Consider the following 136,860-nt stretch of genomic DNA (forward strand, 5'->3'; position numbering starts at 1 on the left):
AGACTTGAAGACTTGCCCAGTCTATAATCCAGCAGCTCTACAGCTTGATACAGCATGTTCCCCAGAGGAACTCTCGAACTTTTGTACCAAAAGTGTGTCAGTTAGTTTCTGCTGCAGAACAAACCACCCTTAGACAATAATCATTTATTCAGCTCATACTTCTGTGGGTCACCTGGGCAGTTCCTCTGGTCTGGCCCACCTTGACTGATCTCTGCTGGGCTCTATCATGTAGGACTGGCAGCTCACTCACATACCTGTGGGATCACTGGCTGTTGGCTGGGGTGAAAGGTGTGGCTGGGCCACATGTCTCTTGTCCTCTGGCTCCATGCACGATTAACACCCTTGCCTGGTACAGGGGTGTCCTTAATAAATGGGGGCTGTCATCACACTTGCCTGCTGAATGAACTGATAACCTGGTTTAGGGAAAGGTAGGCTTAGAGGTTTTATTCTTTTTCTTTCTTTCTTTCTTTTTAATAACAGCTTTATTGGAATATCATTCATGTACCATACAATTCACCCACTTAAAGTTAACAATTCAGTCATTTTGAAATGTATTCACAGAATTGTGACAGCATCACCACAATCAATTTTAGAACATATGCAATCACCCCAAAAAGAAACTCCATACACTTTGGCCACCAGGACCCCCAATCCACTATCCCCCTGAGCCCTAGGCAACCCCCAATCTACTTTCTGTCCCTAGAGATTCGCTTATTCTAGATATTTCATATAAATAGAATCAAACAGTATGTGGCTTTTGTGACTGGCTTCCTTCACTTAGCGTAATGTTTTCCAGGTTCCTCCATGTGATAGCCTATATTAGTACTGCATTCTTTTGTAGCAGAGTCATATTCCACTGTATGGACAGACTATATTTTGTTTATCCATGCATCAGTTGAGGTACATTTGGGTTATTTCTACCTTTTGGCTATTATGAATGCTGCTGCTTAGAAAATTCATGTACAGGTTTTTGTGTAAATATATATTTTCATTTCTCTTAGGAGTAGAACTTCTGGGTCATATGGAAACTCCATGTCTAACAGAACTACTAGATTGTTTTCCAGAGAGGCTGCACGAAGCCTTAGAGAGTTTTATAGCTCTCCAGTCAGCCTTTTGGGTTCTTCAAGGCTAACACCTGTTCGTGTAACTTTTAGTTCCTTCTTTGCTATTCTTGTTTGTTTTGTTTCTTTGATGGCTTTTTACAAACAAGGATTCAGGTGTGATATGGCTTCAGGTCCACTTCAGTTGACAGTGTTTGGGCAGCTCTGACTATGCCTCCTGCTGGCCTCTGAGGCCCCAACAGGATTTACAGCCAGTGGCTCCCTCGCCTACATGCTTTCACAGGGCTCCTGGGGAATCTTTCTGTTCCCAGTTCTATTTCATTCCTGTTGCCTCTTCTGTAGAGCCTTCCACACCACCACTCCTCCGCCAGGCCACCAGAGAAAGGCATGGAAGTCATCCAACCAACTCCCATTTCTCGTTGGGGACTGAGGCAGGATGAGGGGGGACAGGGAGGTTGTGATAAAAACATAAGTTGAGGGCTTCCCTGGTGGCGCAGTGGTTGAGAGTCCACCTGCTGATGCAGGGGACACGGGTTCGTGCCCTGGTCTGGGAAGATCCCACGTGCCGCGGAGCGGCTGGGCCCGTGAGCCATGGCCGCTGAGCCTGCGCGTCCGGAGCCTGTGCTCCGCAACGGGAGAGGCCACAGCAGTGAGAGGCCTGCGTACCGCAAAAAAAAAAAAAAAAAACATAAGTTGATAGCAGAATTGAAACAGAAACCTGAGGGTTTTTGTCTTTCTTATTTTTTCTTAGTATAGACGTAACACATGTTTATTGTATAAAAATTAGAAAATAGATATAATTCAAAAACAATAAAAAACATTTTTTAAAAAGATCACCCATAGTTTTACCACCTACAGAAAACTAATGTTAACGTTTTAGTTTATAACTTTTATTCATTTCATTATTCATTACTTTACTCAGTAAATGTTTAGTGCACATCTACTAATTGCCAAGTACTTTACTAAACCCTGAAGACATTTTTTTTGCATATGTATATGTGTAAATATATACATCTTCCCCTACAAAAAACCTATATATGTACTTTATCATTTGAATTTCTCTTTCATTCCTACAATATGTGATAAATCCTTTTCTGTGGCAATACATTATTATTCTTAATGAACGCATAGAATATGCTATGATTTATTTAAGCAATCCCCTATTTTGTACAAGTAGATTATTTTTAACTTCCCCTATTATCAACGTAGCTATAATCATCTTTTTTTTTTTTTTTTTTTTTGCATTACGCGGGCCTCTCACTGTTGTGGCCTCTCCCGTTGCGAAGCACAGGCTCCGGACGCGCAGGCCCAGCGGCCATGGCTCACGGGCCCAGCCGCTCCGCGGCATGTGGGATCCTCCCAGACCAGGGCACGAACCCGTGTCCCCTGCATCGGCAGGTGGACTCTCAACCACTGCGCCACCAGGGAAGCCCTATAATCATCTTTTTATTTCCTTAGTTCTCCAGATAAATTTGTAGAAATATAACTACTGGGTCAAAAGGTATATTCTTTTTTTAAGGCTGCTATTGGTACACTTTGCCAATTCATTCAACAAAAAACAAAAAACAAAAAAAAACTGTAAACACAGTCTCCCATCACCAGTGTATGAGTGCCTATTACCCACCCCTCAGGAACATCCTACTAAATGCTGGGGAATTTATTCTCTTTATTCTTTTCCAGTGTGAAAAGTAAAAATGGTTTAATTAGTTTCCTAGGGCTGTTCTTACTACAAACCATGTGACTGAAAATAACAGAAACTTATTGTCTCACGGTTCTGGAAGCTAATGTCTAAAATCAAGGTGTTGGCAGGACGCTACTCCCTCTGAAAACTGTCGGGGAATGCTTCCTCCTCTTCCTAGCTTCTGGTGGTTTGCTGGCAATCTTTGGTGTTCCTTGGCTTGCACGGCCTAACTCCAGTCTCTGCCCTCATCATCGTGTGGCTTTCTCCCTGTGTCTCTGTCTTCACAAGGCCATCTTATTATAAGGACGCTAGTCATATTGGATTAGGGACCCATCCTACTCCAGTGTGACCTCATCCTAACTGACTGCATCTGCAATGACCTTATTTCCAAATAAGATCACATTCTGAAGTACGGGGGATTAGGAGTTTTTGGGTTTTCATTTGACATGATTTCTTTTTTAATTGAAGAATAGTTAATTTACAATGTTGCATTAGTTTCAAGTGTACAGCAAAGTGATTCAATTATACACCCCCACACACACACACATATATTCTTTCAGATTCTTTTCCATTATTTGGTTATTATAAGACATTGAGTACAGTTCCCTGTGCTATACAGTAGATCCTTGTTGATTACCTACTTTATATATAGTTGTATATATATGTTAATCTCAAACTCCTAATTTATCTCTCCCTCCTCACATACTTTTTTGTTGTTGTTTTTTGATTACTGGTCAAATTGAGCATTTTTTTTCATATGTACCTTAGACCATTTTTCTACAGGGGTGTTTGTCTTTTCCTTATTTATAAAACTGTTTATAGGGCTTCCCTGGTGGCGCAGTGGTTGAGAGTCTGCCTGCCGATGCAGGGGACACGGGTTCGTGCCCCGGTCCAGGAGGATCCCACATGCCGCGGAGCGGCTGGGCCCGTGAGCCATGGCCGCTGAGCCTGCGCGTCCGGAGCCTGTGCTCCGCAATGGGAGAGGCCACAACAGTGAGAGGCCCGCGTACCGCCAAAACAAAACAAAACAAACAAAAAAACCTGTTTATATAATAAAAATATTCATACCTAAACCACAGGTTTTTCTTTTTTACTCAAACACAGCAAGATCTGTCCAGACTCTGGGGTATTTGTAAAGTTGCCGGAGTGTGTGTCTTGCTCTGGGTGCAGCTCCCTGCCCACCAGCATGGCAAGACAACCCTCTTGGCATAATTCCAACTGGAGGGCATTGTGACTTCAGGGCTTCTGTATTAGTCAAGATAAGTTAGATTGTGCCCCATCAAAAAAAATGACCTCAGGAATCTTGGCGGGTCACAGCACAAAGTTGTGTGTGTATTTCTTGCTCAGACCACGTGTCCACTGCAGGTTGGCTCTGCCCGCAGCACTGCTCCAAGATCCAGGCTGCTGCAGGAGCTCCCATCTGGGACATCAGGATCAGAAAACAAAAACCACTCTCATTTTAACAGAGAGAATTTAATACAGGGATTGTTTTATTGAGTACTAGTGGTATGGAAAGTCAAAGGGAACAGTGGGGTAATACAGAGAGTAACGGCAAGGGAGCAAAGACCACCTCTGGGTCTTGGGGAGCAAAGGGGAGGGATTGGGGATGGTACAGCCTGTGGCTTGGAGGTGGGGTGGGGAGTGGGTGTTGCTGCTTGCACCTCACTGGGGGGTGTTATGAGGCTGGTTCTGGGAGGGCTGGAACACCTAGAATCTGGAACCAGCTCTTAGTTCAGGAACATGGGCTGTTGCTATGGCAGCACTGACAGGATCAGCAGACAAACAGGAGTGAGCAAGACCCCTCTCCCCTCCTCCAGCCTTGCATCCTCCCTTGAATGCCCACTAATAGTTTCTTAGTTTGAGCAACTATAACAGAATACCATGGACTGGGTGGCTTAACCCACGGAAACTCACTTCTCACAATTCTGGAGGCTGTGCCTTCAAATCCGAAAGGCTATTCTCTACAGCACAGCATGCCTGGTGGTCTCTTTTACCTGAACCAGAGGAGTGTATACCTTGCATTAAGCCTGGAGAGGTTTTTTTCCCGGTCCCTCTGCATCATCAGCCTTGAATTCATGTCGGTTCCTCACAAGGGCCTTAATTTGAGAGTCCACCTTAGTTTTCCACATTGCTGGGACCTTTCTCTCTCTCTTTTTTTTCTAGTCGTAAGCATTTAGTGAAAAGTTGGAGGGACCCTATTGGGGGTTGCAAGTCAGTTGCCACTTTTCAGCAATTTCTCGACTCCCAGCCCATGGCTCTAAATTGCCTGGATCCTGGCTTGTAACTTCATTAAGACGTCCTTTCTGTGACTCTCCTAAGAGGTTTGGGGTTGTATGAGTTTCCCTGGGCAGCCATCAGAAACCACCACGAGCTTGTTGACGTAACACAACAGAAATGTATTCTCTTACGGTTCTGGAGGCTGGAAATCCAAAATCAAGGTGTTGGCAGGGCCACGCTCCCTTTGAAGGCTCTTGGGAAGAATCCTCCCTTGCCTCTTCCTAGCTTCTGGCGGCTGCCTACAATCCTTGGCGTTCCTTGGCTGGGACGCCATACACACATGACCTTCCTCCTCTGGTCTGAGTGTGCCCTCTCCTCTTCTCATATTAACTTTTTTTTTTTGGCCACACCGCACAACACATGGGATCTTAGTTCCCGGACCAAGGATCAAACCAGTGCCCCCTGCAGTGGAAGCATGGAGTCTTAACCACTGGACTGTCAGGGAAGTCCCCATATTAACCCCTCGCCTCTTCTTAAAAGGACAGCAGTGATTTGATGTAGGGCACACCCTAAATCCAGGATGATTCCTATCTAGATTTGTAACTAATTACATCTCGCAAAGAACCTATTTCCATGTAAAGTCGCCTTCTGAGGTTCCAAGTAGACTTGGATTTGGGGGGATACAATTCAACCCATGTGTGTGCTGCCGGGTGGGTCTCTGCACTTACTCCAAGTGTGAAATCCCTTTGTTGGCTCCGTGGTTTCTTTTTGGGTTGCTTCAGAGCACCCTGGCCTCATACCCTAACTCTACAGGGAGGCTCCGTGGTGACAAGAGACAAATGTCTCTCCTGCAGCTGGGTTGTACTAAACCTCAAATCCAAATACTGTAGGATAAATTAATTAAGGACAAATCTCTTTGCCTTTACAGCATACAAATCCGTGGATGTCTGCAGCAGTTAACTGTACAAAGCCAATTATTTTAAAAAGTGCTCTTAGTTTTCCATATGCTGTGGATTTTCCTCAAAGCATCAGCCTTGGGCAGCTTTGCGCAGCAAGTCAGTTAAGGCCGGTCAACTGAGCGCTCGGGTAAGTTGTCCTGTTCCCCAGGCTGCACCCAGAGGGAGCATGGTTATCTGCAGACAGAGGGCCCAGAACCACATGGTCCCACCAGACTGTGAGCTCTCTGAGGGCAGAGAACATGTCTTATTCTTTTCTGTATACACAGGACAGTTTCCAGCAGACAGCACTTACTCAGTTGACTCCAGTCAGATTTCCCATACACGGACCTTGAGATGAAGATTTGCGGGCGCGTAGGTAGTTCTGGAAGTACTCCCGGGGGAACCCCGTAAAGGAGCAGGGGAAGCAGATAGGGAAGAGGAGGAGGGCCAACAAGCAGGGTGCAGGGCTGCAGGAACCAAGTGCCCAGGGTGCAAAGTGTGTGGAGGTTTGTGCACGAACCTGAGAACAAGGGTCCCCATAAATTCTGCACCCCATTGCCTCACTTGCCTCGCCCTAGCCCCAGCCCTCTGGGCAAGGATGGAATTTCAGACAAAATCCCTCAGAGGGCAGCTCCAGCCTGATCCTCTGGGGGATGCTGAAGTGTAAATTACACCTCAGTTTTCCTGATTAGAGGCCAGGGGTCTGGGGCTTTCTGATTCCTGCACTCTGCTGTCATTGGTAAAGTCACCCTGGGGGTTTCGAGGATGTAAATTCCCCAAAAGACCTACAGATGCTGGCTGTCAGAAGAGAAGGCACACCTAAGGAGAGGGTATGGGGCACAGAAAGAGTAAGAAGGGATCTGGGCAGGCCACTAATAATGTGGCTCACCAATGTTTGTTGAGTGAATGAATGAAGGAAAGAGAATATTTATGAGTAAATTAACAGTTGAACAAATGAATGAATGCACTAAAAGTTGAGAATGCTCATAAAAATCCTGTCCTTCTACTACCTCTGAGTTCCCACCCCACTCAGCCTGTGGGCTGCGTGGAGCTAATGTTCATTTAAAGCTGGGTGGCAAGCATGGGGGTGGACGTTCTTTTTTTTTTTTTTTTTTTTTTTTTTTGCGGTACGCGGGCCTCTCACTGTTGTGGCCTCTCCCGTTGCGGAGCACAGGCTCCGGACGCGCAGGCTCACAGGCCCAGCCGCTCCGCGGCATGTGGGATCTTCCCGGACCAGGGCACGAACCCGCGTCCCCTGCATCGGCAGGCGGACTCTCAACCACTGCGCCACCAGGGAAGCCCAGGGGTGGACGTTCTTATAGCAAAGACCAGGACATTTCCCATCACTGGTGGGTACCCAGAATACCCAGTGATGTGATCCAAAAGCTGATGGACATAACAGCCCAAAAGAGAGTAGGGCAGGGTGTCCTTCCTTTCCCTGGGAACATCCCCAAGGGAGAGGAAGGGAACGAGGAACGCAGTTGCTGGCTGATTAGTGCCCTGGACGCTGGGCTCTTGTCCTCCCAGTTTCTTGTCCTGCCCATTATTAGGCCTCCCCAAAGCAGCCCAGCATATTGTATCACCGTTTAAATCCCATCACTGCTCCCTGCTGACTCTCATTCCTAAATATTTATTCATCTGATCGCTTAGAAAAATTTCTTGAGTCCCCAGCCTCTGAGACTGGCAGTGCAGAGCGGCAGATAATTCCCATCCTTGCCTGGCTCTCCTGCTGCCAGGCGAGCAGTGGTGGCACCGACAACTCTGGGGGCAACATGAGACATGCGAGCACTGCCCTGCACAGCCCCCTTCACCCGAGAACCACTTTTCCTGTCCACACTCTCACTTTCTGTCAGAGGCATCCTCATTGTTCTGATGACCCAGGCTTAAGACTGAGGGTCATCTATTAATTCATTCAAACACTGAGCACTTACTTTAGACCAAGCCCTGACCCTGCCCTTTAGCTATATGGTAGGTGATCTGTACATGAGTGCCCATATAGTGCCAGGCATAGAAAAAGCTTTAAATAAATGCTTATTAGATAGAAAAATGGATGGACAGATCCATGGATGGATGGATGGATGGAAGGGTAGAGAGACGGATGGATGCATGGATGGGTTGAATGGTAGAATCTGTTTGCTATGTCTCTTCAGTATCCTGTGCACATCCCTTGCGATTAGATGGCGCTGAACTTGACCACTCACATTCTCCACCATGGCCATGTGTCCCAGGCCTAGCTAATCAGACTATTCCAAACTTCCAGCTACAGAAATTGGTTTCAGGCGAGGACATGTAACATGAGCTAGATCCGAGTTCTCCCTGGGATTTTTCCGCTGGGACAAGCAGTAGACAATCTCCCTTCCCTGGGTTGCTAAGCTGCTAGGATTCCTACTTAGGGCTGCTGGGGGCTCTTTTACTTGCCAAAAGGAGAGAGCCTGACTGAAGGATGGAAGATGAGAGGTGGGAGAAGGGAAAAAGAAAAGGAGAGGAAGAGGAATAGGAAGACAGATCCTTGGGGACATAGCTTAAGCCCCCCGTGTGGGAAGCCAGTTGAACTCTTAGACTTTCCAGGTACATGAACCAATGGATTCCCATCCTCTGACTTAAGACAGCGTGAGTCGTGATTCTTCAACTTGTAACCAAAAGAATCTTGTCAGTGCGGAGGGAGTGAATAAGTGAGTGAATGCATGATTGAATGAATGAATGAGCTCCATAAATATCAAACTAGACAATGTTTTTTTCCTCTCTTGAGAGCTAGACCTGCTAACATAAGGATTTAATTCGGTGTTCCTGGTTTCCACTGGGGCCTGTCTGATTGCTTCTACTGTGCCCGATGTTGACTCTAACTCCTGAAATGTAAATGAAAAGTGAAAAGGAGAAAACAGCCCACTAAAATTAATGAATTTCTGGGGCAGGCTTTCAGCTCTGGCTACAGATTCCAGACTCTATATAAAAGGAGGACTGAAAGAAAAACCAATAAAATTAAAAATTCCCCCAAAGTCTTCTTCTCCATCTTCCCACCTCCGTTCAGACCAAAGAAGTGGGAACAGGTGGGAAGGCAAGTCTGTCCATAAATACATTTTGTCTCTCCTTCCCTCCCCCATCTTCCAGAACGCTATCTCCATCCAGAACTTTTCAAGGGCTCCTCAACGACTGACAACAAGCACAGCCTAAGGGTGCATAGAAGGCTTCCCAGGTGAGGGGATGCTTGAGCTGCACCTTGGGGACTGCATCCAGGCCCAGAAAGGTGGGAAGGGCTTCATAGACATGGAAACAGCACAAGTCAAGTCACTGAATGGGAAGTACACGTAATGGGAGTGGCTAGAGATGACTGGAGAAGTTGCAGAGGCCAGCTCACAAAATCCCTCATCAATCCAGAATTTGTGTGTTTCCTTAATTGTCTGATTGTAACTTTCAGAATTTGGTGTTTCTCTAATTGTCCTACATGGAACATCTGTAATGGGAGCTCCCAGGGTGCTTTTAAACAATACTGGTCCCAGGGCCCCACTGCAGATCCACTTAGGAGAGAGTCCGTTGGGGTGAAGTCCTCACGCTGAATTTGCGTCAAGTGCCCCAGTGATTTGGACGCTCACTAAAGTTTACAAACTGCTCCTATAGTTGATGGGAGAGTGTATCAGTTAAGACTGAATCTGACTTCGGTAACAGAAACTGTGATGCAATTACTTAACCAAATAGAGATTTATTTTCCTTGTGTAGGAAAGGAAGTCTGGAGCTTGATGGTCCTAGGGTACTACAGCCGCTCCGCGAGGTCATCAAGAAAACAGGCTTCTTCTACCTTCCTGCTCTACCAACCTCAATGCATGACCTTCACCTCCCTGATGTCAAGATGATTCCTCCTTCTCCACTCATCAATCTGTGAGTCAGACAAAAAGAGGGCAGAGAAAAAGTGCCTTGTACTGCTTAAAGCCGTCCCTTTTTGATCAGGAAAACCATGGCTCCCCTAGAAACCTCAATCAATAGACTTCTGCATACATCTCTTGGACCAGAACCTGGTCATAAAGCTTTGAGAGAGTCTGGAACATAAGGGTTTTGTTTGTTTGTTTGTTTGAACTGAGCACATTGCTGCCCCAAGCAAAATTGGGATCTGTTAGGAGAGAAGGCAATGACTGGGTGTTAAGTTAATAGAAAGAAGATTGTATAGGGATCCACGGAGGGCTTTTCAGTGGGGTAGACCCATGGGTGGATGTCAAACATTCTCTCTGCAGAGTAGAGAATGGGTTGACACGGACAAGGGAGAAGCAGGAGGACTGGGGAGATGGGGGTGCTGCAGCCCATCAGGTGAGAGAGGACAATTATCTACAGGGGGTCATGGCTGTGGATGAATTCAGGAAGTACTTAGCAGATGAAACTGACAAGACTTGATGGCATGGGAGCAGAATGGGGGAATGGGCAGGGCAGCAGATGACACAGGGGAAAGGAAAGGGGAAAGGAAACATCAAGGATGTCAGTAAGGTTTTCAATGCCTGGGAGGATGATGCCATTTATCAATGAGTTTGCAGCCACAGGGAGGGGAATATTTAATCTGGGACAAACTGCATTGCCCGGAAATACAACATCTTAGCCTCTCCGGTGGGAGTTCAAACTCCCAGCGTTTGTGTGATTGTCAAGGAACATAAGGTAAGAAAAGCAGAGGACACAGAGCTTATGTACCCCATGCCGAGGCTGCTTAGGCCTCCAGACAGAAGTAGCACCATTTTGAATTTTGTTTTGAAACATTGGGACAACAGGGAGCAGAAGCAGAATGCTGTAGCTTCCACCCTCTTTGGGGTCCAGGGAGCCACCAAGTGGCTGCCACTGCCTCTGAGGAACCATCTAAGATTCTGTCTTCTGGACTGAAAAAAACAATGAATAATAATAGCTAACACTGAGTGCTGACTTGGAGCAATGTGCTAGGTACGTTACGTATCTCACCTTGTTTCATTCACACAACTGCTCTCTCTCTCCATTTTACAAAAGAGGAAACCAATGAGGAATAAAATGCCTCAGGAAATCAAATGACTTGCCCAAGGACACACAGTCAAAGTCAAAACCAGTAGGTGAACCCAGGTCTGACTCCACAGTTCTAAATCTTAACCGCTATGCAATACAACTTCTTAAGCGTCTTCTACAACGAGTTCCAATAATTTATGTCCTTGTCTTATATCCCTATTGAACTGCAGCCATCTGAGAATAGGAGGTTATCTTAGACCTTTCTTTCATAACTGTTGAATAAAGGAATCAATGCAGGTTCCCAATGATGGGCTAGGTTTAATCGCAGAAACGCTCCCTGAACATCATGGCTTCTTTCGTACCCCATCAGCCCTAGAACAGCCTTCAGGACCAAACTTGGTCCTTTTTAGTGTACAGATATTTGTGAAAATTCTGTCTCTGACTGCATTGATTTCAGAGATGAAATGGGGCAAATGAGAGGGACTTCCCTGGTGGCGCAGTGGTTGGGGGTCCGCCTGCCGATGCGGGGAACGCGGGTTCATGCCCTGGTCCGGGAGGATCCCACATGCGGCGGAGCGGCTGGGCCCATGAGCCATGGTCGCTGGGCCTGCGCGTCCAGAGCCTGTGCTCCGCAACGGGAGAGGCCACAGCAGTGAGAGGCCCGCTTAACGCAAAAAAAAAAAAAAAAAAGGGGGCAAATGACTGTTTGTTAATGAACTGCAGGTACCATTATGCAAAACCAGTGTACCAGTGGTCACCGCTGATTTGAGCATGAGAATTTTAGTTCTTAATGATGATAAAACCACTTTTCTTAAACAAGATAAAGCAGTACCAGTGGGCTCCTCCTTGTGTGGGGCATTAATAAGCCCCTGAGCCATAAGTCTCTGCAACACTAGGGCAAGATGTGACAGGGGGAGCAGACCCTATTTCTGATGATTGAAGCAGGTGGGAAGGGAGCGGTCTTATAAGAACACTGAAATGTAGACCTTCTCTGAGGCATGTCCTACTCCTTTAGGTGACACATTGTGACCTGCCTGAAACTGCTGGCTTTCCTCGGGCCTCCAGGAGGAGCCAAGAGGATGCCTGGTCCATAAAAAGTTATAAACACCACATTTGATAACACCCACGTCGTCACTCAGGGAAGATGTCTGAAGGCCAGGAGTTGGAAATTAAGGGGATGGAGAGGCTGGGCCACTATTTCCTTCATTTCAACTGCATGTCCCAAATAGGTTTCTCTCCTTTTTTTTTTGTTTTTTTTATTTGTTTGTTTGTTTGTTTGTTTTTGCTGTACGCGGGCCTCTCACTGTTGTGGCCTCTCCCGCTGTGGAGCACAGGCTCCTGACGCACAGGCCCATCGGCCATGGCTCACGGGCCCAGCCGCTCCGCGGCACGCGGGATCCTGCCGGACGGGGCACGAACCCGCGTCCCCTGCATCGGCAGGCGGACTCCCAACCACTGCGCTACCAGGGAAGCCCTCTCCTTTTTTTTTTAATTAATGAATTTATGTATTATTCACTTTTGGTTGCACTGGTTCTTTGTTGCTGTGCGTGGGCTTTCTCTAGTTGCGGGCGAGTGGGGGCCACTCTTCGCTGCGGTGCGTGGGCTTCTCACTGCAGTGGCCTCTCCCGTTGTGGAGCACTGGTTCTAGGCACGTGGGCCCAGCAGCTGTGGCTCGCAGACTGTAGAGCACAGGCTCAGCAGATGTGGTGCACAGTCCTAGTTGCTCCGCAGCGCGTGGGATCTTCCCCGACCAGGGCTCGAACCCTCGTCCCCTGCACTGGCAGGCGGGTTCCCATGACTGCACCACCAGGGAAGCCCGGTTTCTTTCCTTTTTAAAAGAGCTGAGTTCTCTATCTCATTTGCCCATATGGTTAGCCTGGGAAGGATTGGAATCAGCTCTTTCTTTCTTGCCCTGAATTCCTCTTGCTAACTCAGAGACTGACCTCCAGACTCATGAATTAAACTCTGGTTTGCTCTTCCAAATACGCTTGTTACATTAATTTAGGGGACATAATAAATCCGGAGTGAAGTATGTTTGCTGCAAATGCTAATTTGCTCAATGAGAATATCCATTAGATCTTTGAGGCATAGAAATGACGGCTGTTAAAGATCTCAAAGGTCATTCTATACCTGCTCCAAAGTACGAGGCTGAGTAGCTATCTGCTGGAGAGGTCTGGGGTACAGTAGTAAAGTTACAAATATTTAATACCACTGAAGTGTCAGGTACTCTGCTTGGGACTGAAAATTCAGGGGTTTTACAGATCCCAGAAACCCATCCATACATAATAATAACAACAACAACAACTTTAAAAAGAAATCAATTTATTTATTTATTTTTGGCTGCCTTGGGTCTTCGTTGCTGCACGTGGGCTTTCTCTAGTTGTGGCGAGCAGGGGCTACTTTTCATTGCGGTGCGTGGGCTTCTCACTGTGGTGGCTTCTCTTGTTGCAGAGCTCGGGCTCTAGGCGTGTGGGCTTCACTAGCTGTGGCACGCAGGCTTCAGTAGCTGTGGTGCACAGGTTTAGCTGCTCCGCAGCACGTGGGATGTTCCCGGACCAGGGCTCGAACCCGTGTCCCCTGCATCGGCAGGTGGATTCTTAACAACGGCGCCACCAGGGAAGTCCAATAACGATTATTAATACAACAAAACTGATAGCTTCTACCTACTGAGCAATTACCATGTATTAGACTCACGTATTAAAGCATTTAATCCTTGCAACAGCTCTATGACATGGGTGCTATTTTTATTTGCATTTTATAGGTAAGGAAATTGAGTCTTAGAGAGTTTAAGTAAATTTCCTGGTTTCTACTTCTAGCCAAACTAGAGAAACAGGGATCAGACTTACTTTCCGTCTTGATTAACTGAAAAACCAAACAACAGCTCTCAGGATATTGGCTATCAGTCAACAAAGGACAGTAATCTCTGAGAGATGGGAAACAAAGGAGGTGTCTTATGCACACACCAGCTTTCTGCCTGGAGAAAGTTTCTAGTCTACAATGCTGATGGGGATATGGGGTAGAGCCTGATATCCCCAACTCAGCCTCCTTGAGTTGAGGATACAGAGTTGGGAGTTCAAGAAAGTCAAGGTGGCTAGTGGTTGTAAGGTAAAGTGCCAGAGAGAAGGGAGCTTAACAGAGAGAGAACTCTGGTGCCTGTCAGAGGGTCACTCACAAGTCTTCCGTTTACTGACAAGTGCACGTATGTGTGGAAATTGCCAAGATTGAGGAAAGAACCACCTGAAAGAACTAGTGGAACATGGCTGAGAGTTCCCACAAGACTGGAAACAGCCAGAGTGGAAAACTCTCAGAATACATGGGGCATTAGTGAAAGGACTGAAAAGGGTATTGCCTCATTCGCAGAGAAAATTAACACTGACTAAATATTGCTCTGGTCATGCTAAATAAAACATAAAATAAAGCCCTGAAAGGATGAAACTGCTCTCAAGTAACTGAACCACATCCCAGAAAAACAGCTCAAAAATATATTTTAGAAATACATAACGACGACCTGGCCAGATAAAATGGTAAGTGGATGGGCTAAATGCGTACAGTTTAAAAGCTATACATTTTATCTTTTCTGGTTATAAGTGTCCTAAATTAAAATGATCTCTATTCAGATTTGTTTGTTTGTTTAATACAACAATGTCCAGTACACAACACGGTAAAATTTATAATGTCTGGCATCCAATAAAAAAGCAGTAAAGTAAGGAGAAAAATCAATTAAACCTGACCCAGAAATGACGTAGATGATAGAACTAGTAGATAAGGACATTGAAACCGTCGTTATAACTTTATTCCATATGTTCTAGAAGCTAGAGGAAAGAATAGGCCTGTTACGTAGATACAAGGAAGATACTTAAAAGATCAAAATACCCAAACTGACGTTCTAAGAGATGAAAACTACAACATCAGAGATAAAAATACATCAGAGGAAATGCATGGCATATTATACATCAGAGAACTTTAGTGAACTTGATGACATAGGGATAGAAAGTATCCAAAACTAAACAAAGAAAATGCAAATCAATCTGTTATGACAGAAAGCGGAGCAGTGGTGTTCTGGGAATGAGGGTTACTGGGAGGGGTGGGAGGGGCAGGAGGAAACTTTGGGAGGGGATGGGTGTGTTCATTACCTTGGTGGTGGTGATGGTCTCACGTGTGTTTACATATGTCGAAACTTATAAAATTGTATGCTTTGAACATATGCAGTTTATTTTATGACAGTCATACCTCCATAAATCTGTTTTACAAAACAGGTTTCCAAAGGCCATACAGCTAATAGATTGCAGTCTGGCTCCAGGTGCTAAACACTTAAGCACTACTTTATACCACAAGGTAGATACTATTATTCCCATTTTATAGATGAAAGAGACTCAAAGAGATGATGTGAATTCTCCAAGGTCATGCAGCTGGTAAGTGACAGAGCTAGAAGGTAGACCCATCTCTGTTTTACTCCAAACCAAGTGCTCTTTCTGTCCCATTCTCTCCGTTTTGGGTGTTTATTTGCAGTCTGTAGACACCATGCACACAGCCTCTGCTCTCCCCCGGGACTCTGGGTCATCGCCTTCTCACTCCATACCTCTTCCTCCAGATACAAAGCCCCCCATGGACTCCCAGTCTTCACCCATGGATCATTCCTCAGCTGTTTACCTTCTCTACCTGGAAACACGGGAACAAATCAATTTGTAAATGCCTAGAAGAGAACAGGCCCTGAGTAATGGCCAATGCATCTTTGTGAAAGCAAGAGCTTGGTGGGCGCTTGGAAGGAAGCCCCTGCCTGTTTGAAAGAAGTAAGCACTCTGAATTGAGACAAACAGACCAGCAGGCATGCAGCACTTAGCATCTGGAGAATCCTTTCTCCTCTCTCGAGTCTTTACAACTCAGTAAGCTCTGTTTTCTCACTCCCCCCTCCTCCTTTTTTTTAGGTGAGGCAACTGATGGTGAAATTGGTTATGAGGCATGGAAAAACATAAGTAGCTAAGCTTGCATCGAAATTCATCCTTGTTCGGGGAGGGAATTTACTCTGAATTCTAGATCTTATTAAGGTCATGGCACAGTGAACATCTGACCACTTTTTTCAATATATGCATGAAGTTTATACAGTCAGAGCTGTTAAAAACAAAAACAAAAACACCTCCAACCACCTGGTTCCTGGAGTGGGAGGGAGGTTTCTATTCCAATTGGGGGGTTCCAACAGATGGCAGCTATCAAGAATTACACTAAGGAGACCCCTGTACAGAGCAGGGACCAGCCCTGACAACTGCTGAGGTCCCTTCCCAATCTGGTGGTCTCTGAACAACAATGGTACTACGGTCAACCTTAGAACATGAGTGCTATTTATATATGAGGTTAGGGGTGAAGAGGAATGTCTGCCTATGGCCTGCTCTGTCCCCTGATCTGACTAATTCAGCATTTCTCAACCACTGGACTGTCTTTCTGAGTGTAATGCAAAGTTTTAATCATTATGTAAAAAAATTTTTGTAATAACTAAGAAAAGATGCCATTGCATATCGCCTGCTGGATGGCATGTTGTTACAAGATGCAGGGCATAGCAGGGCATGCCTCTCCCTGAACTCCAAGGACACATGTCATGTACCTCTGAATTTTGTGAACTACAAATGTTGGATGATATAAAACGTATTAATTAAGCTTTCTTTCTGTGGGCAAAGTTTGAAATAAAATTCCCCTAAATTGGAAAAAAAAAGTGCATCATGTAAAGAATGATCTCCAAACTGGAAAGAGGCTGGGACGATTTGTATTCTGGGTTTATGCTATTGATTCATGGCTGTACCTCTCTAGCAGGTACAGATCCTGACCATTTCCCTTGGTCAGGATCTGTCTTGATTCACGTACTATCTTCAGGAACCATGTCCCTTGCATTGTCCTGTTGAAAGGTAAGAAGCAACACCAAGCCAGCTCCGATGAAGTGTTGTATATTTTCTGGAACATGAGGGAACTTGGTCTCTGGACCAGGTTGGTTCAATGGAAATATTATGTGAACCACATACATAATTTTATTGAGAACTTTTCTAGTAGCCATATTAAAAGAAGTTAAAAGAAACAGGTGAGGACTTCCCTGGTGGCGCAGTGGTTAAGAATCTGACTGCCAATGCAGGGGACACGGGTTCGAGCCCTGATCCGGGAAGATCTCACATGCCGCGGAGCAACTAAGCCCGTGCGCCACAACTACTGAGCCTGCGCTCTAGAGCCCTCAAGCCACAACTACTGGGCCCGTGAGCCACAACTACTGAAGCCCACGTGCCTAGAGCCCGAGCTCCGCAACAAGAGAAGCCACCGCAATGAGAAGCCCGTGCACCGCAACGAAGAGTAGCCCCCGCTCACCGCAACTAGAGAAAGCCCACACACAGCAAAGAAGACCCAACGTGGCCAAAAATCAATAAATAAATTTATTAAAAAAACAAAAACAGGTGAGATAAATTTTAATAATATATTTTATTTAACCCAATACACCCAGATTACGTGTTATCTTAACATGTAGTCAATAGAAAAAATGATTTTTGAGATATTTTACATTCTCTATTTCATACTAAATTTTCAAAATCATGTGTGTATTTTAGTGATAGCACATCTCAATTCAGAATGGCCCCAAGTTCTCAGTAGCCACATGTGGCTACTGACTACTGTATTAGGCTAGAATATATAAGGGGTGGGGTCAGAGCACTAAAGAAGTTTCCTTGGTGAGGGGCATAGTTGCATGGATGGTTCCTTCCAGAAAACAGTATGTTAACTGCCTCCCTTATGCTCTAAAACGTTCTCTGACTCTGGCAACCATTGTACTGTAATTTCTGCTCCCTTCATCTTAGTAGGTCTTTTAACCTCACCAAGTGGCCTGCCCCAAACTCCAGTATTCAAAGGCATCTTCTCACACAAGAAGACTGAGAACCACTGGATATAATATTGGACAAGCTACAAGTCTATTAATTACTTTTTGCGATAAACTCCCCATCTGTAGAATGGTGATAGGTAGGAACACCAAGAAGATAAAATGAGGCTGCTGATGTGATGGTATAATTTAATTTTTATTATGGGTGGTTAAAGATATATTCCTTGGCTATATTGCTGTGCGTATGTCTATGTATAATTTTATATTTCACTCTACCTTTGAAGCAGGTATTTGAACTTAAAGCAAGCAAAAACAAACCTAAACAAACAGATAAACAAACAAAACCCCACATGAACTATATGTATTTATCGAACCTCTAACAAACCAAATCCAATTTTTAAAAAAAGTTTAACTGCAAATTGAACCACTCTACCCAAAACAACAACAGCGATAAAACAAACAAGACCCAGTGAGTCACTTCTAAGTAGTCTGATACATTTTTGATCTTTCCTGTTTGCTGCCCAACCTCAGTCACAGAGCCACGTCCAGGTTTGCTACGCCTATCACAGGGCTGCTCTAAGGCATGAGACACCAATACCTGTGGCTCTGGGAGAGGTACTACGGCACCAGCCTAATAATCATTATTTTCTTATGATATGCTACAGATGCAGTAAGGCTTGTCTGTTCACTTTATAGAATGTGCAGAAAAGGAACCATTTCAGAGGAACTTCCAAGCTGCCAGGACAGGGAAGTCTGTTCCCAAACAGTTATCACAACACATCTGGGTACTCTGATTGAGTACTTGCTTAAAGGAAATTGCACTGAGAATCCATTCCGTAGCCTGTTCCACTCTGTCTTGCTCAGAATCAGATTATTTTCCTTCCATCTGAATGATAGGTTATGATTATGTATCTGAGAAAAGACTTGAAGCTACTGCATGTGGGTGTCATACAATATTTCACTCAATACAGTTTAATGAAGAGCAATCAGAAGAGCTATGTTTAATCTTCTTTGCTTGAACAACCAATGGGCTGTCTAAGTGCTAAGCTGTAAAGAACTGGTCTACTGCCCTCCAATGGAAAATCCATGGGCTTTGAAGTGGGGCATACCTGGTACATATCCTAGTTTTCCTCCTTATATGGTATCTTAGTTTTTCCATCAGTAAACTAGAGATAATGCTGGCTATCCAACAAGAGAGAAAATGAGGTCATATAAGTAACTTCTTGGCACTCAGAGGTGCTCAGTAAATACTTTCCCTTTCCAATTGCCAAGCCAGAATTCTCCAGCCAAACTGATCTTTCAAGTAATTGCTGGATGTCTTTCAACTAGAACAGCAGATGATGAATTTATGGATCCTATATAAATTATGACCAACTTTATTACAGCAGCCCGAGAAAGGCTTCCCACAGGCTGGTAGCCAATGATCAAACCGTTGCCAAACTAGAGGACTTTTCTGCTCTGGTTCCTGAATGAGTGGTGAGATACTATCAGCTCCTTCGACTGTAATGACAGTGTATTCTTAGCGGCAGAGTGATCCATCAGAAAATAATGAGGAATTAATGGGAGCTGTATGTGAAGATGTGTGTGTATTACTATTTAATTCCTTGGAATAAAAATTCTAGTAGAATAGTTGGTTAGCAGAGCCTACGCATTTAAAAGACTTTTAGAACATATTGTCAAAATGAGCTCAGGAATATTCCACCAGCCGTGGAGGAAAGTCCTCCTTTCCTCACAACCTCATTAAAACCAAATCTTGCCATTTTTCACGTTTAATAATATGAAACATCAAATGGTATAATGTTTCATGTGTAAGGCTTTATTGGGCTTTTTTTCCCATATGTTTATTGGCCATTTGTGTTTATTTTGTGTTCATGTTTTTAGCCTCATGTTCTTTGGAGATTAAGTGTTTCCTTATTGGTTCATAAAAGATTTTTGTAATATAGATATATTAACTCTTTATCATATATATAACAACTGTTTTTTTCCCCAGTGTGTTATTTGACTTTTAAGATTTATTATTCTGTTTTTCAAAATTGTCTACAAAGTAATGAGCAACCATTTATCCATCCAATAAATGTTTGCTCTGCCAAGGCATTGGCATTAGAAGAGGAAAAAAGCTCAAACCTCTGCCCTCTAAGAGATCATAATCTAGAGGGGGACAGAATTTTTTTTTCTTTCGGTACGTGGGCCTCTCACTGTTGTGGCCTCTCCCGTTGCGGAGCACAGGCTCCGGACGCGCAGGCTCAGCGGCCATGGCTCACGGGCCCAGCCACTCCACGGCATGTGGGATCTTCCCGGACCGGGGCACGAACCCGCGTCCTCTGCATCGGCAGGCGGACTCTCAACCACTGCGCCACCAGGGAAGCCCAGGCATTTTTTTAAAAGTGCCATCAACCCAGTGTAATAGGTGCTACGGCCAAGGGAAGCACTAGGGTCCACAGGAGCAGGGTAAGGACATTCTAACCCAGTTGGAAGAGGAGGAGGAAAATGAGGGAAGGCTTCATGGAGGTGGTGACATTAGAGCCTGGTCTCAATCAGACACAGCATGGAGGCCATTCCAGGAAGAGGAAAGAGCACAGGCAAAGGTCCCAAGGCATTGAAGAGGCTTCATCTTTTCCGAGACTCCAGACAATTCAGAGGGACTAAAGCACACGATATAATGGAATGAGGGGAGACTCATTCGAGGAGAGAGATTTGACAGCAACGAAGGTGGACAAGTACGTGAGGACCAGGTCCTGAAGGACTTCAGGATGAGGAGCTCGAATGTCATCCTGAGGAGCACGGGTTGCCAAGTGAAGGGTTCTGGGCTGGGAAGGGGCCAGGTCAGAGTTAGGCCTAAATGTTAAGGCGTAGACTAGCAGCAAAAATCCAGTTAGCTGGGGAAACAAACCAAGCCAAAAGGAAGCTTGGTTTCTAACGGGGCGGGCAACTCTTCAGTTTTCTCTGGGATAAGCTGATATTGGACCCCTGTACATGCATAAGCCTTTCCTGGAAAGATTAGCTGCTATTACTCATAACCGGGAATCAGAATAAGAGGCGCAGGAGGAAGGCTCATAAGCCAGGGAAGTTGCAGCCCTGGTTCCTGGGATTGCCCACGACAAGGAGGCAGGAAGGGGGATGACAAGAGGTTGAGATCTGTTGGCTTCCCTTCACCAGGCTCTTTCCAAGCACCCTCTGTATACAAAGCCACAGAGAGGAATAAGTTATGGTCCCTGCATATAGCACAGGGATAAGAAAAGCACAGAGGATAAGATAAAAGTTGGCCTAAGCTTCCCACCATATAATAAAGACCGCACAATTAAAGTCTAAGAATTAGGAAAAGCACCAAGGGATTTTTAGAGGCTGGCCCTAAATGGCTGGGTCCCGTTTCATTGTAAGAGGGATGGAAGAGAGAATTAAACATTTCAGGCAAAGGATATGACTTTTCAGCTTGAAAGAAGTATTCAGAAGTAAGCCTGGAAAAGAAAGTGGAGCCAATCTGGCAGTGGGAAGTCACCGACGACTTTGATTAAGGAGCATTAGAGAGATGGTTTAGGGGGATGACTTTGGAAGCATACATGGATAGACTGGGAACCAAGAGACTAGTTAAGAGGCCATTGCAACCTTCAGGTGGCTCTGAGGGGTGGTGGTGGGGATGGAAAGGACGGAGAGGTTGCAGGGCATTATAAATGTTGAGGGACCTGAGGGATTCAGGTATGGGTTACGGTGATGCTCTCTTACAGAGTCAACTTAAGGAATTAGACAGTTGCTCCCGGAATCCAAGGTCAGCTTGTTGAGTCTTCATACCGTGGTGCATCTGAACTAGCAGAGCCCTTAGAGGTCATTGTGATCAATTGCATATGCCTGCAAATTCTCTGACATTCCTTTTATTGAGAGGTGGGAACTCTGTGAACTCTGTGACTGCTTGACCAGTAACAGCAGGTGACAGAAGCTGCACTGTGCCAGTTCCCCGACTCAGACCTTGAGACACTGACAGCTTCCACTTCTCATCTGTTGGAGTACTTACTGTTAGAACACAGCTGCCATACTGTGGGGAAGCGTAAGCAGCCCTATGCAAAAGCCCGCATGAAGACGTACCATCTTCTTTCTTTAAAAAAAAAAGTCTATGTGAGATGATGGACGTTAACTAAATTTTTTATTGCAATCATTTCACGATATCTATAAGTCAGTCATTATGCTTTATGCCTTAAACTTATACAGTGCTGTTTGTCAATTATATTTCAATAAAACTGGGGAAAAAATGTATCAAGCCTCTGGCCGGCAGCCCCAGATGAATTCCCAGCTGACAGTCAGCACCAACTTGTCCACCACGTGAGTGAACAGTCTTGAAAGCGGATCCTCCAACCTCAGCTGAATTTCCCCAGCTGAAGCTGCCTGGAGCAGAGATAAGCCATACCTGAAGAGTCTCGCAAATTGCAGATTCACGGGCAAAATAACTGATTCCCGTTCTTTTAAGTTGCTATATTTCCGAGTGGCCTGTCACATAGCAATAGTTAAAGGGAACAATCATCTACTAGAGGAGTGGTAAACTCTGGCTAGACAGCCACATTTGGGCCATTGCCTGTTTTTGTAAATAAAACGTTATTGAAACACAGCAATGCCCACGTGTTCACATATTATCTGTCTGCTTTCATGCTGCAGTGGTGGAGTTGAATGATTGTGACAGAGACCCTATGGCTCACGAAGCCTAGAATATTTACTGTCTGGCCCTCCACAGAGAAAGTTTGCCAACCCCTCATCTAGTATATTAGAAAGAGGCCCAAGAGGAAGAAGCAATATTCAAAGCTGACATACAAATTAGGGACAGAATTAAGACAAAAACTCAGGATTTTCTAATCTGACTCCTGTGCTAGTTACATCATTCCACTCAGATTTATTAAGCACCTACTATATAGTAAACTTCGAGCTGCTAGTGTCAAGGTGATAGGGGTCACAGCTGCTCCTCCAAAGCATATAACCAGCAGGTAAAGAAATATCTATCTAGGAAAAGCGATGGTAGAAGTGAGCACAGAACAGGCAAAGCAAGCACTTTTCATACCTGCTGTGGTGATCGGAAAGAGCTCCTGAGTGCCTCCTCAGCATCTGGCCCCCCTTCTTTCGATAGCAGCACCCTAATTTTCCCTTAAGACGCCATTGCCATCCTGTCAGTTCATGTGGTTTGAGTGGGGCTGACCTCGCCTTTTGGCTCCAGGCCTGGCCACTGTGCTTTGCTTTGCTCTGGGAATTCAGATGACACACCTGGAAATGAGATTCCACCCTCAGACTTTGGCTGGATCATCTAGACAAAGAGGAATCCTTTCTCTGGAGTGGCAAAACTGGTGGCCTGGAGCGGCTAAGCTGGTGGCCTGGAGCCACTGGGGATCATCTCTGCCACCACAATGGGAGGGCCTAGCCAACACTTAAGCTCCCGCAGAGGAAAGCGGAACCAGAAGCTGGAGAAAGGTTCCTTATGACATTGAATCAGATATAGCTCAGGGCTCTTTCACGTGTGGTCATAAATTTCCTTTTTTCTGAAACCACATAGAGTCTGTCATTGTGACGAAACAATTCCAGGCCCTATCGTTTTTTCCCTAGGCAGCCACCACCCGGCACTCATCTGAACCCCTCCCTTCCCCACCCCATCTCAGCCGCTGCTCTCTGCATCCCCATCTTCCGTCTAGGAATGCAAATTTCAGAAACCAATGGTGCCAAGGGCACGTCTGAGAGGAGCGGGGCCACGTTTTCTCATGAATTCCTGCACGCTGAGTCATTCCGAGGTTATTCAGAAACCCATTCAGTGTTTTTCTCCACTGGTAATAAGTACAGTGTTCTTGGTATTGTGTCTGTCACCACCTCAATGACAGTGATATTTCCACTCAGGATCTTCGTAGACTTGTGGCTCTGGAAATGATGCTTCTCAGAGGAGACTGGCAGCACAGCGCAACAGATGTGTGTGAGCAGGATGTGCTCCAAGCGGCTGGCTGCCGGAGATTCACTGCCCACGGAGGACCCACTGAGATGTGGACCCCATTGTTTTCAGAGATTCTTGGATTCAGAAGGCTTTTTCTTTCCCTTTGAAGTGAAGACTGCCTTCTGCAATTGGCATCTCCAATGTGGGCAGCAGGGCAGCTGGGAAGGAAGTGGTTAGCGGCACTGTGGGTTGGCTCAGATCCTGGATCTCCAACACCTGCTGCTTCAGGATTTCCTGGAGAGCTTTCTGAAAGTCCCCGTTCCAGTTCCCATTCCCCGCAAGATTCTGAGTCGGTAGGTATGGGAGCAATCCTCATATATACCAAGCTCTCCGATTCTAAAGGGCAGCCATGCTGGAGAATCATAGGTATGAGATGTCCAGAGGCCAGGGTCCCTCTGTTTCTTCTTTGGGGGCCTCTTCTCCCAGCCTTTAAGACCCCTCACTGGAACCCTCCTGGAGTAACCTTTGTGCAGTCAGATGATGTAGTGCAACCCTGTAACTTCTAACCGAGAACCAGAGAGGCCAAATGAGTTTCCCAAGATCACACAGCAAATCCAGGCATTAACCAGGGTGCATACCAGGGAAGCTGAACAGAGAAAGCTCTCCTGGGCCTGGTCTCACACTGAATTATGGCTGGGGTGCTATCCTCCGATTAGCACACTCAGCTTCCCAAAGCAGACTCAGCAGGCTTCTCTCCAACCTGATAAGTGAGAAGAAGCTGCTCACTGAGGAAGAGGAGAAGGACTTCTCTCAATTCCCCACTCCCAAGCGCAAGCTCTGGGCTCTGCAGAGGCTGCTTATACTTTAACAGGTATCTCACCAGCATCTATAAGTAAACTTCCCTTCCCTCTTCCAGGCTGGGGTGACTCTGTATGGTGGATACCCCCTCTACCTCCACCCCTTCTCCGTTCCTTAGCCCCTCCCCCCAGTGTTCCCTATACCCACACAGCCACTCACATAGAATCGGCTCTTTCCAGGGCAGTGTGTCAGCAAGAGTGAGTGATGGAGCCTGCAGACAGTTGTTCGGGGGAGGATGCTAGTGAGTCAGCGTGAGACACGCTTTCCAGGCTGTGCTGGGAGGCAGAGTAAGGGCAGCTCTGCACTGGTTTCCTAAAAAGAGAAGGGATGGAGAAGGCTGCCGTCCAGTGATAAGTCCCAGGAACTGGGTGCCCTGGCTGCTCTGATCAGTTAGGTTATAATGCACCGTAGGATGCTGGCTCCTGGTTTGCCCTCTGGTAATTGAAGAGTGTCATTTCAGGCCATTCGAGGTGGGACTTTTAGGTTTCTTGGGGGTTGCAGAAACTTTCAGGATGCGACATAAACCAAGGACACTCCATACCCAAGATTCATATACACGTTTACGCTCTCCGTACAGTTGCAGGGGTTCGTGGAACTCCCTGACACTCAGTCATGGGCTCCCGGCAACGAATTCCTAATCTTTGTGTTCTATTGTTCATTAAGTCTATGAAACACATTTCTTCCAAATTCTCCCCCTTCCTGCTTCACTTCATAAAACCAAATCTTTTCTTCTTTTTTGTTGTCATTTATTCATAATACATTTATTGAGTGCTCTCCAGCTCCTTGGGGGACTTTCAGCATTCCTGAGAGGGGGAAGAGAGGAGGGCTGCCTCCTGCGAGGTCTGCAAGAAGGGTCCAGGTATTGGAGGTGCAGACGCACTGAGAAACTGACTGCCAAGGGAAATGGATGGTCAACGTGGGCCGCTTCAGAGCCCAAAAGCCATTCTCCACCCTCCACCCCCTCCCCAGGATGTGGTAAGGGCAGAGATTCCGTCTCCCAGCCCCAGGAAGAATTACCATTTGTCTAAGGCAGCCCTGGCAATCCCATCCCTCTTTGTGAGTGTTCCTGGCCCCAGCAAAGTGACTTAAGGGGACATCTGCTTGGGGGCCTCAATATCCACAGAAAAGACAGAGCTTCAGAAGGAGAAGATGTTATTGCTCATGCCCTTTCTTTCTTCTTTGGGAGGTTGGTATGAGGATTTATGCCTAATGGCTAGGACCATCTTGTGACCCTGAGATGACAGGAGTGAAAATGAAAAAAACTAACAGCTTAGGAAGGAGGAACCAAAATGTGAGAAGAGACTGGTTCTCTTGAAAGATCTCATTGGACCTCTGACTGGATTTCACTGGATCCTCGGACTCCTAGTCTCCTTATGAAGTGAGATAGTACATGTCTGCTTTATGTAAGCCACTGCTGGATGAGCTTGTGGCTTGTAGCCCAAAACATTCGTAAGTGATACAAGTGAGCATTCCTGGCTCTCCGGCAGGGGTATGAACCTGGTCAAACACCAGGGCTCAGAGAAGGAAGTGATCTACTCTAGTTGGAGGTGAAGGAGGGGATTAAGGAAGACTTGAAGTGGTAGCCTTGGGTTGGGTCAAAAAAGTTGGCTTCTTCTTTCTGTTTTATTGGATTAGATTGAAATGACCAGTGGCAGATGAAGAGGTGTATAAGCGAGGTCCTGAAGTGTCCAGAGTGCAGTAGCCTCTGTCCCCATGGAGATGGGATGAGGCACCCTCTCAGCACATAGATATGTTCATCAACTGGGAAGCTCCCCAAACCCCACTGTTTAGGGTTTTAACGGAAGTTTTATTATGTAGGCTTGATTGATAAATCATTTTCCATTGGTGATTGAACTCAACTGGCAGCCCCTCTCACCTCCCCAGAGATGAAGTGAGGCTGAAAATTCTGATCCTATAATCACAGGGTTGGTTCCTCTGGGGACAGGTCTCCATTCTAAGCTATCTAAGGGCTCAGCAAGGGTCACCTTATTAGCATAAACTCAGGTCTGGTTGAAAGGGTTCATTACAAATAACAAAAGACACTCCTATCACTTAGAAAATTCCAAGCGTTTTAGAATCCTTTTAGAATCTAGGATCGCCAGAAACCGGGGACAAAAACCAAATATGTATTTCTTATTACACCACAGGCTTTTTCACCAAATATTTATTAAGGCGTCTCAACTTTGGGAGAATAAAGAGGGTGAGCAGGACCCTTTTGAGAATAAAGGGGGCACATTCACCAAGGCTGTACTGGGTACATTGGGAAGTGTGGTCACCTTAATACAGAAATAGCTTTAATTTTCCAGTAGATGGTTCAACTGGCACATATCTTTTCTCCCTCCCCCCACCCCTCCCCTCTTTTCTATTGAGTAATGGTCCCATTATATCATTTGGGTGAGAACCTTTCATTTTACCTTCACTTTGGTCAAAGCTCTGCATGGCACCCGGGAGTCTGAAGGTGTAGGGATGTTGCATCCCTTGAGCCCTCAGAGCAGCCTGGGTGGGGCCCTGGGCAGCCAGAGCTCCTGGCCAGTTGCCTTGGGCCTTGAGTGTTCAATACACAGCATCCTTTTCTAGGAGATTTGGAAGCACTTCTTTAGGTTATTAGGAGAGTCTCATTTTGGGGTTTCAGACACAATCTTGTTCATTTAATTAACTCACTCCAATTCCAAATGCAACTAAAAACTCTTTTCCTCCTCTTTCCTGTGCAAGTTAAGAACAGGAGCTTCCTCCGAACCAGCAGAGCCAAGAGCTTGGCAAGCAGAGCAAGCTGCGGATCCCAGCCCCACTCCCCACCTCCGCTGGGTACTCCTGTGCTAGACACAAACCTTCACGGCGTCATGGAGCACAACCCTGCAGAACACACACCGCAGAGACCAGCGATCCTGCACTCGTATGGGGTCGTCGCTCCAGGTCCTTTCTCTCCAAAGAGGCTGCTCATCCTATAGCCAGTACAGTCAGCTCTGCTATCACATGACTATATTACGTGTTGCTGAGAATGCCTGTGCTGGGCCAGACCGTGCAATTACAGACCACAGGGCTTATGGGGAAAATGGGCTAAGGGCACAACCCTGGAAAATGCTTTCAGTGACGCATTTAAAAAAAAAGGTAGGAACCTAATAAAAATAGTGCCGTAGTCTTACACATATTAAATGGTTAAGAAATACATAACCACCGCGATAAATACGGCACCTTTCCTTGAGAAAGAGCTGAAGTTTGCTTGTGGAAGTTGGGGAGGGGTTACAGCTTGTGAGTTATGGTGAAATGGTGGAAGAATGTTACGTGAAATCTGAGAGCCAGCTGTGACACCAGATGGGGGTAGGTGTGCCCGTAACACAGGTGGAGAACCGAGGCAGCTGCGGGTGTTTGAAGTGCTCGCGTGTGGGCGTGTTTGCATATTCCCAGGGACGATGCTGAATTTGACTGGAGTCCTGTAATACTGGGAAACAGCGATGGCTAAAGAAACCCCCTCACCTTTTTGTGTTCCAGAAACAGGCAAAAAAATACCCCCCAAAACCCAAAAACCCACGTTTCCCATGTGACTTAGATAAGACTCTAGATGACCCCCTTATTAACCTAAGACAAGGCCAACCACACAGCTTGCAAATACCCATTCTTCACCTTGTAAATGAGTAGCTGAATTGTTTTGTCCCACTGATCAATCGGAACAAAACTCCTGTCAGCCAAACTTTGGTTTAAGACTCTCTCCTCCCCCCAGGCCCCTGAGCTTTGGCCCACCGGGACCCTGAGGCAACATCCAGCACGCCCCGCCCCCTCCCGGGGCCTCCTCAGAGTGGGCTGACATTCTCTGAGTTACTCTGTCCAATCCATCATACCAGGCTCTCATCCTTCTCTCCACAGCTGGTTCTTTCCGGCTTTGATTACTTCTCTCCATCAAAGAACCTCCTGGCCTAAACCTTGAGACGGTGCAGATCTATGGCGGACGTTTCTCCCCATTGCAACTGTACCTTGTCCCCTTCCCCTCCTTGCAATAAACGCTTCAAATAAAGTCTCTCCTTGCTTCGGTCCAGATTCGTTTTTTATTTGCTGCAAAGTTGGGTCAGAAGGGTCCTGTTTTCTTCTTTCACCTAGTGTTTCTTGTGGATGAAATTAAAATTTGCATTACAGCCAAGTTATTCTCTGATGTATCAATTGCATTGGGACAAATTCACATCTACAAAACAAGCATTAAAACAGAACTGACTGTAGAGGTCCGGCCCAGACATTCTGAATCTCAGAGGTGGACACAGCTTATCCATGTGACAGGGTCCCAGTTACCTGACAGTCCTTTTAGACTCATGGAAAGAGAGATGCTGGGCCCTTTGCAAAAATCTACGACATTTCAATCATCTCCCATCCTCATCTTTATCTCCAAGCAAAGCCTTTCTTCACAGGGCTTCCTCCTAGAATTGACCTCGTGTTCTTAAAAATCATACAATTTCAACATAAGAATGGATTTAAAAATCACTTTGTCCGATGCCTTCATTTCACAAAGGAGGAAAATGATGTTGCTGACGGTGAGCTCCTCAGCGTAGGTCCTGGGCCAGATTCTTATCTGAGACCCTCAGGCTTAGCTCAGGACCTGGTGTGATCAGGTACTCAGGAGGAATCGAAATGAATTACAAACCTGAAGGGAAGGTAGGATAAAAGTCAGTGGAGCAGGGCGTCTTACTTGGTGTTCTCTCAAATTACACCAACTGGCTGAAGCCTGGTCTTCCTTCCAAAGCCAACCAACAATTGTTCTCAGTCTTACTCTCTAGATGTTCCCTAAGCCACCAAAACTATAGAGGCAACTTTGGGCTCAGGGAAGACTGAATTGAACCTTTTCGATTTTTCCTGTTTGATGATTTTTGCCCGTATCACAGTAGATGATGTGGGTTGTAAATGGTCAGACCACATACTCTAAAATGACTCCTCGGGGAGTTTTTAATCTATGCAAGACACAGACAAGCACAGCAGGGAAAAACGAAAATATCTCAGCTTCATTAGAGGAAATTTATGAGGTTGCTCAGGCTCGCCATGGTGACCAAAAGACAGGAACTTTTTGTAGATGCTGGTACCTGTAGATGATCTCAGGTAAGGGACCGAGCTACATTTGCTGATCACACACTATGTCCCAGGTTGTCTAGCACATATTCCTTCATTTAATCCTTACAAATTCCTATGAGGTGGTTAGTCTTTTCCCGCTTAGAACTGGGGAAACTGAGGCTCAGAAGCGCTCAGCTGTATTTGCTGAAGACCACACAGAACTGATCTGAACTCAAGTCTGATCCTGAAGCCTCTGTGAGTTGGACTTTTTAAGACTGTGCTTAGGTTGACTCAGAGGTGGAAGCTGTTATAAAACTGCACGGAAGGAGTTCCTTGGTTGCCTTGTGGTTAGGATTTTGGGCTTTCACTACCATGGTCCAGGTTCAATCCCTGGTCAGGGAACTGAGATCCTGCAAGCCATGCGGTGGGGCCAAAACAAACAAAACTGCACAGAGACATACACATGCCCGGGAAAGCACATCAATGGGGGTGCCAGCATCCAACTCATCTGTTGCTTTTTCCTTTTTCTCACTTTAGTTTCTTTCTTCTCTGCTCCCTGAGAAAAAGAATCAGGTTGCTTTGCTTAATCATATTCATGCACAGAGTGCAGTTCTGGCCCACCACGGGGGGCTGTCTTGGATTAAGGCTCAATCTTTGTCTAATCAGTTGAGCCTGGTGGTACGTGTGGCTTCTCTGGGAAGCAGACCCTGAATCATGGACTTGAGCACAAGTGTTTATGTGGAAGGTGCAGGAAGTGCAGAAGTGACCCAAGAAAGGGGCAGTGCGTTATTAAGCCAGTAGAGAGTAGAGTTAATTCCCTGGGGAAAACCTAGCACAAAACATATGTCTCAGAATTTTCCCACCCAAAAGTTGAGGGAACAGAGATATTTAACACCAACTCCCTAGTGTCACTGGTTGAGGACTGCTCCTTGGAGAGTGCCCCTGGTCACTTTCAGCTGGATCTGTACCTGGGAAGAACAACCTTCCTCGATTCTGGGGAGAAAAAAAACCAAAAAGAGCCTTCAGGCTGAGAGAAGCAGATACTGGCAGCTGGCAATGGGCTGGAGCCCATTAAAAGGCCACAGGGAATTGGGCGTGACAGTGACAGCTTCTGCTACACCAGGGTGGCAGGGGTCACAGGAGCAGAAGCAAGGTGACCTTTTTGCAGGGATCTGCCTCTGGCCACTTGGTTCATGAGTGACCTAAGAGAGTGGGAGACACTGAGTGTGATCTAGATTCTTTTCGTGGACAACGGCCTCTCACTGCATTGAGAAGACCAAACTGCTTTTCCAACATAGTCTGTAATAATAACAGGCTAACATTTCATGCATTAACTCACTAATTCCTCTCAAATCCCTGCAGCGTAGGCACTATTATTTTCATTTTACAGAAGAGAAAAGCGAGGCTAAGATAACAGAGACAATAATATCTACATGGGGATATCTTTTTCAAAAGGTTGTTGTACAGGCTCGATGAAAGTTGTGATGATGATAATTTACCTAGAAGGTAATAGTATTTTGCTCCTGGCAGGTTTATTCATCCCACAGTCCGGTGTCTCACAAAGTGCTTTGCACATAGAAGATGCCCAATGAATGGTGTGTTCAATTGGATTGAATCCATCCTGCTACATGGCACATAAGTGCCAAGATCATAGTTTCCACACCAAGGAGTTCTGGCTTGTGAATGTATTTGTCTGAAAGAGATGTCAAAGACAAAACGCACAGGAGAATTAAGGGGGTGATTTTATCCAGGCTGTTGCAACAGGGAGAGCCATCCAAATGTGAAGATCAAAGGGTCTTGTCAGAGTGGCTTCATCTTAGACTTTTACAGGAAGGAGTAGATAAGTTACAAGGTGGGGGGAGGTAGAGTTGGAATGGTTCTGCAATCAGAAGAAGTCTCAATCAGCCGATTAGGAAGTGTTTATCTTTGTGTCTGGCTAGTTTCAGAGGGATAAACCATTCTAATCTTAATCACTCAGGAGACAAAGAAGGGTCATCTGTGTCTGGTCTTGCCACAGATAAACAAGGGAGTCATATGTGAATTTGTAAGAGTAGTGACAACTGGTGACAGGGAGTCTCTTCTAAATTATTTGGGGAAGAGTGGTTCTTTCAGGTAAGTTATTTCCAGAAACACAAAAGCGTGGGGGATTTTGGAAAACAAAGGTTAAGGGGGTTTGTTGCTGTTTTCCAGGAGCACAGGACTCAGATAAAATTGAACATTGTCAATCTCACTGATAAAATAAAACTCATATTTTATGGCAAGACAAGAAAAATTCAAGCATAAAATATTTCTTTGCCTGCTTGGCCTCCTCCCTCGCCTTTAGTGTATACTGTGCATGTGCATTAACCAGACCTTCTTCGAAGATACCTTCCTTCTTGATCTTATAAAGGGTCATAATGACCCACTACTCCATAACTTCTTAGGAGATAATCTTACTTCTTAATCTTGTAAAGGGTCACAATGACCCACTACTCGCTTTGTACCTGCAGATGTGGATTGTGTAAACGTCATTTAATATATAACCCCTTTTCTCAAAAACGTATATAACTGTGTTTTTTTTTAATTTATTATTATTTAAAAATTTTTTGGCTGCATCACTTGGCACATGGGATCTTAGTTACCCGATCAGGGATCGAACCCGTGTCCCCTGCAATGGAAGCGCAGAGTCTTAACCACTGGACCACAGGGAAGTCCTATAACTGTGCTTTTACCTCTAACTGGTGGAACAGTCCTCAGGGCTTTCTGCAAGACTGTCTCCTAGGTTATAATTCTCAGGTTGGCTTGAATAAAATTTTCTATAGTAAGGCCAACTGGCCCGAGGCAGGGGAACACAATCAGATTCACAGGTTGCATCAGACCGAAACTCTCCGGACCACCTAGTTCCAGAAACTGCCCTGGAGACATTCCGGACCACCCAGTTCCAGGAACTGACCTGGGGACTTTCCACCCGGCCCAGCCTTCCCGCCTTTCGAGGGGCGGGACTAACGGTCCCCCAGGATACCCGAAAAAACCACCAAATAAGGAATACCCTGCGCCCTCCCAGATTCACCACACCCCTTTCCCTTCTTCCCCTATAAAATCTTGCCCAACCCTCGCCCGGGTGCGACTTCTCTGGCCCCTTTCTCTCGGACCAGTGAATCTCGCTCCGAGCGCTCCCTAATAAAGCTCCCTTGAAGCTTTCCTCTGTTTCGCGGTGCCGTTTGTTAAGATCCGACCTTACATCTATTTCTTTCCAAGATCGGCTATTGATTATTTCTTGTCGATATCATGAAAAATGGATAAAAATTAATTATATTTGATTACATATTAAGCCTCATTTAATTCAAAACCAAAAACTACTCATACACATACATACAGGTGCAGCAAGAGCAATCTTTTCAGAAGACAAATGCATCCCTGTCTGTACTCTGCGGGCATCCCATTGCTTTTAAGATAAAGGTCCAAGTCCTTAGCAAGGCCTCCAGGGCCCACCTGATCTGGCCTCGTCTCAGACCCTCTACCCCTCCCTCTGTGCGCTCCAGCCTCACTGCTCTTTCTGGAATATTCCATGTTCTCTCTTGCCTCAGAGCTCTTCTTGCTCAAGTTGTGTTCTCTGCCTCAAAAGCTCTCCACGCCCCCTGCCCTCAGCCCCATGCAGTATAAACGCCTGAAGCTTGGCTGGTTACCCACTCCTTGACAGTCAGATCAGGTCCTTTGTTAAAAATCCCTGAAGACCCCTCAACCAACAGAAGGTTAGCAACCATTTGAAACTACTTATCTTCATTTGAATGTCTTCTAGAATATGTAAAAAGTAAAAATTAACTCTATCTTCCATGCTTCCATGTACAATCAGAACGGATAGCTATGTTCTTATGAGTAGTGAATACATTCTAAACTAATTACATGTATTAACTAATTTAATCCTCATTATAACCCTATTATACTATTATTAACTTCATATGAAAACCTGAGGCTCACAGAGGTTTAAGAATTTTGCTGAAGGTCACCCAGCAAGTAAATGACAGGGTTGAGATTCGAACCTTGTCCAGTTTCCTTAGCCCAAGGAATGAGAGACCCCGCTTCCCTTAGTCCTTGCTGACCTGGGGCCAGGAAAGATTGTTGATGCTCCTTCACCTTCTTTCAGCCTTGTGTCTGAACAGCCCCACCTCAGAATGGGCACATTCTTTTCCTAGACTTGCTAATACATTCCCTCATCAGGGAAACAAGGCCTGGAATCAACTCTGTACCCTTCAGATGACTTTGCTAATCTTTGTTCTGACCTGTTGGCTCAAGACTTGAAGGCTTCCCTTGGAGGCATTTGCTTCACCCTCATTTCCTAGTTATTGAGGGACATCTCCCCAGGGTAGCCAAGTTCTGACAACAAACACCCACTCAGATAATCAGAAAACCCAAACCAGCCTGAATATTTCAGAGGACAGATTGTCTAGAGTTTCTCTCTTTACACAATAAACTTTTGAAATGCTGCGAGGAAAAAAAATTCTGGAATTTGTAGATATTTATATGCTTCAAGGAAGCTGGCTGTTAGAGAAACCCTGATGTGAAGGCTTTTGTTAAGTGGAGAGCTGGATTTGTAAATCAAACAATTACTCCCTAGCCAGCAAAAGACAACAGCTTCCATTTCGTGGCACTTACTGTGGACTAGAAACTGTGCAAATCTTCACATCCACCATCTCTCTTTTCGCGACAGCTTTATTGCGACATAATTCACATACTGTACCATGCGCCCTTTTAAAATGCACAATGTGGCGTTTTAAGTATATTGACAAGAGTGTGCAACCATCACCCCATCTCATTCCAGAACATTTCCATCATCCCCCAAACCCCCGTACCAGTCCGCAGTCACTCTTCATTCCCTCTTCCCCCAGCCCCATTAGCAACTGTAGGGCAGCAAAACCTGCCGCCCCAAAGTGTCTCCTTAGCATGCAGATTATTTTGAACTGAAAATAATCAAGGCCCAAAAGACTCAGGAAAAACTTTGACCTTACACCTAACTGCCTTAAGAATTTAGATAGAGGACCTGTTACAGGAGTAGAGCTATCACCAGAGTTGTCTGCAAAGAATATGGGCTAAGTGTGTTGGGGGAAACTCTTCAGAGACCAGAGTCCACTCTGTGTCCCACTGACTCAGCGTGGCCCAGCAAACATTTATTCACCAAGCGTTTGCTTTTCCATCTCCGTGTCAGTTGCCTTCCTCCCTCTCTGAAGTCCCAAACCCCTACCCCCACTATCCTCTTTTGCTTCAGCTGAAGATGGTATTTAAGGTGAAGGTTTCAGCCATTTTGGTGAGTTACTCAGTTTTCCTGGGTCTCTCCATGTATACACGTTCTTAGGTTTTGCTCGATCTTCTCCTGTTAATTTGTTTCGTGTCAAATTTAATTCTTAGACGAGCCAGAAGAACGTAGAAGGGTAGAGGAAATTTTCTTCCTCCGTAACAGCTCACGAGGAGGATAGGATGTAGCTTTAGTGACTGTGTAACCGAGCAGGACCCTACGGGGCCTTCCTGGGACAGGCAGTCCCCCATGTCCTCTGCTTTAGCTCCTCTCTGAAGTACCTAGATAACAGTATTTGATGCACATTTCCTGAGTTGTTTGGCAGTGGTGAACCCCTCCCCACCACCACCAAATGGAAGCCCCAGGCCTCCTGGAGCCTAAGGACTGACAATATTAACCCCTGTGACACCACCCTGCTGCCTCACCATCAGCCAATCAGAGAACTGTGCACAAGCTGATCACGTACCCTGTGAATCCCCCCACCCTGCCTCCTGGCCTTTAAAAATGCTTTGCTAAAACCCTTCGGGGAGCTGGAGGCTTCTCAGAGCATGAGCCACCACGGCTCCTTTTGTGGGCTTTCAATAAACCTTTCTTTGCTCCAAACTCCAACGTTTCAGTTTGTTTGGCCTCTCTGTGCATTGGGCACATGAACTTGCATTAACAACTGGACACAATTCACCCCAAAGCTGCTGCAGTTAAGAGACCCTGGGACAGCTGACAAAACCTGATGGAAGGTGAGAATCCTTACCGTGTCAGTCAGTCTCCTGGATCTCTGCCTGCAGGATTTGTTGGAAATGAGAATGGTAAGAGTTTTCCTCTTTTCTAAAACTGGATTAGCAGGAAGAAACATTTGTAGGGCTAGCTCCTTGGACTCAGCAACTCTTGGTTTGCAATTCGATTGAGTACTCTTGGTTTGTTGATCCTTTTCTTCCCAGAGATGATCTCTGTTTCTCTTTGTTTCTGTCTTTTGTGCCCTTTGCTATAAGGAGGAAAACCATTGGTCTGATTAGGTTTTCCTTTTGTCTTGCTCTATGTCTTGAGAACTTGGCTTATGAACCCATTGGAATAGTCTCTCTGGTCTCTGCCATCCGGAAGGCACACACTGGTGTGCATTTGGCAGCCAGTCAAATAGACTGGGATTCCTAGCGGTCCCTTTGTCCAGCTGTGCCACTTCTCAGGGGAGTTTGTCATAAGGGGTCCCAGTCCATAAGAGGCCTTCGTCATGTCAACCTTTGTTGCTTTATTATTGATGCAATAAAGTTCTTCACTTAAAAAAATTTATTTATTTATTTGGTTGCACCAGGTCTTAGTTGCAGCATGTGGCCTCCTCAGTTGTGGCAGGCGAACTCTTAGGTGCAGCACGCATGTGGGATCTACTTCCCTGACCAGGGATGGAACCCGGGCCCCCTGTATTGGGAGCGTGGAGTCTTATGCACTGCGCCACCAGGGAAGTCCGCAAGGTCTTCACTTTTTAAGACTGTTTTTGGACCTTTCTGGACCTTGCAAGGGCCACATCCTTTGCAGTCTCTTGTGCAGACGCCTCTTGCGTCTTATTGGTTTGAGTCGCTATTAAGACCCTACTTGTCAATGGCCAGAAGATGGATCCTTTAAATTGAAAAAACTTCTAAATTGGTAAACTTTTTAGAGAGCTCTCATCATAAGCAGCTGTTTTATTGGTACCTGTGAAAAGAGCAAATTAAAAGGTGGACACAATATAACAGCTAACCTTAAGCATTCTAACAACAACAACAGTTGGGGAAGCCTCATGGAGTCTGATTGGTGTCTCAGCTTCCTCTCATGAGTCTTACAGATGCTAGTAAAAACATTCGATTTATTAGCAAGAGAATGAAAAGAAGCTGAGAGGAAAGTCAAGAGACTCTTGCCAATAAGCTATCTGGTCATATCTGAGTCTGTGCATATCTCTCTCAAACATGACATTCCAGTCAAAGCCCTGGTAATATAACCAATGTTTCCAATTGTGCCCTGTTATAAGGAGAACAGATTCTTAGGGAAATAATGCAAATAATGATATTGCCTGAAAATAAGAATATTCCCTAAGAGTTTCCAGATTCTAGAGGGATTAGGTAGGGAGAAAAAGATAAATGTTTAAATTCTGCTTACAAAGGTATAATTTACCAAATTGCGGTAAGGCATAGTTGGCATACGAGGAAAAGTTCCCTTATGTCTGGAAAAAAACCAGTAATATTTCAGACAAAAAGTCATAAAATTATATTCATATCCATCAGTTCATGTTTAGACAATCTTTGTGCCTGTTGCTCTGTGGTCCACTCAGAAAGTTTACCTGAATACCTGATGATATCATCAGAGACATTTTAAACTGCAAAAGATGCTTAGATGCTGACATTTAGAAATCTTCTTGACTGGCAGCTCTCAGGACTTAGACACTGGGTTTACAATTTGCTCCAATCGTTAACCTTTGTTTTTCTTTTGTCTCCATAGAAATGCTTATTAAATACCTGATTGCTTACACTTTACAGACCTAACTTTGAGAGCCCACTTGCATCACTGCTTCATGAAATGAATTTAACTGGACTGACCTAGTGTTAGGACTAAAGGAACTGGCTTAATGAGATGGAACAATCTACCAACTCAGCTTCTGGACCGTGAAACTTCTTAAAAGAAGGGTCAAGAATGGAAATGTAGGAGCAAATTATTTTTGCTCCTACATTTGCTACATATATTATGCAGATTATTTTGAACTGAAAATAATCAAGGCCCAATAAAGACTCAGGAAGAAACTTTGACCTTCCCCTTAACTGCCTGAAGAATTTAGATAGAGGACCTGTTACAGGAGTAGAGCTATCACCAGAGTTGTCTGCAAAGAATGTGGGCTAAGTGTGTTGGGGGAAACTCTTAGAGACCACAGTCCACTGTGAGTCCCATTGACCCTACATGGCCCAGCAGACATGTATTCACCAAGCATTTGCTTTTCCATCTTATGTCAATTGCCTTCCTCCCCTTGGAAATCCCAAACCCCTACCCCAAATATCCTCTTTTGTCTTCAGCTGAAGATAGTATTTAAGGTGAAGATTTCGGCCATTTTGGTGAGTTACTGTTTTCCTGGGTCCCTCCATGCGTACATGTGTCAAGCTTTGTTTGACTTTCTCCTGTAAATCTGTCTCATGTCAATTTCTTAGACCGGCCAGAAGAACCTAGAGGGGTTGGGGAAATTTTCTTCCCTCCCGACACCACAACCTACTTTCTGTCTCTACAGGTTTGTCTATTGTGAGCGTTTCACATAAATGGAGCCGTACAGCACGTGGTCTTTCGTGCCTGGATTCTTTCAGGTCGTGTTATCAAGGTCCAGTCATCCTGCAACATGTACCAGTACTTCATTCCTTTTTACGAACATCTAGTATTCATTGTAAAGATAAGACACATTCTGTTTATCCACTCATCAGATGATACGCATTTGAGTTCTTACCACTTTGGGGTTACTATTATCTCTTATTTAATTTTTTTTTTGGCCCTGCTATGTGGCATGTGGGATCTTAGTTCCCCCATCAGGGATGTTACCCCTGCCTCCTGCATTGGGAGCATGGAGTCTTAACCACTAGACCACCAGGGAAGTCCCATATTTATATTTAATTTTAATTTTTTAATGGAGGTAGAGTTGATGTACAATATTATATGTTTCAGGTATACAACACAGTGAGTCACAATTTTTAAAGGTTATACTCGATTTACAGTTATTATAAAATATTAGCTATGTTCCCTATTATGTTGTACAATATATCTTTGTAACTTATTTTATACATAGTAGTTTGTGGCTCTTAATCCCCTACCCCACCTTGCCCCTCCCCCCCAATGGTAACCACTAGTTTGTTCTCTATACCTGTGAGTCTGTTTCTTTTTTGTTATATTCACTAATTCGTTCTATTTTTTAAATTCCACATACAAGTAATACCATAGAGTATTTGTCTTTTTCCATCTGACTTATTTCATTAAGCACAGTACTCTCCAAATCCATCCATGCTGTTGCCAGTGGCAAAATTTCATTCCTTCTTATGGTTGAGTAGTATTCCATTGTATATATATATACCACATCTTCTTTATTCATTCATCTGTTGATGGGCATTTAGGCTGCTTCCATGTCTTGGCAATAGTAAATAATGTTGCTATAAACATTGGGGTGCGTTTATCTTTCTGCATTAGTGTTTTTGGGTTTTTTGGATATATACCCAGCTCTTTTTTTAAAAACATCTTTATTGGAGTATAATTGCTTTACAACGGTGTGTTAGTTTCTGCTGTATAACAGTGAATCAGCTATACATATACATATATCCCCATATCTCCTCCATCTTGCATCTGCCTCCCACCCTCCCTATCCCACCCCTCTAGGTGGACACAAAGCACTGAGCTGATCTCCCTGTGCTATGCGGCTGCTTCCCACTAGCTATCTATTTTACATTTGGTAGTGTATATATGTCCATGCCACTGTCTCACTTCGCCCCAGCTTACCCTTCCCCCTCCCCGTGTCCTCAAGTCCATTCTCTACATGTGTCTTTATTCCTGTCCTGCCCCTAGGTTCTTCATAACCTTTTTTTTTTTTAGATTCCACATATATGTGTTAGCATACGGCAATTGTTTTTCTTTCTGACTTACTTCACTCTATATGACAGACTCTAGGTCCATCCACCTCACTACAAATAACTCAGTTTCGTTTTCTTTTTATGGCTGAGTAATGTTCCATTGTATATATGTGCCACATCTTCTTCATCCATTCATCTGTTGATGGACACTTAGGTTGCTTCCATGTCTTGGCTATTGTAAATAGAGCTGCAATGAACATTGTGGTACCTGACTCTTTTTGAATTATGGTTTTCTTAGGGTATATGCCCAGGTGTGGGATTGCTGGATCGTATGGTAGTTCTATTTTTAGTTTTTTAAGGAACCTCCATACTGTTCTCCATAGTGGCTGTATCAATTTACATTCCCACCAACAGTGCAAGAGGGTTCCCTTTTCTCCACACCCTCTCTAGCATTTACTGTTTGTAGATTTTTTGATGGTGGCCATTCTGACTGGTGTGAGGTGATATCTTATTGTAGTTATGATTTGCATTTCTCTAATGATTAGTGATGTTGAGCATCTTTTCATGTGTTTGTTGGCAATCTGTATATCTTCTTTGGAGAAATGTCTATTCAGGTCTTCTGCCCATTTTTGGATTGGGTTGTTTGTTTTTTGATATTGAGCTGCATGAGCTGCTTGTATATTTTGGAGATTAATCCTTTGTCAGTTGCTTCATTTGCAAATATTTTCTCCCATTCTGAGGGTTGTCTTTTCATCTTGTTTATGTTTTCCTTTGCTGTGCAAAAGCTTTTAAGATTCATTAGGTCCCATTTGTTTATTCTTGTTTTTGTTTTTATTTCCATTTCTCTAGGAGGTGATACCCAGCTCTTTTGATCCTCATCACACCCTTAGAAGTGTGTACTGTCCTCCGTTGACTGACTGAATGAATTATGTTTTCTTGAAATGCCAAAAATGACAAATTTTCCCAGGAAATCATTGACTGGAATTAAAAGTTCCAGAGATCAGTCAAGTAACAGTTCTTGAATTGGGAAAGGAGTTTCTGATTTTAGCCTCCTTTCAACCCCACTCCTAACCTCATCAAATGAAAATGTCCTGAGGCAGGAATCCAGCTCCTTCTGAAGTACAGAGATACTTCTATCTAAAAGTTCTGGCATCATTCTATGCTCGTCGTGCTTGGTGAATTCTAGATCACCTGGTCCTTTCCACAGCCCACAAGATTCTCAGAGAAGAGCACAATGGGTCAGATATTCCACTCTGCAGCCGTGGCTAGATTCATACACCTTATCTCACAGTTAACAGGGATTTGACTTCGGGCAAGTTACTAACACTACTTCTAAGTTACCATAAGGAGTTGTCAAGCGTTTAGGACACTGCTTGTCATATTGTAAACTCAACCACTGGCTTCCTACCTCCCTATTTGTGGTGGGAGACTTCTCTGCCACGTTGCTCCCCCCAAATCCACATATGCATGTCCTTTTCCCCTAATCACGCTCCACCCCCACTGTCTCCCACTATCCTTTCCTGGCTAACTTCTCATTATTCTGATATCATTTTAAATACCACTTCTTTGGGAGAGTCTTCACAGTCACCTCCACACCCCCTCTTCCTTATTCCTTCGTAGAGCAACCTGCGTTTTTCCTTCATTACTTTACCATAGTTTGTAATTTTCCCTTTAGTTTAATCTGGTTTTGCCCATAAACTGCGTGCTCCACCAGGGACCTTGTTGGTCTCGCTCTCTGCTGTATCCTCAGTACCAACAGCGGTCTAGGGTCGCAGCAGGCATTCATCAAATATTTATGGAAAACACTAATCCTTTCCTGAGCTTCGGTTAAGAAAGGGAAAGAGCTTCCTCAAATCACACAGATTAGTGGCAGGCTTCTCCCCAAGTCTCCCTATTCCCAATTCAGATTCCAACCCAAGAGCCTGACAAGAATTTTAGCCTGTCCCTAAATATATTCCGAGTGCCAAAGAAAACTCCAAAAAGGGGCGGGAGTACAGCAGTGGGCAAAATAGGGGAAAGTGATTTGACTTGGCCCCTTCTCTCTGGATCTCGATGTGAGCTTACTGTAAAGGGAGGGATTACCGCAGTAACGACGTCGCAGAGCGGCCACAAAGATGGAACCAGAAAAAAGACAGACCTTGAAAAGGCCTTGAGCTGCGTGTGAGCAAGGAAGAGAGCAACAGCAGATCCTGCGCAGGCGCAGTCAAGGCGCTCTGGTCTCCCGCCTCCGTCCCGCCCCGCCTCGCCCCGCCTCGCCCCGCCTCGCCCCGCCTCGCCCCGCCTCGCCCCGCCTCGCCCCGCCTCGCCCCGCCTCGCCCCGCCTCGCCCCGCCTCGCCCCGCCTCGCCCCGCCTCGCCTTACCTCTTCCCCTCCGAGTCACAAGACGCCAAGTGAAGTCAGCTGACGCGGCGTTGCGGAGGTCACGTGATGGTGCGCGGGGCGGCGGGCGCAGGCGCAGATCTTGGGCAGTTGGGTCAGCTGACCCGAGGGGGCGATAGAGTCAATTTAGGCTTGTCTGTGGCGTGTCGGAAACGCTGCCGCAGGTATGGCTAGTCAGTCGCAGGGAATCCAGCAGCTGCTCCAGGCCGAGAAGCGGGCCGCCGAGAAGGTGTCCGAGGCCCGCAAGCGTGAGTTTGGGGTTGGGACGGCCAGGCGTGGCGCGAGTCCAAGAGTTGCGGGCAGGCCGCGGGAGGTGGTAGGTGGGTGAGGCCCGAAAAACTGCTGACGGGGCCGGGGGCGGGGTGGGGGATTGGTTACAATCGCACTCCCAGCTCTGGATCCGAGGCTTTGGGAGTCTTGTGGGTCGCCTGAGAGCTGCGATGTAGGCTAGTAGATAGGGCGTGGAGACAAAGTGGACGTCCTTCTTAGGGTCTCGGGGGTGTGTAAAGTGGATTATCCAAACGGAACGCGTTGTTCTCCCCCTTCGCACTTACTCCTTTGGGGTCCTCCGTCTCACTGTAGGGAGCCACCATCTACACTTTTGCTCAGGCTGGAAACAGCCCTTTTTGCCACGTCTCAGACCCTCCCTCGTTCGCCATGTTTAGTCAGTTGCCAAGGTTTATTTGTTCACTTTTTCTCCATTCCTGCAGCCAGCATCTTAGTCCAGGGCATCAAGTTCTCTGAGGCTCCCGTAGTAGCCTAACTCGTTAATTCCTTACATTTGTTTTTTCAATGCTGTTAATACGTGCCAAACACAGTACCTGGGACATCTGTGGTCTTTATTGCGGTATTCAAAGCCCCAGGGAAGGAAGCAAATTTGGGGTAGATTAATTGCAGGTGAGAGGAGGGCTAGAGTTGAGAAGTGTGAGGTTGCTCAAGGACTTAACAGGTAGATCGAATCTAGATTGGTGAGTGGAAGGCTTCCTCCTCTCTTCCGTTTGGTTCTCCTCACTGCAGTCAGTCATACCTCTCAATTGCGAATATGGCTTCCGCACCGCCCCTATGGTCAACAAACGTTTAGTGCTTGCAGAATAAAGCCTAAATTCCTTAAGAGCGTGTAGGAGGTGCTTTTGCATCAGGCTGTGGCTTTCTCCTCTAAGCTCCCTTTTAGGTACTCGCTTCAGACACAGTGATTCCTCAAAAGCGCCTTGGTTGATTTCCCCTGCAAGCCTTTGCACAGCTGGTTCCTGATTGGAAGAGCCTTTTCCTAGGTTACTCTTCATCCTCTAACAGTTAGCCTTCTTCAAATATCAAAATTTAGGCAGTAGTTCTTCCAGGAAGCCTTCCCTGACTTCATCTTTTCCCCTCAGACTAGGCTAGGGGTCCTCCCCAAGTACCTATTCCCGTCATCACTGTGCAGTAAGCTGTTTCTTTATATGACTCAGTCACTAGACTAAGCTCCTGGAGAATAGGGACTATGTCTGATTTAACTTTTATATCTTCAGTTTCCCATCTGGTGAGATAGATGTTTCTATTCCTATTTGACAGATGGGAAAAATGAGGCTCAGAGAAAAATGGTATGACCATACCCTGGGAAACAACATAGCTGGGGTAAAATACCAAAAACTGTTAATCTTAGTAATTTCTTGGTGTTCTTTCCCCCAGAATAGGGTTTATACTCTTATCCCATACCCAAGTAGATTTCAAGCATGGCTCTTTTACTTTTTCAATTAGGGGTTGTGTGGTACTCTGTATTTCATTGGAAAAGCTTTCTTTGAGGGAGCTGGAGATGGGAACAAGTCTTCTATTCTTGCTCTGGTGACTGGGAAGTTCTGTGTTCCTCATGGAGTATTTCTGATCATGACCTTGACGCAGTATTTCCAGAATGACTTCTCAGAGTTTGTCCTGTGATGGCTCATCAGCAGCGGAAGTTGTATCTGTTGGGAAGCATGTGAGAATATTTGGGGGAAGTGCAAGAACAGGTATTGGGCATATGGTAAGAATGATTCTGAGTGCCTTGGAGGTAGGGGTCATATTATACATCTTCCTTTATCCCATCAGGCCTGGTGCAGGGACTTGTATATCTCAGGTAGCTATTACATAGTGACTGAAAGAACTTGTTTTAAAGGAGTGAGTTTATGGCTAATACACATGTCAGAATTTGCAGTGGTTAGGAACAGGAGTATTGAGAAGACCTATACTATGAAGAAGTTACTCTCTTTCTTGATCTGTAATTATGGTTGATACACCCACTTAGGAATTGGGAAGAGGCAGCGCATGATGTGGTAAAATGGTCCAACCCCAGTTTTTCATGAAATCATTGCTTGGACCATAAACTTTTTAAAAATTTTGTATGTGGTTTGTCATTGGGAGTGAAACAGAACGCTGGCCTCCACATGTAAGGCCCACAAAAAAACAAGATTTAAAAGAAATGATTTCCTCCTCAGATATTTTTAGGTTTTCAGAGAAGCCAATGAAAATTGAATTTTGAAGGTGTTTGCAGACAGGCGGAGAATGGTTTACTAAGTAATTAATTCAGGGAGCCATAGTTGTTGGGAGTGATCAGGACAGTGGTATTGTGAAATTATGTGGAGCTACTGCATAATGTTCAGGCTATGTTAAAATTTGTTGGTTTGGAAAAGAACCTTGACTTCGGAATATGGCTTTGAATATATAGCAGATGAGGAAGACAGCATGTGGGGCATTGGGATAGAAGTTGGCTCCAGCAGACCTTAAATAGTAGGCACTAAATAGTACTGGAGTAAATATATACTTGGAGAAATAGTCCTTGTGGGGCTTAGACACCTATTGATTGTTTTAGACTAGCCTCATGGAGGATTGATGTCATGGGGTCATCACCAGTTCAAAATCCTGTTGTTAATCAGGAGGTGGAAGGTTAAATTCAGTTTCATTCACCTACATGGGCTGACTGGGATTTCGGCAGTTGCTATACAATGAATTATAACAGCTTGCTTTTAGATGCAGGATGTCTTTTACTCTGAATTAAATAAATCCTCAATTGATTGTCTAGGACCTGCCCCCCTCCCCCACCATCCCATTTGGGTGTCTTAGAAGTTTGGTGAACAGGGAAACTTGTTGGTTGATCTTGTGGTCTGTTTTCATAAAGCCTCTGATAGAACCTAGAGAATTTTTCCAGCTTTATGTTAAACTATGCTCTTCTAAAAACCAGAGCCCCTGTGTCTCCTCACTTCTTAGATGCTTGTGCAGTCTTATGTCCAGTGCTCCCCATTCAGAATTCCTTCCCAGAACCACTTTTACTTATTTCCTTGTGCACAGGCATGGGTTTTAGTTTCCAATATTACATCATCTGTTTCATTAGTTACAGTTTAGGTTGATGTCCCTTGGGAGTGTGTTAGCCTCCCTGCTAAGCTTCTAAGCCGAGCTCCAGTTGTAATCAGCAGCATAGTTAGGTGTTTACTTCTCAGGAAGAGAGAGAATTCCCCAGATGGCTAATGTCGCGCGTTTTATGTTGGTTGTTAGTAGTTGAGATTGAGAGAATATTCTGACACATTCCAAAATTTTTTGCATCATTTTTACGGTCTACTGTAGGTATAGAAGGTGGTCCTTTTTATCTAGTCACTCCTTCTGAAGTACAGTCTAGTTAAGTACAGGAGGCAGGAGCTTGTACTATTAGTTAGCTCTGAATTCTCTCTCTCCCTCTTCCCCATGCATGTCTCTTGAGACTGTATCTTTAAACTTTTGTGCTTGTTTATTAGAATTTACCATCTCAGTCTCTGCTTCCTCTTCTGCTTGTCTCTTAACCACTTCCTTTGAAAACAGGAAAGAACCGGAGGCTGAAGCAGGCCAAAGAAGAAGCCCAGGCTGAAATTGAACAGTACCGCCTGCAGAGGGAGAAGGAATTCAAGGCCAAGGAAGCTGCGGTGGGCTCAGTTTATTTTCATTACTGCCTTAGTTTCCTGAGGCTTCCTTCTCCTCCTCTTCCCCTTAGGCTCTCAAAGTATCCAGCGTAGCTCAGAGATTCTGATTCTGGTAGAAATTTGAAAATTTGGTTACTGGATGCTTAGGCTGAATCTCTTAAGGTGATTAATTTTTAACTAACATTTGAATCCTAGTCTTCATTTATTCAGTTAAATTATTGAATTATTAATAGATATAATTAGATATTAAATATAGATAATTTATAGAGATAAGTTACTTAATATATATATTGAATATAGATATTATTAAATATCTTTTGAACAGTTAATGTGTGCCAGATGCTAGAGGATCAGCTGTGAACAGAAATAGACATGGCCCTCATGGAGTTTAGCGTACAGCCTGGTGGTCAGGGACACTTAGTAATAAAATGTAAGTCATGCAAACCAACAACTGAAGAGGGCTGTAATGGTCATAAACATAAATCACATGGAGCCCCACTTTAGTATAGTCACTTATCAGTAGTATAGGCTAGACCACAATGTGTAAGATGCATATAATAATAGTACAAAAACAGATACAGAAAGTACAGAGAAAGTAGGGAAAATTCTGGAAAAGGGAAAGGATGGAGGAGGCTTCGTAGAGAAAAGAACCTCTATCAGGACTCTTGGATACAGGCAGCAGAAAACAGTTCAAACTGGTTTAAGCCAAATGGAATTTATTGACCTATATGCTTGGAAGCCCAGGTAAAGGCTAAGGTTTTTTGGGGTTTTTTTTGTGGTACGCAGGCCTCTCACTGTTGTGGCCTCTCCCGTTGCGGAGCACAGGCTCCGGACGCGCAGGCTCAGCGGCCATGGCTCACGGGCCCAGCCGCCCCGCGGCATGTGGGATCTTCCCGGACCGGGGCACGAACCCGCGTCCTCTGCATCAGCAGGCGGACTCTCAACCACTGCGCCACCAGGGAAGCCCCACTTGGACCTCTTTGAGCCCTGGTTTCCTCAACTGTAGAAAGGGGAGTGATAGCCTCCTCATAGGTTATGGAGGAATAGGTAACAGGTCATATGAGAGAATGCTGGGTAAACTGATGTGTTACACAAATGTGAAGGGATATAGTTGTAAACCTTCATAATGAGGGGACAGCAGTTTAGGTGAAGAAAAGATTCAGGCACAAAAAAGTGATACCTTAAGAACCTGACAGATCACATTCTAATAAAGTAGGCATAACAGTTAACAATGAGAAGACAGTGGACAGTAAAAGAAAATCTGTCCATCAGTGTGTGTGTTAAGTTGTAAATGGAAACTGAAGAGGTGAGACATCCATGCACTAAAAATTTCAAGCAATAAAACAGGGCAACAATGAAGGGATAGTTTCCCTCTCACCCAGACCCACAGTCCTCTTTAGAGATAACCACTGTTAACAGTTTCTTGTGTATTCTTGTAGAATATTTCTACTTGAAAGAACAGATGTCACGTATTCTTAATACTGGTGAAACCACTGTTGAACTTAAGGGCTAAAACATTAACCAGTAATGGTGAAACTGTATATTCCTTCTAAATTGTATTGCCCTTGTGTTTGTTATTTTTTAAGAGCTTCTTTTTTTTAAAAAAAAAAAAAAAACACCATGTATCTACCCCCTTTAAAACCACACAAGGAGACATATTACTAACCACCAGGCCTCAGTTGTTAGGTCTTTAGGTTCATTCCAGTCTCTGGTTAAGGCTGCACGTGAGGCTGTAGAGGGATGTGACTGTGGAACCCTGACTTCTCTCACGCTCTTCAGTCATGCTGCTGATTACTTATATTCATTATGAGACTGGGTTTCTTCAAAAGTCAGAACGTTGCTTATTAAATGTTGTTCCTGCCCAGCCAGAGCATCGTCCTGACGTTCCCTCTGTCATTGCTCCCCGACTCCAGGCTCTGGGATCCCACGGCAGTTGCAGCACTGAAGTGGAGAAGGACACCCAGGAGAAGATGACCATCCTTCAGACCTACTTCCGGCAGAACAGGGATGAAGTCCTGGATAACCTCTTGGCCTTTGTCTGTGACATCCGGCCAGAAATCCATGAGAATTACCGCATAAACGGATAGGGGAAGAGCAAAAGCGCTGTGCTGTGGATTGGCATTTTAGATGCCTTCATAGAATATGAGGCTTCAACAAGGCTTGGGTTATATTCTTGTGAAAAGGCATTAAATTATTTCTGTATATTATATAATAGGTCCCTTCACTTTTTGCAGAATAGCAATCATAGCTTCGTTGTACAAACTTATGGCCTATCCAAAGATTTTATCTTTTTACCTCACATTTCTTAGAAACTTAATGGGTATATGTTGTCTGTTTTCCTGTGCCTTTTCGCTCGAGTGGCATATTATGAACACTGACTTTTTCTTTCTTAGATATAGTTTTGTTTTTTCTTTTAATTTTATGTCATAGCTTTATGTTGCAACTCTACTTGTTCAAAAGTTAGATCATGAAGGTTCCTTCCTATGACCTTAGATATAGTTTAAAAAAAATTTTTTTTCTTAAGAAAGAAAGGGATTAAATTTTTTTTTTTCCCTAACTCTTTCTTGAAGGTCAGGGGCTTTATCTATGAAAAAGTAGTAAATAGTTACTTGTAACCTATGTGAACAGCCAGCCTTAAAATAGTCCTTTCCGGCTAAGAGTTAGAACAGTGGGGACTAGTATTGGGCTGCTTTTGGTTTCTCTTATTTAAAATTACTAGATGATAGAATTCAAGAACTTGTTGCATGTCACTACTTGGTGTACTGATACTGTACGAATAATCATTTAAAAGTCAAGACTCTGTCGTGCATATTTTTCCCCTCTGCTTCATCCTCTTTGATAATGCAAAATGCACTTTGACCCAGATGTTCTGCAGAATTTCACTAAGGAAATTAAATTAGCACATGTATCACACACATTCACATACATACTTAGAAAATATTCATGGTGCATATCTTAGCAGGAAGGAAATCACTTCCTTGGGTGATTTCACCCAACAACTGTTTTGAAAAACAGCAAGCAGGGGACTTCCCTGGTGGTCCAGTGGTTAAGAATCCACCTTCCAGGGCTTCCCTGGTGGCGCAGTGGTTGAGAGTCCGCCTGCCAATGTAGGGGACACGGGTTCGTGCCCCGGTCCGGGAGGATCCCACATGCTGCAGAGCGGCTGGGCCTGTGAGCCATGGCCTCTGGGCCTGCGCGTCCGGAGCCTGTGCTCCGCAACGGGAGAGGCCAGAACAGTGAGAGGCCCGCATACCGCAAAAAAAAAAAAAAAATCTACCTTCCAATGCAAGGGACAAGGGTTCGATCCCTGGTCAGGGAACTAAGATCCCACATGCCGCGGAGCAACTCAGCCATTGCTCTGCAGCTACTGAGCCTGTGTGCTCTGGAGCCTGCTCGCCCTAAGGAAGACTGATCGCAGCCAAAAAATTTAAAAATAAAAACCACACACACACACAAAACAGCAAGCAACTAGTAGATCTGCAGTTTGCCTTTTCTCTAGAGCACCCTGTCCTGGGGCAGCCTTGGACAGGTTATCAAGCGTGTTTCCTTCCTGGTGGGCTAAATGCTGAGTGCAGTACCTATAGTAACTTCACTCTAGCACTTAAGAATTAAATGCCCTCTGGACTTCCCTGGTGGCACAGTAGTTAAGAATCCGCTTGCCAGTGCAGGGGACAGGTTCGAGCCCTGCTCTGGGAAGATCCCACGTGCCGCGGAGCTACTGAGCCTGTGCTCTAGAGCCTGCCTGCTACAACTACTGAAGCCCACGCTCCCGGAGCCCATGCTGTGCAGCAAGCGAAGCCACCACAACGAGAAGCCCACGCACTGCAAAGTAGAGTAGCCCCCGCTCGCCACAACTAGAGAAAGCCCGCGCAGCAGCGAGGACCCAACGCAGCCAAAAATAAATTTATATTTAAAAAAAATGCCCTCTGACCCACTAGAAGCTGAAAGTCTTCCGCTGCAAGATAATTTCTGGTACGTAGAAACAATTGAAAGAACATTGTGCTGAAACTACGGGGGAATTAGAGGGCCTTGTAAAAAATTGTATCTTTTATGTGACTGAGGATGGGTGGATCTCAGGCCACTTCCGTCTCTAGTTGCTGTTCCGTCTCACAGAATTCCTCATAAGAATTTTCTATACGAGCTTTTCCATTTTTTACTGTTCAGGCACTCCAGTCAGGCTTGCCATGCCATTGAAACTGCTTGCTCGTCAGGGTCAGCAATGATGACCTAGTTGGGGTCCAATCCTCTGCCTGCTTGACCTTCAGTATCATTGGACAGGGTTGGCTATTCCTTTTTGAGCCACTTTCTTAGCCTCCCTGCTGCAGCCGTGTGCTGCCTTGCCTCTCCAGTCTCTTGCTGGTTCCTCCGCATCTTTTCCTGTGGTTTTGTTCTTGTGTGTCTCTACGTCCCCATTTGAGACCATCTACATTTCATGGCTTTGATACCATCTATATTGAAGACCCAAATTTGTATCTCCAGCTGTCCTGAACTCTAGAATTCTCAGATTGTTTATTTGATATTTTCATTCAGTTATCTGGTAAGCATCTCGATCCTAATATGTCCCAAACTATACCTGGTTTTGTTAGGACTTTACTCCTGGTATTGCTAAGTGTATCCAGACCACGGTCAGCAGTGTCCTTGACTTCTACCCACTGGATGCCAGTAGTACCCTGTCAGTTGTGACAACCAAAAATGTCCCCAGACGTGGTCAAATGTCCCCTGGGGATCAAAACCACCCAGTTGACAACTACTGTTAAAACAACAACAAAATTATTGAAAGTACCACACGATCCCTGGAACATTCTAGGTACTCAAAAATTGTGTCCTAATTTTCCAAAATTTGGTTCTCCTTCTCTCACCCTAATCATCCTTGATTATATGTCTAATAATAGCTCTTATTTGTTGGTATAGGATATACTCTGAAGTCTCAGTGGCTTAATACAACAAAGATTTCTTACAATGTTTGATACATGTTGGGTGACCAAGGCAGCTGTTCTCCATGTGGTGAGGCAGTGATTCAGATCACCTCCACTTTGTGGTTCTACCATTTTAGCACATGGTTCCCATGATTCCAGAGGCAAGGGAAGAAAAAGTTGGCAAACGTGCACCAGCTCGTCTGTGCTTACGTCCTGAAATGAATGACACTTGTTCTCAGCTCATTGACCCTCGTGCATCACGTGAGCCAACCTGACTGCAAGGGAGGCTAAGAGATGAGGCAGATCCTGTGGTTATTTGGTGAGTAAAAAATCTCTGTTTTAATTGCAAACAGTAGCTTTCTCCATGCCAGCTAGTGACCACGTGCATTGTTCACGAGCAAGAATATTTTGAAAGGCATCTTTTTTCCCCAAGTAGTGGGTCTCAACAGTGGGTTTCAAATGTTCGGTAAACCATGTTGTAAACAAATGTGCTGTCATCTGGGCTTTGTTGTTCTATTTATAGAGCACAGGCAGAGTAGATGTAGCACGGTTCTTAAGGGCCCTGGGATTTTCAGAGTGGTCAGTGAACATTGGCTTCAACTTCAAGTCACCAGCTGCATTAGCCCCTAATAAAAGAGACTGTCCTTTGAAGCCAGGCACTGACTCCTCTCTAGCTATGAAAGTCCTAGATGGCATCTTCTTCCAACATAAGACTGTTTTGTCTACATTGAAAACCTGTTGTTTAGTGTAGCCACCTTCGTTCATTATCTTAGCTGGATCTTCTGAGTAACTTGCTGCAGCTTCTACATCAACAATTACTGAATCGTGGAGATGGCTTCCTTCCTTAAACCTCACGAACCAATCTCCACTAGCTTCAAACTTTTCTCTGCAGCTTCCTCACCTCGGTCAGCCTTCACAATTATACAGGGTTAAGGCCTTGCCCTGGATTAGGCTTTGGTTTTAGGGAATATTGTGGCTGGTTTGATCTTCTATCCAGACCGCTAAAAACTTTCACCAGGGACTTCCCTGGCGGTCTAGTGGTTAGGACTCTGAGCTTCCACTGTAGGGGCCCCAGGATCGATCCCAGGTTGGGGATCTAAGATTCCGCAAGCTGCACAGTGCAGCCAAAAATAAATAAAAATTGTAAAAAACCAAAGTATTTCTTCTGGTTTTGACCCAGTTTCCTGACAAATAGCATGTGACCTGTCTAACTCCCTGCACATCCCTGCCAAGGACAGTGGTGTGTCTAGGCCCAAGCTTTCGCGTGCACATCTTACAGGGGAGTACTCACTGTGTGATGTGACTCTCAGGATTTCGAATCAATGTAATGGAGCCAGGAGCAATGGAACGTACTGTGGGGCGTGCTTTTGGAAATACTCTTTAAGATGGCTCTAATTAGTGGCCAAGCCTAGATTTGAACCCAGATCTGCCTGACTTTCCAGCCTGGGTTGCTGTATGATTTAGTTCAGTGTGTTCTATGGCAGTGTTTCAAGCAGTGTGTTTCTAAAAGAGAAAGTCAATGACTCTACAACTGGCAGACAGGTTCCAAAAAACAAGATCTAATTTTTGATCTTTGCCTTTTCACTTACTCACCCCATGGTTCTGAGGCTCTCTCCTGTCCTGTCTGCTGCCACACTTGAAGATTCTTCCAGGCCAGGAAGAAGTTCTTTCCCTCTTGCTTCACCAAGGTTGCCAGCTAGTTGGCAGCTAACCCTCAGACATGGGCCTGTAACCCTTGCAAACATGACAGGACGAAGGGGCTAAATGCTGAGTAAGGGTGGCTTTGGCTGGGGTTTGTGGTTATTTGGATTTGTCTGTAGTTGAGGCCCTGATAATTTCATTCATAGCCATTCATTCACTAACTCAGATGTGTGTAACAATAGCTGGGGGCCAGCTCTGAGCATGGGCAGAAACAGCCCTGTGCCCCAAAGATTTATTCTCCTTTTGGGAAAGGGGACACTGAACATTGACCATAGCGAGTGCTAGGTGTGGCCATAGGTTAAGGAAGAGTAACTATAAGGATGGGGGACTGGCCTGGGCTCAGGACAGGAGAGGGCTCCTAGAAGAAGGGCCCTTTCAGCTGAGACCTGAGAATGTGTCAGTTATCTGGGCAACGAGGTGAGGATGAGGTTTGAGGGTTACCTTCCAGAGGGAGAAGGATGGCAACCACTGAGAACTGGAAGTGAGAGAGAGCACAGGTGTAGGAGGAACGAGAGATGGTCTGTGCTCTTGGAGCTTAGGGTTTTCAGAGGTTGGGGGACAGCGGGTAAAGATGAGTACAGGATAGGCTGGGGGGTGGGGAGGGGCTTGGGCCTACCACAGAGAGCCTTGTGAATCCATCAAGATAGCGCCACTGAAGACTGCTTTCCAGTGGACTTTACTAGGTATTACTCACCTTTTATCAGATTTCATTCATCTTTCTCCATTCTCCATGGAGCCCCCATTCCCTCACGCCATAGTGCTAGGCCTTGCCATTTACTGTATTTTCGGAGATGCAAAAGAATTGCCCAGAAATGCAGTTCACTTTTTTCTTTTTTTAAAATTTACATATGGCTGCATTGGGTCTTCGTTGCTGCACAAGGGCTTTCTCTAGTTGTGGCGAGCGGGGGCTACCCTTCGCTGCGGTGCGCGGGCTTCTTACGAGCCACAACTACTGAGCCCTCGTGCCACAACTACTGAAGCCCGTGCGCCTAGAGGCCATGCTCCGCAACAAGAGAACCCACCACAACGAGAAGCCTGCAGTTCACTTTTACTCAGCACTTTCTGCTAAGCACTTCATCATCTCATTTAATTCTTAAAATCTCTGTTTAGCAGATATCCTTTTTTTTTTTTTTTTTTTTTTTTTTTTTGCAGATATCCTTTTATAAATGAGGGAATTGAAACTCAGAGAGGGGAACTGGGCTGTGCAAGTTCACATACCAGTGAGTGGTGGAGCCTGGTCAGCCAGTTCCAAAGGTCCACGTCTTTTGCCTCCTTAGCAAAGGAGGCTGATGTGTCAACATTCAAGCTAGAGAGACAGGCAGTGAGAATGCAGAGTGAAGGTAGCTCAGCTGAAAGGGCAGGAGTATGACATCTGGCTTCATGTAGGAGGTAGGCCTTGCTGGGGAGGCAGGATTTATTTATTTATTTATTATTAAAAAAAAATTTAAACCTATTTTAATTTATTTATTTTTGCTGTGTTGGGTCTTCGTTTCTGTGCGAGGGCCCTCTCCAGGTGTGGCAAGCGGGGGCCACTCTTCATCGCGGTGCGCGGGCCTCCCACTTTCGCGGCCTCTCTCGTTGCGGAGCACAGGCTCCAGACACGCAGGCTCAGCAGCTGTGGCTCACGGGCCTAGTTGCTCCGTGGCATGTGGGATCCTCCCAGACCAGGGCTTGAACCCGTGTCCCCTGCACTAGCAGGCAGACTCTCAACCACTGCGCCACCAGGGAAGCCAGGGAGGCAGAATTTAGATGGTCACCAGTTCACACACCTGTCCCAGGATCCCTTTCAACATCCAGTCAGCAGGTAGGAGAACTCCAACAGCCCATGAATCTTGCTCCCATGCCCCCAGATTGTGTTTTGGGAAATTAGGCAAACTAAATAGAGATCTTGTGTGTCTTGCTCAGTGGTACCCAGAACAATGGCTGGCACTCGGCAGGCACTCGGTGTCGATCTTTTGATGAATAAATGAATAAACTAATTTTTAGTAGCCTGCTTCCTGGATGCTCACTTGTCTGATGAATGAGGATCCTGCCTGGGCAGCATCAGCTGCTTATTCCTCAATCACTGCTCTGCTCGTGTCCCCAAGCACTCCACCTCTGCCTCTGGCAGAGCATGAAGACAGCTATATCTGCCTAAATTAAAATTGCACCCATATTCTGACTCGGCAAGTCCACTTGTAGATAGGCAGCCTGTGGCATGTACCCGGCACTGTGGCTATGACCATCCCAGCAAGGCCTGTGAGCAAGAGTGGGAATTCCCCTTACATGTCCACGAGCGGAGAGAGGCAAAGGAAAGAAAGCCTTCCTATTACAATACATGGAGGTGTGTGCGCACCCCTTAAAAAGAAACCAGACAGAGAGGAGTGTTCTGGCATGAGGTGAATGCCAAGGAACTTTGCTGAATGAAAAAGCAGGGTGTCCAACAGAATAGAACAGGTTCCCTTTTGTGGAAATGCACAGTGTACACATCTGTCTATACCTTTCTATGGAAATGTACGCAAGGTTAGTGCTTTTCTCAGGGAAGGGGTTAGTTGTCACTGTAGACACCCCTGAAGTCTCGAGTGATGGTGCTGGGGGTGGCAGCCAACGTCTAGTGAGCGGCCATCATGTGTCCTGCAGTTGTGTACACTTCACACCAATTATCTGATTAGAGCTTTACACAATCCCATGAAACAGTATCATCTGTTGTTTACAGAAAACTAAGGCACAGAGAGGTTAAACACTATAGCGAAGATGACCTAAAAAATCGGAGACACCTGGCTTAGAGCTCAGGGAGCCTGATCCCCAAACCGATGCTGTTAACACAGTGCACATATAACTTTTCATTAAAAAACAAGTCCCTAAGAAATTTCTGGTCCAAATATTTCTTCATCCACCGGGTCCCGTGACTGTCAGACATGGGCTGGACCTCAGAGGCAAGCCGCTGCTCTCACGACGGGGAGACGGAGGCTCCGAGGGGGGTTGGAACTCTTTCCGTCCGGGGCGCGGAGACCCCCCTCGCCCCCGCGCCCCAGAAGCGACGTGCGTGGTCGGCGAGCGCCGAGGCGCTTCCCGGCGTCCCGGGAGGGAGCCCGGCTTATGAAAGGCAGCTCCCAGCTCGGTTCCGAAGCGGGTCCGGGAGCCGGCTTCCCTCTGGGCCCCGAGGCGAGCCCGGCGGGCGGCTCCTCCCGGTGGGGTGACCGCGCGGGGCCGCCCCGACCCGGGGGCGGGACCCGGGAGGGCGGCGCGCGGCGCGGGCGGCGGGCGGAGCGCGGGCAGAGGTGCCCCGAGGCTGCGGCGTTGTGGGGCGGCGGCGCCGCCCGACCTTCGGCGTCCCCGGGACCCCCGGGCGGCGGTGAGGCGGCGACGGCGGCGCGGACGGGTGAGTGTGCGCGGGCCCGGGGCGCGCCCCCTGTGTTTGCGCGCGGGCCCGGGCGCGGGCGGCCGCGAGCCCTGATTTGAGGCGCGCGGGTCCCGTGCTGCCGCTGGGCTCCCGTGTCTTGGTCTGGGGTGGGCGCCGCGGGCCGCGTCCGCGTTCTTCCTGCGCCTTTGGGCCCCATTTCCCTCTGTCGTGCGTGGGAGCTGCTCTCGGGCGGCTCCTGGGAGCCGGTGGGCTTGGGACAGTGGGAGTGATTTCAGGGTGAGGGAGGCCCAGAGGCAGCAGACCCGGGAGGAGACTTGAGGGCAGAACCTGAAGCTAGACTCAGCTGCCCAAGGCCAAGGCCAGATGCGGCGGAGCATCCCTTGCCCGAATGAGCTCGGTTCCGTTGTGGCTCCATCCCCCACCTGGCTCCTTGACCTTGGAGAGTTCACTTTCGTTTCTGGGTCTTAATTTTCTCATGTGGAAAGTGGAGAGCTTGGAGCCATTGTCTCTCAAGGCTTTTCCACCGCAAAACGACTGTGACAGACCCTCTGTGGTCCCTTGTTGGGACTTTCCAGTTTAACAAAATGAAACCTGACTTGTGAAAACTGTAGGAGTCCCCTTCTCCCCCAACACACACGAAGGCACACATGCACACCCCTCAGTGAGGCACAGGGCCTCCTGGGGAAGCTGGGCACTCAGTGTCTGCAGAAATGGAGACCTTTGCTCAGCGGGACTTTTAGGATATCTTCCTTTGCAGAGGCTTGCCACTCAGCTCAAAAAGATGGATAACTGGAAGGTCTGGTTAAGTGAAATCAGCAGTGGGAGTTAAGGAAGCTGGGGAGTGGATGACCTGTTAGTTACAGGAACCTCAGGGCTGTGCTCGCTCCCTGGCTCTGACTCCACCCCTGGTGCCTCTCCCTCCCTCCCTTGTCCCCTAGGGCTAGTGCAGGGCTGAGTGGGGTGGCAGGTCAGGACACACTGATGGGTGATGGGTCAGCACCTGCCCTTGGCCAGTCTTGCCAACTGCCCTCGTGCCCTCTGCAGCCTCCAGGTTGGATGAGGAGCTGCAGCGTGAGTGCACAGGCTGCCCTGATTGGGCCCATCCTGGCCTCTGGTTTGTACCTCTCCCTACTTGGTAGCCCCTTCTCTTGCTCTACCTTTGCCAAGCCAGGAGCCTCTTTCCCTGCTCCAAGAAGCCTCCTGAAACACTCTTCCCTCATTCCAAGGCGCTGCCGGCTCCCTCTGACTGCCTTCTTTGGTCATTGTCTGTTTGTTATTTCTCTTTCTCTGAGTTTCTCTTTCCCACCAGATGGTGGTACCCAGCAGGGAGGGCTGAACAGGGACTTAAGATTTTATTTCTGGTTTTATAGTTTAGAAAGCACAGGGCCTGGCACTAGAAGGTTCTTAGGGAGTGTCTGTGGAGTAAAAATAATGATTGCTATATTCCTTTTTGCCCCGTGCTGCTCTCGAGTGATTCAGGTATGAATTCTTTAAACCTCACAACAGCCTCGTTACATTATTCCCATTTACATGTGTAGAAACTGAGGCAGGTACAAGTCACTTGCTCCAGGTCGTACACGTGGGAAGTGGCAGGACTGTGCAGGTTGCTTTTATCCATTATGCTAAATGCCCTTCAGGTGAATGAATTCTCCTGGTTGGGACTTTGTGGAGGCTAATTGGGCCAACTGGGGTGCTGGGATTTCTTCTTCCCAAAGACAATGTCTAGTTGTGGGATTTTGCAGCTAATGAACCTTCCATGCAGTCTGGAAGGATGTCTGTGCAGCCCCAGCTTGTGGGTGGTCCCTCCTGCCTGGAGGAGGGAGGGTGGGCTCAAGGACCTTTCTGAGATTCCAGTACAGCTTCTCCGGGCAGCAGGTTCCTAGCTATGATGTCCCTGGGTTCCTGGTCTGGAAAATGGATCCAAAGATTCTGTTTGTCTCCTGGGCCTAGGATATAATCAGGTGAGGCAGCAAAGGGCCTCAGTTATTGCCAAGTGCAGGGCAGACATCCTTGGGCTGTTGTTGCTTTCATGCCTCTTGGGGGGTACGAGATAAGAAGGAGGAAGTGAGGGGTGATATGACTGACCGGTACTCAGTGATATTTGGGAGTGCCTGCTGTGCGCCAGGCTTGGGCTAGGTAAGGGGAGGTGGTCCCTGCCATCCCACAGCTTGGCAGTTCAGATGCCAACTGGAGCTTGTTACTAGATCACACCTGGGAAATGCAGTCTCCCTCTAGCCAGTCTTTTTTTTTTTGTGGTATGCGGGCCTCTCACTGTTGTGGCCTCTCCCGTTGCGGAGCACAGGCTCCGGACGCGCAGGTCCAGCAGCCAAGGCTCACGGGCCCAGTCGCTCCGCGGCATGTGGGATCTTCCCAGACTGGGGCACAAACCCGTGTCCCCTGCATCGGCAGGCGGACTCTCAACCACTGCGCCACCAGGGAAGCCCGACCCAGTCTTTTTTAAGGCGGTTTAAGGAGGAGGCTCAGCGATAGCCAGACCTGGGTGCTGAGGTTCAGGGGCATGGGCATGAGGGGCTTGCATTCTGCAGCTGGATAGCCTGGTCCATCTCCTGTCTCCACAGCTCCCAGCCATCCCACCTTGGGCAGGTCATGTCACATCTTTGACCCTGTTAAATGGGAGAAACCTGTGAGGAAATGGGCCTTATGATGAGCAGGGTACTGGATGCCATACTTATGTTTCCTTGTGTTACCCCCACAGCAGCTATGCCAGATAGGCCTCCCTGAACCCATTTTACAGATGAGGTCAGAATGGCTCAGGGAGTTAAGTACCTGACAGTGAATGTCCCAGAGCATGTGAGGGCTGAGTGAAGGTTCAAATCTAGGTCTTTTGGTGCTAAAATCCTTGCTCTTTTCTTTTCATAACGTTTTGCTGCTTTGTATAAACACGGCTCCCCATGATGAATATACCTATCCTGTACTCAGTCAGGAAGCGAAATCCCAGATGCCTGGGAGTGGGGCCTGGTCAGCTCGTGAGTTCTCTGTGGGTCCCTCGATGTGTCTGAGCTGGAGAAGGTCCCAGAGCAGAGGAGGTCTCAGCCAAGACCTTGAAGGGTTTCAGCCCTTGCCCCTCACTCCCTCTGAGAACGTTCCTCAGCACGATCAGCAAGTTCACAGTCCAAGGGAAGACTCTGGGTGGCTCTCACTGGTCTGGTGATGGCTTTGGCCTTGAGAGCCTGAGGAGCCTGGCCTGCCCAGGACCAGGCCTGAAGTTCTTTCTCGTGATGTTGTTTTCTGAAGGCAGGCGAAGCTGAGCTGGCTGCTCCAGGATGCACCACAGCTCTGAGAAGGGGAAGCAGAAATCCTGCTGGCTCTGCTATGGCGTGTGAACCGCAGATGGACCCCGGCGGGGCGGCTGGCCCCTTGCCCACCTCCTCCCCTGGGTGGAGCGCCCTGCCTGGCGGGAGCCCTCCTGGCTGGGGGCAAGGTAGGATCATGACCCTTAATTCCTTCCTCCCCTATTCCCCCAGGATGCTGAACTGGACTCACATAGTATGATTGAGGGGAGGGGAGCGGAGGGGCACAAAAGTGTCTTTAGATAAGAGCGGGCATTTGGGGATGTGTTTCCAGGCCACTTTCTGTCATTTCTACCTCTTCTCTCTGTCACCAACTCCTTAGATTGCCCTCTGCCAGGATCCCTGCTGTAGCTTTCTAGCACCTTTCCTCCTTGCCTCTTCTGTTCTCTGCATTGTGTCTCAGAGAGATTTTTTAAAATGCACAGCCAACCAAATCGCTTTCTGTTTCAGTGTTTCCCATTAGGCTTAGCATGAAGATCTATCATTCTCCAGCTTGCCAGGCCTGCCTAAATGGCTCTTGCTGCCCCTGTTCTCTGTTCCTGCCATGCTGCCCTGCCCCAGGACCTTTGCACCTGCTGTCCCTGCTGTGTGTTATGCCCTTTCCCTGCCTCCTTTTCCCTGCTTAATTTCCATCCATCCTTCAGAGCTAAGTTCAGATATCCCTTCCATGGGGAATCCTCTCCTGATGGCCCAGCCTAAGCCGGGAGGGACCCTCTGATATATTCCTGTTTCTCCCTATAGCAATTACCAGTCGGTAATTAAATAATTACCTGTGTAATAAAGTGTTGAATGTCCAGTTTCCTCACTAGAATGTAAGCTCCACGAGTGCAGGGTCCCTGTTTTGCTTTGTTCATCACTGTGTCTATAGTACTTAGCACATGGCTTGGCCCATAGTATTATTATTTTTAAAATTTTATTATTATTTATTTTATTTATTTATTTTTCACGGCATTGGGCCTTTGTTGCTGTGTGCAGGCTTTCTCTAGTTGCGGTCAGCGGAGGCTACTCTTTGTTGCAGTGTGCGGCCTTCTCATTGCAGTGGCTTCTCTTGTTGCAGAGCACGGGTTTTCGGCACCGGGGCTTCAGGAGTTGTGGCTTACAGGTTCTGGAGCGCTGGCTCAGTAGTTGCGGCGCATGGGCTTAGTTGCTCCGCGGCATGTGGGATCTTCCCAGACCAGGGCTCGAACCCGTGTCCCCTGCATTGGCAGGCGGATTTTTAACCACTGCACCACCAGGGAAGCCCTTTGCTCATAGTAGATGCTCAATAAGTATTTTGTTGAATGAATGAATGAGTGGCTGGGCATAGGCAAGGGGAGATGGCATTTTGCATTGTGGCTTGTTTCTTAGATGATTTAAAACTTAAAAACAAGGGTTCCTTTTATGACTACTGTTATTAGGAAAGCAGTTCACATACACACATACCCGTAGAATGAAATGGAATGGAATAATTTACCTTCAGCTCTTTGAAGATATAGCTCTACTGGTTTTTGGCAAGCCAGTTCTTGCCCCTTTATAGGAAATAGCTCCCTGTACACACACACACACACACACACACACACACACACACACACACACACACACACACACACACACACACACACACACACACACACACGCTTCTTTGGTAGCTTTTTAGATCCTTTTTCTTAGCCTAGGTGTAAAAACAAGTATTTCTAAGTGGAGGACTTGCAGTTCTCACGTTGAGGAGCAGATGAGAGGGATTATTACCAAGAATCCAGGAACTCATGGTTTGAAAGGGAAACAGAGACACTATGAAAAGTCCTCACATTGCTCAGGCAAACACTGTCCTCATAGTGCAAAGAGCCAGGCTAGGGGAGTGGTTCACAACCTCCATGCCTGGGATCCAGCTCAGTGTGTGTTTTCTGCTCTGTGCTGTGCAGTGGAGGGCTAGTCTGAGGCTCCGCACAGCATGACTGCCTGCATTTTGTATGCTACCCTTTCTCTTCACTTCTTCTCTTCTTACTTTCATTTCCCCTGGTACCACCAGGCAAGCTGGTTCTCCTTTCCGAGGTTCAGTTTCCTTTTCCATTGTAATGGTTTTCCACCTTCTAGGAGTCTTGGAGGATTAAATGGAATCACGACTGTGAGCCTAAGCCCGTGCCTGGTGCATAGGATGGGATCAGTCCCTGGAAGCTATTCTTATCGCATTTTATTGTTCTATTTTATTTTGGTCTTGATCTTCTTTTTGTCTGTTTTCCCTCATTTGCTTATTTTTAAATCTAATTTTATCTTTTCATATTTTATTTTATGAAGCCACCTTAAATCCTTTCTGGAACAAGGTGTGGGAAGGTAAAAACCAACACAGCTCAACTGGTGTGCCTTTATGGTAACTTAGGAGCTTTGACAAGCTGGCTTTTAAATTATGACAACAGTAGCAGCCAGTCATTCAGTACCCATTTTGCACCAAGCGCTTAATTTTCATCATCTTAATTATTTGCAAAATCCTCCGCGGTGGATATAATCATCCTCTAAGGGGATGGCCAGGGATTAAATTGTTTCTTCAAGGTGCTCTGTTAGTGAGAGGCTGAGTTACCATTTGAACCCCAAAGCATCTAGCTTGTGCTTTCCCCACCTCATTTATACAGGAAGCATTTATTTAGTGCCTACTGTACACCTGGCACTGAACCCAGCTCAGGGGATTCAATGATGTGCAAAACCAATGTGGGAGTATATAGTCTGATGGAGACAGTGGACTTTAATCAAGTAATTGCATACACATGTGCTCATCTTTGATAAGCATAAAGGAGGAGAGCATGTAGTTATGGGCAGGTTTATCAGACAGATTTGATCTGCTATGAGTTTAGAATGTCAGGGAAGACTTCCTGGGCAAGGGATTAATGAGCTGGAACACAAATGATGACTTGGATATAACGGAGTGAAGCTAGGTGGATGTGTTCTAGGGAGAGAGCCGGAAGAGCATGCACAAAGGCCCTGGGGTGGGAGAGAACACTACACGTCCAAGGGGCTAAGGAGGCTGGGGTGGCAAGACACAGAGTGAGGCTGAGGCTTCAAGGTGAGCTTGGCAGGAGGCTAGTTCTTCGAAGGGCCAGGGGAGCTTGGTAAGGAGGTTGCTTTTTGCCAGAGGACTGGGAGGCTCTTGAAAGTTTTACTCAGAGAATTTGTATTAATCTGATCTGTGCTCTGGCTGCTGTGTGAATGCATCGTAAGAGGAAGAGCAGGTTGGAGAAACCAGTTAGGAGACTACGGCAGGGAGAGGTGAAGGGAACCTGGCCTAGGGTTGTGGTGAAGATACTAAGGGGTGCACGGAGCTGGGAGAGATTTTGTTGGCCCAGGTGGCAGGGCCCAGGGATGGACGGGGTGAGGGGTTAGAGGAGCGTTTGGGTGGGCCAGGGATTCCCAGGAAGGTAGAGCTAGTCATTTTGCTTTAAGACTCAGGGATTAACCCCGAGCTGGGCACTGAGCCAGCAGGTAACATGTTCATGGTTTAATCCCTTCAGTCCTGCCTCCTTTTCTGAGCAACAGCTACAGAAAACATGCTGAAATATTCAGCTCCCAGCCCTGCGTGGCTGAACGCTGGGATCCTAGCCTCTCAGGGCTGGACTACCCTGCAGCAGCTGCCCTGGCTGCTCTCTGGTGGCTCCCTGGGCCTCATACGTGATGGAAGGAGATCTCGGTCCTTCTGTTCAGAGTTTCTCTACTCAGAAGGGAAGTTGGTTTGACTTCTTTCTGCTGCCCTTCCTCCCTGGACCCGAGGGGATTTCACTGTAGCTGGCCTCCCTCGGGTCTCCTGGTCTGGCTTCATTGCAGCCCTGCAGGGCATCCTCGAATAAATTTGATAGCCATTGTGACAAGCCTGAGATGATGTGTGTTTTTGAGGTATGACTTCACTTGATATATGCTTTTAAAATGTTGAGCGAGTGCAGAGACACTGGGGAGGGCTTGCCCGTAAGTCAGCGGATTAGTTTTCTGTGACTGTTGTAACAGGTGCCACTAACAGTGGTTTAGCAAATGCAGTTCTTCTCTTACAGTTCTGTAGGTTAGAAGTCTGACACTGGCCAGACTGTCGGCTCACAACCTGACAGCCCTGGTCAGCAAGGCTGCATTCCTTTAGGAAGCTCCAGCGGAGAATCTGTTTCCTTTTCTTTTCCAGCATCTAAAGGCCACCCACAGTCCTTGGCTGCTGAAGCCTTCTGCCATTTGTTTTTTTAAATTTTATATTTATTTATTTACTTGGCTGCGTCGGGTTTTAGTTGTGGCGTGCGGGCGGCACACGGGCTTCTCTCTAGTCGTGGCGTGCGGGCTCTAGAGCACTTGGGCTTAGTTGCCCCGTGGCATGTGGGATCTTAGTTCCCCGACCAGGGATCGAACCCGCGTCCCCTGCATTGGAAGGCGGATTCTTAACTATTGGACCACCAGGGAAGTCCCCTTCCACCATTTTAAAGCCAGTAATGTTCCATCTCTCTGTACCTTTCTTCCGTAGTCACATCCCTCCTGGCTCTTCTGCTGCCTCCCTCTTCCACTTCTTTTTTTTTTTTTTTTTTTTTTGCTGCGCTGAGTGGCATGCGGGATCTTAGTTCCCTAACCAGGGATCGAACCTGTGCCCTCAGCAGTGAAAGCGTGGAGTCCTAACCACTGGACCGCCAGGGAATTCCCTCTCTTCCACTTTTGAGGATCCTTGTGATTACAGTGGGCCCACCCAGATAATCTAGGATAATCTCCCTATTTCAGGCCAGCTGATTAATACCATTAAGTTCACCTGCAACCCCCATTCTCCTTTGCCGTGTAAGATAACTATTCACAGGTTCTGGGGGTTAGGGTGGGGACATCCTTGGGGGTTCACTGTTGTGCCTACCACATTGTTACCTCTTACTTAGACTCCGAGCCCACCAGGGATGTAAGTTGTTTGGTTGCACTTCCTTTGCCATCCTCGAATAAATGTCTGCTGGATCATCTCCTCAGTGTAATTAGTTGTTCAATCTCTGTTTAAATATCCCTTGTGAGGGGGAGCCCACTACCTCCCAGACTTTGTGTGGACAGAGCTCACATTCTTGAGAAGTTCTTCCTTTGATGGTCTCAAATAATGTCCTAAAAGCCTCCGGCCTCAGTTCTGTCTCCTGGGAGCTTTCCAGTCAAGTCCAGTCCTTCTCCCATAGGAGTTGGAGGATGGCAAGTCCCTCCTCGCCATGAGAATGTTCTCAAGGCCAGAGGAGGTGATGCCGTCAAGGTCTGGGCTCACCCAAAGTCCTTATTGCTCAGCCCGATGAAGCTCCTGGTCTGCTTTCAGAGCTCCACAACGGCCAGGTCCTCACAGTTCTCCGGATTGACAATACCTGTGCACCCATCTCCTTCGATCTGGGAGCCGCCGAAGAACAACTGCAGACCTGGGGCATTCAGGTGAGCGCTGACTTTATGGAGTCCTTAGTACTTTTTCTTCCATCCATCCATCCATCCATCCACCTGTCTGTCCGTCTATCTATTCTATCATCCAATTATTCACAACATTTTTATTAAACACCTACCCTGTGCTCAACATGGTAGGGAATATAAGGAAGATGTCCTCTCCTTCCAATTAATTTACTTAACAGATGTGTGTTTTGGGGTGTCCACCCTGTGCTGGCCACTTAGGTGGTCACTGAGTACTACAGAGGTGACTAGGTCCCCGTGCCTGGTGTCACACTGCTCACAGAGCCCAGTGGGTGAGACAGACATGCGTCAGGTAAAGCAGAACAGTATGGTATAAGTGCTGCAGTAGAGGGATGCACAAGACATTGAAGACATTCACAGGAGAAAGTGATAAACTCAGCTCAGGGAGCAGTGGTTATGAAAGTGTCCGCCTTAAAACTAAAGCAGCCCGTTATTATACTGGCAAAATGGGTTTATTCGGTAATAGCAGAAAGTTGCAATTCGGGACAGGCATGCTATAGTAAAAACTGGGCAAGTCTGGAGAAACGAAGGAAAGGACTGTTGTTTTATAGAGGTTAAAGAGAAGTTGGGAGGGGCTCTTATAAACAAGGAGGCCAGTGGGGGAAACTGGGGGTTCCAAGTGTAGTGGCTTTTCATTGGCTGAGTTGTGACAGCCTCTGGTTGGCTGGGCTATTGCCAGGCGAGGAGAAAATCTTCCTCCTGCTGAGGTAGTAAAAGGCAGAAACCGACCTTCTTCCTGTTGGAGATGCAAGGTGATTCTCTTCGTGTTTGGAGTCTGCGGATGACAATGAGTGGTAGGGCATGATAGCACCTCCTTCTGGCCTTCCCAACTCCAGTATAAATGAGCTTTCCTTTATTCATTCTAACAAAAGCTTTGCAGAGGAGCAGATACTTGACCTGGGGTCTTGAAGGAAAAAAAGGAGTTTGCTGGGTGGACAGGAGGAAGGGCATTTTAGGAGAAGGAACTGCTTCTGCAAAGGGAAGGGTGCGTGAATTCATTAGATGATAATACAGTACCTTCAAGCATAGTGATTCGAGGCATAGGCTTCACGGGGGTTCATAGATCTGGATGCAGATCCAGCTCAGCTGCTTACTGCCTGGGTGACTTTAGGCAGGTGACTTAACCTCTCTGAGCCACAGTCTCATCATCTGTAAAACGAGGGCAATATTAATACCTATTACACAGGGTTTTTGTATGGATTAAGAGAAGTAGTGCTCGAGGAACACTTGCACTGGCCCTGGCACATAGTAAATGTTCAATAAATTGTGGTATTGCTATTAAGTTCCCACAGGTGTGGTTCTTGCCCTTCTCAAATCCTCCAGCATGATCGGGCCTTCATCTTCCCTGCCCAGGGAGGATTATTTATGGCTGAGGAAGCTACATTGCTAATTTTACCTTGAAGACTTGAGAGTTTACTCCTTTAAAACAGAATTGCATTATGGTTTAAAACAACATTTTATCACCATTAAAGGGAAACTTTCCAAGTTGACAGTACTAGCCCCACATCAGCACATGAGCTGGTTTTGCTTCCCACGCTTCCTTTCAGCCTCTGTACAAAAGAACATTTTTCTTAAACAGTTGTCTTCAGATTGGGTTTTCTTAACTGATGAACAGTTTACATCTTGTTCTACCATGTTCCTAAATATCTCTAATGATTAAATTCTGTGTTCTTAAGCAATCCATTCTCATAGGACCTTTGCTCTATGATATTTTTTGTTTGGACAGGAAGATGTGAATTTTCAGTATCTTGGACTGTATTAATAGTTATTGATGGTACAGTTTGAGAATAACACTTGTGTATCAAGTGTTCACTACGGAACCAGCACCGGGCTTGTGTACACATACACTTAGACACACATATCTATCTAAGTAAGAGAACAGAGGCCCCCAAAGATGTCCAGATAATATGTGTCTACATACTATACGTATATTTATTGTATTTATTGTAAATATTGTATATGTATTATCTTATTTAATAGGCCTGTCACCTCTACAAGTTGTACTTTGATTATCCTCATTTTATTTTATTTATTTTTTAAAATTTTATTATTTTATTATTTATGGCTGGCTGACTCCATGGCCTGCACCTTAACCATTAGGCTATCCTGGATCTGCTGTGAGGTGCTGAGCCTTGGGCTACAGGGATCCCTCTCCTGGATGTCCTCCTGGATCTCGAGCTGTCCCACCTCCCCAGTGGTGCCTGTCCTTCTCTGAGCTGGAAGCTGCACCCTGTGATTGCCACGCCGTGCTCCATGCTCCCCATTCTGCCTTTGGGGGCAGCCAGGAATGCACCTCATCCCCCTTCCACGTGATAGCCACGTGAACTGGCCACAACACCCCTGCTGGTGGGAAGGAGTGGGGTGTGGTTCTCCGTGGCTGACAGGTCTCTTTCCCTTGGGTGGCCAAGCAGGTCCCGGCTGAGCAGTACAGGAGCCTGGCTGAGAGTGCCCTCCTGGAGCCCCAAGTGAGAAGATACATCATCTACAACTCGAGGCCTATGCGGCTGGCCTTCACTGTGGTGAGAGCGAGGGAGGCCTCTGAGGCACTGCTAAATTCGGCACAGTGCCCTGGAGCCTGTTGGTGTGGGTCACGGGTTTGGGGGCTGGTGGCTGGGCTGCCTGGGAGAGAGCAGTACACCTGGACCTGGGTTTGGCGTAAGAGGAGATTCATGGGGGAGAGTTGTAACCAGCTCCCCATGCAGAGGATGGGAGGCAGGGTTTATTAAGGCCAGAGCTGGGGGATTGTGAATCTGTAGACCCACCACTGAGGCTCTGGACTCAGTGTCTGGCTTTGTCAGGGCTTTCCTCCTCTCTGGCACTTGGTTTCCCCATCTGTTCAACAGATTGGTCTATTTCAGCTCTAGTCACATATGTGTGTGTGTATACATATAAACATATGTATACACCTATATATGTACGTAAACACACACAGGCAGACAGAATATGGCACAACCAGTGTTGGAACCCGGGCACTCTGGTTTCTGCATCTGTACTCTTAACCACTGTGACCTGCCACTCCTCTGTATGTATAAATGGTCAAAAAGCACTCTTGACTCCCATGTCCTGCTTCTGGGAGGGGAAGGGATGGCCACTGGCAGTTACTGATTTCCTAAGAAGTGCTAGGCTGTTACATAGGTTATCTTATTAACTCTTATAACAACACTGTGAAGTAGGTATTATTATCCCCATTTTACGGATGAGGAAACTGAGGCCCAGAGAGTTGTTACAACTTGTCTAAGGCCACCTAGCTGTTGAAGGATCAACGTGGGCTTCTGATTCAAATTTATCTCACTCCCAAGCCCCCCCTCCCTTTTCTGTTTTATTTGAATTCAGAGTAAGCAAGGATTTGGAGTGGCTATTCTAACCCCTTGCCTCTCCCTTTGCTTTTGAACAAAGAACAAGGGCCCATTCTCACAGACCACCCCAATCTCCCGCCCCCATCAGTCTCTGACTGGCCTTGTGAGCTCGCGCATCCACGGAGGGCGTCAGAAGTGGCCAGAGGGTGTCCCTTGGAATGGAGCGGCTTCGTTTGAGGACTGGTGTTGCTGACGGTGCCCTTTCTCTGGCTTCTTGCAGGTGTTCTACGTGGTGGTATGGGCCAACATCTACTCCACCAGCCAGATGTTCGCCCTGGGGAACCACTGGGTGGGTGTGCTGCTCGTGACCCTGGCTGCCATGAGCCTGACCCTGACTCTTGTGCTCATTTTCGAGAGACACCAGAGGAAGGTAAGACATCCGGGGACTCCAGCCATGCTCCCTCCAGAAAGGCTGTGTGGACAGGATAATCCCAAGTCAGATTTTTCTTTTACCTGCTTCAAAGAATTTCCCCAACCATGAAAATTCACCCTGGCCCATGTGCCCAGTGACTAAAAGAAATCAAATCACACGTGTGATTAAATCCTACCTGTTTTTCTCTCTGATGCCTGTGGGTTGTTTTTCTGGAAGCAGGCTGTGTTTTGAGAGAGTCTGGGAGCGGGGAGGATGACACTTTTAGGCGACTGAGCCCTTCCATGCACCTCCTCTGCCTGGGTGCTCGCCACGGCCCTGTGAGCGAGGGTGTTTCCTGGACCCACCTCACAGCATGGGGTACCTGGGGAGAGGTGGATGGACTCTACCTGGTGCTTGGTTGACAGTTGTGTCTCATTTAACCCCAGTAACGACCTCTGAGGCAGAGAGTGGGTGGGTGATCAGGGAGTTTAGGTAACTTGTCCCAATCCCACTCTGAGTGGCAGAGTGGAGGTTCAAAGCCTGAACCCTGTGATTCCTGATCTCATTCACAAAGGAGATCGATAGCCCCTGGCTTAATGTATGGTTTGCTAATTGTCTTCTGCTTCTTCAACATCTGTCTTTTGTTACTGTTGAGCACTTCATATGTGGTAGGTCATCTACTAAATGCTTTACATGCATTAACTCGTTAAACCCCCCAGTAAACCTCTGGGTAGAGGCTTTTACGTTCATTTTGCAGGTGAGGAACCCGAAGCTCCGAAAGGCCCAAGAAGTAGTCCAAGGTCATGCTGCTAAGAAATAGCAGAGCTCGAATTCAAGGCCAGGACGCTCAGATTCCAAGCCACATTCTCAGTCAATACCCAACTGTATTGGTGTTCTGTGGCTGTAACAGATAACCATAAATGTAGTGGCTTAAAACAACAGAAATGTGTTGTGTTACAGTTCTGTAGTTTAAAAGTTTGACGGGGCTGGGCTGCCTCCTTTCTGGAGCCTCTAGGGGGGGAATCTGTTTCCTTGTCTTTTCCAGCTCCTGGAGGCCACCTGCGTTCCTTGGCTCGTGGCCCCTTCCTCCATCTTCAAAGCCAGCAGTGGTGGGTTGAGTCCTTCTTGCATTCTTGACTCTGAGTCTTCTGTCTCCCTCTTCTACTTTCAAGGCCCCCTGTGATTACATTGGGCTGTCTAGATAATCTGGGACAATCTTCCCATTTTAAGGCTAACTAATTAGCAACATTAATTCCATCTACACCCTTAATTTTTCTGTGCCAAGTAACATAAATTCACAGGTTCTGGGAAGTAGGATTTACACATCCTTGGGGGACCCTTATTCTGACAACCACCCCTCTGCTGTCTTTCCAGCTGCTTCAGAAGCTCCCCCAGCACCTGGCACAGAGCTGGACTTTGAGATCTTTAGCAAACACTCCACTCTTGCCTCACTCAGGAGGAGAGGGCGGGATGTTGGGAAATGTGGTCAGGGTTCAGGGGTATGAATTCCATTTAGTGCCTGTGCTCACAGGGACAAATAGGAACTTCATGGCTTAATCATTCTGAAAGGATCTTTGTCGGGCTTTGCGATGAGGCTGACAGAATAATGCTGCCCTTGGGCTCTGCTGAAGCTCTCATGGCCCCTGTGTTTGGCCTATAAAAAAATCAGTGGGGCTGGCTGCTTCTGCAGCAAGAACCTTCTCCTGGGGAGGGGGAAGAAGCAAAGTGCCCTGCTTTATCAGGAGCAAGCAAAATATCTGGCACCTGGCAGGTGCTTCAGGGAGGCAGTTCAGGGAATGCCTGCTGTGGCTCTCTGCCTCCTTCCTCCCTTTCTTCCTTATTCAGCTGGCATTTATGAAGCCTCCGCAAGTGCCGAGGAGATGTGCTAGGCACAGGGCACAGAGACAAACAAGACCCTGGATCTTTACGTGTAGGGGCAGCATGGAGGCCCCAGGTACATAATAGCCCTTCTGTCATCACTGTTTGTTGATCCCCTCCAGGATCCTTACTTTCTCATATGACCATCATTTAATGAGCACTTATTATGTGTTCTGTGTTTGGGGCCTGATATCCATGCCCAACAACAACCTCACAAGGAGGCAGGGTACCTCTGCCATTTGCTAGCCCTGCAGCCTGGGGTGATTTATTATTTAACCTCTCAGGGCCTTAGTTTTCTCATCTGTACAATGGGATAATAATTTTAGCTCCCTCATAGGATTGTTGGGAGAACTAAATGACTTAATACATGTAACGTGCTTATAATCTTACTTGGTGTTACATAAATGCTCACTATGTATCAACTGTTATGATTATTTACTCTTCACTAGTGGCGAAGCCAAAGCTCAGAGAGGTTAAGTAACTAGTCTGTGGTCACACAGCCTTGCTCAGGTCTTCCTCTGAGCCTCAGCTCAAGGACTTCTTTATCCTCGGATCCCTCATCTCTCAGGACCATGCAGATCCCCCTTCCTGACCATTGTCACTCTTACTGTTTGTGTTCTACCCGCATCACATAGCATCCTTGAGAGCCTCAGCATTTGTACACACTGCCTTGTTTTCCCCTTGTTTGGGTCATTATTAGCCTTTTTCAAGATCAGAAGGCTTATGAAGGCAGGCAAGACTCTGTCTTTTATCCCCTAGAGAGTAAAACACATCACTAGGGTATGTTGAAAATTCCTAAAAATATTCGTTTTTTGGCCAACATGGTACAGTGGAAAACATGGTGTTTTCAGTAGAGTATCGTCATCATAAAGATATTACTAGGTGACATATATCGAGTGTTCATTCTTCCAGGTGTCCTACGTGTATTAACTCATTTCATCCTTATTCTAACCCTTATTGTTCGGGGGTGTTATCTCCAATTTGGACGTGAGGGTGTGGAGGCAGAGATGGTGACTAATTTGCCCAGGGTTATATAGGTAGTTAAGAGATGGAGTCAGGACCTGAAATCTTGGTGATAGGGGTTTCTGAAAGGGTGAACACCCTTGCTAAAGTTCTAGGCAAAACAAAATATAATCACCCCTTGATTTTTATAATACAGGCAGACTTTGGAGATACTGTGGGTTTGGTTCCAGACCACTGCTATAAAGCGGATATCACAGTAAAGAGAGTCACACGAATTTTTTGGCTTTCCAGTGCATATAAAAGTTATGTTTACACTATACTGTAGTCTATTAAGTGTGTAAAAGCCCTATGTCTAAAAAAAAAGCAATGCACATACCTTAGTTAAAAAATAACGCTAGTGGAAAAATGGCGTCAATAGACTTGCTCGACTCAGGATGTCACAAACATTCAGTTTGTAAAAAAAAAAAAAAAAGGCAGTATCTGTAAAGCGCAGTAAAGCGAAATGCAATAAATGAGGTGTGGCATTCCTGGAAAATTCAATGTATTTTAAAACCTATTCACAAAACACTTCAGGTTTATACGTAAAATGGAATTAGGTTGGCCAGTCAGAGAATTATGAAGAGAGTTTTTCACATGTGCTCGTGCCCAGTGGGACATTTAGGGTTCAGGTAGGCTGGGGGACAGTTCTTCCACGTGCAAGATTCTCTGTCATGGGACGTGGCCTACAGTGGAAGGCATGTGTTTAGCATCCCTGGTCCTCGTCCCTAAATGCCAGCATTGCCTGTCCTGTGCCTGTGACAACCGTAAGGGCCTTCTCACACATTCAGAAGCTCCCTACAGGGGTCCTTCCTGTTTTGGGGACCATTGTCCTCGATTGGGTTGCCTTCTAATTGCATCTGAAAGTCCTTGTAGGGTCTTATAGAGCTTTGGGTCCTGTCACCCTTCCTCTCCTCTCCTGCCCGGTCTGCTTAGAGCTTTGGGTCCTGTCACCCTTCCTCTCCTCTCCTGCCCGGTCTGCTTAGCACCTACTTTGTCATCCATGGCGTCAGTTGGTTCTGGTGGGAAAAGAAGGAGATGGATTCCCAGAGCCCCCCTCCGAGGGCCAGTCACTGGGTTAGGTAGTATGGAAAGTAGGTGCTTTATTTCCACAATCGATGCTCAAAGCTCTCCAACCCCCTCCTCCTTCAGATATGTGTGGCCCCCGACTGTGTCCCAGGCACCGGTTTAAGTGCGTCACACACACAATCTCAGTTCAATCTCACCATGTTCCTAAGGGCCGGAGATGCTTTTTATCCTTCTTCAACAACTGAAGAAAGCAAGACTCAGAAGGGACACATTTGTCCAGGGCCACACCGCCGGGAAGTAGCAGAGCTGGGCTTCACCCGAAGCTCTCTGACACTGTTGAATTTATTGTCCCAACAATGCCACAGTCTGTTTTATAGGGGAGACAATGGATGTGCTTGGAGACCAGGATTGTCCCGTGGTGTCTCGGGGAGGGACAGTGTGTGGTTATTGCTCAGGCCCAAGAGCTCCCCGGCAGCATGGAGGTTGCGCCATTGGGCTGGCGTTTGTCTTACAGGCCAACGCCAACACGGATCTGAGGCTGGCGGCTGCCAACGGAGCCCTCCTGAGACACCGGGTGCTGTTGGGGGTGACAGACACGGTGGAAGGCTGCCAGAGTGTGATTCAGGTACTGTGTCTCGGAGTGACCTCTCCAGTGGACCCACTTTGGGGCTGGGCTCTCCCAGTCTGTGCAGTGTCCCCCGGAGTCTGCTAATGGAGATGGCGTCGGCAGCCCCTCCTTCCTCTCTGCTCCAGTGTTTCTTTCTGGAGACTCCTCTCTGGGTGGTAACCAGCAGCCTAGAACCTCCACGAGGCGGGGCTGGAAGGGAAGCTCGGCGACCATGCAAGCCACATTCCTCATTGAACATTTATTCAGCAAAGAGATGGGGCCTCCTCTGTTTCGAGCCCTCAGTACCCAGACAAGGTCCCTGGGGAGGCAGGTCAGACCCTGAGGGCCTTGTCCTCCTGGCATGGTTGTTTTCTTGGCCCCAAGGCAATGGGGAGATCTGAAGTGACTAGAAAGAGGTCACACGGTGGGTCTGGGACACAGCTGGGCTGGTTGAGGCCCAGGGCGCCTGAGCCTGGCTGGGGTCTGCCTGGGAGGATTGATCAATCTCCTCAGCACCACGTCCGCATTCTTAGCCGGTGAGGGGCCCAGGGTGTGGGTACGGCTGGGCCCCCAGCGGGCACAGGGTTTGACATTTTCCAAATCTGCACACGAAGCCACTTGTCTACCAGACCCTGTCGTGCGGGGGTGGGGGGCTCTGGGAGAGAGCAGAATGGCGTGCTCACGCCGGAGACCGGGATGAACCTGGTCATCCCCAGAAGGGCAAGCCTGCAGCGAGGAGGCAGGAGGGGAGGCCCGTCTCAGAGATGGAGGGTTCAAGGTCTGGTGGGTTTTGGCCTCAGCAGTCACGGCTGCTTCTCTCCCCAGCTCTGGTTCGTCTACTTCGACCTGGAGACCTGTGTGCAGTTTTTGTCCGACCATGTTCGAGAAATGAAGACGAGCCAAGAGGTGAGATACCTTAAGTGAAAAGCAAAAAAATAAACCAGGAGGCTAGGTTGTATAGATTGCATTACCTCAGCGTTGGAACAAGTGTCTAAGGAAAAGTTACTTGGAGGGAAGAATACCTCTGTGGAATCATGGTTGTTTTTGCCTAGGGAATTATGGCTGTTTTTCTCTTCCTTTTTAAAGAATTTTTTTTTAAATAGAATTATTTATTTATTTATATTTAATTTTTGGCTGCGTTGGGTCTTTGTTGTGGCGAGCGGGGGCTACTCTTCGTTGGGGTGCGCGGGCTTCTCATTGCGGTGGCTTCTCTTGTTGCGGAGCATGGGCTCTAGGCGCTTGGACTTCAGTAGTTGTGGCGCGTGGGCTCAGTAGTTGTGGCTTGCGGGCTCTAGCGCGCAGGCTCAGTAGTTGTGGCACACGGGCTTGGTTGCTCCGCGGCATGTGGGATCTTCCTGGACCAGGGCTCGAACCCATGTCCCCTGCATTGGCAGGCGGATTCTTAACCACTGTGCCACCAGGGGAGTCCTCTTTTCCTTTTTAACTAGTCGCATTTTCCACATTTTCTACAGTGAATATAAATTTTATCTATAATAATAATAATAAATAACAGTGAGAATATATTTCATTTATAACAACAACAATAATAAAGATTCTGGAAAATACCGTATATTTAGATGACTTTCACTTGTTTGAAATCCTGAATGTTTTGAGAAGGAACGGGGAGAGTTTGCTCCAGTTCCACAGAGGAGGAAACTGAGGCTCTGAGAAGCCACATAGCTGGTTGGTGATGCCAAGTTTGGAGCCCAGCTCGCCTGTCCTCGAGCCCTGTGCTTCTTCCCTGGGATCCATTTTCGGGCCCCCGCAAGTGCTGTAGTTGGCTTTGAAGTCAGGATCGTGGCTTAGCCCTGATCCGGACCCATTGGTTCCTGTGTGGCTTTGGGCAATTCCTTTGAGCTCCAGTTTGCTCATCTGCAACATATGGGTAAAGATTCCCACGTCCCAGGCTGCTTTGAGGAGCAGATGAGAGCATGGAAGGAAAAGTGCTTCTGACCATACTTTGGCAGGAATGATCTGATCTCTCCAGAGTCTCCTGAGGTCAGCATCTGAGTCTGTAGACGGTCTATCCGTCCTGTGTGGGTCTGCGGCTCAGGGAACCACCCGGCATCCTCCATCCACCTAACTTAGGACACCACCGAGCCCCTCTCTGTTTCCTTTGCAGTCCTTGCTGAGAAGCAGATTGAGCCAGCTGTGTGTTGTCATGGAGACTGGGGTGAGCCCCACGGTGGCCGAGGGGCCGGAGAACCTGCTGGAGGAAGCTCCTCTCCTGCCCAGCAGTCCTCGTCCCACGGAGAGGCCACTCATGCAGACCGAGCTTCGCCAGCTTATTCCTGAGGCTGAGCCGGAGGTAACAGGCACCTGGGCCAGTCAGGTCCCCTCCTCCCCAACCAGGTGTTTGCATAGGGTCCGTGTGGGGCTCTCAAGTTCTAGATTCCTGGGGACATGCCTTTACTGGGTTGGTAGGGACCATACACGTCTTCTAGCCTACCAGTTTTCAATATTCTTTTCCTCACGCCAGCACTTTAAAAGATAGCTTAGAGGAATCATTTTATACTTATTGGGTGCCCCCTCACCCCATTTAAAAAATATCTTGGTATTCTTTTGTGTAGTTCTATTGGATATGTAGTTGCATATTGATGGATCATAGCCTACCTAACCATAAACACGTTGATGAATATTTGGATCATTTTTAAATCTATCAATCAATCTATCATCTCTCCATCCATCTCCTTAAATTGCAGTTGGATATTTAAATCTTGTATGCATCTCTGTTGAATTCCATTTCCTCCTGCTCCAGAGTTCTGTTGGGTCCTGCCACCCAAGCTGTCTGTTGGGTATGGTCAAGAGCTAGTAGACCAGAAGTCTGGTAATGTGGTTTGCGGCTTGTGCAACCCTCTTCTCACCATGAGGACAGACCCACTGTCTGGGAGACATGCAGTGAGGGGCGACCTGTGGCAGGGTGTGATACAGGAGGGCACTTGCATTTTCTTTTTAGCCAATAGATTTGGGGATTAAAGGTCCAAACCAGCCCAGACTTTCCCTTTTGCATGGATGGGGAGTGGGGGGACCTGCAAATAGGACCATTATGAGGGAAAATGATAAATATATTAATCTCTTCAAAGAGCTGAAAAGATTGATAAGATCACGTTCTTTCTTGTGCATGCATGTCTGGGTTTATGTGAAATAGCTCATTAACTATGATGGGTCTTTTAAATTATTTTTTCAAATTCATTCAAACAAATAGTAATACAATTTCCTGTCATGAATATCAAGTCTCAGGGTGTGTGCACATGTTTTTAAAGTAGCTGCCCTTATAAAATAGCAAAGGAAAATACAAGCAATGCCCAAGTCTCAACGGGGGCCAGACTGTCATATTTCAGGAGGAACCCAGTGTGTGCAAAAGGCGGAGAAACAGTTATAATGACCTCTTTCATTTTCACAGGTTTTTATCATGCATAAAATTCTTTAGCATATCCTCTGAAGTATAGATTATTTTCCCTTCTTCCTTGATGGGTGAAGTAAGCTTCCAAGAGGTCAGCTGACTCACCCAAGGTCGCAGAACAAGGGAGAATGTGGCAAAGTCCAAGGCAGAAACCAGTCCTATGATTCTCAGGAGGCCAATTTCTTGTCACAGTTCTTTGTTTCTTATGTTATCAATTTTAGAATAAATGGGCGGGAAGACCAATCTGAGTTAGTAAGTGGTAGGCTGTTTGACGTTTTCAACATTTTTCTAGCACAAAGGATAACTCCAAGGAAACACGGCTCCTACAGAGCTAGGTGGAATTTCTGCTTTTTGAATAATGATAATGGTAGTGATATTGATGCCATTTATTGCGAATTAGGTATTGGGCTTTCTATCCATTAGTGCTTTTAGTCCTCACTCCAGCTCAACCAGAAAGGTGCTGTGATTTTCTGTCTTACTGATGAGGAAGTGGGCTAAGCAAGGTGAAGTGACTTTGCTCAGGGTCCATCCCAGGGTGGCTGAGCTGACATTCCCATTTGGCCCTTTTGATTTAAAAGCCTATTCTTGACCCCTAACTGTATTGACGTAAACAGGCTGGGTGTAACCCACACTTTACTTCGTTACATTCAGACTGGACACAAGTACTGTGAAAGACTTCCATGCCACACAAAAGAAACTGGAGCATCTTTGCTGGAATCCCAACTGCCAGACAGGTGGATGGAACTTTAGAGACCAAATGTGTTAAGAGCATGCATTAAATACAATTAAAAAATTTTTTTTCCTCTTTTTCACTTTTTAATTTTTTTTCACTGCAGTAAAATATACATAATATAAAATTCACCGCCTTAACTATTTTTAAGTGTACGATTCAGTAGCAGTAAGTGCATTCACATTGTTGTGCAACCATCACTACACCCTCCTCCAGAACTTTTTCATCTTCCCAAATTGAAACAACATACCCATTAAATACAAATTCTTTTACCTTACCCAGCCCCTGAAAACCACCATTCTACTTTCTGTCTCTATGAATTTATTGCTCTCGGTGCCTCATATGAGTGGAATCATACCGTATTTGTCTTTTTGTGCTAAATCCAGTTTTGATAAGCACTTTTAATATAGGAGTACTGTCTGAAGCAATTCAGCAGGTACTGCTGTGTATGACTTGAAGAATCCTGCCGTCAGAGGGGTATTCCCCCAACCATGCCTCCATTTACTGGTCATTTTCTTCAAGTGCATTACCTTGATGTCATGTACTTTACAAAATCACAGACACTTGAAACTGGAAAAATGTGTGTGTGTGTGTGTGTGTGTGCGCGTGTGCACAATTGGCTGGTATAAACCAATGGTAATTCCTCTAGTGCTTTGAGGCTCCCTAGCTTTTTTGTGCACATTATTATCACTTATTAGCAGTTAGGTTACCACCTCAGAGATGTGGAAACTGAGGCTGCAGGAGCTCCACAGAGCTTGAGAGCTGGAGTTCCAGACCAGATTCAGGCATCTTGCAGCTGTCCCGGGTGAGGGCCTTGCCGGGTTCTTCCTAGTGAGCATTACTGCTGGTCCAGGTGTGTAAGGACCACTTGGCGTACCCCTCATGCTTTAGACACTTTTCTGTGGCCCTCACTCTTTTTCCCTACCTCTTCCAGGAAATGGCCCAGCAGCTGCTGGCAGTGTTTGGTGGCTACTACATCCGGCTCCTGGTGACCTCTCAGCTCCCCCAGGCATTGGGCACACGACACACAGACTCTCCAAGGATTCCATGCCCCTGCCAGCTCATAGAAGCCCACATCCTGGGCACAGGGTGCTGCCCATTCCTGGCCAGGTGACCTAGGGACGAAGGTACTCATCTTCTTCCAAGGCTGAAGGTGAGAAGTCAGGGAGGCCTCAGGAGCCCAGGGTGGCCGACGGTGAGCCCTAGGCGAGGAGAGCAGCATCTGGGGGCACTCTGAGGCTGTCAGTCGTGTCAGCACTGCGAATATTGTGCTCACTCCAGGACCCTGCACGAGAATGGCTTGTCAACGTCCCACACTGACCCCTGGCCTTTGCAGAAGCCGATGGTCCCACTCTGAGGTACTTTCTGTGCTGCTTAGAACTCGGCATGGATGAAAGGGCCACCTGCACATCCCTTTCATTGTCTGGAGAGCCCAGGAAATGTGAAGATGACAAGACTGGACTGAATGTGTGTCCAAAGCTTGGTCTCGGGTGATGCTTCTGTCCCCACCCCCTTCTTGTCAGATGGAGACTCAGGGAGGACACTGCTCTTTGTGGCATCGCCTTGGGCCCCTTAGATTATAAGAAGCCTCTTCCCAATCTGAAGTGAAGAAGTAAATTCTGAGAATGTTCTCCATCTTTAAGTTGTTTCTTTCCTACATTTTCTGAAAAAAGATGGCGCTTGGGCTTGTATGCTAGCACACAGGCCTTGAGGAGTAGGAAACAGACGGCCTGTAACTGCTAATGGGAATATTTGGAAGAGACTGATCCTGTCTGATTGGAGGACATATTTTGTTCACAGCATGCTTGCTTGTGGGATGGTTTCATACTGCAGACGGAGAATGGCCGTGTGTTCCCTGACACTAACACTGTCCTGGAGTGAAGCGTAATCTGTCACTTGTGGAATTCCATGAAGAGCTCAGAGGCTGCCAGGTGCTCTGCTTCTGAACAAGTTTGAAGACCTGTTGTTCCCTAGGCCCAAATCCAAAAGCCCTAGCCTGGCATTTAAAGGCTCCCCAGCACCTAAGACCTGGCCTTCATCTGCAATTTTGGCTTCATCGCCCATAAAAATCCTTCGTAGGTTGAAACTCTTTTCCTGGACTGACATACCTGTTCCTTTGTATGTGCTGGACTCCTATGCATGCTTTTGTAAAAAAAAATTTTTTTTAATTGAGGTATGGTTGACGTAAGATATATACAAGGTTCAGGTGTACAACATAGTGATTCACCATTTTTAAATGTTATACTCCACTTATAGTTATTATAAAATATTGACTGTATTCCCTGTGTTGTACAATATATCTCTGTAGCTTATTTATTTTATACATGGTAATTTGTACCTCTTATCCCCTCCCCCTATTTTGCCCCTCCCCCTCCTATGCATGCTTTAATGCTCAGCTTTCCTTACCCCTCCTTCAGGAAGCCTTTCAACATAGCCAGACCTGCCACTCTCTGCCTCCTTTATTTTTTTATTTTTATTTTTTAAAAATTACCTCTTAATCCATGAATCCAAATCATCTCACTTTTTTTTTTTTTCCCACGCCACGTGGCTTGCGGGATCGTAGTTCCCCGACCTTGGATTGAACCCAGGCCACCGCAGTGAAAACACCGAGTCCTAACCACTGGACCGCCAGGGAATTCCTGACTCTGCGGCCTTTAAATTCTTGATGTAGTTGCTGCTTTTACTCATGTTTTATGTTATTGATTCTGTTTTCCTGTGCATATACCTGTTCTTCTAGCTAGACTATAAGCTCCTCAAGGACAAAGACTGCACCTTGTACTTTTTGTGCATGACCTGGACTTGCTAAGGAAAAAAATCCTGTGGACTGAGTGCTTTGTCATCTCTGTAGTTGCTTTTGCAAATTACTCTCTGTACTCAGTTGAATGATGAAGTTGTCACAGACTGGGGTTCTGGTCCTGAACTGCCACTTTTAGCTATGTAACTTTAGGCTGGTCCTCAGTCTACACATCTGTATAGTGGGTAGATTGGATGATTCTTAATGGCCCTTTCAAAACTAAAGATCTGGGAATTTCCATCTTTTTTTGTTCCATTTTAACCCTTGGCCTTTCTCTCTGTTATGCCTTTATCTACATGCAGAAAGGTTCTATAGACCCACACAGGTGAGGAGTCCCAGACCTGATACCCCTTTGGATGGAACACTGGCCTAGCCAGCAGGAGAGCTGTATTCTCATTTCAGATCTGCTACTTCTTAGCAGTGTGACCTTGGCTAGGTTAACCTCTCTGAATGTCAGTTCACTCTATAAATGAATCTGGTGAACATGAAATGTAATTATGTGGGTGATTTACCATGTAAGAGATGAATCTGACTGTTCACTTTCTCTGGGCCAGAGAAGAGAAATCATGTACATAGACCAGCCCTTGGAAATGGCTCTTTTAGGCGTTTCTCGTCAGCCGACAAATGCTGCGGCCCGCTTTGCTCAATGAGAATTATTCATGAAGGCGATCATTGTCTTTCTCACCTGCCACAGCGGAAGTGTGGGCTGTGAATGTGATCAATAGTAGCCCATATTTATCATCCAACCATAAAACCCTGGTAAGTATAATAACAGAGAATAAAAATGTGTGTGTTTTGACCAAACAGCAGTTTCTCCATTTGACAGCCTCCTTAAAGGACCCTCGATGTGTTGTTTCCTGCCTTTTCCTCTCTCTAGAGTTTCTGGTGGTGTCACCCGGTGGGTAGGGCATTCAGGTGTGCCCATGAGGTACATTTCTTCGCATTTGAGCCTCAGTTTCCTCTTTTAGAAAATTCTGTGATCTCTGTCTTGCCTGCTTCACAGGGTTGCTGTGAAGATGAGATTCCACGAAGGAACATGTGCGCCGTTTCAAAGCTCTGTGTTGATGGCGGGCATGGAGCTGGTGAAGTTGGTGCCGTGTCGTGAAGTGGGAGCGGAGGGCTTGGATTCTAGAGTCACATGTGTTCAAATCCAAGGTCTGCCACCTCGGGGCCGCGTCCTTCCCATCCTCGGGTCTCAGTCCTCAAGTGTGGAATGGGGATAAGTGTGCCCACCTGGCAGGTGATTGTGAAGATTAAATGGTATACAAAATGTAAAGTGCTTACAACTGTGAGTTGCAAACTTGAGTAAGCGCTCAAGAAATTGTTGCTATTATTATTATTTTTTTATCTCTCACTATGTCTTAAATGCTGTAGGTGCCCGACTTACGCTTTTGTGGATGATGTAGTTCATTAACAGTTAATGTTTATTCATTCTGCGTCAGACCTCAGTTACTCCAGCACCATGGGGTGTATTTATGTGAATAAAGATTCTAGTCTTTATTCTTTAATCTAGGGAAGATTCTGCTTCCCTAGCAGGGAAGTTAAGCACAAGCTGGTTGGTGACGTTGGGCCAGATGCTCACCCTCTCTGTTCTTCCTCGTCTGTTAAGGGGGCATGTGATAATAGGGAGATGAATTGAGGTGACGCATGCAAAGCACAAGGCCTGGTTCACAGTGTGGTCCATAGTAAGGGCTCCATCATCTGATGATGACTTTTCTTCAGCTGCTGCATGCTGTTTTCTACGTGTGTCTATTTGTGTGAGTTTTTACTTACCTTATTCAAATCTATATCCTTACTGATTTTGGTTGGTTGGTTCTATCAGCGACCAAGGGAGGAAACTCTCCAGCTAGGATTGTAGATTTTCTCCTTTTACTTTTGACCAAGTTTTTTTTTTTTTTAATTACACAGTTTAAAAAATTGAGATGTAATTAACATAACATAAAATCCACCATTTTAAAGTATAAAATTCAGTGGTTTTTAGTATATTATTCACAAGATTGCACAAACATCACCACTATTTAATTCTAGAACATTTTCATCACATCTTCCCCCCACAGAATCCCCCTACCCATTTGTAGTCGCCCTGTTACTCCCTGTCCCCAGCCTCTGACAATCACTGGTCTACTTTCTCTCTCTGGATTTTCCCATTCTGGACATTTCATAAATGGAATCATGCAGTTTGTGGCCTTTTATGTCTGGCTTTTTCACATAACATAATGTTTTCAAGAATCATCCATATTGTAGCATGTATCAATACTGTATCCCTTTTTAATGGTTGGATAATATTCCATTGCACGGATGGAGCAGATTTTGTCTATCCATTCATCCAACTGGGTTATTCATCAAATCTACTTTTTGGCTATTATGAATAATGCTGCTATGAACAACTGTGTACAAGTTTTTGTGTGAACGTGTATTTTAATTCACTTCTGACGAGTTTTGCTCTTTTATTCCATGCGTACAAATTTAGAATTATTAGAACTGCCTGATGGTTTGACCCTTTTATCTTTATGAAATATCCCTCTTTAGTAGATTTTTGCCTTAAAATCTACTTTGTCTGATACATTAGCTTTCTTTTGATTGGCGATTACATAGTATATCTGTTCATCCCTTTACCTTCAACTTATCTGCATCCTTATATTTAGGGTGCCCCTCTTGTGAACGTGTGGGATTAAAAAAATTCAGTCTGTTTTTTAACTGGAGTATTTACTATGCTATGTCCAGTGTGTTTCCTGATATATTAGATAGTTTGGGGCTTAAATGTTCCATCTTACTGTTTACTTACTATTGGTCCTCCCCTTCTGTGTTCTTTTTTCTGTACTATTTTTGCCTTCTTTTGCATTAAGTTTTTGTGATTTGTAGAATTTCTCTTCTAGTAGCTTGTGAGGTATGTATTCTTTTCTCTTAGTGGTTACCCTAGATTACAACATGCATCCTGCACTTATTCAATTCTGTTATAAGAGGATCCTTCTATCACTTTCTGGACAATCCAAAGACCTTAGAACTCTTTCACCTTTCTGTCTGTGGTGGTCTTGTTCTCATGGATTTCAATTCTTGCTATATTTTAAACCACAACAGACATTATTATTAATGCTTTGTATAGTCAGTGTTCATTTAGGTTTATCCACATGTTTACTTTTTATTATTCTTCATTTATTACTTTGTTATTACTCTTTATCCCTTCCTGCATTTCCACACATTTGTCTAGAATCATTCACCTACTCCCGAAACTACCTTTGGAATTTTTCTTTAGAATAGTATTTATATTTGGAAGTACCTTTAGTATCTTCCTTCCAGTACAGATCTTCTAGTGACAGATTGAGTTTTTGTTTGCTGAGAGGTCTCTATTGTGTTTTTATTTTTGAAAGCAGTTTATGGTAAGTCAAGAATTCTAGAGTACTACAGGTTTCTGGGGTTCTTTTCAACCTTTGGAAGATGTCATTGGTTTTCATTATTTGTGAAGTCAGTTATCAGTCTTGTTGCTGTTCTTAAAATTTCCTCTTTGCTTTGGGTTTCAGTAATTGTATTTTGATGTGCCTAGGTATAACTTTTTTTATATTTATCCTGTTTGGGATTTGTAGCACATCTTGAATCTGTGATACAGTATTTTTCATCATAGCTTCTCCTCTTTTTTCTCATCTCCTTCTGGGACTCTAAGGATATGGATGTTAAGACCTTGTCACTGTATCTCTAAGACTCTCTGTGTTTTCTATTCTTTTGGTTCTTCATGATTCAGTCTGAATATGTTTCACTGACTTATCTTCTACTTCATTACTCTTACCCTCAGTTATGTTTACTCAGTTGTTAATCCTTTGAATTGAGTTCTTAATTTAAGCTATTGTAATGTTCAGTCCTGTAATTTTTAACTGATTTTTTAAAAATAGTGTACAGTTCTCAGATGAAATTATCCATCTTGTCATCTGTTTTCTTCAATATTTTAAAGTCCACATCTGCTGACTCCAGTATCTGGCTCTTCTGTAAGTATGTTCCTTTTGCCTTTTCGGTCAGTTGGTCCTATCTTCCGGTATTCCTGGTAATTTTTTATTGAATGCTAGACACTTTTAAAAAATGCAACATTGAAGAGATGTACAAGACTCTGGATATTCCTTCAGAAAGGATTTACTTTTGCTTCTGAGAAAAGTAGAGTTGGGTTAGTTTGACTCTGGGTTTTAGTCCTAGTAAGACTTAGTATATTTCTGGTTAGCACTGATTTGCAGGTTCTAGCTCTTCAGAGATTTTAACTGGAAACGTACTTTTAAAAACTTTTAACAGCCAATCCTCTTCCTCCAGGGTGAGCCCTCAGCCTCTAAGTGGTGAGTCTACTGAAAGCTCTGCCCAGTTTTTCAGCCTTTTAGACTCTTTTTAGGAGTTGGCAAGTGCCTTGAGGAGGTCAGAAGACCTTGATGTCCATTTCATCTCTCTGCACTTTCTTTCTCTTGAGGATTTTGGCCCCTCAAGTCCTCACTGCATTGGTAGCTCTTTGACATATTCGGACAGATTTAAGAAAAAGAAACTACAGCCTTTTAAACTGCTCTCAGTAGGAGGATTGGTCTGATACCAGCTAGTTTGCCATAGTCAGAGGTAAGGTCCAGCTGTGGCTTCCATTATTATTTTTATTGTTATTATTTGAAAATCCTCTAAAGAAAGATATCACCCTGAGGCCAAGAGCCCTTTGACAAGTTCATAGGATGTGAGCCTCCCCCCATCTTTCTGTGAAGTGGCTTCTAAATGCAGGAGGTGACATTTAAGGAGCATCTTTTATGTGCAAAGCACCTGCTGAATCTGTTGCAGGAAACAGTTCCAAGACATAAGGAACATAGGGTTTTCTGGAGGTTCCCTGGTTTCCTTTCAGCCATTGTTCTTTTAACTTTACCTGCCACATATTTCTAACCTCCTTCTGGATGTGGCCACCTGGATGTCCCATAGACTCATTTAGCTTGACATAGCGCAAGATGAAACGATCTCCTGTGTGTGGTGAACTTGGCCTCACTACCACCCCCTTCGCAGTTCTCTGCATTGCAAAAGAAGTGAAGAACTTCATTTTGCAGAATCTTCTTCCCTGTGTGGTTCCGAGTTCGAATTGGCCAGCTTTACCCGAGATATATTTTGTAACCTGGGGCTCTCGTCTCCATCTTAGGGATGCTGACCTAGTTCATACCTGTATCACTGTCTGTCTTGATTGCCTAGGCAGCCTCTTTTTGGATGTCTGTATCAGTTAGGGGCCAATCAGAAGACAGAAAGCACACAGTAATTTGAATATAAGAAGTTTAATATAAAGAATTATTAACTTTAACAGGGGGTTGAAATAATGGATTGGTGAATAAGAAGTAAGAGCCTGTAAAGGATATAGAAATAACAGGTCTAAGGCATAGCCACCACCACAGGGCTGAGATAGAGGCCCCAAGGAAGAGCGCCCATCTCCAGCTGAGATATGGACCTTGGGAAGGACATGGCTGTGGCCTGTTGGACGCAGAGAAGTCTCTGAGATGCCATGTTGACAGAATGTTCTAGAAATCTGCCCTCTAAGGTGCTAGGGAAAGCTATCACAGAGAGATGGAGGCACTACCCCATTTGTTGGGGGTAAGTCACCGGGAGAAGCTGCTGGCTGCTAAGTGCTGTCGACCACCATATACAGCAGGATCTGGTTGCTGGAGAAGCCACGTGAACTGCCAGAGCCAGATACCCAAGGAGCTACATGTGCTGCTCCCTGCTAAGAGAGCTCCCCGGAACAGAAGGAAGGCCCTTCCTCTTCCGGTATCTCCAGCACCCCCTACTGAGGAAGCCTAACATTGCACTGGCTGCCAAGGGAAAAAGATTTAAAGGGCCCAACTCCAGTTTCGAAGAACAGGCAATGAACTGTCAATTTGGAGCCAAAAGCAATCACTGAATGTCATTCTGCCATCATTGTGAAGGGCAGCATAACTGGCTGGTTAAGAGTGTCAATTCTGGAATCAGGTGTCCTGGGTTCAAGTCTCAGCTCTGCCATTTACTATTAGTGTAATCTTCAGAGACGTGTTTAAGTTCTCTGTGTCTCAGTTTCCTAATTTGTAAAACCAGAGTAGTAACAGTACTATCCTTGTTGGGTTATTATGCTAAGTGAGTTGATATTTATAAAGCATTGAGAAGAGAAATATACCAGAGTTATACACTGCTGTTATCGTTATTGCTCACACTTCTTCAAATTGCACATCCTTCAAATTGCAGCCAGGATGGGCTTTCCGTTGTAGGTATGAATCTCAATCTATAATATTGTGGTATAAGACATCATCTTCCTTTATTCTCCTCTTCAGTGCTGGGGTCAGACACAGGGAGTGCTAATGTGTTGTCTTAACAACTCACCATGTTCATATTGCAAAAACCAGAAATATGGCTATGTCACTTTGTTGCCTAAACCTTACCTTCCCTGGCTCCCCATTACCTTCTGGACAGAGTCCAACTTTCTTCTTCTGGATACGAGGGTCTTAAAGCTCTGTCCCCCTCACCTCTCCCAACACCCTGGCTTAGGTTTTCACTTTCGTCTTTCCAAGCATCGAAGTTCGCTACTTTATACTCCTGCCAGCTGGTGTCTCTGTTTTCCAAATTTGCTTATTCTGTTCCCTCCTTCTGGAATACCATTCCCCTCTCCTCTTTGCTTGGCTAATTCCCTTTCAACTTTCAAAAAACTCAAGCACCATCTCTTCCAGGAAGGCTTCCCCAAATCCCCAAGTTGTCTATAAGGTGAAGTGATATGCTTCTGTGCCTGGCTCCCTGGCTAAAGTTGAAGCCACTTGGGGTGTCTGGCATGTTACGTTTGCATGCTCTGCGTTTTAGCACAGACAGCTTTCTACAACTGCATGGGCTGTGCATTGCATCACTATAGGGCTGCTTGTTGCAGAGTTGTGCACTACCTGGCCCACTGTCCACTATGACCCTGAGCACCAAATTGAGTCCCACAGTAGGCGAGCAGTATTGTGCCCTCAAGCTCTAGACAGTTATTCCAGCATCTATTTATAGCTGCCCATTGCTGACCAGCCTCTCCTAAGTACTTCATTAGGTTGGTAAGGAGTGACTGAAAGTGTTTTAGAATCAGACCTCATTTCTTAATAAGAGATGCCTAATTCTAATTGTTCTATATTCAAGGGAATCTCAGCAGTAGGGCTGGGAGAGGGGAATAGAGGAGGGACCCAGGCCTAAGATGCAACTAAGGACTTTAATTGGAGGCAGCTCCTCTGCAGTGGCTTCTCCAGGAGCCGAAGTGACTCTTGTTGGAGGCACAGGGATGGCTCAGACGTCTTCTCCTCCTCTGGGGAGTTTCCGAATCAGTCTTCATGGCCCCTGTTCACCGCCCCCTTCCTGCCGGAGACCCTCCAGCAGCCGTGCAGCCTCGGAGACCTGCGAGGGGGCTGCCGTCTAGAATGTTCAGGGTCTCCCAATGAGGCATGGCTGTTACGGCCAGCGATCCTGGGAGTAGCGGCTTAGATTTCTCTTGTGAAATCCTCTTTTGGAAACATGTGAATTCACATCTGAAAGAAGAAAGGGAAAAATCACACTGAGTGAAGGCTTTGCTCTGGGCCTGGGGGGACTGTTCTGGTCGCCTCCATCCCTGGTCATTGTCAGTTTCTGGAATACTGTGTGAGCCACGTGGATCCTGGCCTGGGACGCATTGGTACCCCATTGGAGCATTCAATGACAGCAGGGTGTCTTGCAAAGTGCAGTGGCCTGGAAAATAGAAGAATTGGGCCCATAATGGTTCTGACGTTAACACTACTCTCTGCTGGGCCTTTGGAAAGTCCCTTCCCACTGTGGGCCAAAGCCTTCTCTACACAGTGAGAGGTGGGTTTTTTTTTTTAACATCTTTATTGGAGTATAATTGCTGTACAGTGTTGTGTTAGTTTCTGCTGTATAACAAAGTGAATCAGCTATACATATACCCCCATATCTCCTCCCTCTTGCATCTCCCTCCCACCCTCCCTATCCCATCCCTCTAGGTGGTCACAAAGCACCGAGCTGATCTCCCTGTGCTATGTGGCTGCTTCCCACTAGCTATCTATTTTACGTTTGGTAGTGTATGTATGTCCATGCCACTCTCTCACTTAGTCCCAGCTTACCCTTCCCCCTCCCCGTGTCCTCAAGTCCATCGAGAGGGGGATTTTTAAACTATGCTCCATGGAGCCCTGTGGAGGGGAGGGGAGCTAGGGGGGCTCCCAGACCCTCACCCCCAATTCGAGTAGAGCAGGACCCCTTAGATTTTTTATAGAAATTGGACTTTGAAATTTTGTTTGCCAGGAGGGTTTAGCTGTTACGAGAATTCTGAGGTGACTGGGCTGGATGACGCTTACCTCTTAACAGCCAGCCTAATAGGGTGGTTGTGAGCTATGTGAGATCACCTGGGTACAGTGTGGGTGCCCATCAATGGGGCTGCATTCCTTCTTTCTGGATGTGGCTACACTCCAGGAACCAGAGGCATTTCTCCCCCCACTGGACTACGCTCAATCCACAAGCATTTTCTGGCATGTTTATTTGCCATGTACCTGGTTGAGTTTGGAGGAACAAAAGTGATGTAGGCCCTGCCCTCCTGGAACTTATCGTCTGGTGGCCGAAGCAAACAATCACGTGCAATACACATATAAGACAGTGCCACAAGGGCTTAGAAGGAAAGTATGGTTATGTGTTCTTTCTTCCCAGACCTCCTGCTCCTCCTGTAATTCCCAGCTCAGAGGGTCCTGCAGCCAGGTCTTAGACCACTGGACTCTGTCCAGCGTGTCCTAGAATGTGACTGCAGCTTCCTGAAGGGAGCAGTCCTGTCACCCCACTTAGCTCAATATCAAATTGGGGTTTGGTCATTAGGGCAAGGCCCCCTCCCCCAGAGTTTCCTGGTCAGTGTTAGGACCCCAGTTTGGAACTCACCCTCAAACTCACTGCTGCTGAAATAGGATGTTCTCTTTTCTGGATGGAGCAGGGAGTTTCCCCAAATCACGTGGGACGCTTCATTATCTTGCTTGAGATTTTGTCCGTCAAGCTCATCCTTCTGCAGACCTGGCAGTGGTAATTCCACGTGGTCATGTGGGGAGGCTCAGAGGTGAAGGCGTTTTGCCAACTGGAGCAGGGCACATGGACCAGTGGTGATTATCGTGGGGTGGGGAGTACCTGAGTCTGCGTCCTCTAGTCTTCTGAGTTCTCTGCCTCATAAGCAGGCACTGGATTCAAAATATGTATTCTTTTTAAAATATAAAGTTTACTTTTTTCCTGTTTATAAATATAATGCATACCCATTATAGAAAAGCTAGGAAATATTGAAGAATATGAAGTAGGAAAAAAAGCCCCAAACACCCCTCCCCTCAGATATGATCACAGCTCCAGTGTTTGCCTATATGCACATTTCTACATAGTCCATCACATCCTGTATATTATGCATGCATTTCACTTTTTACATGTCATAAACATTTTTCTCACGTCACTAAATTTTAAGAATTTTATGGATAATTCAGGATTTATTTAACCAATGTTCTATTGTTGGGTGTTTAGACTGCTTTCAAATTTCACTACCGTAAATACCATTGTGATGACCACTCTTGTATAGAAGGCTTTGTTTTGACATACTCCTAGATTCTTAAAAGAATAACATACAATCTTGTCAACAGACTAAGCTGTATTCTGTAATAAACGACTGTCCTTTTCTAGCCGCATACCTTGAACAAATTGCTTCACCTCTCTCTGTCTGTGTTTTCAGACCTGCAAAATGATATATCCATTCTGGATAATCAGGTCCACTTCTTAGAGTTATTACAGAGATTAAATAAGATCACTTTTCTAGTGTGTAAGCTCTGAAACAGTAGGGGACTTATCTGATCACAGCTGGGTCCCTTGGGCCTCGACAGTGCCTTGCATGTAATTGGGGCTCAGTAATTATCATTATTATCATCTTGGACAAAGGGACTGACATTTTTAAGTTTCTTGGTTTTTATCGTGAAATTATTTTCAGGGGAAGTATTTTAAAGGCCCCTGCTATGGATTGCTGGCAAAATATGCCATGAGAATTTTTTTCCTGCCATTGAACTGTCCTGTCTCCTAGTAGGATTGTGCCAGCTGCCTGACCAGCCTCCCTGACCTCACCACTCACCGCACAACTGCGTGTTTGTCAGTCCTAGCTTTGCCTGATCTTGACAATAATGCTTTTTTTTTTTCTGTCTGAAATTGCTGATTTTGACCCCCAGTCTTCTCCACTATGACCTTTTTTCCTGGATCATCAAGAAGGATGTAATTACAAACTGAAGGTCAGGATGCCTTCTCTCTCTCTCTCTCTCTCTCTCTCTCTTTCTCTCTCCTCTTATACATGGTGGCCTTGGAAACTGTGTGTTCCAGATGCTCTGACTAAAGATGAAAATAGATGTGTAATAGACTTTGCATGAGCAAGAAATACACTTTCGTTTCGTTTAAATGATTGAGATTTAAAGGCATATTTGTTTTAGCAGCAGAGCCTATCCTATCCTGGCCAGTACCTATATACCATAGTTTCCATTTGTTGACCTTTGTTGAATGCCTACCTAGTGCAAGCCCTGTGCTTGGTGCTTCTATATATTCCCTCATTTAATCCTCCCAGTGATCCTGAAAAGTAATAATACAGTATGGATATCCCCATTTTACAGGTAGGGACACTGAAGCTCAGAGTGAAAGGGTAAGTGACTTGCCCAATTCTGTGGCAGAGCTGATTGGATCTAACCCCAGCCCCAAAGGCAGAGTTTAACTGCTATCTTTATAGTCTTTAGACAAGTGATTCTCAGACTATGATGTATGTTCAGGTTTCCCTGTGGGTCATGTTAAAACGTAGGTTCTGACTTGGTAGGACTGGAGTAGGGTCTGAAAGCGCAGCTTTAACAAGCTCCCAGGTGATGCCAATGTTCCTGGTTCATAAATCACACTTTAAGTTTCAAGATTTTTAAGCTCTATTGTTTATTTGTTTATTTATTAATTTCTTTTTTTTTTTTTTTTTGTGGTACGCGGGCCTCTCACTGCTGTGGCCTCTCCCGTTGCGGAGCACAGGCTCCGGACGCGCAGGCTCAGCGGCCATGGCTCACGGGCCCAGCCGCTCCGCGGCATGTGGGATCTTCACGGACCGGGGAACGGAACCCGTGTCCCCTGCATCGGCAGGTGGACTCTCAACTACTGCGCCAGCAGGGAGGCCCTATTGTTTATTGATTTGGGTACTTAACCACCCAATCTTCACCTCATTTTAGGTTGGAATTATTCAATCAAAAGCTGAAGGAAATTTGAGGGTATCTCAGCAGGAAGGGGGATGAGCAAAATGAGGTCTCGAGAGGCCAGGCAGGGTGTTTTTGCCTGGTACCTACCATACTTTGATGGCTGAAGCTCTTGGGTTTGACTGGGGATCTTGGAGTCATCTGTGGCATTGGGTTCCTCACAGCACTTGCAGCATATACAGAAGATCTTCGAGGCCAGGTTTCGGTGGGCTGCTGTATGAAAGAAAGGAATGGGGCCTTGGGTTCTGGGGCCTGAATTCCAGATGCCCCGTTGGAAATTTACTGTGATGGGGGTCCTACAGGGTCAGCCTCTCCCAAGGTATAATAACATTTCCCTCTCCCAGATCTCTTGTAGCTCCCCACGGCCAGCAGGCCCAAGCCCTTCAGCCTAGGTTGCTCTCTCTTAAGGTCACTATCCCTATTTTATACAAAATTTTCTTACCCATGGAAAGGAGTTGAAGCCTCTGTTCTTCCAGCTTTGCTTGCAGGGGTGCCTTATTGAATCAACCGATCTTGAACTTGAGCCCAGTTCCCTGGGCAGGGCTGTTTCCTAAATAAACATACGACTGCGTGAAAAGTGCCAGTCCTTTACCTGTGCTCACACTCCAGGTAGGATCGCACTACAGCAGAATCCCAGCCCATGCGGAAATCCACGTAAACATGCTTGGCTTTTAACCAGATCTGTATTCTACCCCGTTTCTAGGGGTAGGTTCCTTAACCTTCTCGAGCCTCACTTTTATCACGTGGAAAATGGGAAAAGCAGTGCCTACTTTGCAAAAAGTAAAGGTTTAAACATACGAAAAGTGACCCCTGTGGTGATGGGTACACAAAGTGCCCAGTCAGTGGTCATTGTATTTCCTTTCCCTTCCCTTCATGTAGCTCATTGGCTCCAAACTATTCTAGCTGGTCCAGGTCCCACGAGAACATGGTGATGAAGCACAGTCTTGTAGATGTAGGTCCTGGTTCTGCCACCAACTTGCTGTATGGCTTTGAGTAAGTCCATGCTTATCTCTGTGTCTCAGGCTTCTCATCAGTAATAAGAGGAAGTTAGATTAGATGATCTCTTCAAGGATCTTCCTAGTTTGGGTGGTCCAGAATTACAAGGCCTTGTTTTCATCCCAAACTCCTTTCACTGTGTATCAACTTTTCCAGGTCTCTGAATGCTTCCTGTTCTCCCTTCCCTTTCTGTGGCAAACCCCCTCGTAGGAAATTCTTCTCACAATACCCAACTCACTGTGTGAGTTGTCTCACTCATGGGCATTTGCTTCTCATTTTCTCTACTCTCATACCATCCAAGCCACCATCAGCTCTTGCCTGAATTATGGCAGTAGATTTCAAACAGATCTTACTGTTTCCTTTACCCTTGACTTCTTAATAATTAATACAAAATCTCTAACTTCCTGCACATAAGCTATTCAATATAGCACAATTTATATACTGTGGCTAGACACAGCCAGCAGACTAGACACATACGATGTCCCCATTGTGTGGGATCCTTGGACCAAGAGGGGCACTTTCTGGGCCCATTTAGCTTCAATCTCCAATAGTCCTTTGGATCTGCTGTCAAGTGAGTTTTTCATCATAATTTGATCTGTGACATATTTCTCTGAGCTCTCTTTAATGAATCTATTTTCTTAGGATTTATAAGCAAATAGAAATTAATAAAAGGCAATTAGATCTTTTGTTTTGGAGATGCACCGTTTAGCAAATATGCTTTCCATTAATACGCTGATTCTTCTGCTGCTTGCTGTAGTTTCAATCTTCATCTACTTATATAAACTCTTGCTTCATGGGCTTTTGTTTTGTTCTAGATTGCCTTATGTATGTTGAGTGTAGAAGGAAGTGCTTCATAAGGAAGAAATGAAAACGTAAGTCTGACCTACCTCCACCACCAGGCAGCCCTGGGAACTAATGGTTGGAGGTCTGTTAGATTGGTGGTCAGTTTGTATAAAGGAAATTGCTAAAACTTTGCCTTGGGTCTCTCCAAACCTTCATGAGCACATGTCCGTCTTGGTAAAGCAATGAAAAGTCACTTTTCTCAGCCTATATTTTGGAGTTAGTGATTTCTAGGGCATTGATCATATGAAGCCTTTTAGGTTCTCCTTGGCCAAGGAATTCAAGATGTCATGCATAGTACAAAGTTTTGACTAACTGTAGTGTATTCTTTCCTGTTTGTCATGGTCTCAGCTGCATTAAAGTTGCTTCCTCTTCCCTGGAAAAACTCTTGCTTTGTATATATACTCTCACTGAATGTACTCTGATGTGCTTATCTTAATTAATGGCAAAATTTTGCTAGATGACTTAAAATTACAATGGCCATTATGGCAAACTTTCAGTGTCAAAAATAATAGATTTAAAAAAAAAATAATAGATTTAAGAGGGGCGGTAGAAGAGAGAGAAGACAAAAACACCAAACAGTCAGTAGAGGGCTTCTTTGACTGATATGCTCTCGCTCCAGAAAGAAGAAAAAAAAATCTTACCACTACTCAAACTTGAAACCTACTTGCCTTGCATGTCTCCCTCTCTCCACCTAGCTTTATCTCTACCACCCACTTAAACTTCTCTTGTTCCTTTCCCTAACTACCTAAATAAACTTTCTTCATGGTGCATTTCTCTAGAAAAGAGAACAAAACATTGCACAATATTCCCCTAAAACTCCTGTACCAGAAGGTGGATCCAGAGAGGTTGAATTTAAAACCTGGGTGAGAGCTGAATTGAGGAGAAATATTTTAAATCATCTCAAATTTTGGAACAACAGAAAGTTGCTCTCTAGTTCAGGATTCTGTTATTGTTACTTATTGCCCTAGACTACCACATTTGTATCAATTAGTTAACTTAATTGTTAACCTTCAACAATGGAGCAAAATGTTTAAAAGCAGCAGGATGGGAAAGACCAGAAGATTTAAATGACCCATCTATGCATAATTCCAAAAAATTAAGGGCTTGAGAAGTTAAGAAACACAGAAAATGCACCACATAAAATTATTTCAAAAGTTATTTCAAAAGGTAAAACCTTTTTCTTAAGGGTAGATTGGGCAAAAATTCAGAATTGAAAACAAAATCAAGATGAATCAGTAGGAGACTGAATAAACTTCAGGACGTTCTGGGGTAGGCCAACAGCTTAAGGGAATCTTTTCTTCTTTTCTTGCAGAGGACTCAGACCTGAAATAGTGAACTTAGATACAATAAATTGGAATGAGAAATGTCGACTTTGATCTCCTGATTATTTTCAAATAGTCCTAAAAATTAATTAGAAATCAAAATAACTTTAAGACCTCTTGGACCAAAAGTTCCTCTGTTCTTAAAGAACACGGAGCCTGTGGATGAGGACACGTGTGTGTGTGTGTGTGTGTGTGTGTGTGTGTGTGTGTGTGTATCTATATATATCTATATATATCAGCACTCTCCTGTTCTTCCTTTAAACTCCCAAGGAAAATTGATAAATAAAGGTGGACAGTAATACTGCTTGATTGTTGACATGGTTTATTTCTTACTGTGAAATCAGACTCTTCAGTGCCAACTGGGCCTAAGACCTACTGTTCTTTGTGATGACTGTGTGCCTTTCCAAGTGTGCAACTCCCGGGCACACTCAGTGGACAATGTTTCTTACACAGTGTTGGAAGGGAAAAAAATCCTTCATGGGGTTATCAATATCCCAGACTTCTGAGAACAGTGAGCCCTCCAAAGGCGGTGGACAACACAAGGGCCTCATTTTCCTTCACCTTGACTGACGTAGTACGCAACACAGCCCACATCCTAGGGTACAACTGACCAATTGAAAATTCTTAGCTCAGGTCATAATGGATAATAGAATACCTTTGGATTTTATTTTGGCTAATCGGGGAATTATGCACCATTGCTTTCACTTCATGCTGTACCTTGATTAATACCACAGGTGAGGTTAATCTATATCTAAGCCCAAAGAAAAGGCAACCTGACTATTTGAGGTAGACACAGGGTATCATTTGAAATTTATCTTCTTTCTTCCGTCATACCTGGGAAATAGTTATGATTCTAGACTGCCTTCCACACTCTCTTAAAAATACTTTTAATTATTATTGTTTGTCTCACAGTCATTCATTGGCTGTTGTCCAGAGAGTGGAATACTTTTATGCGGCAACTGTTTCAACTTCTGGCTCCACAGATGATTGAAAGACAGAAACAAGAAGACATCAGGCTGGCTGATGCTCCAACTGACCATCAGATCTCTGTAAGTGGAAAACTGTAACTGTGTCTTCAAGGAAAGTGGCCAACAGTGGTGAAGATCTGGACAGTCCCTGAGGGTCTCTCCTGAGGCTTTGGTTGAGGGAGGGCCGAAAGGGGGAGACGAAGAATAAAAAAGGAGTTCCCACACTCCTAAGCGAAGACTGATTGCTTTGTAACCATGGTAACAGATAATCACCAGAACCTGTTTAAACCCGTTTAATCTGTTAATGAACTTTTATCTTGATGACCATTCTCCTGAAAGTAACATCCACAGACAGTACTTCATGGCCTATGGTCTACCACTCCTAAGCACTCCTGCCTCTGAAATACCACCTGTCCACGAACTCAGTGCCTCCACAAACCCCTTAAATATTAGCCATTAGCTTTGTTCAGAGACTTTGTCATCAGAGCATAGTTCTCTCTTGTTTAATGAGAAATAAATTCAGTTTTTGTTCCACACGTTGAGTGGAGGTCTCTTCTGCTAAAGCAGCTTATAGGTACATAGCATCTTGGAGATCATTCCGTAGTAGCAGCTCAGCAGATATTTTCAAATATAAGTTTATCTGAATCTAGCGCTGATGCTTTTCATATCTTTACTCCCCAGCAATTTCCCGAGAAACAGAGGGGAGTAGAACCACTTTCTCCTCTAAGTGTTGGTAGCCAAGAGTTTTGAACTTTTGAGCCCCTTCAGAAATGGAAAGGATCTTAACACTGTAGCAATTACAAGCACGTTCTTTGGGGTATAATTCCTAAGGATTTACAACTTGTTAGCTATGAAATTTAAAAGAATTTAACTTTCCTGAACTTCTGTTTTCTTATCTGTAAAATGGGAATGATAATAGTATCTACCCTAGAATGTGGTTGTGAGGATTAAATAATCCTCACATAACTAATGATGGAAAGTGCTTAGCACAGCTGTCTGGCACGTTGTAAAGGCTCAATAAATGTAAATGCTGATGCTGATGCAAATGTGGGGTTGATTTTGGTTAGGGCAGGGTGGGTGTGGTGTTTCTTGCACTACCAGCGCCCTCCTCTAGGTGGAAGCAGGAGCCAAAGAAAAGGGCCCTTGGGTTACCCCCAGTGGGCTGTGAACTTCAGGTCTTCAGTGACCCCACAGAACTTCGACCAGAGCAGGAAAGATCAATGAGGTCAAACAGGAAGACTTCTGGAGCTGGAGGAGCCCTTAGGGGTCATTCAGCACAGGTGGGGAGACTGGGACCCAGAGAGAGAAACAGTGGGGTCATGGTAAGAGGGATGGTGTCTGCTTCCTGGAGCAACGTGAAAAGGTGCCCAGGAGTGATGGAGACATTGTCCCTTTAAGTATGAAACAATATCCCTCCTGCTCTCAGGTCTAACTTTTGAGCCTCACTCATCTGCGGCTGGCAGAGCAGAGAGGGAACTATCTGTGATGTCACAGGGCCTGGGAACCACGGAATGTTGGGGGCAGAGGGGTTTGGACTGACTGTAAATGCAGGGAGGAGGGAGGATGTCTGCTGATCCTCTCTCTAGTGGTCCTTCCCTCTGTCCACAATGCCATGCTGTCCTTTGGGGCACTGGAATGGAAGTCCTGGTGCCTCTGGTGAAAGCATCTTGAGGATGGCTGGGCCAGAAGGGGGCGGTATAGCACTGGATGCAGAAGACCTTGGTCCACATTCTGTGTCCGTAGCCAGCAGGGTGGTAACCTTAGGCAAATAGACGTCATGTCTTGGTTTCTTCCTCTTTAAAGTGGGAATAATGGGACTTCCCTGGTGGCACAGTGGTTAAGAATCCGCCTGCCAATGCAGGGGACACGGGTTCAAGCCCTGGTCCGGGAAGATCCCACATGCTGTGGAGCAGCTAAGCCCAGGCGCCACAGCTATGGAGCCTGTGCTCTGCAGCCCACAAGCTCACAGCTACTGAGCCCACATGCCACAACTAAAGCCCGCGTGCGCCTAGAGCCTGTGCTCTGCAACAAGAGGAGCCCCCACTCTCTGCAACTAGAGAAAGCCTGCACGCAGCAACGAAGACCCAACGCAGCCAAAGTTAAAAATAAATAAATAAATAGTGGAATAAATTAATAAAGTGGAATAAATAAATAAAGTGGGAAAAATTCCCACTTTAAAAAGTGGGAATAATAATTATTTAATTTTAAATGATATTTTTAGGATTAAATGAGGTCAGGTAAACATTTAACACGGTGCCTAGGTATAGTAAACATTCAAGAAATGGTTGTTATTAATGATATGTGCAAATATAAAGTGGCATTCTCTTCCCAAGCTATCTTTCTGGAAAATTGAGTCCTGACAAAATCTCCCACCTTTGGGGAACTCTCAGTTCCTTTATTTAGGACAACCAATTTCTATTTGGGGAAGCCAAATTAGGTTAAAATGTTCTCAATCAGTGCTATCTTTGGATGCTTCTACAGGTCACCTGATACAAAAGGAACAGAAGCCAGCAAAACTTCAGCACAGTTTTGGATGTTCTGTTGGAGGGGTGGATTGGGGTTCAGGTGGTTACTTTCAGGAGAATGGTCATCAAGATTAAAGTTTATTAACAGATGAAATGTGTTTAAACAAGTTCTGGTGATTATCTGTTACCATGGTTACAGAGCAATTGGTCTATGTGACCTAAGCCGTACTAAGTATTCGACAGTGGTTAAAACAGTCTTTTAAACCTCAGTTGTAAAGAAGTACTCCTAAGTGGTAATATTGAAGGTTCTCAATTCTGGCTGCAAGTGAGATTCATCTGAGATGTTTTTTAAAACATAGGAATACCCTCAGGCCTCACTCCAGATAAATTAGAATCCTTGGGGATAGCAGTGGGTGAAGCCTGGGCATCAGTAGTTTTACAAAGCTTTCCAGGTGATTCTTATACGTAATCAAGACTGAGAACTACTAAGTTACATTGTGGAGATGGCTAATTACACACTTAAGCAGTGATTCTCTGCAAAGGCTGCCCTTAGGGAGGAACATTTAAAAATGCCACGCTCAGGGCTTCCCTGGTGGCGCAGTGGTTGGGAGTCCGCCTGCCGAGGCAGGGGACACAGATTCGTGTCCCGGTCCGGGAAGATCCCACGTGCCGCGGAGCAGCTGGGCCCGTGAGCCATGGCCGCCGAGCCTGCGCGTCCGGAGCCTGTGCTCCGCAACGGGAGAGGCCACACTGTGTGAGGCCCGCGTACCACAAAAAAAAAAGCCACGCTCAGTGCCCACTCTATAGGCCAGTAAAATCACTATTTCTGGGCATTGGTAGTTTTGGAAAGCTCCCCAGATGATTTTCCCCCATCACACTTTTAAAAAATTGAGATATAATTGACATATAACGTTGTATAAGTTTGAGATGTACAGTGTGTTGGTATGATACATTTATATATTGCAGTATGATAACTATGCAATAGTAGTGTTAGCTAACACCTTTATTGCATCCCATAATTATTTCTTTTTTGTGTTGAGAACAATTAAGATGTAGCCTCTTAGCAACTTTGAAGTTTATAATACAGTATGATTTTTAACTTGCAGCCGGCATTGAAAACTAGTGACCTACGGAACAAATTTTAAAAACCTAACTTTTCTTGATGCTGTATAAATGTATTTTTTTAGCTTTTCAGGAACAGTATTATATATGGATTCAATAGGACTATTTTTCAAATAACTTAGAAATGAAAATATACTCTGGAAACCTGTGTTAGATGAAAATTGTAAAGATACTGATGTTAGAGGTATGTGAGAAGCGTTTGAATGAAATTGTTTCAGAAGATGAGAGAATGAGGATAGCGGTATTTCTAAATTAATATATTTTATAGTATATAATATGCCATTGTACACGCACATCCTGTATTGAATCCTTGTAAATAGATGTTTCGTTATTTCACCTATGGCACAAAACATTTATATATTCAGGTTGGCCAAAATACTTAAAAAGAAATCTTTGCGTGGGGAAATTGGGAGATTGTCTTCTGTTTGGGGTGGTTTACCATTCAAGCTTAGATCTGGGGTAGGAGTCTAGTTAGCAGGTTCCTGCACTAATCCCTGGTCCAGGTAGAGAATAATGAACTAAGGCACTGGCCTAAGATAAGTGGGTGGATTTTGAATCTGGTGATTCCAGAGGGTATGGGCTCTGGAGTTGGGCTGCCTGCATGAGAAACCTGCTGTGGTAACTTGCTGTATGACGTTGGCCAAGGTCATTTACCCCTCTAATCCTCAGTTTCCTTACCTTTTTTTTTTTTTTTTTTTGTGGTACGCGGGCCTCTCACTGTCGTGGCCTCTCCCGTTGCAGAGCACAGGCTCCGGACGCGCAGGCTCAGCGGCCATGGCTCACGGGCCCAGCCACTCCGTGGCATGTGGGATCCTCCCGGACCGGGGCATGAACCCGTGCCCCTTGCATCGGCAGGTGGACTCTCAACCACTGCGCCACCAGGGAAGCCCTCCTTACCTTTAAAATGGGAATTATAATAGCGTTGATGTGAGGAATACATTAGATCAGCCATGGAATGTCATAAGTGTATAGTTGTCCCTCAGTATCTGCGGGGGGAATTGGACCCCCAAGGATACCAAATCTGAGGATGCTCAAGTCGCTTATATAAAATGGTGTAGTATTTGCATGTAACCTAAGCACATCCTCCTGTATACTTTAAATCATCTCTAGATTACTTATAATACCTAATACAATGTAAATGCCATGTAAATAGTTGCTGGAGAGGTGCAAATTCAAATTTTGCTTTTTAGAACTTTCTGGAATTTTTTTTTTTTTCTCCGAGTATTTTCTGTTGTGGTTGGTCGAATCTGTGGATGTGAAGCCCTCGGATGTGGAGGGCTGACTGTAGTACCTGGTAGAGAAGCATTCAATAAATGTGGCCTCTTACTATTATTATTTGATACTGAGAGTGAAGGGTGAGTCTGGGCTGATGCTTTCACACCTGTGGATGTGATATTAGAGAATTCAGGAAGAGTACCTTTTGGATAAGGATAAATTTAGGTATTTTGTTTTTGTTTTTTAAAACAACTTTATTTTGAAATAATTACAAATTCACAGGAAGTTGCAAAGAAACTTGCAGTTTCTTTATTTTTTAATTTTTAAATTTTATTTTATATTTTTATACAGCAGGTTCTTATTAGTCATCAGTTTTATACACATCAGCGTATACATGTCAATCCCAATCGCCCAATTCATCACACACACACGCACCCGCAGCTTTCCCCCCTTGGTGTCCATATGTTTGTTCTCTACATCTGTGTCTCAACTTCAAGTGCAGAGAGTTTCTATGAATTCTTTACCCAGTCTCCCCCAATGTTAGCGTCTTGTATCACTAATGATATCACAACCGGAAAATTAACATTGGTGCAATCCACTAAGCTCATTCGACCATTCACCAGTTTCGTACGTACTCATATGTGTGTATGTGTGTAGCTGCATGCAGTTTGATCACATGTGGCTTCATGTAACTGCCACCACAACCAAGACACTTAACTACCATCCCCACAAAGTTCCTTATGTGCTACTTCTTTATAGCCACACCACCCCCTTTCCCCACCATCTCTAACTCCTGGAAACCACTAATCTGTTTCCCATTTCTACAATTATGTCATTTCATTAATGTTCACAAATGGAAACATGTATCTTTTTGTATCTTTTTGAGTTTTTTTTCCAAAAACTCAAAAAAATGTATCTTTTTGAGTTTCTTCTTCTTCTTTTTTTTTTGAGGTACGCGGGCCTCTCACTGTTGTGGCCTCTCCCGTTGCGGAGCACAGGCTCCGGACGCGCAGGCTCAGCGGCCATGGCTCATGGGCCCAGCCACTCCGAGGCATGTGGGGCCACTCCGAAGCCCCTCTTTTTGAGTTTTTTTTTTCACTCAGCATAATTTCCTTGAGAGTAATCCAAGTTCTAGCATGTATCAATAGTTTATTCCTTTTCTTTGCTGACTCATAATCCACAGTATGCATGTACCACAGTTTGTTTAACCAGTCATCCAGTGACAGATATTTGAATGGTTTCTAGTTTTTGGCCATTACAAAGAAAGCTACTCTCGGGGCTTCCCTGGTGGCACAGTAGCTAAGAATCCGCCTGCCAATGCAGGGGACACAGGTTCGAGCCCTGGTCCGGGAAGATCCCACATGCCACGGAGCAGCTAAGCCCGTGTGCCACAACTACTGAACCTGTGCTCTAGAGCCCGCGAGCCACAGCTACTGAACCCTGCGCGCCTAGAGCCCGTGCTCCACAACAAGAGAAGCCAACGCAATGAGAAGCCCGTGCACCCCAACAAAGAGTAGCCCTCGCTCGCTGCACGTAGAGAAAAGCCAGTGCGCAGCAACAAAGACCCAACGCAGCCAAAGATAAAATAAATAAATTTATGGAAAAATACATAAAGCTACTCTGAACATTCATGTACTAGTTTCTGGGTGAAAATAAGTTTTCACTTCTGTGGGGTAAATGCCCAAGAGTACAATTTCTAGATTGTATGGTAAAGCCATTTTTAGTTCTAAAAGAAAATGCCGAATTGTTACCAGCCCTTCCAAGTTGGTCCCCAACAGGGGTCTTCCTGCCTAGTGTCGCTCGCGCCAATATAACTAGACTGACCTGGGTTCAGAAGCAAAGGAAAGTTTTATTCTTTTTTTTTTTTTTGCGGTAGGCGGGCCTCTCACCGCTGCGGCCTCTCCCGCTGTGGAGCACAGGCTCCAGACGCGCAGGCTCAGCGGCCACGGCTCACGATCCCAGTCGCTCCGCGGCATGCGGGATCCTCCCGGACCGGGGCACTAACCCGCGTCCCCAGCATCGGCCGGCGGACTCCCAACCACTGCGCCACCAGGGAAGCCCCAGTTTTATTCTTTGATCAAAGAATGCAGAGGTGCCAGCTCCCGCTCTAAAGCCTGCGCTCCGCCCGCTCCCGCTCCCCAGGCCATCAGGGCGGGGCTGCTTTGCAGGGGGTGGGTGTGTCTCTTCAGCGGGGGGCGGGGCCGGAGTTCTCCTGGGTCTCGCGCAGTTACGCTACTCACGCTCCAGATCACAGTGCCGGGTGCAGCGTCTCTGCACGCGGCCTGCTGCAGCCATCTTGAATTGAAGTGTCCTGCCGCGCTTCTGCATGGCCCCGAGGTGCAGTGTCGGGCGAAGCCCTTTCGCACTAGGAACTCTGGTCTGAAGTGCCGGGTGGAGTTCTCTGCCTATGGTATCCTGTGAGAAAGTGAGGCTAGACGGGACACAAAGAAAAAGAAAAAAAGGTTAGACTTTATTTTATTACCCAGATTCTATTTTTATTTCTCGGGAATTGTGAATGGGCTCTGCTGTTGACCAGGTTATTTTCCAGAGGGACTGTGCCATTTTACATTTCCACCAGCAACGCTCCTCTTCTCCAGTGTTTTTTTCACTGTTTTTTATTTTAGTCATTCTAATAGGTGTGTCTTGGTATCTTATTGTGATTTTAATGTGCATTTCCCTAATAGCTACTAGTGTTGAACATCTTTTTTTTTTTAAGAAGATGTTGGGGGTAGGAGTTTATTAATTTATTTTTGCTGTGTTGGGTCTTCGTTTCAGTGCGAGGGCTTTCTCTAGTTGCGGTGAGCGGGGGCCACTCTTCATCGCGGTGCGCGGGCCTCTCACTGTCGCAGCCTCTCTTGTTGCGGAGCACAGGCTCCAGACGCGCAGGCTCAGTAGTTGTGGCTCACGGGCCTAGTTGCTCCGCGGCATGTGGGATCCTCCCAGACCAGGGCACGAACCCGCGTCCCCTGCATCGGCAGGTAGATTCTCAACCACTGCGCCACCAGGGAAGCTCTGAACATCTTTTTACATGCTTATTAGTCACTCATACATCCTCTTTGGTGAAACGTCTCTTCATGTCTTTTGCCCACTTTCTAACTGGATTGTTTTGAAAATTCAGTTTTTAAAATGATAGCTTATTGAAATATAATTCATATGCCATAAAATTTATACTTCTAAGGTGTACAAGTCAGTAGTTTTTAGTATATTCATAGAATTGTGCAACACTGTTCAATTCCTGAATATTTGCATCACCCCAAAAGGAAACTCCATGTCCATTAGCAGTCACTCTCCATTCCCCCTTCCTTCCAGCCCCTGGCAACCACTAATCTGTTTTCTGTCTCTATGGATTTGCCTCTTCTGGACGTTTCATATAAATTAGATCATACAATATGATTTACTTTTTCAAGGTACCTCCAGGTTGTACCATATATCAGTTCTTCATTCCTTTGTGTTGCCAAATAATATTCCATTGTATGGATATACCACATTTTGTTCATCTATTGATGGACATTTAGGTTCTCTTCACTTCTTGGCTCAAAAAATACTGCTATGAATATTTGTGTGCAAGTTTTCTTATGGACATGTGTTTTCTTTTATCTTGGGTATATATACCTGGAAATGAATTTGCTGAGTCAGTTAGTAACTCAATTTTAACTTTTCAGAAATTGCCAGACTGTTTCCAAGGTGGCACTACCCTCAGCAATGTATGAGGGTTTCATTTGCTTTATATCCTCAACAACACTTGTTATTGTCTGTCTTTTTTACTTTAACCATCTTAGTGAGTGCGAATAGTATCTCATTGTGGTTTAGATCTGTATTTTCCTAATGGCTAATGATATTGAGCATCTTTTCATGTATTTATTGGCCATTTGTATACCTTGATTGGAGAAATGTCTGTTAAGCTCCTTTGCCCATTTAAAAATTGGACTGTCTTTTTATGGTTGAATTTTAAGAGTTCTTTATATATTCTGGATATTAGACCGTTATCAGATATATGGTTTGCAGATATTTCTCGCATTCTGTTTTTCTTGCATTCTCAATGTGTCTTTTCACGTTCTTGCTGGTGTCCTTTGAAGCACAAAAGTTTTTAATTTTGATGAAGTTCACTTAACCATTTTTTCTTTTGTTGCTTGTGTTTTTGATGTCATATCTAACAAATCAACCACCTAACCCAAGGTCATGAAGATTTACTACCATATTTTCTTCTAAGATTTTATAGTTTTAACTCTTACATGTAGGTCTTTGGTCCATTTTGAGTTAGTATTAAAGTAGGAGTCCCAACTTCATTGTTTTGCATGTGGATGTCTAGTGGTCCCAGCACCATTTGTTTAAAAGACTATTCTTTCCACATTGAATTGTCTTGGTCTTGGCACTGTTGTCAAGAATCAGTTGACCATAAATGTAAGAACTAAAATTTACTTCTGAGAATGTTGCATTTGATATTGTAAGAGAGAGTCAAATGAAGGTTTCCAGAAAGGTCAAATGAGTGTGGTAGATGGCACTGTTGGCCCCAATTCTTTACCCCTGCCAATGGTCATACGTTCTCCATGGCATCATCATAAGCAAAGTGTATTTCCCTGTGTTTGATTTTGGATTTGACTAAGTGACTTGCTTTGGTCAATGGTTTGTGGGCAAAAGGGACAGTATTAGAGTTTTGAGATTAGAATTCCTAGCATGTTGCCACTTCGGCTCTTGCTCTTCTACCTCTGCCCTGACAGACTATGTCCCCATTAGCCCATTAGTCCCAGAAGAAGAATGAGAGACATAGATCAGAGTCACTCCAGGCAAGCAGTCAAGCTAAGTCCAGCTTAGATCAGCCAACCCCCATTCAACTCACAGACAGTTAGAGGCCTTGGGACGTTTGCTAGGCACAGGCATTCATATTTTCCCAAAGTGTGGGACGCAGTCCCCCAGTGGGAAGTGCAATGATTTAAGGTCAAACATGGACATGACACTATATAGCATTGAATCGTATCATGAGAGAGCAACTCCCTTTTGAGTCTTCAATTACATAAGGGGAGAGAGAAGTCTCTGCTAGGTGTTACCCACTCTGTAATGCCTCCAGAAAGTTGACAATCTCCCTTTATAACAAAAAAAAAAAATAGCCTGCAGGCTCAGAGTCTTTGCAGGTGACAGCATCATACCAGGATTTCAGCACATTATTTTGTTTTCATTCTGTTTTTTTATGTTGACCTTTTCCATTTGTGGTACATTTGTTTTAGTGTAAAATAATGAGATGGTCTAAAGAAAAATATTAAGGGAATAATAGTAGAGATACTAGGCAGATCCAACAATGTTATGTGAATAAATGCAGTTTAGGAAATACTGATTTGATATACAACATCATGTCTATGACCTATATAATAAATATTAAGAGAGATTTATGTTTCTCTTCTAAGCAGCTTGTGGAAGGGCATCATTTTATTTATTTATTTATTTATTTATTTATTTATTTATTATTGGCTGTGTTGGGTCTTCGTTGCTGCGCGCAGGCTTTCTCTAGTTGCGGCGAGTGGGGGCCACTCTTAGTTGTGGTGCGCGGGCTTCTCATTGAGGTGGCTTCTCTTGTTGCGGACCACAGGCTCTAGGCGTGCGGGATTCAGTAGTTCCGGCGCTTGGGCTCAGTAGTTGTGGCTCGCGGGCTTGAGAGCGCAGGCTCAGTAGTTGTGGCGCACGGGCTTAGTTGCTCCGTGGCATGTGGGATCTTCCTGGACCAGGGCTCGAACCTGTGTCCCCTGCATTGCCAGGCAGATTCTTAACTACTGCGCCACTAGGGAAGTCCCAGGGCATCATTTTAGTTGTAAACTCATCTCTTGCCCGTACTTTTTGAGCTGAAAATTGGGTTTATTCTTTCAAAAAATGTAGGCTTCTCAATTTCCAGGAATCTTAACCCCTAGACTCCCTTCAAAGCCCCAGGGTGATGGTAGCAAATAAAACCCTTTTGTGGCTCTTACATAATTGATACTTAAGAACCTTTTGGAAAAATACTCCTCTGTAATCTCACATTCTAAAAATAGGCTTGACTTTTGGATTGCTTCTAAATAAAAACATATTTTTCGATTACACTGGAGACAAAGAAAAAAACTTTCCAGTATCTATTTGAGACTTGTGGGAAAACGGAGAGAATCAAAGTTTCACTGTTCTCGGTGAAGGTTTTGGTATTGAAATCTTGTCATGTTGGCTGACTTTTGAGTGTGATGGCGGTGGGGAGGAAGGAAGGGTAAACATTGTCACCAGTCATTTAATATGTCACTTATTACTCAGATCTGACACTAAATGCAAAGGCTTGCGGCAGGAAGACGAAGCTCGCATCACCGTACATGCTGTGGTCCAGGAGAACATCTCTGAAATGCTATGGCTTCTCTGAGTAATTACTGAATCATCTCTTTATTACAGTGAAACTTCACAGTGACACTATTTGCTGTGGAGCAGAACCAGAGGGCTTCATTCTGGGACTTCTTGGGCAGCAACTAAAATGGCTTGGCTTCCAAAGAGGCAAGGCATGTCCCTTTACAAGTCCCTGTCACCTGAGCACAGCCCACAGGACAATGCTACAGTGTAGGCTATTTCTCAAGAACTCCCTCTTGGTGCTGAATTTTGTTTTTTCTCCCTCCTCTTTTGAAACAGTGGAAAGAAAAGAAGGAGCCATGGGCAGTGTAGGGTAGCATGTAATCCAGAGTTAAACTGTGGTCTTTCCCTATTCATTCAAGGATGTTTTCCCCTTACACCAAGTCATCTGCTAGGTCCATGGTCTAAAAAATTACTTACCCTATGTGGATTCAGACTTCTGCCTTTCCCATTCACGGCAAATCACTTCCCTTCTTTGAGTCCCATTTGCTTATCTCTGAAATGGGACCCATAATTCCCACCTCTCCCAGGGCAAGAAGAACGGGCAACTATGAAATTGCTTGTTGAACTGCACCATGTGTGTATTTTGGAAGAACATCTGTGCCTTCCCCAGTGTCTCACCAGGCTGTCTTTATATAGCCACCCACCTCTCTGTGCTCTCTTTGTAAGCTTTTGTGCTCACAAGGCACCATCATATTACCTGACCCAGAGGGGTATAGTGTAACTTGACTGAACGATAAAGGGGGAAGCTTGATACCTCACCTTTTTTTCCTGACCTTTGAACAGCAATACTGTTTATTATGTCTCTTTATATTACAGATCCCAGCAGAGTGCCATATACATGTGGAGGAGGGTACATAAATATACTTTAATTGGATTTGAGTAAGAATCTATATTTATTGTTGCCTCGATGCTTGAAAGAAGTAAACAGAGGGGATATAGGAAAACATACTCACACAGTGTCAAGCTATAGGGGGATAGAGAAGAAGTATGTTACAAGACAAAGGACAAAGTCTTACAGAGAAAAACATTTAACAAATGAGTTGAGAAAGAGAGATTCATGGTTTACAAATCAGTGGATTTGGATTTATCTACTGGTGTATCCACATACGTTCTTCCAGTATTTTCTCTGGTCTACTGATGGGCAAAGATGCACCATTAGAATTGATAATACATCCATGTGCAACGTACAGAAAGTCTTCCATTTCTAACATCCAGCCACCTGAACTCCATCAGTCATCTCTTCAACTGGATAAATTAGAGGTTGCTCTTTGTAAAGAAAGATTGGAAACTACCAATTTGGAGTTCCACCCTTTCCATGGTGATTCTCCACTTAGCCTTATAACTGATTTCAAGACAATTTGCCAACTTCCCAGGCATACGGAAGAGATTATTTCTTAAGATTGTTTTAAAAAGCCCTAAAAAGTGAAATCCAACATTCTCAAAAACTAGTACAATAACACAAATCCTTTGACTTTGGCAGGGATGCCGGAGTTCTACAGGAGAACTTACGGGCTTCTCCCATGGAAGTCAGCTAGATGCTGTGGGTTAGAGGATCCCTGGGGCCACCTTGCCTAAATATAGGCAAGAGTCATTTTATGGGGAGTTAGCACAATAGTAACATGAGTGGAAACTCTGTGCCAGGCAGTGTACTAAGGGCTTTGTTTGGGAGAAACTACCTAGGATGAAATATGACCTTGTACACGTTATGTGGTTTCTCTGAGCTTCAGCGTTCATGCCTCTAAATGGGGTCAGAACACCTAACTCTCAGGAATTTTTAAGGATTTGTTGAGACATTGAACTCAAAGTAATAGGTACAGAGGAAACACTCAATACCTAATGTTGCTGTTTTCTTGTTATTCATACATTTCATACAAAATTCAGGCAGCCATGAATTTCATGGCAGATGGAGCGTTCCGCCTGGCCCTGGGCTTCGGTGCCATTTTGAAATTTTCTCTTCCAAAGAGAGAGATATTTAAATTTTAAAGGAAGAGGATTTCTGAGTTGTAAACTAAATGAGTCTGATTTATAAAAGTAGAACAATTTTGACTGCAAATCCAATGACAATGATTTCAAAGTAGATAAAGACAAAGCCATAGACCTAGGCTTATTTTGGAAGAAGAGATTCTTATGTCTATCAGATGGAAGAGACTTTTACTCTAAGATTTGAAAACCTCGTAATATTATCCTAACCTAGAAGGGAGTAAGTAGTTTCTTTCATCACAGAATTGTAAGGCTTTATAAGACTTGTAGAAGAATTTAATTAGACTCTGAGCAAAGGTTTATTTCCTCTTTATAAAGTGCACATATGGGCTATATAATTTGATGGTGGTAAATTAAAATGTGTTTGTTCTCTATTCCCGCTCCAAACAGGGTCACATAAATGTCGCCTGGCTGGATTTTGAATATCTGACTTCTCCCTTCACAGATCTTTTTGGATCGCATAGCTTCCTTGCACTGGGTCAGGAGCGGGCGTTGAGCGGTGTAAATTGATCTTTGTTCTCTGACCACTACTAGGGTTATAGCTAAGATCAGCCTTAGGACCTCCTGGGCTCCCGAGACAGCCACTTCTATGCAACTCAAAAAGTAGCAATGAGAGAGCTCAGGTAGATCTCTCTCTTTATCCAACGCAGGTTTATATTTGGCATTTTTCCTTTTATTCACTAAATGCTTTCAGACTAAAGAGGAGATGTCACCTGGGTTCATAAATAGGTATATCTCTGATGGAAGGCTAACCCACTCAGAATCTTCATTCTATGATTCTGGAAAGGGAAGAGCCAGAAGGAGATTAAGAGGCCATGCAGACCAACTCTCTCCTTTGCCCCCATTGTATAGGTAGGAACACTGAGGCCTGAAGAAGGAAAGAATTTTCCCAAGTTTGTAAGTTGAGGTCCTGGTTGAGCTATGATATGGATCTAGGTCTGTTTGATCCAAAACCTGTTTGGACTTGCAGCAGAAACTACTAGTTGTTTCCCAATTTCCATCTTCTACTTCTCCCTTATTAATAGAACCTCCAATTTGTGGCTGAGCATATAACTGTCTGGAAAACGATTTATTTTCCACTCTTCTTTGCAGTAGAGGTAGTCAAGAGACTAAGTTCTGGCCAATGACAAATAAGTGGTAGTATCCTATGCGTCTTCTGGAAATATTACTTGGTCCTTCCTCCATCTTACTGGTCGTAATATGGAAGTGAAGGCTGGAGCTTGAGCAGCTGTCTTGGATTATGAGGTGGAAGCCAGGTGTTGAGGATGGGGGAACATCCAGATAGCAGAATCCTGGGTGCCTGACTTCACAGAACGTGATAGCAGCCCTGAAATGCCCATCCCTGGCCTTTTTATGTGATTGAATTATTTTTTTTAAAATTTCATTTGCTTCTGGATCTTTTCTTTACTGATACTCCACTACCTGGTTCTGCCTCCAGTTAAGTTTTCTTGTTGTTAAGAAGACAGAAATTAGGTCTTGGGAGTTCTGCAGGGGGATGATGAGGTAAGATCCTCATAGATAAAGAAAAAGATGTTCGTGTGCCTCTTTCAGCAGATTGGGATCCCTAGGAGGTAGGACCATGACTAAATTTTCCTTGTGGCTCAGAACCCAGCATAGGATATAGAAGACACTGGTAAATGTTGTTGGATCTTATGACAGTAATTTATTGCCAAAATAACGCTGAGTAACAAATAACCACAAAACCTCGGTGGCTTATGACAATGCCTATTTATCGCTCATGTGTCTGGGCTGGTCAGCTAGGCAGCTCTGCTGAACTTGGCTGGGCCTGACCACACGTCTGGGAGATTGGCTGGCTACTGGATGATCTAGTGTGGCCATGGCTTGGGCAACTGGGGTGACTTGACTCTGCTTCACATACCTGTTATATCCTACCAAGCTAGCCTATGCCAATGGAAGAGGCCACAAATGATGAGTAGAAACATGCAGGTAATTTTTCTTGCCTCTGCTTGTGTCATATCTGCTAACACCCCCATTGGCCAGAGCAAGTGCCATGGCTGGACCCAGAGATAAGAGTGGGAGGCCACTGAACTGTGGCATGGCAAAGGCATTGGTACAGGGCGGGATGAGAACTGGGGCCTTAATGGAGCCAGTCTACTACAGATGGATGGAGGGATAGATGGAAAGAGAGAGAGAAAAAAGGCAGGCAAGGGTAGGAAGTTCTAGTCACTGTGTCCAATGCAAGGGAAAAGAGGCACTAGAGGGTGGTTTCGTAAGCCTCCAGTGCTCTCTGGGGTGAGCAGCTTTGGGCTCGGGGGTGCCCATGGCACATGGGGTCTGCAGCTTTGGCACAGACCCAGGCTATGGGGCATTTATATTGTGACTTGCTTCTGTGCTGGGGAATCTTTGCTTCTGAGTGAGTCATTATGAAAGGCTTCGCAAGCTTTACCTAGTGGTTGGGAAGAGTCTATTTTGGAGACGAGAAGCCTTTTCAGAGAGAACTAATTCATAACATGAAGACTGTTGTGTCGTGGCCTGAGAACTGAACTGGGAAGCAAGGGGCCTAAGTTTCAGTCCTGCCTCTGTCAAGTCAGGAAGAAACACCATATATACAAGCTTCTCTTAGGCAACTTCTGAGCACTATAGTACTTGTCAGCAAGAGAAAAGGCTAAAAAGAAAAAATAAGTTTTAAAGAATACATTTTTCTCCCAGTCTTTATGGTTGTTTGAGCTCCTGGAAATAATCTTATTATTACTATTTTTTAGATGTTGGGGGTAGGAGTTTATTAATTAATTTATTTTAATTTTGGCTGTGTTGGGTCTTCGTTTCTGTGCGAGGGCTTTCTCTAGTTGCGGCAAGCGGGGGCCACTCTTCATCGCAGTGCACAGGCCTCCCACTTTCGCAGCCTCTCTTGTTGCGGAGCACAGGCTCCAGACGCGCAGGCTCTGTAGTTGTGGCTCACGGGCCCAGTTGCTCCGCGGCACGTGGGGTCCTCCCAGACCAGGGCTCCAGCCCGTGTCCCCTGCATTAGCAGGCAGATTCTCAACCACTGCACCACCAGGGAAGCCCTGGAAATAGTATTTTTTAAGAAGATGAAAATTCTCTAGTGCTAATAAATTTGGTAACTTAGTTTTCTGTTATATATATTGAAGATCCTTTTTCATTTGTTGTTTCAAATGCTTTCAAAATAATGCTTAAATGTTTATATCATAAAATGATGGCTAGTATGAAAATTAAACATTATTAATGTGAACATTAACAATGATTCTAAATTTCATAATTGTTGATGCAAGAGATTTACTGGTAAGTCTAATCAAGTTTTCCCTCAAAGATGGGAAAAAAAAACCTCAATTGGTTCTGATGGTGTTAGGATGAACAATTCTCTTCATTTTCCTTCTGTTGTAGAAATGAAAGTGATCCTGGCAATTTTCCTGAATCTTCAACACAAAGTAAATGCTTTGTTTGTTTTCTCAGCTTAAATGAAAGGAAAATTAGATCCAATTCCTTGGCAACTGAAGATCCTGCAGGCTTTTCAGAGTCAAGGTCAGGAGCACCAAAGTATGCCATCTTCCAAGGGATTGAATTCTGCAGGCCTGAGACAGGTCTTTCTGATCCTCTTTTTGATCCTTCCCCCACCTTTAAATTCCCGGGAATCCTGTGGCCTGGAAGAGGAAAGAGACTTGCCTGTGTGAGTCTCAGAGGGCCACCGGGAATACTGGATCCTCATGCTGGTTCCCTGTACGTTGCACGAGATCTTGTTCTTCCATCCTACACAGCTTGTGCCCCTTTAAATAGTGACTTGCCAGTTCCGAGATGCACTAATTCAAAACATATTTCTATATCTGCTTTCAGAAGAGAGCAAGCAATGTCATATAATGTTGCCCCCGAGGAAAGTGGAGAAATAGCTATTTCATTTCCTTATTACTCAAGCATACTCAGCTTAAACCCCAGAAGTTTGTTAACTAGAGCCAGGGCCTGTCTCATTCTGTCTCAGTCCTTTTTATCCCTCTCCTCCATGGCTTGTACTGAAATATAGAAAAGATGCCTTCTTTTTGCTGGTGCATGGTTTGTGATTTCACTTCATTATGAATTCAGGATAGGCATGAGATTGAAAGCATCAGCACGAGGCACTGACAGCTGTGGGATGGAAGGGCTCCCGGGAGTGTCTCAAATCTCCCTCTATCAGACGTCAGATAGATCTTACAAGGGCTTCTGTTCCTGCCACTTTGATTCATGTGGACAATGATGCCTGTGTGCAGAATGATGGCTTCTAATACAGGAGGTGATCTTGAGATTCATCTGCTGATTCCTTGAGTCAAAACCTTGCATCTGGAGTCTTAATTCTTTAGAGAGAAGCAACAGTCCCCATCTCCCTTGCTGACAGTGGCCAGGATTGGGTGTGCCTCTGGTATCAAGATTCATAGCTGCTTCTTTAGATTTTGTGTTGTTCCAAATAGGATGAAAAGAACCACCTCCAGACTATTGGCCTCGAAGGCATCCAGGGTTCTGGAGTTCGGAGTGAGTCTTCAGAGACCTTAAAGTCCCATGGCTTTCTCACTGGAGTCTGTAGTCATTTTCCCTTCTCTGACCTCAGTTTTCCCCCCTGCCAAAACTGATGGCCATGTAAAGACCACCCCGGGGGGTTAAGGAAAAGCTGAACAGAAAGGGCCCTGACGTCTTGCATAGGCTTTAAAAAGAGCACATCCAGTCTTAACAATTTCATAAATTGAGGATACCTGTAAGATTGTGTTCAAACAAAGGGCTCTGCTATTGAAGAAGCTTGAACTCTTCCTCACCTCTTTTATCAACGTGACCTATGCTTGATATCTGAGAACTTCTGTTCTTAAATACTCCCAGGGACGTGAGGTGGTAGTAAGGAAACAAAATTCCCCAAACTCTTCATTGTTTGTGACATCTTGGCAACGAGTGTGAAAGGCCAACTGGCCCGAGGCAGGGGAACACAATCAGATTCACAGGTTGCATCAGACCGAAACCCTCCGGACCACCCAGTTCCAGGAACTGACCTGGGGACTTTGAACCCAGCCCAGCCTTCCCACCTTTCGAGGGGCGGGACCAACGGTCCCCCAGGATACCCGAAAAGACCACCAAATAAGGAATACCCTGCGCCCTCCCAGATTCACCACACCCCTTTCCCTTCTTCCCCTATAAAATCTTGCCCAACCCTCGCCCGGGTGCGACTTCTCTGGCCCCTTTCTCTCGGACCAGTGAACCTCTCCCGGGAGCGCTCCCTAATAAAGCTCACTTGAAGCTTTCCTCTGTTTCGTGGTGCCGTTTGTTAAGATCCGACCTTACAGAGTGGACTTCTGCAGTATATTTTTTTGTTCTCTGTATGTTAATACTTTCTTCTTATCTCTGCTTTTTGGCCCTGGATTGAACCCCTGAATCCCTGAGTAGTGATTAGCCTTGGGAGTAGACATATCTTATCCAAGTTCATAAGGGACTAATGTACAAACTGGATGCCGTGGTGTCAGTTTACAATCTATATAAATAAAAATATTTGTCCATTTGCCTGTTATTACATGATATGAAAATATTGATTGACTTTAGAGATTATGTTTTGGATGGAATAACCTAAATAATAGTCTCTGTGTCCGTATTAGTCAATGTTTTTTGCTTGGTAATACTGCATAACAATCCCACCTACCCACCCCCATATCGGTGACTTATGATAACGTGTATTTTTCTTACTCACAGATTTGCTGGTCAGTTCACGTGTCTCTGTTGGGCTTAGCTTGGATCAGCAGGGCTTGGCTCTAGGATGAAGATCAGTGCAGGTCTGCCTCACATGTCTTCATTTTAGGACCTGAACTGAAGGGGCAGAAGCTGCTTGGGGAAGCTTTTAACGTGGCAAATAGCAGGAGTACAGGAGAGGTGAGCAGAAGCGTGTGATGCCTCTTAAGGCCGTTGTTAGAACTGGCACTTTGTCACTTCCACCCACGTCCCACTGGCTAAAACAAGCCTTATGGCCGAGTCCAGTGTTAATGGGCTTGGATATATACTTTATTTCTTCTACTCAGAGGGAATGACAAGTGACAAGGCAAAAAGGATATGTAGTCCTAATAGTAATGACAGGGCAGAGAACTGGGACTAGTAATTCAGCCTACTACAGAGGCATATGTTAAATTCACTTAGTGGGGGGCACTGGGGAGCACCTCAAAGAGACAGCCATTCACCTCCCAGAGTAGTTAAAATGGAATTACAATGAGAGCCCGTGTTTACACTGCCCTTCAGAGCCTATCACATAAGACAGCAAGCAGTGGTTTCAAATATGAGCTCTACATTGAAAATCACAACGATAGGCAGGTAGGTAAAGGTAGGTATTGGTTTTCAGGTGAGCTGTTTCCCACCACACGGCATCTCTATTCATTGTACTCCTGGGCTGGCCGCACCACGTCCCAGCTGAGTCCACACTTAACCTGTGAACTTTGGCTTTTCCAAAAAAGATCAGAATTCTTGTAAAGATGGCAGCTCTCATGAGCTTTTGTCCATTTGTCTTATTTTCATTCTCAGGGTTCTAGATATGACTGTTTCTGTCACCTTCATATTCTGCCTACAGTAATGCTGCTCAGCATAGGAGAAAAGGGAGTGAGAATAGAATCCAGACAAACAGGAAATGGAGAGTGACCAGTCTGCCTGTAGCACTCGTGACAGACGCTGATGAACAAGTGTCCTCTCTCCTGCTGAGCTCACGCAAACCATCGTTCTTGTAACAGTGAGCTCCACGCAGCCATCGCCAATCCATCCACCTGACAAGGAAACTATTTGCCATCTTTTCCTAAAAGGAAATATCCATGGTGCCAAAGATAGAGTGTCTGTCCCGAGAGATCTCCAAGGAGAGAGGCAAGGCAGTGGAATGAAAAGAGCTTTGACCTACGAGGGACACAGGTTCTGCCCCCAGGCCTGTGGGTGACCTCCTGTGTGACTTTAGGCAAATTGTTTTCCCTCCTCTGACCTCAGTTTCCCCAATGCTCATTGATATCTATGATGGAAGTAGTGGGTTTTAGTCCTGACTCAGCTGTGTGGCCCCAGTCATCTCATCTGGGCTTTCAGAATCCCATTTTTCTCATCTGGTAGAGTGAGGTCAAATTTTCTGCAATAACTGGGACAAGAAAGTGACCTGTAAACTCCAAAGTGTCAGAGAAATGGGAAGGGCTTTCATCCAAGGGCTTCTTGATCAGTCCTGGAAGAGCCAGGATTCTCCCTGCAGTGGCTTTTTCAGTTGACCTGGTAGAAGGCAGAGGACTGGGTCCCAGAAGCTTTGAGGGTCCCTTCCTCCCTGACTTGGATGCTTTTGCAACCTTTGCTCCCAGAGAAGGTGAAAGGCCCCGTTGCATGCTGGTGTGCATGTTGGAAAAACAAAACAAAATCCCACCACTTTCTCGCCTGGGGCCTCTTCTGAATCTCTCTGCAGAGAGAAATTAGGGATGCCCTGAAATTGAGAATGTGGCAGAGGACTGAGGCCAAATTGCTCACCACACAGTTATGTGACGGATGCTCAGTCATATCAGGACCCAGAAGACGCGCAGAGCCCTGCCCTGTGGGCTGTTTGAAGGTCACACCGACTTTGCCCTGCTGGGAAACGAACTCAGCGTGTCTGTTTGCGGGTTCCCCGTGCTAAGGGCACGGTTCCCTGGGGCTCTGGCTCCCCTATTCCCACTGCTGCTTGGCTGTGTCTCTACCATCCGCTTTCTGGGCCCTGCTCCAGAGCCCCTCCTTGTGGGGGCAACTTTTAGACTTAATTACTTTTGAATTCTCCTCTTTTTTGGTGTGTTTTCCTCAAAATTTGTTACAAAAGGGGTAACTTGGCACAGGAAGTGCAGCTGTGGCCTGAGGCCGTTCCAGTCTAATTGAGTCTGGGCCAGAAAGGAGCTCCTGACTCATCTCTGAGGGAATGAAAGCAGAATGACCCCTGGGACTGCCCTGGGGTCACGGGGTCACTCAGGACGGTGAAGGGAAATGATTTCTCTGGAGCACTTGCTGTGAGGCAGTTTTTCCTAGGTAAACCTCACAACCCACAGCACAGGGGGGGAGGTGCTCCTGCTTTGCAGGTGTGACTCAGGGAGGAAAAGAGCTCCTCCGTGGGGGAATGAATAGACCCGTGGCACCTCCTTTTTCAGCCCCTCTGCCTTAACAAGTGTGTGCTGTGGAGGATAGGGTGTCATTCCGTTCTGTTCTGTGTCTTTAGGAACGCCCTTTTCTCTCTGAGTTTCAGTCATTGGCATTAGGCCTCCTTGAGCTCAAGAATCCTATATTCCATGCCCTCTTAGCACTTCCCTCAGTTCTCCTTAGCTCCAGAACAGGCTGGATAACTTCCTGGGATGTTGGCATCCATTTCAAGGAGTGACCCCACAGACAGCTGTGGATCTAGTAGTTAGGATGACAGAGGTACCTACCTAGATGTGGCAGGGAAGATGGTGAATGACTGTGAAGCGGACTGAAAAGATTCCTCGTGTCTGCAGTGGAAAACTAGGTGTTTCTGTTGGGCCGCTGTGCCTTTCATTGCCTTTGAGCTATTTCAGAGCTCTGTAAGTCATAGATAACTGAGAGCAGCGCAAATGGTTTGTGTTCATGATTTTTTTTTTCCAGTGCAAGTACAGCTGTTTTAGCACGCCCGCTGTGGAATAAGCCACTTGTGCATCTATTTGTAGTTTCATTTCAACGTTTCTTGTTGTTTGTGTATATGGGATTCTTTGAACCAATTGTGACATCTTACTAGTTCCTTCACTGATTAACGAGCTACATAAAATCCTTGATATGTGTTTATTTTATATTTCTATGAGGGTCATGATTATATCCTTTCAAATAAACTCTCCTTGAACAATGTATAGTAACTGCAACATAAATCGGTTTGGCGTAGTTGGTGGGTAAAGGGTTGCAGGTGGGGGTATATAACCCTTTGTCTATACTTCCAGCCTAGAGGCTGCTTTTCTGGTCCAGACTATTTCCCTCAAAACTCTGGTCCCCTGAGTTTTTCTTTTTGCATTTCCTGGAAAGGGGCCCATTCTTCCCAGCTTCCTACTTCAAAGCTACCCTTGAAGCCTTGCTAACCTACTACCTACTTCTGGGTTTAGACTTGACCCATCATGATTGGGGGGATAGAAATACCTCCCATGGGGAAGTGAGAGGGTTAGATTAGGCTGTGCATGTCTGAGGGTACTTATCTGCAGTCATGTCAGGTACCAACGGAGATGGCCACTCGAGGGGTCAATGCCTTGTGCCTGCCTTAAGTTTGTTTATGAGAATTGGGCTCCCCATCTCCAGTCCACTCCTCTCCCCGCATCTGGTCCTTAGCAAGGCTGGTGGAATTCTTTGCCACTTAGAGATGAAATCTGGGCCTGAATAGCCGACCAGACCAGGATGTTAGGTGCTTCTGCTTCTCAGACCAGGTGACAGGATTTTCTCAGGCCTCCAGTATTTCTAGGAATGACCTTTTCCAGGATTTCCTCACCAGCATTTTCCTATTGACAAAATGTATTTTCATCCATTCTGAGTTGAACCCTACAATAACTCCTTGAGCTAGGCTGGAAGAGTTTGACTATCCCCCCACTTCACACATGTGAGATATGAACTTCAGAGAGAGGAAGTGACTCAAGGTGAGTGTGGCAGGGAAAGAACCCAAGTCAGGACGTGGCAGTCCTCAGACCTCTATCTCTACACTTCACTTTGATCCTAGGCTGCCAGCTCCCCGCAACCTGGGCTGTCTTAGACATTTGTGTCTTCGGTCAAAGAGAGGATCTGAGTGAGGCAGGGGAGGACTCTGTTCCACCCTTTCCTTATTCTTGGGATATTCCTCTGCCCTGATGTTAGCTGACTACTGTTCTTTGAGATGCAAGTAAAATGGGGTTGATGGCTTGAATGTTATCTCCTAGGGAGTGGGGGCCCTGGGGCTCTCCTAGTCTCTCTCCCTGGGAGTATCAGTTAAAATGCAGCTGGCCGCAGGTACCAGAAAACTCAATATACAGTAACCTACAAATTAGGGATTTCTCTTGATTAACAAGGAGTTTGGAGATGGATGGCTCAATGTCAGGGTCAGAGATTCTATGATTCTCTAGTCCTAGCTGTCCAATAAGTAGCTTCTGCCACATGTGGCTATTTAAATTTAGGTAAATTAAAATTAATAAAAATTAAAAAGAATTCAGTTCCTCAGTCATACTAGCAACGTTTCAAGTGGCTAGTTGCTCCTGCTTTGGGCCAGTACAGGTATAGAGCACTTCCATCAGTGCAGAAGGTTCTGTTGGAGAGCAGCAAGATGTCTCCTGCTGTCTAGGTGTGGAATAGATGGCAAAGAAAGAAGAAAGGTAGAACATGATGGTGCTACCATGCTTGTTCCTTTTTATTGAGAAGGAAAGGCTTTTGTAGAATTCCTACAAGACTTCTATCAGTGTCTTACTGATGATGTCACAGGGCCCCTCCTAGCTGCCAGGGAAGTTTCTGATAGCAAGAAGAAGAGAGAAGGATTTTGGGCAGGCAGTTCTGTGATGGGGAGAGGCTTATCTTTTCCTGGTCATGTCTGCTCTGAGATCCTCTTTCTGCCCAGTGTGTTCTAAGTCCTTGGGTTGTCTCTGTGTGTGTTGACCTGGTCTACCCCGCTTTCCCCAGCACCTCTTCTTCAATTTGCACAAAAAACCCCCAGCAATACAAATGTCCACAGAAGTCACACTCTAGTAGAGGTTCCAGGGACTTGAAGGGGCCTTAGATCTTATTAATGCAAATCACTTAACACTAACGTTGGGAGTTCCCGATCTTACCAATCTGTCTGTGTCACACTGTCATGTTGCTCTGCCATCCGGTTTCTCCCCTCTGTGTTCCCATTATTAGGAGCCCCACCTCTTAGGCCACCTGATTCCCCTCCTTTTACTAAGTAGAGCAATTTAGGCTGACACTACAGACCACGTGGCCTGGGGGGGGGTGTCTCTTTGCACAATCAAAGATGCTGCAAAGCCATGGCAGTCTTCTTCATCCTCCCTCCCCCAGCCTCCTGCCTTTTCACTAGGGCAAGAGAAACAAGGAAAGGCCTTGGAATGTCCGTCTATTCCTTTCTCTGTCCCTATCAGCTCTGTCAGACTAGAGGCCACTGTATAGATGTACCTTCACTGATGAAAATGATTTCATCTGTCTTTGGAAGGCACCAACAACCACAGCTAGTTTTGATTTTAAATAACAATTTTTGTTCTATTGCATTCATATACAGCATTTTCACTATTGAATGTTGACAATACAATTAATCAGGCATTTTGGTTAAGAACCAGATTTTCGAAGAAATAGAATAAAATAAAATATTCTTAATTCTGGAGGCAGAGTGGCCCATGAGTCAGATCTGAGTATGAGGGACAGTCCTGATGGCTGAGTGACCTCAGACAAATGTACTTAAACTCTGTGCAATGCGAGGGTTAAATGAATTAGAGACCCATGGACCATGGTCTTCAGGCCAAATTCTGCCACAGGTCTGTTTGTGTTACAACCCCTGAGCTACAAATAGTTTTTTCATTCTTAAATGGCTTTTAGGGACTTCCCTGGCTGTCCAGTGGTTAAGACTCTGAGCTTCCAGTTCAGTGGGCGCGGGTTCAATCCCTGGTTGGGGAACTAAGATCCCACATGCTGCACGGTGTGGCCAAAAAAAAAAGGCTTTTAAAAAGTAAAGAAGGATATGCAACAGATATTGGATGTGACCCACTAAGTGTAACAAATATACAACTTGGCCCTTTACAGAAAAAGTTCACCCTACCCTGGATTAGATGGTCTCTGAGTGTTTTTCCAACTCTCAGGGTCTAGATGTCTGGGATCCTGGTAGACTAGATGATTCAGGATGTGTTAAGTCCAAGGCCTTGTGAGGCTCAACAGTGGTTTCCTTCATTTCTGGGGTCTCTCGATTCTGTATCAAAAGGAAAATGGGAGGGGGCATGACTAATCAGGGACTGAGGCTGGAAGTTACTGGAGGATGGCTTTACGGTAAACCTGCTGACGTGGTCCGTGGAGAGAGATTTCCCTCAGCAGGTGAGCAGCAGGCATGTACGTCAGATACTGGAAACTGTGGGGCAGAACGTTCTGGCCTTCTAGCCACAGCCAGGCGTGCCCATCCGGGGCAGGTGTCAGCAGCTCCGACTGCGGTCAGCTGGGCAGCTCTGGCACCAGGCTGTGTGTGTGGGGGGCAAGGTTGGAGGTGGAGGAGTTGGGGTAGGGAAACTGGGTCACATTTGCTCCCCCTGGAGGCACTGAGGTCTTGAATTCCCCCCTGGTAAGGACTTTGTATGGGGACTGCTACCCTTAGCCTCTTACTCTGAGGTCTGGGAAACCAGGCCTTTAGTGCAGGGCTTCGAAGAAGCCCAGTCTTCACTTCCATTCGTCTCCAGGGTGACCACGAGCAAGTCACTTCACTTCTCTCTGTTTTCTCAACAGTAAGATGGTGCTAATGAATCCTAATCTACAGACCTCCTTGGGTTGTTGAGAGGGCAAAAGCAGATATTTTATGGAAAATCAGTTACAAACAGAAAAGTACAATAAGGCCCCAAAGGTTCAAGGGGAGCTTTCTTTAAAAACTACCATTTGTTGAACAGTTACTGTGCCAGGCACTTGGATAAGCTCTTTACATAGTTTATCCATTTAAACCTCAAAACAACCCTCTGAGACACGTATAATTATCCCTGTTTATGGACGAGGTGACTCTGGATCACGAGCATTTTAGGCTGCAGCACTGGGATCCAGTCCCAGGTCTGGGTGATGCAGTTTTTTTGCTCCTAACCACTTTTCAAGGTCTGGAAAGACCATCAACTTCTGGAATTGACACTTAAGTGGCTCTGTGGATTCCTCATTTCATTCGTGGGAATGGCTAGTATTGCTTTAGACTGGCCTATATTTTTGTCGTCTCATAGAATTTTATTTTGGCTCCTGAAAATTCGCATGGGTGATTGTCCTTATTAAAGCTCTTAACTGGCGTATTTATACTGTTTAGTAACTTTAGAGAAAAGAAAAAAGACAATGTTCTCAGGAAACAAACACCCAAAAATCTCAACCCCAAATAACATAATCATAGCCATGAAAAACCAGTTAAGATGAAATTTTGATGTTTGTGCCATTAGAGGTTTCAGAATCCTTTGATTTTTATCTTACCTCTCCCACTGCTAATTCTCACCTTTTCTGCTTGCGTTCGAGATAATTATGGGATGGAAACATTTTAGAATTACGGATGTCCAGTCATATCTGAATAATTATTGTCCTTTTATGGAGTCATGCTACAGAGTTTTCTAACCACTTTTATTTCCAATATGTTAGTCGAATTTTACAGACACTTTCTGAGGTCTGGAAAGCATGAAGTCTGTTGTCTTTAAGAGGAAGCAGAGGCTCAGGGAGGTTAAGTGACTTACCTAGACTCACACAACTACTACACAGCAGAGGTAGAATTTCTAGGACTCACCACATCTACCCACCTCCTCTGGGGAGGGCAGCCTACTCTGATTTCAGGGTGTATCCAACCACTGCAAATATTGGCTGATCATGGTTTAATTACTTTTCATCATTAAATTCATCAAATTAATTTATTAAATTCATTACATTTATTTATTTATTATATTATTATACTATAATATTATATTGTAGTTTATTATACCAATATAAATTATAGTATACTATAATATACTATGTGTATTATAATATATTATACCATATAATATATCATATATTATTATATTTATAATATCATTTATTATTTATTATGAAATCCATTATATTAATTTATTAAATTCATCACATTAATCATATTATATTATAATGTATTATAATGTATTATTATACTTATATATATTATAGTATGCTATAATATACTATATATAATAGTATATTTTATACTATACATATTATATATTATATTTAAATAAATATTATTATTAAATCCATTACATTTATTAATTTCCTCATTAAATTCATTACATTAATTCATGACAGCCCTGCAAAATAGGTATTTATTATCATTGGAGTTTTACAAATGAGGAAACCAAGACTTAGAGAGGTGGGTATTTGTTTGTTTACTCAGCCAAATAGAAGCAGAGGCAGGGTTTGAACCCATCTCTGCCTGACTCCAGAACCATGCTCTTGCCAGCTGTCTTCTATGCCATCATTGGCATAGCCAGGGAAGGTTTAAAAGAGGCAGAAGGGAGGGTATAGAGTATCTTGGTTCCAAAACCCATTGGTATTTTATCTGGCCCACTGGAGAGCCAGGGCGCGCATCTTGTGAGTGACCTTAACGCAGGTTTGGTGATGGAGATGGAAGGTGTGTCCTGGCCTCGATCACCAGGAGATGGGTCTGCACGAAGGCAGCTAAGAGAGTGATCTAAAAGCAGCAGCAAGTCTTGTCAGTTTGGGCAGGTGAAGTGTGTGCCTATGTGGGTGTCTCTTCCCTTTCTCTTTTCTAGCTCAGGATTCAGGGGTTAATAACACTTATTAAGCCCCTCTTAGATACCTTGAGCTCACTGCAAGCTGCATGCGTATGATGTCCGTTTCAAAAAGGAGGAAATGGAGGCTGAGAGGCGTGCCATGACTCACCCGAGATCATACAGCTGGAAGGGGCAGAGCTGGGATTTACACCTAGGTCTCTCTGGAATTAAGACGCTCCGCCTGCTGCCTTTGTCTGTCTTTTCATTCAGTCCTGGACCCCTTCTTTTTCAAGTAGCACTCCCTGCCATATTTCTAATCTCATTTTTCCCCAGGCCCAGCTGCTGGAGAAGTCCATGCTGGGCCCAGGCAGGAGAAAACGCAATGCCCAGAGACCCAGGTGCTGCTCCTGTGTACGTGCTCTGCTGGGTCAGTGAGCTCCTGACTTCTAGTCCTTGTTACCTTACTAGCAACTTGCATGACCTGGGCAGGCGGTCCCCATGAGGATTAATGGTAGTAATAGCTAACAGATGCCCAGCTCTGCACGCTCACATTCATTCTCCATCTGAACTGGGAAGGCTCAAACACTTCATGAGTGTCGCCCCCTTCCTGGGTTCCTGGGTCCTGCTCTAAGCTCGGCCAGTAATATTTGTATGGCCGTGGCTCCTCGCCTTCCCTTTTTTGGACCACAGCTTTTCCATCTGCAAGTGAAAGAGATCCTTGGAAAGCTTCCAAGGGACAAATCTGAGGCCTGTGGGTTCTGTATAAAATTACCTCCTTTGTTTTTCAAATTTTGAACTATGTTAAACTACTTCATTTAATTTTATAGAAATACCCAAACAACAACAACTCTCTCAAACCTTTTTTTTTTTCCCTGTTTTTGCGGGGAGATCCTTTTTTCTTCTTGTAGTATGACCTTTGCCCATTATTCTCTAGTCCACCTCCAAGAAATGGGGAAGTGGAATTTAGCTTTGAGGCGACTACTTCTAATCCAGCACAGTCTTCACTGTCACGAGCTGAACCCCTAACAGCACATTGGGATGATGACACACGTTCCACCCAGGTGACCGTATCTGTTTCTGTCGCCAACCTCATCCCTCTCCCTCTCACTGAGGGCTCAATTCTTGGACAATTTTAAGAGCTCATTTGAGGGAAAAGCCCATTTTTTCCACCCCGACAATAGAGATTTCTTTTTGGATCAGCTTTAGAAACTGCAGCCCAGGGAAAAAGATGGCTCCCTTTTCTTTGCCAAATGCTTTTTCTTTTCCCTTTATGGTTATTTCATGAGCATCTTTTCACCCATCACTATCCCACCCTCACCTCTGTGCTAACTGGAAGTATGGGTCTAGGATGGCAAACAGGACATGAAACCTGGAACAGTGTCTTACCAGGCTGCAAGGAGAGCTGCAATGGTAGGGGTCTGGTTCCATTCCTTGCCACTCTGTCCCTTATGGCTGCACAGCATCTCCCGGCCAGGTTGGGGAGGTTTTCCTCATCACCTCTGAAGCATCATAAATCAGCTGCCCCTGCTCTATGCTTAGCTGAGCTCTGGAGGTTAGCAGAGACGTCTGAAGGTCTACTTTTTGTCCTCAGGGGGTGTTTTGTTGAGGCAAGTAGATTTGATTGGAAAAAGTTCAGAGTTGATTAAGAATGGTCTGGGGCCCTACTGAAATTACTAACATGCCGCCTGCTCCGCCCACGAATTCTGGGGCTCCAGGCTCTTCCGGGTTTGTGCTAACCACCTGGGGGTTTGCAGATCAAAAATAAATTTAGCTATTTGGTCTTTGGAGGACACAAGATAGCCTGGTAAAATACCACTTTCATAGTGTCCCTGCTTTGCTCAGGAATACACAGTGATTCCTCGTGATAGTTTTCTGCTTGTGTGTAACGATTACCCACAAACCTAGTGGGTCAAAAATTTGGGAGCCGCTTAGGCATGTGGTTCTGGCTTCAAGAGGGTGTGTCCTCACATCTCAGCAGGGGAGACAGATTCATGAATGCATATGAATGTTATGGTTTATGTTACCAGCTTTGAGTGTGAACATAGTCACAAAAAATTATTAGGCAATATATTTTAAGAGCGAAAAGGCCTAAAGAATCTTGTAAGACGGGTGTACTCGATCTATCCTAAGAAACAAATACTTCCAATCGTGTAGAAACTCCTGGGTATCCCTTTCCTATTGCATGTTCCCCACCACCTCTTCACCCAAATGGTAACCAATTCCTTGAATGAAGTCTTTATCGGTCCCAATCATTTCTCTTATACTTTTATTGCACCAGCATGTATACCTAAACAATGTGTAGCATTACTTTGCAGAGTTTTAAATTACATTGAATTATGTCATAGTGCACGTGCTTTTCTGCAGTGTGCTTTCTTCACCCAGCATGCTACATGTGAATACCCTTGTTCATCCAGTTTTTGCTGCTGTATAGTATTACACTGTGTGGCTATACTATAATTTATTTGTTCATTCTCTTGTTGATGGATACCTGGATTGGTTATAATTTCTTTCAGATTAATCGTAGGAGCTCTCCCTGCCCCGATTAACAGAATGTTCTCTATCACCCCCTTGAGATTCTATGATACCCCCCAAAATGGATAGGAATCTTAGGGATTTTCTTAGGCATAAGGGATGAGTTCTGCTCAAGAGCTGAATCAGTCCATGGCTGCCCTTGCTTCTGTGATAGTTACATGGCGTCACTGCTCAAAACTTGTTTCTCGTAGTCCTTGGCATCCTTATTCCCTGATATGGTAACATCTCCAGGAGAAGAGCTGAGCAGGTGAGTATGAACCAAAGAGCCCTGACCTGGAGTGTGAGCTTGGGCCACTGCTGGTCCCGTGCAAGGACCCAGTCATCACCAAGGCTGTCCCTGCAGCAGGGCAGTGGGGGCAAAGACTCCCACCAGCCCCGAGCGCACTGATCTAGGTAAACGATCGGTAACCATGGCTACAGCCACGCTGTGAGGCTGGAATTCTCCTGCTGAGGCCTCTAGAAGCACAGCCTTTCATGTATTGGCATTAACAGGAGGCACGTCTTCATTTTTCGGCATGGGTCTCTTAGCCTCTGTGTTTTAGTTTCCTCTTCTGTCAAGAATGCATTACCCCATGTGATGCAGACAATCATAGTCATTGATTGCTTAGCTGGAAGCAACCACTTCTAGTAGGGGCCCCTACCCCTGACATACCCTCCTCCTTCCCGAAGGCAGTCGCTCTTTCCTGGGCTTCCCTGTTAAGAGGCTACTTAACTCTGGCATGGCCAGGACACTGCTCTTGGAATGAGAGGACCCGGCCTAGGCCCCACTCCATCCACATTCTTGCTGTGTGATCTTTTTCATATTCCTTAACCTCTCTGAACCTCAGGTTCCCCATGTGTAAACACAGGGAGAATCACCTCTCTGCAGAGAATTGCTATGAGGGCAAAATGAGACCATGGACTTGAAAGGGCTTGAGAGGCTGGAATGGGTGGGGTGAGGGTGGGGGTCTTTTCAGCTTTGGAGCAGCGCATTCTTTTGTTAAACAGTTCTGACTTTGCAAACATGTGAGTCGGGTCCTGCTTCCCCACAGCAGACTCTCGACAGCTTTTTGTGAATTCAAGACTCCCAGCATGTTCAAAACATCCGTCCACACCCCAGGTCTTTTCTTCTCCAGAAAAATCTTCCCTAGTTCCTTCACAAATTATATTATGGGTCACAGTTTCCATAAAACAAAAGAAGGTTGTAGAATATAAACTGCTTGCAAAAATATAAAATGCCATATAGTTCTAAGGTGATATCATTGTTAATGAGACCATTTATTATTATCACTATGGTGAGAATGACAACCTCCTCTGTTGAGGGCAGAGGTCACTGATGACTTCCATGCCCCTAAATCCAGGGACACCTTTCAGGCCTCATCTGACTTGATTTCTCACCTGGCCACATTTCTTAACACACATTCTTTCCTTGGCTGCCAAGGGGACAACAGTGTGTATTTCACTGACAACTTCTTCTCAGCATCTTGCTGTCTCTTCTTCTTCAGACCAGACCTTAAATGTTGTAATCCTCAGGGATAGGTCCCAGGCCCTCTATTCTTCTACCTCCTCACACCATCCCTGGAAGTTCACCTATGCTCATCTACTCCAACAGCTTCAATGACCATTCATGGGCTGATGACTTCCAAGGTCATCCAGTCCATATTTCTTTCCTGACCGCCAGCTCTATAACTCCAACTGCCTGTTAAACATCTCAGTTTGGATGTCTTGTTGGCATGTCAATCTCATTGAGTCCTTCCCCCCAATCCCAAACTGTCTCGTGCTATACTGTGAAAGCTACCACCATCCACCCAGTTGCCCAAGCCAGCAGCCTAGGAATCCTTCATGACTTCTTTCTTGCTTTCTATCCAGCATGTAAAGAATTACCAACTCCTGTCAACACCATCTGTTTCTCCTTTCCCACCACCACTACCTCTGTCTAGGAGTCAACAGCTCATTTATTGCAGTAGCCCCTTATCTAGTTTCTTGAGCTCCAATGTTGCCCACTTCTAATTCAGTTTCTACACTGAAGCCAAAGAGATCTTTCTAAAGCCCAATCAGACCATGGGGATTTCGGGCTGGATGGTTCACTCCACTCCTGCTGGCCCTCCTGCCCTACCCCCTGCCACCAAAACCTGAACTCTGGGGACATTATGGAAGGAGAGTGAAGCATGGAGGCACTGAAGAACTGGCATGAAATCTGTGGGAAAACTCTGGGGAGGACATCCTGACTTGGCATGTGGAGGGAACATGAGCCAGAGGCAGACGGGGATGGGGAGCCTCACCAGGGGACAGATATGACTTCTGCTCTTTCCTCTCTCCCACTCATTGCCTCAGGGCACCAGTGCCTGCCTGGCACAACTCGGCTGTGACACAGAAAACTATGGGGGCACCTTGGGTTATCCCTGCAGCCAATACCAACAATAAGAAATGAGAAGTTCAAGTCCTAACCCCCAGAACCTCAGACTGTGACTGTATTTGGAGATAGAGTCTTTAAAAATATAATGAAGTTAAAATAGGGTCATTAGGGTGGGCCCTAATCCAATAGGACTGGTGGCCTTGTAAGAAGAGGAGAATGGGACACAGACATGTACAGAGGAAAGACCATGTAAAGACAGGGAGAAGATGGCCATGTGCAAGCCAAGAAGAGAGCCTCAGAAGAAACCAATCCTCCTGACACCTGATTTTGGACTTCTAGCCTCTAGAATGGTGAGAAAATAAAATTCTGCTGCTTCAGCTATTTAGTCTATGGCACTGCGTTGTAGCTTCCCCAGCCAACTAATACAGACTGAAGGGAAAAGGGAAAGCTACCATTATTCACATGAGTTACGATCATCGACAAAGAAAGCCAACTGAATCAGCAAACCCTCTTTTAAAACTAATAAGAGGATTCAGCAAGATTGCCAAACACAAGACCAACTACTAAAAACCAATAGCATGTTTCCACACCAGCAAACACCAACCACAAAATACATAAGAGAAAATATGATGCCACTCACCATAGTTAAAAAACTATACCTAGGAGTTATTTTATCAAGGAATAAACAAGTCATCTATGGAAGAAAAATTTAAGTTCAATTAAAGGATGTAAAATGAAGTTTTAAATAAATGGAGAGATATTCTCCATTCATGATGGAATAATATAACATTGTACACATGTCCACTATCTTCAAATTAATTTGTACATCTGATACAATTGCAATCAGAATTCCAGATAGATATGTTGAGAAACTTAACAAACTTATTCTGAAATGGATAAGTATAAAGGTCTTCAAATAGCTGAGGCAACTTTTAAAAAGAGGAGGGACATATCTTCTAGATATTAAAACACATTAAAAAGTCATGGTAATAGAAGAATTTTGTGGTTCTCATGGAAGGATAGGTTAATAAACCAATGGAAGAGGACAGAGAGCTCAGAGACAGACCACACATACATGGGAACTTGATATATGATAAGTATGGCACCATAGATCAATGGGAAAGGTCCCACTGACTTGCAGATGGCTTTGGAAAGCTGGCTGATTACATATATCAGAAGAGAACTGGATTCCTACTTTACCCAGAGCACAAAAGTGGCCTCCAGATAAATTAAAAACTCAAAGGTTAAGCAATAAAACTGATTGATTGAAGAAAATGTAGGGGAACATTTTTATAACCTAGGCATGAGGAAGTCTTCTCAAAGAAAACCCCCAAGACAAAGTATAATATCAAAAATTAATTTATTTTTAATCAAAATTATGGATTTCTAATCAATGGGATTAGATAACCATAACCCGGTGGGAGGGATAACCTGTAGACCAGTGGTTCTCAACTGGGGGTGATATGGCCCCCCATCCCAGGACATTGGCAATATCTGGAGACACTTTTGGTTGTCACAGCTGGCCTGGAGGCACTACTGGCATCTAGTGGGTAGAGGCCAGGGATGCTGTTAAACATGCTCCAGTGCGTAGGACAGCCCCTCAGGGAAGGATTATGAGGACAAAAGATCAGTAGTGCTGGGGCCGAGAAACTCTCCTGTAGGCAGATATCACATGCAGATGCCACATCTAAAACCTGGAATATACAAGAAGTCCTATAAATCGTTAAGAAAAAGGAAACCCAATGGAAAATTGGACAAAGTGTACAAATAAGCAATCCACAACAATAGAAGCCAAGTTGGCTCATGAGTATATGAAGAGCTGCTCAAACTCATTAATAATGGAAGGTACGAGTTAACACAACAGTGAACATTTACACTCACTAGACTGGCAAAAATGAGAAAATTGGATAATGCCAAGCATTCACAGGGATCTGGGGAAGCAGAGACACATGCACACCACTGGTGGGGGTGTAGACTGACGTAGTGACTTCAGAGAGTTATCAGGCAGAATTCAGTCAAGATAGTGTATCCATACCGATGGACCCCCCAGTATCTGGTGAGCATCCAAGGCTTTCTACATAGGCCCCTAAGGAAACATATTCAAACATGCTCATCACAGCATTGCTTTTGGTAGCAAGGTGATTGGGAGATCCTTAGGGTACACTGGGGAAACAGAAGAATAAAATATGGTATAGGCACATGATAAAATACGATGCATCAGTCAGAATCCGCAGACTGGATATATGTACGGCATCGTGCATAGATTTTAAACAATTGTAAGAATTAAATGAAATAAAATAGAACCGTGTCTGGCACACAGCTTTGAATGATGTTTTTGCACGTGCCACTTAGATAAAATTAAAACAAGTGCACATACAGATTTTACCAGAAAACGCACATCTGTGTTTTAAATTTACCTAAATTCGTTCTCTGTCTAGCTTTGTTCAACTCAGTACTATGATATTGTGTGCCAGACGCTAGTCTTTTTGTTACCCTCCTCCTCAAGGCCCGGTAGGTAATTATTTTAAGGAATTTGATATATATCATTCGTGTTGGGAATAAAAAGGAATAAAACCAGGAGAGAAGTGTTGTATTAGTCTGCTTAGGCTGCCATAATAAAACACCACAGACAGGGTGGATTAAACAACAGAAGTTTATTTTCCCACAGGTCTGGAGGCTGGACGTTTAAGATCAAGGTGTTGGCAGGTTTGTTTCTCCTGAGGCCTCTTTCCTTGGCTTGCACATGGCTGCCTCTGGCTGTGTCCTCACATGTCCTTTTCTCTTTCTGCATGCCTCCCTGCTGTCTCTTCCTCTTCTTACAAGGACACCGGTTCTGTGGGATTAGGGCCCCACTTTATGACCTTATTTAACATTAATTACCTTTTTCAAGGTCCCATTTCCAAATACAATAACATTGGAGGATAAGGCTTAGACATACGAATTTGTGGTGGGGAGAGGACAGTTCAGATCATAACAGGCCTATTGGTCTTTTTTTTTTTTAAGTTATTTATTTATTTATTTGTTATTATTTTTTGGCCATGCCGAATGGCATGTGAGATCTTAGTTCCCCCACCAGGGATCGAACCCATGTACCCTGCAGTGGAAGCACAGAGTCTTAACCACTGGACTGCCAGGGAAGTCCCAGGCCTATTGGTCTTGAAGGGGACGTGAGGAGGACTCTGGGATGCTTGTTTCCTGGTCCAGTTGCTGATTACACAGGTATATTTAGTTGGTAAAAATTCATTGACTGACACTTATGATTTATATGCTTTTCTCTAGGTATGTTACCCTTCAAAAATTTTTTTTAAAAAGGGTTAATTTTAGCAACTGCTTTTATTACCTTTACTGATATGTTTATATGGATTTTCTATTTTATTCTTTTTCTGTGGTATTGTATTAGTTTGCTAGCACTGCCGTAACAAAGTACCACTGTTTGGGTGTCTTAAACAACAGGAATTTATTTTCTCGCAGCTCTGGAGGCCAGAAGTCCAAGTTCAAGGTGTCAGTAGGGTTAGTTTCTCCTGAGGCCTCTCCATTTGGCTTATAGATGGCCATCTTCTCCCTGTGTCTTCACAGCCTCTTCCCTCTGTACCTGTGTCCAAATTTCCTCTTCTTATAAAGACACCAGTCCTGTTGGATTAAGGCCCACCCTAATGACCTCATTTTAACTGAATTATTTCTTTAAAGACCCTATCTCTAAATACAGTCACATTCTGAGATACTAGGAGTCAGGACTTGAACATATAAATTTAGGGGGACACAAGTCAGTCCATAATAAGTATAGTGCGTTAACGGATTGTCTGAAGGAATATTCTTGTAATACTTGAGTGTGATGTATTTTACACATTGCTTGCTGAATTCACATTGACAGCATTTTATATAAGATTTAAAAAATACTGTGGCCATATTTAAATTTGTCTTATATTTTATTTTATGGCAGCATCCCTATCAGGTTTAAGCATCAGGGTTATAATAGCTTTATAAAATGAGATAGGTAATTTTTGCTCTTCATTCTGTTCTATAAAACAACTGTTGTACCCTCATTTTATGTGTGCCTTGAAGGCTTGGGGAAACTGAACTGTAAAATTCCACTGCCTCGACAAAAAGTAAACCAAAGGGAGAAAAAGAAGAAGGGCACTTGTCAAGGTGGATGGTGAACACCATGAGCATATTTTCTTTATCCAAGGTTCAATTCTGCTTCCTCAAAACAGACAAAGGGATGAACAAACCAAGTCGGATCAAGTCACTCTCCTGCTCAGATCCTTCACTGGCTTTCCATTGCCCTCAGGAAGGAGCCTACTCTTTACCACAGCCTTCTAGGATCTTCGTGTTCTGGCTCTACCAGCCTGTCCCATCTTGCTTCCTAAACCTGGTTGGAATGCATTTGATTTGATCCTCACTCCTAGGATTTTGCTTAGAATGCTGCCCTTTCCCCCATATCCTTACCTGTGGAACTCCTCCTCCAGTTCCCATCTCAGAAGTCACCTCCTTCAGGAAGCCTCCCAGACCTCTCCCTTGCCAGCCCCCAGGCTCAATTAAATAACACTCTCTGTGCTCCTCCTGCCCTTCATGCTTCTCCCAACTTCAGCTCTTGCTACCCTGTCTCTCTTATTGCTGGGAGCCCTTCCATGGCCTGGACCTATAGTCATGGGCTCCAAGACAGACCCTGCTGGATGAGTGACAATCTGAGACCCCAGAGTCACATCATGAAACAGCTTTCCCCAGTTAAATAGGCAAAGAAGTGGGAGTCAGCTCTTTTAAGATAATGGCTCTCAAATTTAATCTAAAGTTAAACACTACTCAAGTTCTTGTTTTAGAGTGAGATGGAGTTGGGTGGGTGAGGGACACGCAGCTCCCTCTGTCTTTTCTTAAAACACAAAGCCTGCTGGAGGCAACTTCTAGTGCTGCTTCTGTGCCAGCTGAGTCAGGGTCCCTTGCTCTTAAGGGAAGGTCTCAATCCTCTGACTTTGTGTTACCTCCCGTCTCTTCTTTTTGCCTTGAATGGACCTATTGAAAAATATCTGACTCTTCTTTGAGTGCCAGGGGCATTCACCCTCTGCATTGAGAACCTGACAGTACCCAGGGGATCTTGGAGAATAGCATCCCCTCCTGTGCTGTAGACGTAGGGAAACTGAGTCCAGACAGGGGAAGGGGCTTGTCCAATCCACCTCCAGTGGGGCAGAGGCAGGTCTGGACACAGGGTTCTTGCTACCAGATGGAGACTCTGGGCAGTGTGTTTTCTAGGCCCAGTGTGAGGCCAGGAGATCCCCCTGTCCCCCAACTGGGCTGCTGTCTTCCCTCTTTCATGTCCCCTCTGCCCTCTTACTATGGACTGAATGGTATACCAGCTCCCCTCAAATTCACATGTTGAAGCCCTAACCCCCAGTGTGACTGTATTTGGGGAAAGGACCTTTAGGGAAGTACTTAAGGTTAAATGAAGTCGTAAGGGTGGGGCCCTGATCCAATAGGCTTAGTGTCCCTATAAGAAGAAATACAGAGAACTAGCTCTCTTTCTCTACCACGTGGGGATACAGCTAGAAGGTGGCTGTCTGCAAGCCAAGGAGAGAGTCCTCAGCAGAACCCAGCCATGTTGGCATCCTGATCTCAGACTTCCAGCTTCTAGAACTGTGAGAAAAAAAATTCTGTTGTTTAAGACTCCCAGTCTATGGTCTTTTGTTCTGCGCTAGGACACCTCCCAATCCTTCATGGATCTGCCCTTTTCCTTACCTCTGATGGCTTCATTTGTCTAACCCTTTAGCTCCTTTTCTTCCTAAGATCCTAAATGTTGGCATTCTTTGAGGCTTTGCCCTTTACTCACTCTCTTTCCCCTCCTTTTCTCCTGTTCCCTCTCTTTCTTCTTCTTTTCTCTCTTCTATTCTTTGGCTCTCATATCTGCAATTCTAGCCTCACCGTAGGTAACATCTCCGTTTATTATTTCTTTCCTCACTCCCACATAGCATCTCCTGCTACCTCCTGGACTTTTCTACTTGAATCTCCTGCTGTCGGGGATGGGAATCCTCTCCTCTCATACTGACCAGAAAATTCATGCCCCCTCCTGACTTCCCTGTTTACATGTTTAGCACCTGCCCCCCAGAAAGAATCTCACAGCCTTGGAATGAATTTCCATGTCACGCTGGCCTTCCACTCCCTCCCTGTGGACCAGAGAAGAGTGGGTGTGGGTTGCAGCCTTAGGGAGTGGTTAGTAAACTCAGTTGAATAGTCAAAAAGCACAGCTCCTCTAGCCACAGAATTTAAATACCCGGCAGGAGTGGCCTCTGTGAGTCATGAAGGATGAAACCACACGGTACCCACCTCTTGTGTTTTTCTTGGAATCGGGTGTGTGGGTGTGAGCATCCTCTCACGAAGACCTTTGAAGATTTGCGTCTTAAAAGGGGGCTGACAGTTCACCTGTACAGGATGCTCTGCAGGTGACAAAGCGCTTTCACATACCTTGATTCATTCCTACCTTGTGACAACCCGTGAAGTTGGGATTGTCATTTGCAGGCAAGAGCTGAAGAGTCTGAGCCCCCTGGGAGCGGCTTGCCTAAGGTCATCACGGTAGATGGCCCAACTGCCACTTGGAACCTGGTCTTCCTGCTCACAGATGGAGGAAAGAGCATGGGCACCTCTCACTGCCAAGTCCTCGACAGTTGTTACCTTGATATGTGAGGGAAGTTGAGGCTCACCTGAGTGGGTTTGCTCAGAGTCTCCAGCTGATGAGTGTTATCGTGAGGGTCTAAACCCACATGGCTCTGACTCCAAAGTCAGTGGATGTGTGAATTCATCAGGTTCATGGCCTTCTAAATCCAGGCCTTCCCACTGACCTAAAGGGACTTCCCGATGGCCACTGATGGCTTGTCTTCCTGTTGCAGTAGTTCCCAATCCGGAGAGAATCATTATCTCCATCATCACCCTCACCTTTGGTACCACTTACTGAGTGCTTCCTGTCTGCTAAGCCTGCCCCAGATGCATTATATAACTGATGCTCTGGGCTGAATTGTGCCCCCCCTGAAATTCATGTGTTAAAGTCCTAACCCCCGGTACCTCAGACTATGACTATATTTGAAAATAGGGTCTTTAAAGAGATAATTAATTTAAATGAGGTCATCAGGGTGGACTGTAATTCAGTATGACTGGTATTTTTGTAAAAAGAGGACATTATGACGTAGACATACACAGAGAGAAGACCACGTGAAGACACAGGAGAAGAACACCATCTGCAAGCCAAGGAGAGAGGCCTCAGAAGAAACCAACTTAGCAAATCTTGATCTTGGACTTGTGGCCTCCGGAACTGTAAGGAACCACATTTCTGTTGTTTAAGCCAACCAGTCTGTGGTACTTTGTTATGGCAGCCCTGGCAAACTAATACAGCTGATCTTATGAAGTTCTCACAGGCATTATGGGAAATGGGGAGCCTGAAGGAGGCAGGAGTGAGAGGGGAATAAGGCCTCATGTAGTTGCCTGAGAGACGGCAGACAACCCGCCTGGTGCCCACAAAGTGGCAGTTATCCTGGTATGTCTCCGTGATGGGGACTGGCGGCCCTCAGCTCTGTGCATTCAGACACCCCTGGGTCAGCCCACTGAGAATGAAAGCCACCCAGCTGCCCGTGGCTGGGCTCCGGCTCTGTGCTGGGCACATGCCCGGTGCTGTACGCACACCATCTTGCTTCCTTTCCACGGCAGCCCCCTGGGGTGAGCGTGGAATCTCTTCACTTTACACATGGGGACGTGGAAGCTCGTGAAGAAGGTTCCCTGACTTGCCCAGGAGAACGCAGCTCATACGGACTAGAAGTAGAATGTGAGCCTAGTTTTGCCTGGCTTCAGAACTCGGAGTGACACCAGCCAACTCAGAAAGAATGATGCGCATATGGTGCCCCGCTGATGCCAAGGGGTCCGTTCCAATGAGAAGACGGCCCCATGTGGTCTGGACTGCTCTGGGGGCTTGGAGGGGTGTTCTGTTCCCCACGGTCATGCTTTCAGAAGTTTCCTGGTAATGCTGGCATTGGAGCAAGGAGAGGGAGAAAGCGTGCCTGTGTTTTTCTTCTCTTGAGCCAATAAGGCACAGTGGCTGCGAGAACACAGCCCCGGGCTAGCCTGCGTAGATTCACATCTCACCTCCATCACTTGTGTGCGGTGTGACCTAGGACGGGTTGTGTAACCTCCTGGTGCCTCAGTCTCCTCTTCCAGGAAGCATAGAAGGTTTTGCTCACAGAGCCCCCTCCTGGGGCTGCTGGGAGGACTGGCAGGTCTGTGTGTCTAAAGCCTCCAGTGGCCCCTGTCCCCAGTAGGATGAGGAGGGGGCACATATCCATCGAGGGTGGTCTTGGTGTCTGTGCCAACCTGTCCCCCTTGTCCTTCCCTTTTCTCGACGCCGTACACGATTGACCCTGGTAGGTTTATTATCGTCCCCCAAACAGAACCCAGTCCACTGACTGCAGATCATCCTCCCTGGGGCTTTGGAAATCAAGCTCTTCACACACAACATTCTTCTCTTCCACACAGACGGCTCATCTCTTCCTTCTTGGGTGGATTTGGTAACTTGAATATTCTATCCCTCTCTCTTGCTTCTAGGCCTTTGTACATGTGTCTCCCTTTGCTTGGAAACTTCTCCTCCTGCCTCTTTGATCAACTCCTACTCATCTTTCAGGTGTCAACTTAAATACCACCTCCCCTGAGAAGCCCACCCTGATTTGATCCTGGCTTCTGGGCTCCCACAGATCCTACCATAGAAATGGCCACAACATTGCAGTCGCTCCTTCCTTGTAGTGGTCTCTACCTGCACCTTCCCCTACCCATTGTACTGTGAGTTCACCAAGGGCAGGAGTGGCCTTCCTGTCCAATATTGGATCCACAGTGAGTGTCTGACACACAGTATGTGTGTCACACATTTTAATTGACTTAAAGGTGATATTGTATGTGAGGACAAAACTGATGAAAGTAACACTGCTGGCCCTGGTTATCCCTCGTTTGTTTTGCAAGGAGCACCCTTGGTTGGCATTGCTTGTTGGGGTGTGGAGAGGAGCAAGGTGGAAGCCTCCAGGGCCAGGCTTCTCTACTTGAGGGGCTGGGGAAGGGAAAAGAGTGTGACTCTCAAGTTCTAGGATTTGAGCACAGTGAGAATGAGTGGGAAAGGGCAGAGATTTGAGCAGGTTCACAAAGGAGAAAACTCGGTAGAGAGGGAGAAATGTTGAAGGAGGAGTTTAAAGAAGTTTTGTGTGTGAGAGGAGCTGTCAGACTCCCTCCTCGACGTCCTCAAAGGGCCTTCAATAAAGTGTGGTCCCTAGAAGAGAACCAGCAGCCCCATCACCCAGGAATTGTCAGAAATGCAGATTCTCTCGCTCCGCCCTGGATCTGTTGAATCAGAAAACCTGTGGGTGGACCCGGCAATCTGCGCTTTAACAAGCCCTCCAGGGGATTCTGACTCATATTAAAGTTTGGGAACCAACTGCAGTAAAACCATACACATCTTTCTGTTGCTCTGTAGAGCTGCTCTTGTGCTTCATCTGGGGAAGAGCCCCCTCCGTGTAGAGCTAGGCTTCGGGTGGAGCAGCAAAGCCAAGTGCTGGTCCCACTTACCTGCAAGCTCTTGGTGTGCATTTGCTCTCTTCTAACCTTGAGGTACTGCCAACAGCCTCTGTTTGAGACAGACTGAGGCTCAGAGAGGTAAGGAGCTTGATCTAGAGACATCACTGGACTGAACAAGTCAGGCTTTGGAGTTGAGACCTGATTTCTAGCATCACTTGTGCTTTTCTAAAGCATT

General features: G+C 45.4%; 3 protein-coding genes and 2 long non-coding RNA genes across 8 annotated transcripts; 2 read left to right on the plus strand and 3 right to left on the minus strand.

Moving 5' to 3' along the window:
• Positions 1 to 13,188: 13,188 nt before the first annotated feature.
• LOC125964732 (uncharacterized) lies at positions 13,189 to 23,012 on the minus strand. 2 transcript variants are annotated; one of them, XR_007477975.1, is made up of 3 exons: positions 22,727 to 23,012; positions 21,695 to 21,775; positions 13,189 to 13,421 (listed from the first exon to the last, which is right to left on the minus strand). It is a non-coding gene; the product is annotated as an uncharacterized LOC125964732 (long non-coding RNA). The 2 variants fall into 2 exon arrangements; XR_007477976.1 differs by lacking the exon at positions 13,189 to 13,421 and adding an exon at positions 14,952 to 15,503.
• An 18,690-nt stretch (positions 23,013 to 41,702) lies between these two features.
• Positions 41,703 to 48,359, plus strand: ATP6V1G1 (ATPase H+ transporting V1 subunit G1). Its single transcript, XM_012532832.2, has 3 exons — positions 41,703 to 41,913; positions 45,467 to 45,567; positions 47,478 to 48,359. The coding sequence occupies exons 1-3, from the start codon at positions 41,832 to 41,834 to the stop codon at positions 47,649 to 47,651; spliced, it is 357 nt and encodes a 118-aa protein (XP_012388286.1). The 5' UTR covers positions 41,703 to 41,831; the 3' UTR covers positions 47,652 to 48,359.
• LOC125964618 (uncharacterized) lies at positions 48,255 to 54,039 on the minus strand. The gene is made up of 2 exons (XR_007477808.1): positions 53,904 to 54,039; positions 48,255 to 48,622 (listed from the first exon to the last, which is right to left on the minus strand). It is a non-coding gene; the product is annotated as an uncharacterized LOC125964618 (long non-coding RNA).
• Positions 48,541 to 78,873, plus strand: TMEM268 (transmembrane protein 268). Of its 3 annotated transcripts, none has more exons than XM_049710837.1 (9): positions 48,541 to 50,799; positions 58,780 to 58,966; positions 64,102 to 64,211; positions 66,653 to 66,760; positions 67,818 to 67,967; positions 72,370 to 72,480; positions 73,288 to 73,368; positions 74,585 to 74,770; positions 77,530 to 78,873. In XM_049710837.1, exons 2-9 carry the CDS (start codon positions 58,858 to 58,860, stop codon positions 77,707 to 77,709), a joined length of 1,035 nt encoding a protein of 344 aa, XP_049566794.1. In that variant the 5' UTR covers positions 48,541 to 50,799; positions 58,780 to 58,857; the 3' UTR covers positions 77,710 to 78,873. The 3 variants fall into 3 exon arrangements, with proteins under 3 accessions (XP_049566794.1, XP_012388287.1, XP_049566793.1); XM_012532833.3 differs by lacking the exon at positions 48,541 to 50,799 and adding an exon at positions 54,036 to 55,542; XM_049710836.1 differs by lacking the exon at positions 48,541 to 50,799 and adding an exon at positions 55,565 to 56,595.
• Positions 78,874 to 86,787: 7,914 nt separating this feature from the next.
• Positions 86,788 to 91,268, minus strand: TEX48 (testis expressed 48). Its single transcript, XM_049711864.1, is given in 4 exon segments — positions 86,788 to 86,891; positions 88,276 to 88,404; positions 90,717 to 90,839; positions 91,229 to 91,268. Coding segments are annotated over 4 exon segments (396 nt in total).
• Positions 91,269 to 136,860: the final 45,592 nt, after the last annotated feature.

The sequence above is a fragment of the Orcinus orca genome, chromosome 6, assembly GCF_937001465.1.
Source record: "Orcinus orca chromosome 6, mOrcOrc1.1, whole genome shotgun sequence".
NCBI lineage: Eukaryota > Metazoa > Chordata > Mammalia > Artiodactyla > Delphinidae > Orcinus > Orcinus orca.

What these genes read in the sequence shown, in the direction of transcription:
- TMEM268 (XM_049710836.1), top strand. Translation starts at nt 56,506, where the DNA reads ATGGGTGATGGGTCAGCACCTGCCCTTGGCCAGTCTTGCCAACTGCCC. An exon ending in GTTGGATGAGGAGCTGCAGC is followed by an intron (nt 56,596 to 58,779) that starts GTGAGTGCACAG and finishes TGTTTTCTGAAG; the next exon opens with GCAGGCGAAGCTGAGCTGGC. An exon ending in TGCAGACCTGGGGCATTCAG is followed by an intron (nt 64,212 to 66,652) that starts GTGAGCGCTGAC and finishes GTGGCCAAGCAG; the next exon opens with GTCCCGGCTGAGCAGTACAG.
- ATP6V1G1 (XM_012532832.2), top strand. Translation starts at nt 41,832, where the DNA reads ATGGCTAGTCAGTCGCAGGGAATCCAGCAGCTGCTCCAGGCCGAGAAG. An exon ending in GGTGTCCGAGGCCCGCAAGC is followed by an intron (nt 41,914 to 45,466) that starts GTGAGTTTGGGG and finishes CTTTGAAAACAG; the next exon opens with GAAAGAACCGGAGGCTGAAG. An exon ending in TCAAGGCCAAGGAAGCTGCG is followed by an intron (nt 45,568 to 47,477) that starts GTGGGCTCAGTT and finishes CCCCGACTCCAG; the next exon opens with GCTCTGGGATCCCACGGCAG.